General features: G+C 45.8%; 2 protein-coding genes across 2 annotated transcripts; one reads left to right on the plus strand and one right to left on the minus strand.

Moving 5' to 3' along the window:
* Nucleotides 1-60,634: 60,634 nt before the first annotated feature.
* Nucleotides 60,635-85,799, plus strand: LOC143989179 (lymphokine-activated killer T-cell-originated protein kinase-like). Its single transcript, XM_077489218.1, has 7 exons — nucleotides 60,635-60,829; nucleotides 64,223-64,319; nucleotides 68,711-68,853; nucleotides 71,399-71,568; nucleotides 73,600-73,729; nucleotides 73,860-74,036; nucleotides 84,419-85,799. The coding sequence occupies exons 1-7, from the start codon at nucleotides 60,748-60,750 to the stop codon at nucleotides 84,619-84,621; spliced, it is 1,002 nt and encodes a 333-aa protein (XP_077345344.1). The 5' UTR covers nucleotides 60,635-60,747; the 3' UTR covers nucleotides 84,622-85,799.
* A 5,589-nt stretch (nucleotides 85,800-91,388) lies between these two features.
* On the minus strand, nucleotides 91,389-116,455 carry ESCO2 (establishment of sister chromatid cohesion N-acetyltransferase 2). The gene is made up of 10 exons (XM_077489219.1): nucleotides 116,222-116,455; nucleotides 105,864-106,800; nucleotides 104,108-104,177; nucleotides 103,945-103,999; nucleotides 103,702-103,840; nucleotides 101,031-101,162; nucleotides 98,496-98,585; nucleotides 97,570-97,713; nucleotides 96,205-96,389; nucleotides 91,389-95,836 (listed from the first exon to the last, which is right to left on the minus strand). The coding sequence occupies exons 1-10, from the start codon at nucleotides 116,272-116,274 to the stop codon at nucleotides 95,704-95,706; spliced, it is 1,938 nt and encodes a 645-aa protein (XP_077345345.1). The 5' UTR covers nucleotides 116,275-116,455; the 3' UTR covers nucleotides 91,389-95,703.
* Nucleotides 116,456-121,896: the final 5,441 nt, after the last annotated feature.

Raw genomic sequence — 121,896 nt, forward strand, 5'->3', positions numbered from 1 at the left:
GAGCTACTACCTCCTGGTCAGCCTCAAGAACACTTTGAAGTCCCTGCAAACCTCCATGTGCAAAAAAGGGATAAAGGCTGATGCCATGGAAGTTGGCTAAAACATTTTTTTATTATTGCAGGTGAACAATAGTCAAAGAACGTGTTGAAATTGCCTATACTTCTTCTTTAACTTTGTAAAAACATGTACACCCTATATTTTAGCGTAATAAACTACAACAATAAAAAGTTTATATTAACTACACATTTTCAATGATCCTATACAAAATGTGCTTCAACAAGATTTCATGCAAATATAAATCCCTTTAGATAATCTACATGACACACAGAAAGCATGGAACCAACTGTCAACACATAATAAGATTATGAAGCCAATACTAAAACATATACAACCTGATTTATGAAAGTTTTCAGACTTCCAATATTTAAGGCTGCTTCAGACACGCTAATTGCCTTATGACACTATACATATTAGGGACAGGCATCAGATGTCACTGCCACTTCAAAAACATGCAGGGGTCCTGTTAGCCCCACCTCTTTTCTAATAAGCCCCGTCTTTTTATCTTGGTAGTGACACGATTGGTGTCGATAGCTGCACCACCTTTAAACATGTGCATGATCTATTTACCATACACAAGGGTAGAATGGCAGTTCATAAATAACCCAGGTACAGTTGAGCAATCTAGCCAAAGTATTTTTAATTACGCCGCCCTCCCCCCCCCCCCCCCGCAGTGGAGATTTCCACTCACTTCTTCCCACAGTGACAACCTTGTCACCAAGACAGGAAATAGAAGAACATTTCATTATTGAGTCATAGAGCAAAAAAAACCCTGATAAGCTAAAATTTCCTTACTGTAACCAAAAAACACACACATATTTAAATGGAGATATACCTTACCTTAAAGCTGAATTTCAGGAATTAAGCAACTGTGTAAAAAGTGCAGGAACACTATGAGTTAAGTACAATTAGGTGCATGTCATCTATGGGACTTAACTCAGGGTGAGGGGAGAGAAGCACACAGAACAGCTATACCCATCCCTCCCCTCTGCTGCCCATTTACAGAAGCCTTTGTAATTTGTAAGTTCACATAATACAAAGGCTTCTGTAAATGGGCAGAAGGATGGGAAGAGTCGCAGTGACTCTGCTCTTCAAGGAGCTTAGACCACAGCGAGCAGCTTTGGTGCTCCTGAAGTTATCTTCATGGAATACAATAAACCTGTCAGATGTAAATAACAAGGCGGCAGGCACCTCATTGGCCCTAACTTATAGTATCATAGTCATTGTATCATAGTAGGTAACGTTGAATAAAGACAATAGCTCCATACAGTTCAACCTGTGTAGGTGCACGTGTGTCAGTGTTTATAATTATTCCCATAAATTCATAGTATGCCTGCAGTAGAATTCCTGGAGTTCAGCTTTAAAGTGTATTTAAAGTGAAAACCTTTTTGGATAGAGTATGGAAAGATTAGAACCTCTATTGGGTTTCTGTTAGTGTCTCTGTTAGGGAGATTTACAATGGCGACCAATGTCACCAAGACTAAAAGTGATGGGAAAATCCAAACATTTTCAGTTGTCACCAGTACAGCATTAAAGGTAAATTACCCAATCTTCAAACTATCTATGAGTGAATCTTCCTTATTTTGGAGAGATTGCCTCTCACTTCCTGTTGTGTCTACAAGATGTGACAGCATTATCACCAGGGCAGGAAATAAGAGGAAATCTCCCAAGCAAACCACAAAAAACAGCAGGGTTCTAATGCCTGTATAAAAAAAACATTTGGCTAAATCAACGTTTTTCACAGCACCCTACATAAATGTTACCTACTATCAATGGAAAACCCCTATCACATCTGAGTACCCCCCTCCCATCATGTCAAAGTCCCCCTATCAAATCAGAAGTATCCTCCTACCATAGATTCTTCTCATCACATGAGAGTCCCCCTTCCCATTAGAGTCCCCCTGTACATCAGGGTCCTCCATCATGGAGTCTCCTCTTCCTATCAGAGACCTACCTCACTCCAGTAGCATGCAAGAAGACATGAGGCACAGCGGGTCTGGGTAGAGATGTACTCCATCCTCTCCTTAGTGCTAGGGGGACCCTGCATGCTGCCTGCTTTGGATCAGCATCATGCATTGCCATGATGTGGGCAGGACACTGTGCTTTCTGGCCCTAGATTTCCATTGGTTGTCACGGTACAGATGGCTGGCTCCCACAATGGCATCACACAAAGCTGATCCAGGGCAAACTGCGTCATTTATTTGCTGCACCCTAGTTGAACACAAAGGGCACCCTGGTTGAGAAATGCTGGCTAGAGATACAGTAAACTTCCATTACACTTACAAGGAACCCCTAGTTTGGGGGTCACAAATTGTCATGAGAGATCAAAGAAAGTCTAGGAGTAAACTGTTTCAAATGTCCATTTTAACAATTTTGCAGTATGTAATTTTTTGGTATGGCATCTCAAATTTTCATCTCCAAATTTTTGGAATGTGTGCTTTTTAAGGTATGCAATGTTTTCATTTATTTATTTTCATCCAGAGCTTCGGGCTCAGTCACTGCTTTCTTCTGAATGTGGCTCAGTATGTAGATTAATGGGAATAAAAACCCTTCTCTGAGTTTCCTGTTGTAGAAGATGATGACACCAGAATGCAGACATGGATAGAGTGAACTGACAAGACTAATCAATGTTCGAAATGGGCTTTTCATTTCTAATACACCAGAGTGCATAACATTAAGAGATATAATAAACAAGCTATAAAGTATAAAGAAAGCAGCAATGCTTTTTATAGCGTTGTAATGGATCTTCAAGTCTGGATTTCTAAAACTTGACCCAACACCGTTCATGTTTCTGATGTGCCTCCAAAGAGATGGAACAGTCAGGAAGAATGCAATGCTAAATATAACAAGAGGTGGCGTGGAGCCTATGAAATATGTATAGTCTCTTCCAATAGATTTCTTTGTCATGTTTTGAAAAACATCAGTGGTAACAGCTTGATATTGGGAAAAGAATTGACAAGCATGAGGCAGAACAGATACAAAAGAAAAAAACACACACAGTCCAAGACACCATGGGACCAACCTTGACATCCTCACCTTGAGATAGAGGAACACAACATGCTTGTAGTTGGTAATCTTCACAAAATAATACACACAGAGCAAAATGGCCAACCATATAGAGACATAGTTCAAAAACATTATTACCAGTAAAATAGATTTGATGAAGAAGCTTAAATAGGCTTCTTGAAAAAAATAAATAATGGTCTGATACACGACAAGCAGACATTGGTAGATCCACCTGAACAGGCACAGACTGGTGACAATTGTATCCCCAGTGGGAAGGCATTTATTCCTCATCCAGGTCGTGCCATTCATCAGCACAATGAATTTGTTGAGTATCATCCCAAGAATGGAAATAAAATAGGATGAATAAATACAAATAAGCTGAAAAACTGAGTGCATAGTTAGAAATGATGTTGTATCTCAGTCCAGAGAACATGGACAAAGTTGTGACTCTGCCTGTCAGATAAGAAACTACAAATATAAATTATGTAGATACTTTTCATTTTTTTAGAGTGTTACAAACTCTGGTGGTTTATGACATCTTTGCAAAACTATTTTGATTAAAATTCAAATCAGACAAAGCTTATGCTCGGTTTTGCTTGACATTTTGCATTATCGAGACCGCATTTATTTTTGGATTTGAATTACCATCTAGCTATGAATCACTAGGATATTAGTAACGTACTGTAATTATTTTGGCTTTCTTAGTCACTAGAAATGAATATACTATCTTCCATTGTTTGTTTGTGTAAACTACCACTAAATTAAGCAAAATGTAGGTAAACATTTTAAAGTTGAAAAAAGAAACATGTACAACAATTTAAACTTAATGCAACTCATAGAACCCATAGATGGTCATCAGAACCCTAAACCCACAGCTGGTCCAAGAAGAAGGCATACATCTCTTAGTCTAGGGCTGCACTGAAGTGCACGGACCCTACAGTGCCTTTTAGTCTTCAAATTAATCCTTGCATCCTTGTAGACACATGGAGAGAAAAACCTAACAAGGGTCCTAACCACTACCTGATTAATACAAATGAAAAAAGTTCTCAAAAGATATACATAAACTACATTTACATGGAACTGCTGACATGGAGACCACACGCTTCCTCTCACTCATTAGCCAAATAGGAAATAAGAGGAAATCTTCGCAGCAGACCACGAAACGGCAGGGTTTTAACTACTCTCCCCAAAAAATAAAAACATTTGGATATTGTTCAATTGCACTTGCATGGAACCTCTGAAATAGGAATCACAAATGGTCTTGGAACATTAAGACAAAACTTCACCCTAATGCCGCGTACACACGATCGGAATTCTCATCGGAAAAAGCTCTGATGGTTTTCCCGACGGAATTCGACTCAAGCTGTCTTGCCTATACACGGTCACAACAAATTCCAATCGTTTATAACGCGGTGACGTACAACACGTACGATGGGACTAGAAAAAGGAAGTTCAATAGCCAGTGGACAGCAGCTTCTGTCTCGTAGTTGAATCTGAGCATGCGTGATTTTTGGCATGTCGGAATTGCATACACAAGATCGGAATTTCCGATAGAAAGTTTTTCCGTCTGGAAAATTGAGAACATGCTATCAATTTTTGGCTGGCCGAAATTCAGACAGCTAAATTACGATGGAGCATACACACGGTCGCATTTTCCAATGAAAAGCTCTCATCGGTCTTTTTCTAGCTGGAATTCCAATCGTGTGTACGTGGCATAAAAGTGAAGTTTCCCTTTAACACCTCCTCCTACACACATACATACACTAAGAGCTTGATCAACACCCTTTCTCAACCAGGATACCATGGCACCCCTAATCACTTCAGGCAGCACCCTGCTTGAGAAAGGATGGTTTAGGGCTACACTGAAATGCATGGATTTTGCAGACCTTGTATGCTAGTCTTCAGAATAATCCCTGTGTTCCTGTAGACCACCTTGTTTCCAAGGCCCATACTCACAAAGGTTCCTGCAGGCACAGGAAAATCCCAGAACTATAGTACAATTTTTATTGCAGAAATCTTTCAGACCAGATTGGCTTCACTCTAATGAAAGGGCTCCTGGCATTTAATTTGTGCTGTCATAGGGAAGTGTAGTGACCTTGATATGAGCAAATTGTCATAATACTCGTTTATATGAGTACTTCTTAAGGATCTTCTGAAGGTTTGTGTTTTGTGCTTTTCTATACTCAGGTTATAACTACTGTATTTATCGGCGTATAACACGCACTTTTTCCCCCTTAAAATCGGGGGAAAGTCGTGGGTGCGTGTTATACACCGATCCCCACTGTCTGTGAGTCTAAAATACTGAGCGACGCCGAAAAAGACAGAGCGCCGCCGAAAAAGACCGAGGGCCTCCGAAAAAGACCGAGCCGACTGCTCAGCTCCGCTTGTAGTCCCGCCTCCCTGCTGTTTCTGGAGCGAGCGCTGCCGAAAAAGGCCGAGCCGACTGTACTGTGTACTCGGCTCGGCTCGGCTCGCAGTCCTGCCCATACTGGGCGGGGCTGCGAGCCGAGCCAAGCCGAATACATAGTAGAGTCGGCTCGGTCTTTTTCGGCAGCGCTCGCTCCAGAAACAGCAGGGAGGCGGGACTACAAGCGGAGCTGAGCAGACGGCTCGGTCTTTTTCGGCGGCGCTCGGTCTTTTTCGGCGGCGCTCGCTCGGTCTGTCTCGGCGGCGGGATATTTAAACATGGGCAACTTCCCTCCTAAAACTTTTTTCCTTAAAATGCCCTCCTAAACTTGGGGTGCGTGTTATACGCCAGTGCGTGTTATACCCCGATAAATACGGTACCTTCAGTCTCTGTAGCACTCATATGTATAAGCAGAGTAAAATGTATATCACTAGAGTCCATAAACACACATTTTCTGGGTCTGTGTTTACAGAACTTTTTGGCACCTGGAAGCTGGGTCACTCGTTCGCATTATCACATCTTGCTCCAGTGTGTGTGGAGGCTTTCTCTACTGCCCATGTGCGGTTATGTGTCTAGCTGCTCACTCAAGTGCACATTAGGTTTTGTGTCCAGTGCCAGCAACCTCCCTTTACACATCATGTGCATCTTTTGTGCCTGTGGTTTCCTCTAGTACGCACGTTTTTTTCTTTTTTGCATGATAATCGCAGATTGAATCTGATGAGTTTACTAATGTAATGAAAATTCTCGTATGACAGAATAAAAATTTGGAAATGTCATGTGTTGTAATACATGTATATTGCATTTTCGAAACAACAGCTGTACTGATTAAATGAAAATCATTCGATCTGGCATCGTAAGGAAAAATAATTTTCGTTCATGTCCAATAGAATAATAGTGGATGAACTGCCATGATCGGCTCTCGAAAGCTCTGTACTATCCGATTGTCGTACAATCGATTCGAAATCTGTATTTTTTGTATGATTTTCTGATCGTGTGTACAGGTCTTTAGACTGGGAGGGAATATTGGCATTAATGGACACAGAACAGAAATGGGAATTCTTCAAAAAGACTGTATGCAAACTCACTGCAACGTATATGCCCATGGGCGATACGTTTAAAATGCTAAAAATAAAACCTTTGTGGCTCACGACCAAAGCTAAAAAAAACATATAAATAATAAGAAAAGAGCTTTTCTAAAATATAAAAATGAAGGAACACTAATGCTGCGTACACACGATCAAATTGTCCGGCGTACTTAGTCCGCCAAAACGCATTTCAGCAGACAATTCGATCGTGTGTGGGCTTCAGCTGACTTTTCCAGCGTAAAGTCCGGCGGACTTAGAAAGTATTTTTGCAGTCCAATCTTTCCGCCGGACTTGGGTTTCAGCGGACAATACTTTCGTCAGTATGCTAGTCCGGTGGACTAGGAATGACACATGCTCAGAAGCAAGTACGAAAAAGGAAGCTATTGGCTACTGGCTATTGAACTTCCTTTTTCTAGTCATACGTGCTGTACGTCATCGCGCTAGCAAACGCCGGACTTTCTGTGTGTCCGTGAGTGGCCAAGTCCGTTCGGTAGAAAGTCCGCCGGACTATCCGCCGGATTGTTTGCCGGACTAAGTACGCCGGACAATTCACTCGTGTGTATGTGGCATTACATTGTATAAATGTTACAAAGAATATAACAGAACATATAAAAAAGAAATCAAGGATACAAAAATTCAAAACGAACGACAGATTTTTAAAAGATAGTAGGACAAACCCCAAAAAAGTCTTCAAATATATTAATAGTAAAAAGGTCAGGCCTGAGCATGTAAAATAATCTAGAGTGGGTGACTGGGGACAAAGAGAAGGTAAATGTATTAAATACTTTCTTCAGCTCTGTGAAAGGAACATGTGGGGAGCTCATGTCCATAATAGGAATGGTATTGACACAGCCCAAAATGATCCACAGTGGCTCAAAAGTGATATGGTCCAGAAATATTTAGACGGAATAAAGGTGAACAAACTACCTGGACCAGATGGCATCCACCCACGGATCATAAAATAATTGAGCTCGGTCATTTCAAAGCCATTGCTTCTAATTTTTAGGGACTCGTTAATACCTGAAATAGTACCATTCAATTGGCAAAAGGGCCAATGAGGTGCCCATATTTTAAAAGGGATCAAAGTCTTTACCAAGTAACTATAGACCTGTAATGCCGCGTACACATGATCAGACTATCCCGCGGACTTAGTCCGGCGGACAACCCGCAGGACTTTGCACCGGAGGTCCGCTGGACTTTCCGAACGAGTGGACCTGCCCACACACGACCGGACTTTTCCAGCAGACTAGGTCCGGCAGATAATCTGCCGGACTATGGCGGGAGTCCGCCAGACTTTTGAAATGAACGGACTTGCCCACACACAGAGTAAAGTCCATTCATTTTGAACATGGCTCCAGGTAGACAAAACTAGCAAAGGAAGTGAATGTCGCTGCCTCCATCGGCGAGATTGACACCTCGCTAGCCCGTCACCTGGTATGGATTTAAAGGGGAAGCCCTATGCCGAAAAAACGGCGTGGAGGTCCCCCCAAAGTCCATAGCCGACCCTTATCCGAGCATGCAGACCGGCTGGTCAGGAAAGGGGGTGGGGACGAGCGAGCACCTGAGCCGTACCAGGCCGCCTGCCCTCAACATGGGGGGGTGCTTTGGGGAAGGGGTGCCCTGCGGCCCCCCACCCCAAAGCACCTTGTCCCCATGTTGATGAGGACAAGGGCCTCTTCCCGACAACCCTGGCCATTGGTTGTCGGGGTCTGCAGGCGGGGGGCTTATCAGAATCCGGGAGCCCCCTTTAATAAGGGGGCCCCCAGATTCCGGGCCCCCACCCTATGTGAATGAGTATGGGGTACCATGTACCCCTACCCATTCACCTGGGTAAAAAAGTGTACATTAAAAAAAACACAACACAGGTTTTTAAAATACTTTATTAGACAGCTCCGGGGGTCTTCTCTTCTTCTGTCTTCGGGGGTCTTCTCGCCGGACTCCTCCGATATCTTCTACTCTTTTACTCGCTCTTTTACTAGCAGAGGAGCCCGGCTATCTCCTTTGTTGCCGCCGCCGTCCGGGGGTCTTCTTCCGACTTCAGGGGTCTTGTCCCGCTCTTCGGTTCTTCTTGCCGGGCCTCCGCTTTCTTCTTCCAGCTCTTTTACTAGCGTTGGCCCGGTCTTCTGATGCTGTCGCCGCCGCCTTCTGCTTCTTCTTTCCGATGTTGACACAACGCTCTCTCTGGCCACAATGGCAGGGACGCGTTGTGTGGCGACTTATATAGGGACAAGGGGCGGGGTCACCGGGTGATGTCACGTGGTGACCCCGCCCCTTGTGATGTCACATTCCCAGCATCCTCCTGCAGTGGAATTACATCCTTACAGGATGTCTCCAACTTACAAATTGTCCTCAATACACTGTGTAGACATGTCACTGGAGAAGTGATCGAGGGGGTGTACATCTCACCTAGGTTGCTACACAGTGTGAGATGGTAAATCCAGGATGGATCAGTTTCTCAGCAGCGATATGCTGCTGAGTTGTTATTTAATTTTGCCGGGCCTGGGTTTATATGGAATGGCAGGTAGGTTTGGTAGAGGGACCTGTCATTCCACATCCCCCGATCCAGTTCTGGGTTTGGGATCAGGTGAGCTTTGATCCTAATTAGCCTGGGAAGCTAAAGGCTCTGCAAGGTCTGCAGGTGATTGCTCCCAGCCAGGGAAACGAACAGTCTGTGTGTTTGAGGAAGCTGCAAGCACAGCCAGTGCTGGAGCTAACATCCACCCTGCGATATCCAGGCGAAAGACGCTGCGTTTATAAGTGTCAGATAGGTGAGAAGAACCTGTTAGTAAGCGCCCAGCCGGGCTAGGTTGTTTTGTTTTTGTTATTATTTTGTGCCTGTTATACACAAGAAGCACGGTGTTGCTGTATACTTTGTTTGTTGGACTGTTTGTACCACGAATAAACGCCAAGTTCTACTTTATAAAGTCCAAGTCTGCTGTGAACTGTGTCCAAACACACCCTACCCCGGGAAGATCCCTTACAATTGGTGGAGAATGCGGGCAACGCGGTTGCTAGGGGCAACGGTGTGGACAGACTTGGCTACAGCTGCTGATGTCCTGGGTGAAAGCTGCAACTACACTCCAAAAACAGTCCAGCAACATGGAGGAGATGCTGAAGCAGTTTATGCAAGTGAGTTTGCAACAACAGCAGGCTCAGACAGAGGCCAATAGACGACATGAACAGTCCATGGCTGAACAACAGCAGATGATCGCTGCACAACAGCAGGCTCAGATAGAGGCCAATAGACGACATGAACAGTCCATGGCTGCACAACAACAACTTATTGAGCACCTGATAGCAAATCGAGAGGCGCCTGTGGTGATGGGAGCCGCTCCAGAGATTTTTTTGGCCGGCCATATATGATGACATTAAAAAATACTGTGAGTCGTGCCCCACATGTCAGGTTAGTGCCCCAGTGTCACATTTTCGCAGTCCTTTGGTTTCGCTCCCTATTATAGAGGTGCCTTTTGAGCGTATTGCCATGGATTTAGTGGGTCCCATTGTAAAGTCAGCTAGAGGACACCAGTATATTTTGGTAGTCCTGGATTATGCGACCCGCTATCCTGAGGCTGTACCCTTAAGAAACACTGCATCTAAAACAATTGCACGTGAGTTGTTTTATATGTTCTCTAGGACTGGGATCCCCAAAGAAATCCTAACTGACCAAGGTACGCCATTTATGTCGAAAGTAATGAAGGAATTATGTAAACTATTTAAAATCTCACACATCCGTACCTCTGTATACCACCCCCAGACGGACGGATTGGTGGAGAGATTTAATAAAACTTTGAAACATATGTTGAAGAAAGTGGTGGCAAAAGATGGTCGTGACTGGGATCATTTATTACCCTACCTCATGTTTGCTATTAGGGAGGTGCCCCAAGCGTCCACAGGGTTCTCACCATTCGAGTTGGTCTATGGTCATCACCCTAGGGGTCTACTGGACATTGCAAAAGAGACATGGGAGAATGAGTCCACCCCATACAAGAGTGTTATTGAGCATGTAGCACAAATGCAGGACCGTATAGCCACTGTAATGCCCCTGGTAAGGGAACACCTCCAGAGAGCTCAAGAGGCCCAAAGTAGAATTTACAACCGGTCCGCAAGAATCAGGACATTCAACCCAGGCGATAGGGTCCTTATACTAGTCCCCACTGTTGAGAGTAAATTCTTGGCGAAGTGGCAAGGTCCTTATGAAATTGTTGAAAAGATCAGTGAGGTGAACTACAAGGTGCACCAACCAGGTAGAAGGAAGCCTTTCCAAGTTTATCACATAAACTTGATCAAGCCCTGGAAAGACAGGGAATCCTTGGGGGCGACAAATACTGTTAATAATTTGTCACAACCAATCCCTCCAGTCAAGGTAGGTGATACTCTATCAGTGTCACAGAAACAGGAGGCTCAGGAATTTTTACAGAAAAACAAAAACAAGTTCTCTGACCTCCCAGGGCGTACACACCTCATCCATCATCACATTGAAACTGAGCCTAGAAGCAGAGTAAACCTTAAGCCCTATAGGATACCCGAGGCACGTAGGGAAGCCGTATCTGCCGAGGTAAAACGTATGCTTGCTCTGGGGGTAATTGAGGTGTCACAGAGTGAATGGTCCAGCCCAATTGTGCTAATCCCAAAGCCCAATGGAACTTGGAGGTTCTGTAACGATTTCAGAAAGTTGAATGAGATCTCCAAGTTCGATGCGTATCCTATGCCCAGGGTAGATGAGTTGATTGAGAAGTTGGGTAACGCCAGGTACATAACCACCCTCGATCTCACAAAGGGCTACTGGCAGATTCCACTTTCTGGTGAGGCTAAAGAGAAAACTGCATTCTCCACCCCTGATGGGCTATTCCAGTATGTAGTGATGCCATTCGGGTTACATGGAGCCCCTGCAACTTTCCAGAGGTTGATGGACTTGATTCTGCGACCACATCGTGATTACTCAGCTGCCTACCTCGATGATGTGGTCATTTTTAGCCCTGATTGGGAAAGTCACCTCTGTAAGGTACAGGCCGTGTTGGATGCCATAAGTGATGCGGGGTTGACCATAAATGCCGAGAAGTGTGCTCTAGCCCTAGAAGAGGCCAAATATCTAGGCTACATTATTGGGAGAGGGTTGATTAAGCCACAGCTAAATAAAATTGAGGCAATACAGAATTGGCCTAGACCCCTGACAAGGAAACAGGTTAGAGCTTTCCTGGGTATTACGGGGTATTACCGTAGATTTGTGCCGAACTTTGCCTCAGTTGCTGCTCCACTAACTGACTTGACAAAGGGCGGAAAGACAGCAATGGTCACGTGGACCCCAGAGGCCGAGAAGGCTTTCCAAAGCCTTAAGTCTGCCTTGTGCCAACCACCTGTGTTAGTCACCCCCGATTTCAGGCGAGAATTTCTGGTCCAGACAGATGCCTCTAACACAGGCTTAGGTGCAGTACTCTCACAAGTAGTGAATGGTGAGGAGCATCCAGTGACGTACTTGAGTAGAAAACTAACCCCGGCCGAGAAAAATTATGCCATTGTGGAGCGAGAATGTTTGGCAGTAAAGTGGGCCCTAGAATCGTTAAAGTATTACTTGCTAGGCAGGAAATTCAAGTTGGTGACAGACCATGCCCCCCTAACATGGATGAAGTTAAACAAGGAGAGAAATGCAAGAGTGACTAGATGGTTTCTCTCCCTACAAAACTTTAATTTTACTGTGGAACACAGGCCAGGGAAATTACAGGCAAATGCTGACGCATTGTCAAGGGTAAGTTGTCTGTGGGGACAAAAGGCTCAGCCCTCCGGTCTGAAAAAGAGGGGGGGGATATGTAGACATGTCACTGGAGAAGTGATCGAGGGGGTGTACATCTCACCTAGGTTGCTACACAGTGTGAGATGGTAAATCCAGGATGGATCAGTTTCTCGGCAGCGATATGCTGCTGAGTTGTTATTTAATTTTGCCGGGCCTGGGTTTATATGGAATGGCAGGTAGGTTTGGTAGAGGGACCTGTCATTCCACATCCCCCGATCCAGTTCTGGGTTTGGGATCAGGTGAGCTTTGATCCTAATTAGCCTGGGAAGCTAAAGGCTCTGCAAGGTCTGCAGGTGATTGCTCCCAGCCAGGGAAACGAACAGTCTGTGTGTTTGAGGAAGCTGCAAGCACAGCCAGTGCTGGAGCTAACATCCACCCTGCGATATCCAGGCGAAAGACGCTGCGTTTATAAGTGTCAGATAGGTGAGAAGAACCTGTTAGTAAGCGCCCAGCCGGGCTAGGTTGTTTTGTTTTTGTTATTATTTTGTGCCTGTTATACACAAGAAGCACGGTGTTGCTGTATACTTTGTTTGTTGGACTGTTTGTACCACGAATAAACGCCAAGTTCTACTTTATAAAGTCCAAGTCTGCTGTGAACTGTGTCCAAACACACCCTACCCCGGGAAGATCCCTTACAACTGATTTATTGGGCAATTGTGTGGCAAATGAGGTTTAACCGCTTGCCAACCAGCCACCATCGTTATACCGAGTCAGCTCCCCTGAGCAAAATTGCTGTAGCTGTACAGTGACTCGCACAGGCGTGATAACGGGCAGCCGCGATTGCCTAGTACAGAGACAGAATGGGAAACTGCCTTTGTAAACAAAGCGGATCCCCACTCTGACAGGAGACATCTCAGAGATCTACTGTTCCCAGTGATTGGGAACAGTAATCTCTGTCATGTCCCTGCTAGCCCATCCCTCCTACAGTTAGAACACGCTGAGGGAACACATTTAATTCCTTGATCGCGCCCTACTGTTAACCCCTTCCCTGCCAGTGTCATTTTTACATTGATCAGTGCATTTTTATAGCACTGATCAATGTAATAATGTCACTGGTCCCCAAAAAGTGACATTTGGGGTCAGATTTGTCTGCCACAATGTCACAGTCCTGCTAAAAATCGCAGATTGCCACCATTACCAGTAAAAACAATAAAAAATAAATTGAAGTCCCTAAATCTATCCCCTAGTTTGTAGATGCAATACGTTTTGCTAAACCAATCAATATACGCCTATTGCAATTTTTTTTTACAAAAAATATGTAGAAGAATATATATCGGCCTAAACTACTGAATAAATTAGTTTTTTTATATTTTTTTGGGGTATGTTTTATAGCAAAAAGTTTAAAAAAATGTTTTTCTTTCAAAATTGACGCTTTTTGTTTGTTTATAATGCAAAAAATAATAAATAAATAATTTTGTTTGGGTACCGCGTCGCACGACCGTGCAATTGTCAGTTAAAGCGACGCAGTGCCCTATCGCAAAAAAATGGCCTGGTCATTAACCACTTCAGCCCTGGAAAAATTTACCCCCTTCCTGACCAGAGCACTTTTTGCGATTCGGCACTGCATCGTTTTAACTAACAATTGCACGTGCAACGTAGCTCCTTTTTTTCCCCACAAATAGAGCTTTCTTTTGGTGGTATTTGATCACCTCTGTGGTTTTAATTTTTTGCGCTATAAACAAAAAAATAGCGAAAATTTTGAAATAAACGCATTATTTTTTACTTTTTGCTATAATAAATATCCCCAAAAAATATTTGAAAAAACATTTTTTCCTCAGTTAAGGCCGATACGTATTCTTCTACATATTTTTGGTAAAAAAAATCACAATAAGTGTATTGATTGGTTTGTGCAAAAGTTATAGCGGCTACAAAATAGGGGATAGTTTTTTGGCATTTTTATTGATAATATTTTTTTGCTAGTAATGGCAGCAATCAGAGATTTTGAATGTGACATTATGGTGGACACATCGGATAATTATGACACATTTTTGGGACCATTGGCATTAATACAGCGATCAATGCTAAAAAATTGCATTGATTACTTTAAAATTGTCACTGGCAGTGAAGAGGTTAACCACTAGGTGGCACTGTAGGGGTTAAGTGTGTCCTAGGGAGTGATTCTAACTGTGGGGGTGAGGGGCTGTGTGTGACATGTCACTGATCAGCACTCCCGATTACAGGGAGAGCTGATCAGTGACAGTGTCACTAGGCAGAACGGGGAGATGCTTCTTTACATTAGCATCTCCCCGTTCTTCTTCACCGTGAGACAATCACAGGTATCCCCGCGGACATTGGGTCCGCGGGACCCGCCATCATGGTCATGGAGCTCCCGGCAGGTGCGCCCACGAGCTGCCTCTTAAAGGGCAAGATACAGGTACGTTAATCTGCCTGTACGTGCCCTTCTGCCGCAGTATATCTGCGCGAGGCAGCCGCGAAGCGGTTAAGGGGGCAAATCCTTCCGGAGCTTGTTGATAAATTGAGATGGGCCAAACACCCCCTGTTCGGATCACAGCAGAACTCCCAAACATGAGAAAAGTTTTAACCCAAACGGCAAACCCAATTGAAGTCTATGGGAGCTGAACAGGAAAAATGAAACGTGCCCATTAGGAGTGGGAGATGGACGGTGGCGATCAAGTGGTTTACTGTTACACGAGTGCTCTTTGTGGCTAGGAGACAAATTGCAATTAAGTGGACCCCCCCCCCCCCCATCCGACTATATCTGATTGGATATTTGATCTGAATAGATCAATTTCTTATGAGAGGCATGTTTTCTTTATAAGAAATGTATCTAAGAGGTTTCATACTATTCGGAAGCCATATGGATAGGGCCATAGTTAGGAGGTACCTTTGCCAGAATATATACAGTGCCTTGCAAAAGTATTCACCTCCCTTGTCTTTTTACCTATTTTGTTATTTTACAGCCTTTAGTTCAATGTTTTTTTTTTTTGTTTTTTTTATCTGAATTATATGTGATGGATCAGAACACAATAGTCTAAGTTGGTGAAGTAAAAAAAGAAAAATATATTCATAAAACAATTTTTCAGATATAGATAATTGGCATGTCCGTATGTATTTATCCCCTTTGTTATGAAGCCCATAAAAAGCTCTGGTGCAACCAATTACCTTCAGAAGTCACATAATTAGTGAAAAGATGTCCACCTGTGTGCAATCTAAGTGTCACATGATCTGTCATTACATATACACACCTTTTTGAAAGGCCCCAGAGGCTGCAACACCGAAGCAAGAGGCACCACTAACCAAACACTGCCATGAGGACCAAGGAACTCTCCAAACAAGTAAGGGACAATGTTGTTGAGAAGTTCAAGTCAGGGTTAGGTTATAAAAAATATCCAAATCTTTGATGATCCCTAGGAGCACCATCAAATCTATCATAATCAAATGGAAAGAACATGGCACAACAGCAAACCTGCCAAGAGACGGCCGCACACCAAAACTCACGGACCGGGCAAGGAGGGCATTAAACAGAGAGGCAGCACAGAGACCTAAGGTAACCCTGGAGGAGCTGCAGAGTTCCACAGCAGAGACCGGAGTATCTGTACATAGGACAACAATAAGCCGTACGTTCCATAGAGTTGGGCTTTATAATAGAGTAGCCAAAAGAAACTCATTACTTTCAGCAAAAAACAAAATGACACATTTTGAGTTTGCAAAAAGACATGTGGGAGACTCCCAAAATGTATGGAGGAAGGTGCTCTGGTCTGATGAGAATAACATTTAACTTTTTGGCCATCAAAGAAAACACTGTCTGGAGCAAACCTAACACATCACATCACCCAAAGAACACCATCCCCACTGTGAAACATGGTGGCAGCATCATGCTGTGGGGATGTTTTCAAAAGTCGGGGCTGGGAAACTGGTCGGAGTTGAGAGAAAGATGTATGGTGCTAAATACAGGGATATTCTTGAGCATAACCTGTACCACTCTGTGTGTGGTTTGAGGCTAGGACGGAGGTTCACCTTCCACCAGGAAAATGACCCCAAACACACTGCTAAAGCAACACTTGAATGGTTTAAGGGAAAAGATGTAAATGTGTTGGAATGGCCTAGTCAAAGACCCAGACCTCAATCCAATAGAATCCAATAGAAAATCTGTGGTCAATCTGGGGCGCAAACCATCCAACTTGAAGGAGCTGGAGCAATTTTGCAAGGAGAAATGGGCAAAACGCCCGGTGGTAAGATGTGGCAATCTCATAGAGACTTATCCAAAGCGACTTGGAGCTCTGATAGCTGCAAAAGGTGGCTCTACAAAGTATTGACTTCTAGGGGGTGAATAGTTATGCACATTGATTTTTTCTGTTATTTTGTCCTATTTGGTGTTTGCTTCACAATAAAAAAATAAAAAAAACATCTTCAAAGTTGTGGGCATGTTCTGTAAATTAAATGATGCAAATCCTCAAACAATCCATGTTTATTCCAGGTTGTGAGGCAACAAAACATGAAAAATGTCAAGGGGGTGAATACTTTTGAAAGGCACTGTAGATGTATAGAAAAAGTGTTTTTTTTATTTCTAGGTTAAAAAGATTGTGTGTTGACTTGATAATGGAAGGAGTGGGAAAAGGGGTGAGTTAAAATTGCCCACCTTTCTTTTTTTTTCTTTTTTTTGGCCTTTGTGTATGTTGTTTCGTGTTTTGATTTTAATGTTATGTATATCTAGCCAAATCATTTTTTAATGATATCCCCCTATTGGAGATATCCACTCACTTCCTGCTAAAGTGAGAACCTTGAATTGGAAATAAGGGACATTTTTATGAACAGTTCATAGACCTTTATTTTTACATCTTACTCTTTAATTATTATTTTGTTGATCACTTTTATTGCTATCACAAGGGATGAACACACCCCATTGTGATAGCATAGGCAGTGACTTTATCTTTATGATTTTATCACACTTATACTGATAATCACTCAATGAAGCATCTACAGTATGTGTGCTACTTCCAACAAACACAAACATAATGACGTACTACGTGGTTTTTCAGCTCTTTAGTGCCATCTATTGGGCTCCTTCTGCTAATTTCGTGTTAGTACAAGTTTGGTGAGTGTTGATTTGTGCTTTTCATTTCATGCTTTTCATTTTGAGCTTTTCATTTATCGCTTTTCAGTTCACGCTTTTCATTTTGTGCGTTTCAGTTCGTTTCTGAACGGCCGTTCGTCAACCAGCCATGTTGCGGAATCGGAGGAGAGAACATGTTATTTATTATTGGCCTTGGAGTTATTGATTTGACCCAAGTCCAGTCCAGGAACAGGAGGAGGAGGAGTTCTTGGACCAAAAATTGGTTGCTTTATTAATCATGACCAATTATGTCATATGCCTTTGCTGCGGGAGCTCCAGGAGAATAATCCAGATGATTTTTGAAATTATCTCCGGATAACGGACCCCAGCTTTCAAAAAACTCTTGGCATTGTTGACCCCCTATATTAAGAAGCAGGACACATGCATGAGGCTTTTATTTTATTTTTTGGTTGAATAATAATGATTTGATTTGGTATATTTTCTATATTTTTGGATGCATAGAATGCTCTTTTTGGTTAAATTCTATTGGCAGAAAGCATGTCTAATTTTATTTGTTTTCTTTTTTTAACCACTTGCCGACCGCCGCACGACGATGTACGTCCATTTTTTGAAGAGGGATATCTCGGTAGCGGCAGCAGCTGCTGCCACAACCGAGCTATCCATCAGGCGGCAGTCGGGTGTACGATAACGGTGGTCTCCGCGGCGGATTCGCCGCGAGATCACCGCTATCGGCGGCGGGAGAGGTGCCACCCCTCCTCCCGCCGCCCTCCCGCACCTTCCGCCGCTTACCGAAGCCGTCGGTAGCGGCGGAGGCGATCGGGTCCTTCAGTCTGCTGGGCATAGAGACAAGTGAGGCTAAGATGGCCCCCACTCGTCTCTATACCATAGGAGGGCGGAAGCGACGTCAAAACGTCACTTCCGCCCATACCTCTTAAAGGTATATATTTTTTTTTAAATGTCAGATTTTCATTTTTTTTTTTTTTTTTTTTGTTGCATTTTAGCCCAAATATGAGATCTGAGGACCTTTTGACCCCAGATCTCATATTTAAGAGGACCTGTCATGCTTTTTTCTATTACAAGGGATGTTTACATTCCTTGTAATAGGAATAAAAGTGATCCATTTTATTTTTTATTTTTTTAAAAGTGTAAAAATAAATAAAATAAATTAAAATAAATAAGAAAAAAAAATTTTTTTAAAAACACCCCGTTACGACGAGCTTGCGCACAGAAGCGAGCGCATACGTGAGTAGCACCCGCATATGAAAACGGTGGTCAAACCACATATGTCGCCGCGATCGGTAGAGCGAGAGCAATAATTCTAGCCCTATACCTCCTCTGTAACGCAAAAAATGCAACCTGTAGAATTTTTTAAATGTCGCTTATGGAGATTTTTGAGGCTAAAAGTTTGACGCCATTCCACGAGCGGGCGCAATTTTGAAGCGTGACATGTTGGGTATCAATTTACTCGGCATACCATTATCTTTCACAGTATAAAAAAAAATTGGGCTAATTTTACTGTTGTCTTATTTTTTTATTCAAAAAAGTGAATTTTTTCCAAAAAAAGTGCGCTTCTAAGACCGCTGCGCAAATACGGTGTGAAAAAAAGTATTTCAATGACCGCCATTTTATTCTCTAGGGTGTTAGAAAAAAAACAATATAAAATGTTTGGGGGTTCTAAGTAATTTTCTAGCAAAAAAAACTGTTTTAAACATGGAAACACCAAGTCCGAAAAAGAGGCCTGGTCCTTAAGTGGTTAATGCACAATAAAAAAATTGTGTAGAATAATATTTGGCTATGTGTTTTACTTCAAATGACAGTTTGGGAGTAGGCAGTTACATTGAAAACGTCACCTGCGACGAAACACATCTGAGAGGGCACGTATTGACATCACCATGTTGCTTTAGAGGAGGACGGGATCCTGTGTTTTTCAGCCGGCATTTGTGCGTTACATTTCGAGATTTCATAATTTGCCACGTCACGAATGTTAATTCTCCATTACGAATGCTAATTTATGTAGCGCTGATATACTTGCATATTGATGGGATTATGCATGCTTTAATGTAAGGTATATGGACATTCATGTGGTTTTGTACCAGAGCCATCTAGTGACCAAATATGGGTAACACACCTGTTTATTATTACCTCAGAACAATCTAAAGACTTGTACAGGAAGTGCTGGGTAGGGAATAAAAGGGACCCGAGCGGCCATGTTAGGTCTCTTGGGACCATGCTGCCTGCCTGTGAGGATCTGTGGAGAGGTTTCCCGAGAGACAGCGGCCAACAGCTATCGCAGAGTGCGAACCTGTTTGTTTTTGTGAGGTGACCTGATGGAACCTGAAAGACGGTATTCGGATTGAGAAGGTCCAAAGACACTCAATGGAGAATCTGAGAACCAGATCGATTCAGCGGAGCGATACAGAGTGTCTGGCCCAGCTGACGGAAAGGCAAGCTACAGTCACCGGACCAAAGTGATGACACAGAACTCTGATCCAGTTGGTGAGCGGGTTGCGGCCCACCGTTTAACATTTGCACGCAGTTAGACTCACATACAGGCCTCGCTGGAACCTACAGTTACACGGAGGTGTAACAGAGAAACTGACACTGAGCAGGCTTGAGACCTATCTACTTTGGCACCTCGGTGTTTGTAAATATTGCTTAATCCTCCATGAACTTTGGATTACAAATATAAAGGAGTGACTTTAGCTAGCGAAGAAAAGAAGACCCCGGATTGAAGAAGCAGGGGGAGCTCCCAGGTTTATATAAATACATGCATACATATTTTATATTCTGTTATATTGAAATACATTGTGCTGTCGTCCTATATTGGGATGACAGCACAATTACTGTAACCATCTGTCTAAATATTCTACAGTAAACAATATTTCTGGTTAAGTATCCAGTTGTGTGGCGTATTGTTTCTCCCCACCAGGTGGAGCCAGTGGATCCTAAGGGTATATTCAGGTACTTTTGCATTGCTTTATATTGTACTGTATTACATTGCACCACAGCTGTGCCAAGGGGATTGAGTCAAGTTAGTGGGGTTTCTAGGTAAAGTGCAGGCCCAATTCAAACCAGCAGCTCCTTTGCGGGTCAGTGCTACATTTACAAGACCGACCACTTCCGGCTCGTTCTTGCTTCCGAGCATGTGTGTTTGTCCTTTGGACTTTTGTACACACGCTCGGAAAATACGACAACAGACACTTTCCTGCGGAAAATTTAAAAACATGGTATCCAACATTTGTCAGAGGAAAATCCAACAATAATTGTCCAATGGAGCGTACAAACGGTCTGATTTTCCTCCAACAGAATGTCATCACACAATTCCCGTCAGAAAATCTGATTGTGTGTGCGAGGCTTAAGAGGGAATTTTGGAGAAATTGCTTCTAATTTCTTTCTGTGCCTGCAGAACGATAAGTAAAATGAAGTTTTCCGCAATGGGAGACATGGAAAAAAACAGAGGTTCTAACTTTTCTCAGTCACAGCCAGTAAGCAAAATCATAAAGCACTCCTGGCTTAAACATTACTTACCATCAATGGGAAAACTGGGAGTGGGACAATGCACACAACTACCTTGATGAAATTAACTTCACATAAGAAGCCCCCTTTATATCAGAAGTCGCCTTATCACATCAGCGTGCCCCATATCACATCAGAGTCCATCCCTATCATCTAAGAGCCCCTCCTTACATTCTTGTGTATCCATCACCCCCTGAGACATTACTGTTGATCTCCATTCGGATTTAAATCTTACAGACAGACTTTTATTCACCAGTTTCACACTGGCCACTAGACTTTCATTTGCACATTGCACATTATTGTTTACTTTGTGATTTTTATTTTGTTATTCACATGGCCTTAGTGCTACACATTTTTTGCTTATATCTGTATGATTTTGTTTGAATGTTAGCTGCTACAGAAAATAATTTTCTTTTTTATATCACCCCCATTTTCTAGGTTTAGCGCAGTGTTATCCCCCTTTTGTTCTTTCTATGTACGTCATTTATTAGTAATCTTTTAATTTCTCTATTTTCTCCCAGAGCCCTGGGATCAGTCACTGCTTTCTCCTGAATTAAACCCCTGGCATTGGAATCACAAGTCGTCATGAAACACTAAAGAATTAATTGTTTCAAGTTTTAATTTCTACAATTTTCAATATGTAATTTTTTGGAAAATGCAATCTCCTCATTTATCTATTTTCATCCGGAGTTCAGGATCAGTCACTGCTTTCTTCTCAGTATCTAGGTTACTGGGAATAAAAACCCTTCTAAGCCCTTGTACACACGGTCGGAGATTCCGACAACCAAATCCGTCTGATTTTGTCCGACGGATTTTGTCCGAAACTGTTGCATACACACGGTCGGACAAAGTTGTCGGAAAATCCGACATGATGACGTTATTTTGTTACGACGGGACTACATTCAGTCTAGTAGCCAATAGCTTTGGTGTAGGAATTTGATCTGAGCATGCGTGGCACTTTGTCCGATCAGAATTCTCTACACGTGATCAGAGTATGTCCGATCGAAGCATTTTGTCTGAAAATTTTACCAACAAGTTGGAAAACTTGGTCCGTCGGGTACTCCGACGGAAACAGTCCGATGTAGACCACACACAGTCGGAATATCCGACAAAATGGTCCGATCGGACACATTCCGTCGGAATCTCCGACCGTGTGTACAAGGGCTTATGCCACGTACACACGACCAGACTTAGGTCCGACAGACTTTCGACGGAGTTCTGACGGACTTTCCGAATGAACGGACTTGGCCACACACAATCACACCAAAGTCCGACGGATTCGAATGTGATGACGTACGACCAGACTAGAATAAGGAAGTTCATAGCCAGTAGCCAATAGCTGCCCTCGCATCAGTTTTTGTCCGTCGGACTAGCACACACACGAGCGGATTTCTTGGTAGGAACTGGGTCCGGCGGAGTTCTGGCGGAAAAATTTGAAACATGTTCCATTTCTAAAGTCTGTCAGACTTTTGCAAATCAAAAGTCCGCTGCAGCCCACACACGATCGAATAGTCTGCCGGAATCATTCCGTCAGACTTTTGATGTTGAAAAGTCTGGTCGTGTGTACGCGGCATTAGAGTTTCTTGTTGTAGAAGATGATGACACCAGAATGCAGACATGGAGAGAGCAAACCGACTTTTGCGATCAGAAGTCTATATGGCCTTTCAATTTCTAGCACATCAGAGACATTAATATTAACAGATGTAATAAACAAGATATGAAGCAGAAAGAAAGCGGCCATGCTTTTTATGGCATTGTAATGGGTCTTCATGTCTGGAATACTAAACCTTGTCCCAACACTGCTCATTTGTGCCTCCAAAGAGATGTTACAGTCAAGAAGAGAGCAATGCTAAATATAGTAAGGGGCAATGTAGAACCTATCAAATATGTATAGTGTCCTCCAGTTTTTTTTTCTTTGTCATTGTAGCGGCGGCTCCTGAAGAGCACGCGCTATGCGTTTTTTCAAAGTTAAACTTTGCCTAAATTGCAGTTTGGTTTGGGTTTATTTGTCTAATTTGGACCTTTGCATCAGTCTGACTGGACTGTGAGATGTTCAGCCTGGCCACAGGGGGCACTGTCTCTTGTGGCAGGCGTGGAACTATGGTCTGTTTAGGTGCTTAAGTTACTCTCTTTCGGAGCCAGGTCAGTGGGAGTGGCCCCCTCGCTGTGCCCTCTGGGAGAGGGTATTTAAGATGCGGACGTCACATGGTTCGGGGTTCCGGTCCAGCACGATGTGCTGACTTCATGGTCCTGGTCCTCCTGACCAGCCCCCAGGAAGGCTATGGCCTGGGGTGCGGATCCACCCGACTTTAATGCCTCTGGGCTGGCTAGCCCGAGGCAAGGAAACTAAAGGAGGATTCTGAGGTGGTTGGGTGCCGTCTCCGGTTCAGGAGAGACTCAGTGTACTTCAAGCATTCCAGGGGAGGACTCTTTAGAAGAACACCAGGTACGGGTTGGTTTTCTTAATAAAAGCCTGGAAGGGCTGAAGTAACCAAGAGAATCCGTTCTTGTGGATATCTCCAAGCGGGCTGAAAGATCCAGGTATCCTAGAAGTGTTTCAAGTTTAGTTTCCCTACATGTTCTACAACAACGTCTGTGGCAGAGACATTATTTTTTACGTTCTACAACAATGTCTGTGGCAGAGACTTGTTCCTGAGTGGACACCTGGTTGGCTGCTAGGCCTTGTGAGAGAGGGACTGTCCAAACTGAGTGCTCATCCAGCTGCGAATGGTTATTCTCTGGATGCAGTCAAAGTAAGCAAGTTCTTCAACTTTTTTTGACTTTGACAGTAAGAGTACCTGAACTTCCTTCCCAACCCTCTGATCCCAAGTTGAAAGACTGTTCAATTGACTGAGTTTTGCAAATAAAATCCATTCAAGTGGATCTATTGTCAGTCTCGAGATACTGGGCTATTTACCACGGGACATCCCCTAGACGTGCCACAAGGAGAACAGAAGGTAACGGTAAGCCCAAAAATAACCAGCAGCTCCTTCGAGGGTTAGTGCTACATCATGTTTAGAAAAACATCAGTGGGAACAGCTTCATATTGACAATCAGAAGGCAGCATAGATACAAAAGAAAATACCTGCAATACACTGGCTATACAAATTGGTCACGTACAGTGGTGTGAAAAAGTGTTTGCCCCCTTCCTCATTTCCTGTTCCTTTGCATGTTTTTCACACTTAAGTGTTTCGGAACATCAAACCAATTTAAACAATAGTCAAGGACAACACAAGTAAACACAAAATGCAATTTGTAAATGAAGGTGTTTATTATTAAAGGTGAAAAAAATCCAAACCATCATGGCCCTGTGTGAAAAAGTGATTGCCCCCTAAACCTAATAACTGGTTGGGCCACCCTTAGCAGCAACAACTGCAACCAAGCGTTTGCGATAACGTGCAATGAGGCTTTTACAGCGTCCTGGAGGAATTTTGGCCCACTCATCTTTGCAGAATTGTCCTAATTCAGTTACATTAGAGGGTTTTCGAGCATGAACGGCCTTTTTAAGGTCATACCACAACATCTCAATAGGATTCAGGTCAGGACTTTGGCTAGGCCACTCCAAAGTCTTCATTTTGTTTTTCTTCAGCCATTCGGTGGTGGACTTGCTGGTGTGTTTAGGATCATTGTCCTGCTGCAGAACCCAAGTTCGTTTCAGCTTGAGTACACGAACAGATGGTCGGACATTCTCCTTCAGGATCTCTTGGTAGACAGCAGAATTCATAGTTCCTTTTATCACGGCAAGTCTTCCAGGTCCTGAAGCAGCAAAACAGCCCCAGACCATCACACTACCACCACCATATTTTACTGTTGGTATAATGTTCTTTTTATGAAATGCAGTGTTCCTTCTACGCCAGATATACTTGGACACACACCTTCCAAAGAGTTCCACTTTTGTCTCATCGGTCCACAGAATGTTGTCCCAAAAGTCTTGGGGATCATCAAGATGTGTTGTGGAGAAATTGAGACGAGCTTTGATGTTCTTTTTGCTCAGCAGTGGTTTTCTCCTTGGAACTCTGCCATGCAGGCCATTTTTGCCCAGTCTTTTCCTGATGGTGGAGGCATGAATGCTGACCTTAACTGAGGCAAGTGAGGCCTGCAGTTCCTTGGACGTTGTTGTGGGGTCTTTTGTGACCTCTTGGATGAGTCGTCGCTGCGCTCTTGGGGTAATTTTGGGCGGCCGGCCACTCCTGGGAAGGTTCACCACTGTTCCATGTCTTCGCCATTTGTGGATAATGGCTCTCACTGTGGTTCGCTGGATTCCCAAAGCTTTGGAAATGGCTTTATAACCCTTTCCAGACTGATAGATCTCAATTACTTTCTTTCTCAATTGTTCCTGAATTTCTTTGGGTCTCGGCATGATGTGTAGCTTTTAAGGATCTTCTGGTGGACCTTACTGTGTCAAGCAGCTCCTATTTAAGTGATGCCTTGATTGTGAACAGGTGTGGCAATAATCAGGCCTGGGTGTGGCTAGAGAAATTGAACTCAGGTGTGGACAACCACAGTTATAGTATGTTTTAACAAGGGGGGCAATCACTTTTTCACACAGGGCCATGATGGTTTGGATTTTTTTTTCACCTTTAATAATAAACACCTTCATTTACAAATTGCATTTTGTGTTTACTTGTGTTGTCCTTGACTATTGTTTAAATTGGTTTGATGTTCCGAAACACTTAAGTGTGACAAACATGCAAAGGAACAGGAAATGAGGAAGGGGGCAAACACTTTTTCACACCACTGTATCTGGAAAAACCGAAACTCCCCAGAACTAAACAAACTACAACATTTTACTAATTGGTCAAGGAACGGAGTAAACTACATCCACAATTATATTTTTGGGGTATACTCCGAGACTTCCAATCACTTAGCGCAGAATTTGACTTACCAATAGGGATGAACTTCGAGTTCGAGACGAACTCACGTTCGACTCGAACATTGCCTGTTTGCCTGTTCACCGAACAGCGAACAATTTGGGGTGTTCGCGGCAAATTCGAAAAGCCGTGGAACACCCTGTACAAGTCTATGGGAGAAATCTAAAGTGCTAATTTTAAAGGCTAATATGCAAGTTATTGTCAGAAAAAGTGTTTGGGGACCTGGGTCCTGCCCCAGGGGACATGTATCAATGCAAAAAAAAGTTTTAAAAACTAACGTTTAGCAGTGATTTTAATAATGCTTAAAGTGAAACAATAAAAGTGTAAAATTCCTTTCCTGGGGGGTGTCTATAGTATGCCTGTGAAGGGGCGCATGTTTCCCATGCTTAGAACTGTCCCTGCACAAAGTGTATTTTCTGCACTAAAAAAGGTCATTTAAAATCACTCGCAGCTATTATGAATTGTCAGCTCCCTGTAATACAGAGAAAAGACATTGATTAAAAAAAAAAAAAGCTTGGGGTTCCTCCAAATTCAATTAACAGGCCCTTCAGGTCTGGTATGGATATTAAGGGGAAAAGTCCTTTATTAAAAAGTAAAAAAAAAAATCCAGTGGTGGTAATCCACTCTTGCTATCCAGCGACAGATGATCATCTCTCCGGGGTCCAGTGATGGCTGATCTGATCCAGCGATGGGTGATCTCTCCCTCCAGTGCAGCGCATCCATCCTCTGTCTCCACAGGAGACACTGCGGGAATCCAGGCAGCCTGACACTTCTTATCTGATCATTTATTTCTGAAATTGTCGTTACAGTTATAAATGCAATGAACATAATAGAATGCATGGCCATCCAGCATTGTTTTTTACGTGTCCTTCATAGATATATGATATATGTTGTGTAGGAAAAATGAAAAAAAGTTTTTGTTTGTTTGTTTTGTGTTGTTTTTAACAAGAAAAATTTTCTGATTTAAAAAAAAAGATACAAAAGAAAAAAACAAAACAAAATCCAAGACACCATGGCACCAACCTTGACATCCTTACCTTAAGATAGAGGAACACAACATGCTTGTAGTTGGTAATCTTCATACGGTAATACACACTGAGAAGACTGGCCAACCAGATATAGATGTAGTTCGGGAATATTTTGGCCAGGAAAAAACATTTGTTGAGAAAGTCTAAATTGACTTCTGGCAAAAAAACTTCAAAGATCTGATGCACGACAACCAGACACTGGAAGATCCACCTGGACAGGCACAGACTGGTGATAATTGTATCTCCAGTGGGAAGGCATTTATTCCTCATCCAGGTCTTGCCATTCATCAGTAGGATGAATTTGTTGAGTGACATCCCAAGAATGACAATAAAAAAGGATAAATAAAAATAAATAAGCTGAAAAACTGGCTGCATTGTTAAAAAATTATTTTGTAACTTTATTTATTGATTTGCATTACCATCTTGAACACAGGGTTATTTGTAATTGTACAGCAATCAGTGTTGCCAACTATCAGTAATTTTACTGGCAGCCAGTAAAAAAACAGGCAATTTACTCCTGCCAGTAAAAGGAAACAGTTGCCAGTAAAAAAATATGGCTGTGATGTTCGGCCCGGGCCAAATTCGGTGGAGACCATCCATGTGCCTGCTACAGTGTGTTTGGGCAGCTCTGGTGGAGGCGGTGCCCGAGCATATTGTGTGATGTCATGGTGCAAGGGAGCCAAGCAGAGCAGCCAGAGCCTCATGTGTGGATCTACAGGAAAGGAGCAGGGCAGGTCAGGAGTGCTGTGAGACTGTCAGTGCTGTTTAGACTGGAGTGAACTGAAGGGGCCACCTGGTTTGGCGAGAGACTGTCACTCTGACTCAGGAGAGGACATGCCGTGCCAGGGAGAAGTCAGCATCACCTGTGCTGCTGCACACTTCTGTTATTGTCATTGTTTGCCCTAATATCTACCTTAAATCACATTGCTAATTGCATATTGTACTTGTTTGTAGCCTAAATACTAAAATGTGCACTTAAACTATAATTTTGTAATTTTTGGAAATGCCAGTAAAAACTTGGCTGTGCCAGGAAATTTTGGGCGTCGTGTCAGTAAATTTCAATCTGGTAGTTTGGCAACACTGGCAGCAATCATTTTGTCAAAAGGAATGGATATACTATCTTAGATTATTCTTTGTGTAAACCGCCTGGGTTATTGAGTTAGGCAAAATATGCCCCCTGCCGCCACTCTCCGGTGCCCTCCGCCACTTACTGGACCCGTTGACAGCAGCAGAGGCGATTGTGTCCTATCCCTGGCTTGGCGTAAAGACGAGTGAGGGGAAGATGGCCTACACCCATATCCATACCTCTGCAAGGAGGAAGCGACGTCAAATATAGTTTCCATACCCTTGGATTTCTGATTCGGGTGATTTCTGTTATCATTATGATTTAGAAAGGAGCCATACAACTATGTAACAATAAATGACTTCCTGTAATTACTGTCCTCAAAGTGATATTAAAGGCTCTTAAAAAAATAAATAAAAAACATGTTATACGAACCTGCTCTGTGCAGTGGTTTTGCACAGAAGAGCCACAATCCTCCTCTTCTTGTGTTCCTCGATGGTGCTCCTGGCCCTCCCTCCTGCCAAGTGTCTGCAGACCAAGCAGCTTGCTCTGGGGGTATCCAAGCAGGCTCGGTTTTAAGCCGCAGCTCTGTGTGTCCATTCACACACAGAGTTCGGCCCATTCCCCTCTCTCACCCAATGGCTCCCGCTGCTGTCTTAGCCAATGAGGAGGCAGAGTCTCTGAAGAGCCGGGGCATACATCACTGTATCAAGATGAGGCTCATGTAAGTATTGGGGGGGGGGGGCTGCTGCACAATAGAATGCATAAAGGTAAAAAAACTTTGAGCCTTTACAACCACTTTAACCACTTCCCATCTGGCCACAGCCATCATGTGATGTAAATGGCACAAATAGTGGGATTGCGCGGCTGCGTGCCTGTGCAGCGGCACGATCCCGATGTGCCTGTGTCCCCCAGAAACAAGACAACATTCATGGCAGGAGGGATCTGTGATTGGCCCTCCTGATAACATGACAGCTGTGTCCAATCACAGCCGTTATGTAATGTAAGCAGAGAGCCAATGCCAGTTGAGGAGAGAGCGGATCTGCGAGCTGGGATCAGTATGTATGAGCTGTTTTTTACAGCTTTTTACAAACTGATCACCCAGCTAGTGTCCCCAAACAGTGTCCACAACACAGTGAAAACACCAACACCTGTCCTACATTTGTCCAGTAAACAAATATCCCATTAAACATCTGTCCCAGTAAACACATGTCCCGCATCTGTCCCAGTAAACATGTCCCACATCTGTCCCAGTAAACATCTGCCCCACGTCTGTCCCAGTAAACATTTGTCCCACATCTGTCCCAGTAAACATCTGTCCCACATCTGTCCCAGTAAACATCTGCCCCACATCTGTCCCACTAAACATTTGCCCCACATCTGTCCCACTGAACATCTGTCTGTGATCATCTGGGGCAGATCTGTCTGTGAACACATCCCCTTGTGATAGCATGGGCAGTGAGAGGTTTGCTTAACTGAGACATCTATTGGACCCAAAATCTCTCCTCTGCACTTAAAAGCATTTGTTGAAAACAAGATCAGTTTGATCAGATGCCTTCACAAGTCAGTAAAGGCTTATAAATAACAATCTGAAGCCAGAAGGGACAAAATCCTTGTCGCTTCCGGTTTCATAGACCATAGAGATAATTGGGGAACTCCCATTCTTGCTTAATTTCTATGGTGAGCTGGTGGAACCGAAGTGGAAGCCCATTGTTAAAGCAATACAGCTGCCCGGATCACTTTTACATTATTCAGCTCAACGGCTGAAGAGATTGATGTCGGGATCATGACTGCAGCTGCACCCATGGCCCCCGGTATAACCACTTCAACCCGAGGATGTATGGTTAAATCCTATGGATGGGAAGTGGTTTACTGTCATTTTTTGGATGGAGTGTGACTAATTTGGAACCCCTTTCAGGTTTCTTTTGCTTGAAGGGGTAGCTTGATGGTGCTAGAACCTAGGATGAGTGGTAGTTTAGTAGTGATGGCCGAACGGTTCGCCCGGCGGTCGTTTCGCGGCGAATTTCCGACTTTCGCCGTCCGCGGGTTCGAACGCCTTTTTCCGTCGTTCGCCCCGGCGGACTTACGTGTTTAATGTATACAAGAACTTTAACCTTTCGTGACACGTTTATCATGTGTTACAGGACAACCAATTGAGACATGACAGCTCATGGACACTTGGACATTCCCCCTAACCTATAAATACACCCGATCCGGTGGCCATTTTACATTCTTTCTTCTGTCACTGTAGGGAAAGGATCCTGTGTGGAGTAGGGACAGAGAAAACGCTAGCTATTTGGTACACAAAAGTTCTTTTCAGGACTGGTATAGGTGTTAGGTCAGCAGCCTGAGTTTCTTTTGTCAGTTTAGATAAAGGGACAGAGCGCTGTATGCTGCTATTTTAGGGACAGCTCAGCCAGATTAGTCTTTCTTCATCATCATCATCATCATCATCATTAGCTGTTACTATCAGGTCCACAAAAGAGCTGTTCCAGCTAATCGTTCCAGCCTACTCTTTTTTGCCAATTTGTATAGGGACAGGCAGGAAGCAGTGTGTCAGGCAGTGAGGATAATTTTAAAGACTTGCTGTTACTATTAGTTCCACAAAGGTTCTTTTCAGGACTGGTATCAGTGGTACGGTAATAGGCTTGTACACGTATAATATTCTTTCTTCCAAATATAGAAAGAATATTATACTTGACTGCTGCCCTTCTGCTGCAGTCTGCTAATCATTCACAACTCACTTGTTCCACAAAGCTCTTTATCAGGACTGGTAACTTGGTCTGTCTAGGGTGCTACGGTACATAGGCTTGGGTGCGGTACAGTCTGCTGTTCTGTAAGGACCGCTATCGGTCCACAATACATAGGGTTGCCGTGCACTACTGCTGACCGCTGCCCTATACTGCAGCAGTCCTTCATTGGTATAGGGACTGACGTACAGTCTGCTAATCACTAACACACAACCTGCTTGGTCCACAAAAGTTCTTATAAGGACTGGTAACTTGGTATAGGGTGCTACGGTACATAGGCTTGAGTGCGGTACAGTCTGCTGTTCTGTAAGGACCGCTATCGGTCCACAATACATAGGGTTGCCGTGCACTACTGCTGACCGCTGCCCTATACTGCAGCAGTCCTTCATTGGTATAGGGACTGACGTACAGTCTGCTAATCACTAACACACAACCTGCTTGTTCCACAAAAGTTCTTATAAGGACTGGTAACTTGGTATAGGGTGCTACGGTACATAGGCTTGAGTGCGGTACAGTCTGCTGTTCTGTAAGGACCGCTATCGGTCCACAATAGATAGGGTTGACGTGCACCACTGCTGACCGCTGCCCTATACTGCAGCAGTCCTTCAGCGGTATAGGGACTGACGTACAGTCTGCTAAACACTAATACACAACCTGCTTGGTCCACAAAAGTTCTTATAAGGACTGGTAACTTGGTATAGGGTGCTACGGTACATAGGCTTGAGTGCGGTACAGTCTGCTGTTCTGTAAGGACCGCTATCGGTCCACAATAGATAGGGTTGACGTGCACCACTGCTGACCGCTGCCCTATACTGCAGCAGTCCTTCAGCGGTATAGGGACTGACGTACAGTCTGCTAAACACTAATACACAACCTGCTTGGTCCACAAAAGTTCTTATAAGGACTGGTAACTTGGTATAGGGTGCTACGGTACATAGGCTTGAGTGCGGTACAGTCTGCTGTTCTGTAAGGACCGCTATCGGTCCACAATAGATAGGGTTGACGTGCACCACTGCTGACCGCTGCCCTATACTGCAGCAGTCCTTCAGCGGTATAGGGACTGACGCACAGTCTGCTAAACACTAACACACAACCTGCTTGGTCCACAAAAGTTTTTATAAGGACTGGTAACTTGGTATAGGGTGCTACGGTACATAGGCCTGAGTGCGTTACAGTCTGCTGTTCTGTAAGGACCGCTATCGGTCCACAATACATAGGGTTGCCGTGCACTACTGCTGACCGCTGCCCTATACTGCAGCAGTCCTTCATTGGTATAGGGACTGACGTACAGTCTGCTAATCACTAACACACAACCTGCTTGGTCCACAAAAGTTCTTATAAGGACTGGTAACTTGGTATAGGGTGCTACGGTACATAGGCCTGAGTGCGTTACAGTCTGCTGTTCTGTAAGGACCGCTATCGGTCCACAATACATAGGGTTGACGTGCACCACTGCTGACCGCTGCCCTATACTGCAGCAGTCCTTCAGCGGTATAGGGACTGACGTACAGTCTGCTAAACACTAATACACAACCTGCTTGGTCCACAAAAGTTCTTATAAGGACTGGTAACTTGGTATAGGGTGCTACGGTACATAGGCTTGAGTGCGGTACAGTCTGCTGTTCTGTAAGGACCGCTATCGGTCCACAATAGATAGGGTTGACGTGCACCACTGCTGACCGCTGCCCTATACTGCAGCAGTCCTTCAGCGGTATAGGGACTGACGCACAGTCTGCTAAACACTAACACACAACCTGCTTGGTCCACAAAAGTTTTTATAAGGACTGGTAACTTGGTATAGGGTGCTACGGTACATAGGCCTGAGTGCGTTACAGTCTGCTGTTCTGTAAGGACCGCTATCGGTCCACAATACATAGGGTTGCCGTGCACTACTGCTGACCGCTGCCCTATACTGCAGCAGTCCTTCATTGGTATAGGGACTGACGTACAGTCTGCTAATCACTAACACACAACCTGCTTGGTCCACAAAAGTTCTTATAAGGACTGGTAACTTGGTATAGGGTGCTACGGTACATAGGCCTGAGTGCGTTACAGTCTGCTGTTCTGTAAGGACCGCTATCGGTCCACAATACATAGGGTTGACGTGCACCACTGCTGACCGCTGCCCTATACTGCAGCAGTCCTTCAGCGGTATAGGGACTGACGTACAGTCTGCTAAACACTAATACACAACCTGCTTGGTCCACAAAAGTTCTTATAAGGACTGGTAACTTGGTATAGGGTGCTACGGTACATAGGCTTGAGTGCGGTACAGTCTGCTGTTCTGTAAGGACCGCTATCGGTCCACAATACATAGGGTTGCCGTGCACTACTGCTGACCGCTGCCCTATACTGCAGCAGTCCTTCATTGGTATAGGGACTGACGTACAGTCTGCTAATCACTAACACACAACCTGCTTGTTCCACAAAAGTTCTTATAAGGACTGGTAACTTGGTATAGGGTGCTACGGTACATAGGCTTGAGTGCGGTACAGTCTGCTGTTCTGTAAGGACCGCTATCGGTCCACAATAGATAGGGTTGACGTGCACCACTGCTGACCGCTGCCCTATACTGCAGCAGTCCTTCAGCGGTATAGGGACTGACGTACAGTCTGCTAAACACTAATACACAACCTGCTTGGTCCACAAAAGTTCTTATAAGGACTGGTAACTTGGTATAGGGTGCTACGGTACATAGGCTTGAGTGCGGTACAGTCTGCTGTTCTGTAAGGACCGCTATCGGTCCACAATAGATAGGGTTGACGTGCACCACTGCTGACCGCTGCCCTATACTGCAGCAGTCCTTCAGCGGTATAGGGACTGACGCACAGTCTGCTAAACACTAACACACAACCTGCTTGGTCCACAAAAGTTTTTATAAGGACTGGTAACTTGGTATAGGGTGCTACGGTACATAGGCCTGAGTGCGTTACAGTCTGCTGTTCTGTAAGGACCGCTATCGGTCCACAATACATAGGGTTGCCGTGCACTACTGCTGACCGCTGCCCTATACTGCAGCAGTCCTTCATTGGTATAGGGACTGACGTACAGTCTGCTAATCACTAACACACAACCTGCTTGGTCCACAAAAGTTCTTATAAGGACTGGTAACTTGGTATAGGGTGCTACGGTACATAGGCCTGAGTGCGTTACAGTCTGCTGTTCTGTAAGGACCGCTATCGGTCCACAATACATAGGGTTGACGTGCACCACTGCTGACCGCTGCCCTATACTGCAGCAGTCCTTCAGCGGTATAGGGACTGACGTACAGTCTGCTAAACACTAATACACAACCTGCTTGGTCCACAAAAGTTCTTATAAGGACTGGTAACTTGGTATAGGGTGCTACGGTACATAGGCTTGAGTGCGGTACAGTCTGCTGTTCTGTAAGGACCGCTATCGGTCCACAATACATAGGGTTGCCGTGCACTACTGCTGACCGCTGCCCTATACTGCAGCAGTCCTTCATTGGTATAGGGACTGACGTACAGTCTGCTAATCACTAACACACAACCTGCTTGTTCCACAAAAGTTCTTATAAGGACTGGTAACTTGGTATAGGGTGCTACGGTACATAGGCTTGAGTGCGGTACAGTCTGCTGTTCTGTAAGGACCGCTATCGGTCCACAATAGATAGGGTTGACGTGCACCACTGCTGACCGCTGCCCTATACTGCAGCAGTCCTTCAGCGGTATAGGGACTGACGTACAGTCTGCTAAACACTAATACACAACCTGCTTGGTCCACAAAAGTTCTTATAAGGACTGGTAACTTGGTATAGGGTGCTACGGTACATAGGCTTGAGTGCGGTACAGTCTGCTGTTCTGTAAGGACCGCTATCGGTCCACAATAGATAGGGTTGACGTGCACCACTGCTGACCGCTGCCCTATACTGCAGCAGTCCTTCAGCGGTATAGGGACTGACGCACAGTCTGCTAAACACTAACACACAACCTGCTTGGTCCACAAAAGTTTTTATAAGGACTGGTAACTTGGTATAGGGTGCTACGGTACATAGGCCTGAGTGCGTTACAGTCTGCTGTTCTGTAAGGACCGCTATCGGTCCACAATACATAGGGTTGCCGTGCACTACTGCTGACCGCTGCCCTATACTGCAGCAGTCCTTCATTGGTATAGGGACTGACGTACAGTCTGCTAATCACTAACACACAACCTGCTTGGTCCACAAAAGTTCTTATAAGGACTGGTAACTTGGTATAGGGTGCTACGGTACATAGGCCTGAGTGCGTTACAGTCTGCTGTTCTGTAAGGACCGCTATCGGTCCACAATACATAGGGTTGACGTGCACCACTGCTGACCGCTGCCCTATACTGCAGCAGTCCTTCAGCGGTATAGGGACTGACGTACAGTCTGCTAAACACTAATACACAACCTGCTTGGTCCACAAAAGTTCTTATAAGGACTGGTAACTTGGTATAGGGTGCTACGGTACATAGGCTTGAGTGCGGTACAGTCTGCTGTTCTGTAAGGACCGCTATCGGTCCACAATAGATAGGGTTGACGTGCACCACTGCTGACCGCTGCCCTATACTGCAGCAGTCCTTCAGCGGTATAGGGACTGACGCACAGTCTGCTAAACACTAACACACAACCTGCTTGGTCCACAAAAGTTTTTATAAGGACTGGTAACTTGGTATAGGGTGCTACGGTACATAGGCCTGAGTGCGTTACAGTCTGCTGTTCTGTAAGGACCGCTATCGGTCCACAATACATAGGGTTGCCGTGCACTACTGCTGACCGCTGCCCTATACTGCAGCAGTCCTTCATTGGTATAGGGACTGACGTACAGTCTGCTAATCACTAACACACAACCTGCTTGGTCCACAAAAGTTCTTATAAGGACTGGTAACTTGGTATAGGGTGCTACGGTACATAGGCCTGAGTGCGTTACAGTCTGCTGTTCTGTAAGGACCGCTATCGGTCCACAATACATAGGGTTGACGTGCACCACTGCTGACCGCTGCCCTATACTGCAGCAGTCCTTCAGCGGTATAGGGACTGACGTACAGTCTGCTAAACACTAATACACAACCTGCTTGGTCCACAAAAGTTCTTATAAGGACTGGTAACTTGGTATAGGGTGCTACGGTACATAGGCTTGAGTGCGGTACAGTCTGCTGTTCTGTAAGGACCGCTATCGGTCCACAATAGATAGGGTTGACGTGCACCACTGCTGACCGCTGCCCTATACTGCAGCAGTCCTTCAGCGGTATAGGGACTGACGCACAGTCTGCTAAACACTAACACACAACCTGCTTGGTCCACAAAAGTTTTTATAAGGACTGGTAACTTGGTATAGGGTGCTACGGTACATAGGCTTGAGTGCGGTACAGTCTGCTGTTCTGTAAGGACCGCTATAGGTCCACAATAGATAGGGTTGACGTGCACCACTGCTGACCGCTCACCTATACTGCAGCAGTCCTTCAGCGGTATAGGGACTAAGAGTTTTGTCACAGGGTCATTTAAAAAATGACATGCAGAGGAAGAGGCAGGCCCTTCCGCAGGGGTGGTAGGGGTAGGGCAGGAGCAACAGGCTTGAGCCAAAGTGGGAAGTTGCAGAAGGTGCGTTCAATTACTTTAAAGGATGCACCAGACTTGGTTGAGTGGCTCGCTCAGCCTTACTCTTCTGCACCCTCCTCATCCTCTCGATCTGCACCCTCTTCTTCACTCTCTGCTATGTGCACCCCCAAAGACACTACCACCAACAACACGACCACCACCACCACCACCACATACCTTCCGCTTGAGTCACTGGAATTATTTTCCGATCCATATCAAGAGGACATTTCTGATGCGCAGCCACTCTTGGTATTGGATCAGGAAGAGGAGGTAGCAACAAGCGCTACTCAGCAGTCTGACGCCAGTACCCAGATCAGCCCAAGGAGGAGGTTGGTCCCCGGTGTTGCTGCCTACTCTACTTATAGCGGTGGGGAAGGTGACGTTGATGATGACGTGTCTAGTGATGTCACGTGGGTGCCCACAAGAGAGGAAGAGGAGGGGAGTTCAGAGGGAGATATGGACCAGCAGATAGGGAGGAGAAGCAGCAATGACTTACATTGCACAGCAGGGACAAAGCAGACTGCAAATGTATCAGGAGCGAGTCATCGACCATGTACGGTCACATCTGGCGCTCCCAGGACACCGGCACATGGCTCCGCAGTGTGGGCTTTTTTTAACGTGTCCGCTGCTGACAATAGCGTTGCCATCTGCAATCTTTGCAGTCAACGCGTTAGTCGCGGTAAGCCCAATACTCACCTAGGGACGACCGCCTTAAGAAGGCACATGAGCAGCCATCACCGAGCCCAGTGGGAGCAACGGAACACACAAAGCCACACTGCAGGCTCTCACCGTCCAGCCTCGTCTTCTACTTCTCCTTCTCCTCTCTCCTCACAATTGTCCTCCACTCCACCTTCCATCACGCCAAGCTCACATTTTTCTGCAAAAAGGCAGGCTTCCGTGGGCCTAATGTTTGAGCGTAAAAAAATGATGACGCCGGATAACCCTCTTGCCCAACGGTTGGCGGCTGGCTTGTCAGAACTCATAGCCCGCCAACTACTGCCATATAAACTGGTGGACTCGGAGGCCTTTCGCAAATTTGTGGCCATTGGAACACCACAATGGAAGGTCCCAGGAAGGAAGTATTTCTCAGAGAAGGGCATCCCAGAGCTATATGGCCATGTTCAGCGGCAAGTGAATGTATCTCTGGCACACAGTGTCGGTGCCAAGATACATCTGACCACAGACACGTGGTCTAGCAAACACGGGCAGGGAAGGTATATCAGTTTTACTGCCCACTGGGTGAACCTTCTGACGGCCGTCAAGCATGTAACCCGTGGCACCCGTGTAGATTTGGTTTTACCGCCACGGATTGCATGCAGGCCTGACTCTTCTTCTCCTCCTCCTACTCCATCCTCCTCCCTCTCCTCCTCAGCTGCCTCCTCCTTTTCCGCTGCTAGCGTCTCTTCCACTGCACCGCCCAAGCTCCCCAGAACCTATTCCACATGCCAGGTGAGACGTTGCCATGCCGTGCTGCGTCTGTTGTGCCTGGAAGCAAAGAGCCACACTGGCCCGGCACTCCTTTCAGCTTTGCGTTCACAGGCAGATGAGTGGCTAACACCGCTCAATTTGACAGTTGGTAAAGTGGTGTGTGACAACGGTGCCAATCTGCTTAGCGCATTGAAACAGGGCAAAATCACGCACGTGCCGTGCATGGCACACGTCTTAAACTTGGTCGTGCAGCGATTCCTTGTCAAATACCCTGGGGTCCAGGACATCTTGCGGCAGGCAAGGAAAATCTCGGCCCATTTCAGAAGATCTTACACGGCCATGGCTCGCCTTGCTGACATTCAGCGGCGACACCATCTGCCGGTCAGACGTCTTATTTGCGATTGCCCGACGCGATGGAACTCAACCTTCTATATGCTTGATAGGCTGCTCCAGCAGAAACGTGCAGTTAACGTCTACCTGTATGAACTCTGCGAAAGAAACGGTTCTGGGGAGCTGGGTTTTTTTTCACCGCGCCAGTGGCTGCTCATGCGCGACACATGCAGACTTCTGCGGCCATTTGAGGAGATCACCAAACTGGTCAGTCGCAGCCATGGCGCCATCAGTGACATGGTACCTTATGCCTTCTTTCTGGAGCGTGCATTGCGTCGTGTCATTGATCAGGCTGTGGAGGAGCAGGAGCGGGAAGATGAGGAAGTCGCAATGCTGGATGAATTCCCAGGGGGGGCTACTCTATCTGAGACAAGTCAACAACAGGAGTCTGATGAGGAGTCAGAGGAGGATGGTGCCGGGGCGGATGAGCAGGAGCAAGAAGAGCATGCTTTAAACCTTTCTGGGATCCCTGTTGTGCGAGGATGGGGAGAGGAGAATGAAGAGGACGACATTATCCTGGATGATGAGCAGGAGCCAGGCCACCACACCGCTTCCACTTTAGTGCAAATGGGGGCCTTCATGCTCCAGTGTTTTAATAGGGACCCCCGTATAAAAAGCATGAGGGTCAAGGACCAGTACTGGGTGGCAACGTACTTAGACCCCCGGTACAAACACAAAATGGCGGAAATGTTACCGCCGTCGCAGAGGGCTGTCAGAATGCAGCACTTCCAGGCCTTGCTTCGAGAAATGCTGCATTCTGCTTTTGCGTGCGCTGGCAGAGGAGCAATTCCCACTCCCAGAGAAGGATTTGCGGGTACCAATCCAACAGCGCCTGCAAGAAGAGGCCGGTTTGAAGATGTGTTGGTGACTTCGGATATGAGGTCATTCTTTCAGCCGACCCATCGACAGGTGTCATCCGGATCCAGCATCAGGGAACGCCTAGACCGTCAGGTGTCCGACTACATTGGGTTAACGGCCGATGTGGACGCTCTGAGGAGTGATGAACCCCTAGACTACTGGGTGGGCAGGCTTGACCTCTGGCCAGAGCTTGCCCAATTTGCAATCGAACTGTTGGCTTGCCCCTCATCCAGTGTCCTGTCCGAAAGGACGTTCAGCGCAGCAGGGGGGATTGTGACCGATAAGCGTACTCGCCTAGCTCACCACAGTGTTAACTACCTCACATTTCTAAAAATGAATGAGGCATGGATCTCGGAGGAATTCAACACATGTGATCAGTAGACCATGTATATGTCTATAAACAATTTTTGGAATCAAGCACACAGACCTTCTTAATTCATTTGGCTCACTTCCCTGACCCAAAAAAGCACACCGTACTATATGCCCCTACCCTCCTCTTTGAAGAGGTTGAGCGGTGTCATATTTCTACTGGGGCTGCTTATTATGAGGGGTTCCCACCATCCCTGTGCTGTGCTGACTTCCTCCTGGGTGTTCTTATTATGAGGGGCTCCCACCATCCCTGTGCTGTGCTGACTTCCTCCTGGGGGTTCTTATTATGAGGGGATCACACCATCCCTGTGCTGTGCTGACTTCCTCCTGGGGCTGCTTACGGTGCTGCTGTCAGCGCTGTATGTCACGGAGCTGCTGTCAGCGCTGTATGTCACGGAGCTGCTGTCAGCGCTGTATGTCACGGAGCTGCTGTCAGCGCTGTATGTCACGGAGCTGCTGTCAGCGCTGTATGTCACGGAGCTGCTGTCAGCGCTGTATGTCACGGAGCTGCTGTCAGCGCTGTATGTCACGGAGCTGCTGTCAGCGCTGTATGTCACGGAGCTGCTGTCAGCGCTGTATGTCACGGAGCTGCTGTCAGCGCTGTATGTCACGGAGCTGCTGTCAGCGCTGTATGTCACGGAGCTGCTGTCAGCGCTGTATGTCACGGAGCTGCTGTCAGCGCTGTATGTCACGGAGCTGCTGTCAGCGCTGTATGTCACGGAGCTGCTGTCAGCGCTGTATGTCACGGTGCTGCTGTCAGCGCTGTATGTCACGGAGCTGCTGTCAGCGCTGTATGTCACGGAGCTGCTGTCAGCGCTGTATGTCACGGTGCTGCTGTCAGCGCTGTATGTCACGGAGCTGCTGTCAGCGCTGTATGTCACGGAGCTGCTGTCAGCGCTGTATGTCACGGAGCTGCTGTCAGCGCTGTATGTCACGGAGCTGCTGTCAGCGCTGTATGTCACGGAGCTGCTGTCAGCGCTGTATGTCACGGAGCTGCTGTCAGCGCTGTATGTCACGGAGCTGCTGTCAGCGCTGTATGTCACGGTGCTGCTGTCAGCGCTGTATGTCACGGAGCTGCTGTCAGCGCTGTATGTCACGGAGCTGCTGTCAGCGCTGTATGTCACGGAGCTGCTGTCAGCGCTGTATGTCACGGAGCTGCTGTCAGCGCTGTATGTCACGGAGCTGCTGTCAGCGCTGTATGTCACGGTGCTGCTGTCAGCGCTGTATGTCACGGAGCTGCTGTCAGCGCTGTATGTCACGGAGCTGCTGTCAGCGCTGTATGTCACGGAGCTGCTGTCAGCGCTGTATGTCACGGAGCTGCTGTCAGCGCTGTATGTCACGGAGCTGCTGTCAGCGCTGTATGTCACGGTGCTGCTGTCAGCGCTGTATGTCACGGAGCTGCTGTCAGCGCTGTATGTCACGGAGCTGCTGTCAGTGCTGTATGTCACGGAGCTGCTGTCAGCGCTGTATGTCACGGAGCTGCTGTCAGCGCTGTATGTCACGGAGCTGCTGTCAGCGCTGTATGTCACGGTGCTGCTGTCAGCGCTGTATGTCACGGAGCTGCTGTCAGCGCTGTATGTCACGGAGCTGCTGTCAGCGCTGTATGTCACGGAGCTGCTGTCAGCGCTGTATGTCACGGAGCTGCTGTCAGCGCTGTATGTCACGGAGCTGCTGTCAGCGCTGTATGTCACGGTGCTGATGTCAGTGCTCTGTATTACGGTGCTGCTGTCAGTGCTCTGTATCTCCTGCACCCTCTTGTTTGCCTACCCTGGTCCCTGACCTTCCCTCTCCTCCATTGCCTTCATTAGCTCCATAGTCCTGAATTGTCAGAACAATTTCCCAAATAAAAAAAAAATGCTTGTAGTTATCGATCCCAAATTCACCTCATACATGTATTATGCTATTGTCCAGGTGGTGGGACTACGTGCTACCCCCTAATAATTACCCCGTGGCCGCAAATTCGACCTAAAGGTTTGCGAAATTCGCCTCCCATTGAAGTCAATGGAGCCCGCGGCGAACGGTCGTTTTCGCGAACGTTTGTGTCCGTTCGCGTTTCGCGTTCGCGAAACGTCCCGTCGGAAGTTCGTCCATCACTATAGTTTAGTACTTTGTGTTGATTTTATCACAATTATACTGATAGACACCCAATGGAGTATCTACAGTATGTGTGCTACTTTCATTCACCAAGGAGCCTAAAAATTAGGGTCCAAAATAAGATTTTATTATAAAGCGGAGTTCCACCCAAAAATTGAACTTCCGCTTTAAAGGAAGGTGATCCCCTGACATGCTACATTTGTCATATAATTTTTTTGAGAAGGAGCAGAAATCCTCTTTTTAGAGGGTTCCAGCTCCCACTTCCTCCCAGGGCACTGTAGCGCCAGAAGTAAGTTAACCTCTCCCTCTCGGTAATCATCTGGGACACGTCACAGGTCCCAGATGATTGCCTGGCCAGTCACAGCACGCAGCGCAAAGCCACAGCTGGGCGCCCACAGGGACAATGCTGGCGCCACAGAGAGGAGAGGGAGACGAGCGTGACTTCGTTTCCCTCGCATCGCTGGACCCTGGGACAGGTAAGTGTCCAATTATTAAAAGTCAGCAGCTGCAGTATTTGTAGCTGCTGACTTAAAAAAAAATTCTAGTTGGGGCTCCGCTTTAAACATGTAATAAGCGCAACAAGCAACCGATAATGGGGGCCACATAATGCCCCCTTCATCAGGGCTTAAAGATAATATGAAATCAGCTGGTGTGTAAATCTTTCAGTGACCCAATCTTCAGACTGTCTAAGGGGGGATCTTCCTCATTTTGGAGAGATTCCTTCTCATTTCCTGCTGTGCCTGCAGGACTGGAAGTGAATTTATATTTCCCCAATGGGACACATGGAAAAAAAACAGAGGTTCTAACTTTTCTCAGTAACAGTACCCTTTAAAAGCAAGCAAAATCTTAAGGCGCCCCTGGTTTAAACATTACTTGCCATCAATAGGAAACCTGAGTGTGGGACGATGCACAGAACCCCCTTGATGAAATTAACTTCATATAAGAAGCCCCCTTTATATCAGAGGTCCCCCTATCACGTCAGAGTGCCCTGTATCACATCAGAGTCCATCCCTATCATAAAAAAGCTCCTCCTCACATCAGAGTCCCCCAATCACATTAGCAGAGCCCCCCAGCATAGAATTCTCTCATAAGAAACCTCATTGTTTCCATCAAAGCCCCCCTTGCATCAGAGTGCCCCTATGCATTACCAGGGTGTGGGAAGGACACAGGATCTAGATCTTCATTGGTTGTTTTGATACTGGTGGCCATCCCGCACCATGGCAGCACATGATGCTGATCCAGGGCAAAATGTGTCACATATTCATTGTACACAAAGGGAGCCACAACGGCACCCGGGCTGGGAAATGCTGGCCTTGAGATACAGTATACTACCATTACACTTGCATGAAACCTTAAAGGTTAAAACAAACTTCTAAGAATAAATTGTTTCAAACTTTCAATTCTACAATTTTTAGTATGTAATTTTTTTGTATGTAATCTCTTCAGTTCTCCATATTCTCAGAAAGCCCTGGGATCAGTCATTGCTTTCTTCTGAATGAAGTCTCTGGCAGGGGGACCACAAACTGTCATGGAACACTACATTTTTTTTTGATACCTACTATTTTTAAAATTATATTTTTTGGAATGGAATATTCTCGTTTCTTTTTTTTACACCAAGAGATTAGAAATCAGTTTCTTCCAAATGGATTCCTTTGCATGGGAATCACAAGCTGTCATGAGAAAGGAAGAAAAACTTTCTTTAACTTTTTTAAAATTTAATTCCACGACATGGGGATCACACGTTTTCATGGAAAACTAAAGAAAACTTTTAGGATTCATTTGTTTAAATTTAAATTTCTATGATTTTCAGTACTTCATTTAGTAGTAATCTCTTAATTTCTCTATTTTCTCCCAGAGCCCTGGGAGTCACTGCTTTCTGTTGAATGAAATCCCTGCCATTGGGATCACAATTTGTTATGAAACGCTTTAAAAAAAAATTCTAGGATTGAATTGTTTCAAATTTTGATTCTACGATTTTCAATATGTAATTTTTTGGAATACCATCTCTTCATTTTTCTTTTTCCACCAAGAAATTAGGGATCAATCACCGCTTTCTTCCAAATGAAATCCTTTACATGTGGATCACAAGTTTTCAAGTAAGAGGAAACTATTATGAAAGACACTATAGCGAAATAGACAAGCAATATACAAAATACAAGAATAAATTAATAATTTGTTAATAAACATGTGAGCGCATCAAATAGCTAGCATCAAACCGGCAACGCTTACCCCCAGCCAAATAGCCACTCATGAGAACCTCTGCTTGATGGAATTCACCTGCCAACCGACACCTCGGAAACTGTGCGCCCAAGAGGTCATTTTTTGGTCAGGTACGGAACATGAACTGAATCAATTTTTGAGTTTGATTTCAGTTAATAATTTCAATCTTAAATTCACAATGCAATATAGTCAAACATATTAATTTTCTTGACTTGGCTATCTCTATCAATGCAGAGGGAAAATTAGATTCATCTTTGCTTAGAAAGCCCTCAGCGGGCAATAGGGCAATACTATCCTACACGCCATAAGTTCCCATCCTGTCTCACTCCTGAGAAGTATAACTTATAGTCAATATTTACGACTTAAACGTAATTGTAGTAGGGATTCAGATTTTCAAGTTGCTGCTAAAGATCTCATATAATCGAGTTAAGGTCAAGGACAGAAGTTCTTTGATTTTTTCTTCTAAGCGTCCCAGTAAATGCGATACAGTTAGAGTTATAACTCGCTACTCAAATCAACAAAATGAATTTAGAAAAATCTTAAACAGATTTTGGCCTCTCATGTCGGCTGATGCAATTGTAAGCAAATACATTAAAAAGTTTCCTGAAATTACGTATAGACGGGTTCCCTCCTTAAAAGATCATTTTGTTCATAGCCATTTTGATAATATGAATCGAGTTAAAAAAACAGCGAGTAGGGGTACCTCCCCTTGTGGACATTGTGATGTCTGCCAATATGTCGTTTCAAAGTCAAAATTTAAATTGCCAAATGGTAATTGGCACTCTTTAAAGTCCCGAGTCACCTGCCAGACACTGGGGGTCGTTTATTTAGCACAGTGTCTATGCGGTGGCTTTTATGTTGGGAAGACTAAGAGACCTTTTTTTAAGAGGATTAGAGACCATATAAAACCCATTAAGAATAAAAAGATGGATACTGCAATAAGCAGACATGTTGGCCTATAACATGCGTTTAACCCTAATTTTATTAAAATTTTGGCATTGGAACATGTTCTTCTGGACTCAAGGGGTGGTAGTGATAGGACACAGCTCCAACTTAAGGCCCGTTGGATTTTTGATTTGAAGGTAATGGCCTTTCCAGGGTTTAATGAGAATTTGAGCTTTAAGCCCTTCCTGTGATTGTTTTTTCATGCAATTAACTATGTCCCCTTGTGCCCTGTCCCTTCTCCCTACTAACTCTTATGCTGGAGCTCCCCCTGCCCCCCTTTTTTTTTCATACATATGTCAATTCATATTTTCTAGTTTTATTTTATTTCTGATATTTTTTTCTTTCAATTTTTTATTGTATGGTTCATTTTCTATATATTCATATTCTTTATATATTTAATGTATTCACATTGTATTTATTATTTGTATTTATTTGGAAGTGTGTGATCTTTCCAGCATCTTACATTGAGGCCACTGTTAAGAGGTCTTTAGTGGTCTTGCCTTTATTTAGAACATGCCGGCTTCCCTGCCCCCTTTCTTTTATGCCACTTTGAGTTTCTGCCTCTCCTGCCCCTCTTTCCCTCTGTATATGTGTGCCACTAGAAGGGGTCATACGGACAACTAGTGCACTTGTGGTGATTTTTCACCCAATTGCCCACTTTAGCGCCATGTGTGGCCCCCTTTAAGACTTGTATGGATATGTCTCCCCAGTGCATCTTATCATCTTGTTGCTTTTCCATCTTTACGTATGCCCACTGTGTCCCCGTGGCCGTGTTTGGCTGCTTTCCAGATCGCAATGTTTTCATCGCCGCCCGGACTTCGGCCCCTCCTTCTGCCACAGTGCTCTGTGGGCAATGTCATTTACGGGTTTCCTCAGTCCCTGAGGCATGAGCACTGGCGCTCTCATGTCTGCATTAAGCCGGTGACGTCAGATGCCAGCTCGAAGGAGGGCAGTTTAAATGCCGGCCAACTTGTGCTATCCCCCACGGCCACCGCCGGAGGGTACGCACTTTTCCTTGCACTGCGATAATTATCAGTAAGCCCCCCTTTTTTTTTTTTTTCTGACAGTTCAGACATAAATGTTGTTATTTTTTAGAAAGACTGCCATCTGTTTATCTGATTTATTTTTCATGAGCAATCTCTTTGTATATGAGACATTTAAACTTCTAGCTGACCATAATGGCTCTTTCCTTGTTCCTTTTACATTATACTTTATTTTGTATCAATCCATTTTCATTTTTAATTATTGATCCCCTTCATTATATTTATATTTTTAGACTAAAACAGTGCTGTTGGCCCTATCGTGCAGTTAATTTTTGAATCGTCCTCATACGTTTTGACAATTCATACTTTGAGTGAGTATTCTCTTTCACTTTTAAATAAATATGTATACTTTATAGTATTTTACCTACACTTACCTATTTACCCAGACTTATTTGATGAGATGCTTAACGCATCCCCCCTTTTTTCTGATGGTTCTATTTCCATCAGAATTTGATATATACCGTATTTATCGGCGTATAACACGCACAGGTGTATAACACCCACATTCATTTTAAGAGGGAAGTTTCAGGAAAACCTTACATTTTTGTATTGGCGTATAACACGCACACGCTATTTGAATCCAATTTTCATCGTGAAAAAGTGAGTGTTATACGCCAATAAATACAGTAGTATACTCTACAGCACATTTTCATTGATTATAGTAATTATTTCACATTTTCCCTCTGCCTTAGCTTGGCTTTTTCTGCCCTCTATGAGCTCTTGGGCGCACAGTTTCCGAGGTGTCGGTTGGCAAGTGTATTCCATCAAGCAGAGGTTCTCATTAGTGGCTATTTGGCTGGGGGTAAGCGTTGCCGTTTTGATGCTAACTATTTGATGCGCTCTCATGTTTATTAACAAATTATTCATTTATTCTTGTATTTTGCTTGTCTATTTCTCTATAGTGTCTTTCATGATAATTTGCACATCCCTTGAGGAAGCGTATCAGCGAAACATGTCGGGATAATGTGCAATCAATCTCTCTGTTACATCCAGTTCTGACCTCGAATGCCACCATTTATGTAATATCTCTGCACCTTGTGTGAATTGTTTTTAATCCTGATCTCAATAAATAGTTTATTTTTAAGTTGTTATATTATTATTTTTTCTTCTGTAATTGTATTCTGAGCACCGTTAAAATCCCTTGTCTTCCTCTCCCACTATAAGTGACATACTGAAAATCATAGAAATTAAATTTTCTAAACAGTTTTTCTTCCTCTTACTTGACAACTTGTGATCCACATGTAAAGGATTCCATTTGGAAGAAAGCGCGACTGATCCCTAAACTCTTGGTGGAAAAAGAGACACGAAGAGATGGTATTCCAAAAGATGAAAATTGTAGAAATCAAAATTTGAAACAATTCAATCCTAGATTTTTTTTTTTTAAGTGTTTCATAACAAATTGTGATCTCAATAAATAGTTTATTTTTAAGTTGTTATATTATTATTTTTTTCTTCTGTAATTGTATTCTGAGCACCGTTAAAATCCCTTGTCTTCCTCTCCCACATATTTTCATTGCTCTATACTGGGATGTGGTGCTGAATGTGAATGGGTGTTTTTTAGGAGTTTGTCACTTATAGTATGTAATCTCTTTATTTTCACCCGGAGTCATGGGATCAGTCACTGCTTTCTTCTGAATGGAATCCATGGCTGGGGATCACAAGTCTTCATGGAACACTAAAGAAAACATCTAGGAGTAATCTGTTTAAAATTTCTCCAATTTCGCTGTATGTAATTTTTTGGAATGTAATCTCTTCATTTATATTTTGTCACCCAGGGCTCAGCTTGCTTCTGAACAAAGCTCAGTACATAGGTTACTGGGGATAAAAACCCTTCTCTGAGTTTCCTGTTATAGAAGATGATGACACCAGAATGCAGGCATGGATAGAGCGAATTGACTACTTTGATCAGTGTTTGAGATGGGCCTCCAATTTGTAGAAAGAATTTGGAGAACTGGATATTAACTGCTATAATAAACAAGATATGAAGCAGAAAGAAAGAGGTCATGCTTTTTATGGCATTGTAATGGGTCTTCATGTCTGGATTTCTAAAACTTGTCCCAACACCGCTCATGTTTCTGATGTGCCTCCAAAGACATGGAATAGTCAGGAAGAATGCAATACTGAATATAACAAGAGGTGGTGTGGAGCCTATTAAATATGAATATTCTCCAATTGATTTCTTTGTCATGTTTTGAAAAATATCAGTTGTAACAGCTTTATTTTGGGAAAAGACGTTATGCCAAACATAAGGCAGAGTAGATACAAAAGAAAAGAACACACACAGTCCAAGACACCGCGGCACCAACCTTGACATCCTCACCTTGAAGTACAGGAACACAGCATTCTTGTAGTTGGTAATCTTCATACAGTAATACACACAAAGCAGACTGGCCAACCAGATGAAGATATAGTTCAGGATTATTCTGGCCAGGTAAAAATATTTGTTAATGGAGCCAAAATTGACTCTTGGCAAAAACAACTGAAGGGTCTGATGCACAAAAACCAGACACTGGAAGATCCACCTTGACAGACACAGACTGGTGATAATTGTATCTCCAGCGGGAAGGCATTTATTCCTCATCCAGGTCTTGCCATTCATCAGCACAATGAATTTGTTGAATATCATCCCAAGAATGAGAATAAAAAAGGATGAATAAATAGAAATAAGCTGAAAAACTGACTGCATAGTTAAAAATGATTTTGTATCTCCGTCCGGAGAACCTGTGCAAACCTGTGACTCTGGCTGTCAGATAAGGAATACAAATGTATGTTATGCTGATACTTTTCATTTAGTTAGTGTGTTCCAAACTCTGGTGGTTTAATGTTTCCCGGCATCCTTGCAAACTATTTTGATTAAAATTCAAATCAGACAAAGCTTATGTTCTGTTTTGCGTTAAGTTTAGCATTATGGAGACGGCATTTATTTTTGGATTTGAATTACCAGCTTGAATCACGGAGTTATTTGTAATTGTACAGCAATCATTCTGTCAAAGGGAATGGATATACTATCTTATATAGTTGTTTGTGTAAACTGCCCGGGTTATTGAATTAGGAAAAATATAGATGTAACGGCAATAACCCGTTGCAGTGCAGCCCCGACTGAATGGGCTTACCGGTTACCTTCTCCTGGCCTGCTCCTCCATGTCTAGGGGTTCCCAGGGTTGACACCCAACGACTTGTACACTGACACAGATAAAGTCCTTTCAAAAGGTTTTATTTTGCAGAACTTTCATAACACACAGTCTCTTTGGGAACAGAGGGCACGGGTGAAGAACTCAGGTACCTTGAACTGCAGGTTTTACAAAGTCTCCACTTCCACCCAGAGAGTAGCCACTCGCAGCTGGGTACTTCAAGGCTGAACAGACCTCTAGCCAGAGGTCATGGCAGTCAGCGCGTTGACTCAAACTTGAACAAACTGAAGATAAACAGGAACCTTTTTCCAACTGTACCCGAAACGTTTTCAGCTTCCTTTGAGGTACTGGAAAAGTGTGAAATCGTCAATGTCCTTCCCAACTCAGTAACCAGGCACTTCTCAGGATGCCACTTGTTGGCCCATCTCTGAAGAGTCCCCCCCTGGTCACTTCCACGAGCTGTGGTGTCCCTTCAAACCGAGAGCACACCCGGACACTCTGAATCCTCCCTCAGTTACAGTGCCTCGGACCAGCAGGTTCCGAGACTCGGGAACAGACGGATCCCTACCCCAGACCAGTCGGATCTATCAGGGGCCACTGACAGGAACATGTTACGGGATGTCAAACACCCCGTGACCGGGACCCCTCACGGGGCTACCCTGGTCCTGGAACCAGAACAGTCTACAAGGGTCTCTCGAACAACTCCGGAGGCCCAAACACGTGACCCACACCTGCTTAAGTGCCCCCTCCCAGACTCCTCAGAGGGCCCGGCACTCCCGCTGATTGGCTCCAAGAGGGCCATACCCAAACATCCAACCAGGCCTGGTTCTAGCCTGTCATGTGCACCTCACCGCTCACATGACCAGGCAGAACATCATTCATCATGGCCTGGCCAGACTGGTGTTAAGGCTTACCTACACAATTAACCCTCAGTACTAAAGGTTCTGAGGCAAAAACTAAATTTACAATGCGTGTGACATTTGATCCCAAATGTCATCCGCTACATAGATAAGCACCATTACACGTCACACATACTGTACATACATAGTCACAGGGCTCAAGTCCTGCGGGAAAGCATGGGAACGGAGTTCCTGTACTTTTTTCACAACAGGAACTCAGTTCCCGTTAGCAGCTGCGTCCTGCAAGACTTTGAAGTATGCGAGCTGTGGGGCAGGTGCTACACCAACAGCTGCCGACACAGCTTGCAATAGTAAGTGCCACACACCTGACCATTCAGGCATTGCCAATAGGGGGCCCCATGACAGCTTCCACTTCAATCTACCTGTCAATCACAGCTAGCTAAAGAGTAGATCAGGTCTAGGTCTATCTGACGGGTAGATCAGCTATTCTGCTCACAGGACATGCAGGGAGAGAGGTGAGCTAAGGGAGGAACATCAGTTTGGGGTGGTAAGCTGAGCATAATACCTGGAATGTTTAATGCCAGGAGGGAAGTTTATGTGGAAATATGTGAAGGGTTGGAATAGCAGTGAGTGTGTGTTGGAGCCCTGCAGAGTTTGCAGCCCCCCCAAGCTAACATACATCTCCTAAGCAGGAACACATCACTATCTCCCCAGGCATTCTGTCCAGATAATGTGCAGTTAATTTATGACCTTTCCGTTTAACCCTGTGTTATCCAAACTCTGTTCAATGAAAAGTGTAAACTCACCACATAAACACTCTATATACAAAATAACATTCCCCAATAAAGATCAGAACATGATGTTCACATTTGCATGGAAGCACAATTGAATGAATGCTGATTATTCAGAGAATTACCGTATTTATGTTTATTGAGGATTGTTTTTTTTTTATGTACTAACAGTTAAGCTTCATACACACAATACGAACATTGGATGAAAAATACCACTTTTGAAGCCTTCGTGCATTTGAGCGTATAATTTTTTATTTTTTTTGGTGGGGGAGAGGATCCTGGGTGGGAGTTCCCACACTTTTTTCTCCAGGACTTGACCCCAGCATAGTCATGTAAATCAATCTCAACTAAATTCAAATTAACCACTTGTTTACTGGGCACTCTTTCCCCCTTCCCAACAAGGACAATGTTCAGCTTTCAGCGCTTTCACACTTTGAATGGCAATTGTGCAGTCATGCAACACTGTACCCATCGGACATTTTTCTCATTTTTTTTCACAAATAGAGCTTTCTTTTGCTGGTATTTAATCACCACTGTTTGTTTTTTTCTAAACAAAGAGTCCAAACATTTTTTTTTTAAATAGATTTTCTTAGTTTCTGTTATAAAATTATTGTAAACAGGTAATCTTTCTCCTTTACTGATGTATGCTGATGAGGCAGCACTGATAGGCTGCACTGATGAGGCGGCACAGGTGGGTCCTAATGAGGATGCACTGATAAGCCTGCATTGATATGCAGCACTGATAGGTGGCACTGATGGGTACTGATAGGCGGCAATAATGGGTGGCACTGATAAGCACTGACGGGCACTGATTGACAGCACTGATGAGCACTGTTGGGGCTGCACTGATCACCAGGACACTGATGATCAGTGCCCTGGTTATCAGTGTAGATGTCGCCTCTCACACTTGCCAGTTACTGGCTCTTCTCTCCTCATGCTGTGGTGACAGTGTGAGGAAAGGAATTCCGATAACCAGCAAATGTGTTTACATCGTGATTAGCTGTGGGCACAGCTGATCGCATGGCTAAGGGCCACTGTGATTGTCCCTTTACCCCGATCTGTGATCAGGTGTGTCTGAATGACACAGTGATCACAGAGCACATGGGGTGTGCACTCCTGCGGGCATGGAGGGTGTGTTTCTGGGAGGACATCAATAGCCGCCCTCTCAGAACTGGACGACTGCGCTGTAACCGCCATTCAGCTATAGCGTGGTCAGCAAGTGCTTAGAAGAAGCCACAGCTGATCCTCAGAAACCCACAGCTGGTGAAGAGGAAGGACCGGCAAAAATTCTGTCAGCTTGGGCTATATGGAAATGCTTGGACCTTACAGTAATAATCCTTAAATGAATTCCTGTGTTCCTGTAGACAGGGGCGGACTGACCCATCGGTCACTCGGCCACGGACCGAGGGCTCGTGCCGCTAGGGGGCCCACGAGAGCCTCTGCATCTGCAATACATGCTAACATGCAGCATCTAGCAGGGATCAGGACACGTCTGTGTCTGTGATAATACCTCTCACAGTACGCTGCTCCCCGCCGGCTCTTCCTTCTCTCCCGTCCACCCCAGGTGCTTGTACATGACATCACCTGGGACTGGGGAGAAGAGAGGAGGGGCCAGTGGGGAGCAGAGCGCTATGAGAGGTATTCAGGCATTGGGTGACCATGAGGCACTGTTTTTTTTTTTTTGCTGGAGTCTGAAGGTACCATGGCCGCCATTGCGGGGGCGGGAGGCAGGCAGTACAGGTGGTGTAGGGGGCCCGGGCCACAACAGGACTGCAGGAGGCTGTGACATTCTCCTCGTCCTCCAGACCTCCACCTACCCACAGTGTCCCCCAGACCTCCACCTACCCACAGTGTCCCCCAGACCTCCACCTACCCACAGTGTCCCCCAGACCTCCACCTACAGTGTTCCCCCAGAGCGTCTTCCACCCACCTGTGTTGTCCCCCTGTGTCTTCCACCCACCCGTGTTGTCCCCCTGTGTCTTCCACCCACCCGTGTTGTCCCCCTGTGTCTTCCACCCACCCGTGTTGTCCCCGTGTCTTCCACCCACCCGCGTTGTCCCCCTGTGTCTTCCACCAACCCCGCGTTGTCCCCCTGTGTCTTCCACCCACCTGCGTTGTCCCCCTGTGTCTTCCACCAACCCCGCGTTGTCCCCCTGTGTCTTCCACCAACCCCGCGTTGTCCCCCTGTGTCTTCCATCCACCCCGCGTTGTCCCCCTGTGTCTTCCATCCACCCCGCGTTGTCCCCCTGTGTCTTCCACCCACCCGCGTTGTCCCCCTGTGTCTTCCACCCACCCGCGTTGCCCCCCTGTGTCCTCCACCCACCCGCGTTGTCACCCTGTGTCCTCCACCCACCCGCGTTGTCACCCTGTGTCCTCCACCCACCCGCGTTGTCCCCCTGTGTCTACCACCAACCCCGCGTTGTCCCCCTGTGTCTTCCACCAACCCCGCGTTGTCCCCCTGTGTCTTCCACCAACCCCGCGTTGTCCCCCTGTGTCTTCCACCAACCCCGCGTTGTCCCCCTGTGTCTTCCACCAACCCCGCGTTGTCCCCCTGTGTCCTCCACCCACCCGCGGTGTCCCCCTGTGTGCTCCATCCACCCGCGGTGTCCCCCTGTGTGTTCCATCCACCCACGGTGTCCCCCTGTGTCCTCCACCCACGCACTGTGCCCCCCTACAGTGTCCTCCACACCGTGCCCCTCCAGTGTCCTCCACCCACACACCATGCCCCCCCCCCCCCCCCAGTGTCCTCCACTCACCCACAGTGTCCCCTTGTTTTGTCCACCCCCCCTCCATGGTGTCCGTCTGTGCTTTCTATCCCCATGGTGTGCCCTGCTGTGTGCCTCATGCCCTGTGATGTGCTTGTGCCTTGCTGTGTGCCCCAATGATTTATGTAGGTGGGGCTTTGTGTAGGGTAGGTGTGGCTTGCATATGAGTAGGGACACAGGGGGCCCTTTGCTCTCCTATTGCCCGGGGGCCCCATGAGTTGTCAGTCTGCCCCTGGTCGTTAGAGACCTTCAAAAAGTCGAAGAACGTGACATATCTCCAAATCGCAACAGTAAAATGCTTTCAAATCAAGTGTGCTTAGTGTATGGGACGTCCTGTAACTAACCATTCTTTTTCTACATAATTTAAATTAGGTCTTTAAGGGCCTCTGGAGTTGAAAATGTCCTATATCACATGGGGTGTGTATAATGTATGGGACACTGAATACAAGATAACCAAAAACATATGCAGTAAATGTATTTAGAAAGAGACACTTTATTTTGTCTGCTTTGCTGTAAACATTTACATAAAACAATGTATTGAGATGTGACCTATAAAGAAAAAACATTAGTCAAAGACAATGTGAGTTTTACCCTCTACAGACCCGTGCTATAGCCGAAAGACGGCTACAGTGAGGACCTGAACTCCTGGGAGAGCGTCCCAGGACGTCCTCACGTGCTCGAGCGGCCTGGGCGCCCCCTGCAAGGCGCACTCTGTGATCAGCGAGTCAATGCTCTTCTGTGCCACCTGTCATTGCACAACAGTGCTGCCTACCAGTGACCACCAGCACCGTCCATCAGTGCCCACAGTGCCACACATCAGTGCCACCCATCAGAGCCCACAGTGCCACCTATCAGTGTCATCTACTAGTGCCGCCCATCAATGTCACCTACCAGTGCCCATCAGTGCCACCTTATCTGTGCCTATCAGTACCACTTAGTGCCACCTCATAAGCGCATATCAATGAAGGAGAAAAATTATCTGTTTGAAAAATTTTATAACTATGAATTTTAAAACATTATTTCTTTCAAAATTTTCTATTTTTTTTGTTTGTTTAGCAAAAAAAAAAAAAACCTGTAATTAAATACCACAAAAAGAAAGCTCTATTTGTGTGAAAAAATTATAAAAATTTCATTTGAGTACAGTGTTGTATGACCACGCAATTGTCGTTCAAAGTGCATCACCACTGAAAGCTGAAAATTGGTCTGAGCAGGAGGGGGGTTTAACCACTTGACCACTGGGTACTTAAACGCCCTTAATAACAGACCAATTTTCAGCTTTCGGTGCTCTCACATTTTGAATGACAATTACTCAGTCATGCAACACTGTACCCACATGAAATTTTTGTCCTTTTTTCACACAAATAGAGCTTTCTTTTGGTGGTATTTAATCATCGCTGGGTTTTTTTTATTTTTTGTGCTATAAAAGAAAAAAGACTGAAAATTCTGTAAAAAAATGAATTTTTCTTTGTTTCTGTTATAAAATTGAGCAGATTAGTAATTTTTTCTTCATAAATTGTGGCCAAAATTTACACTACTACATATCTTTGGTAAAAATAAGTACAAATCGGTGTGTATTATTTGGTCTTTGTGAAATTTATAAAGTCCACAAGCTATGGGGCCAATATCTGAAAATTGATCACACCTGATGTACTGAGGGCATATCTCATTTCTTGAGACCCTAACATGCCAGAAAAGTACAAATACCCCCCAAATGACCTCTTTTTGGAAAGAAGACATTCCAAGGTATTTAGTAAGAGGCATGATGAGTTTTTTGAAGTTGTCATTTTTTCCCACAATTCTTTGCAAAATCAAGATTTTTTTTCCTTTTTTTTTTCACAAAATTGTCATATTATCAGGTTATTTCTCACACACAGCATATGCATACCACAAATGACACCCCAAAACACATTCTGCTATTACTCCCGAGTACGGCGATACCACACGTGTGAGACTTTTACACAGTGTGGCCACATACAGAGGCCCAACATGCAGGGAGCGCCATCAGGCGTTCTGGAGCACCCAGGACAATTCTGACATTTCTCTCCTACATGTAAAAATCATCATTTATTTGCTAGAAAATTACATAGAACCCCAAAAACATCATATATATTTTTTTTTTTTAGCAAAGACCCTAGAGAATACAATGGTGGTCGTTGCAACTTTTTAACTCGCACGGTATTTGCGCAGCAATTTTTCGAACACATTTTTTTGGAAAAAAAACTGTTTTGTGCTTTAAAAAAAATAAAACAGTAAAGTTAGCCCAATGTTTTTAAATAATGTGAAAGATGAAGTTACGCTGAGTAAATAGATACCTAACATGTCACCCTTCAAAATTGCACACGTTCATGGAATGGCGCCAAACATCACTACTTAAAAATTCCCATAGGCGATGCTTTAAAAAAATTTTACTGGTTACATGTTTTGAGTTAAATATCCCTTGTAATAGGAATATGGCATGACAGGTCCTCTTTACAGTGAGATATGGGGTCAACAAGACCCCACATCTCACCTCTAGGCTGGGAAGCCAAAAAAAAAAAAAAAAAAACGATTCTGGCTTTGATCACATTGGCGAGTCGGTAGAAGCACCAGGGGGCGGCGGGAGGGGGGGGGGGGGGGGGGAGAGTCCCCTCTCACCTCCTGTAAGAACGATCAAGCAGCGGAACAGCCGCAGTGCTCATTCTTATGGTGTAGGGCAGGGGTAATGAATTAAAATTCAAGGAGGTCCGGTCGCCAAAATTTTCTTTGGGCCGAGGTCCGAATCTCAAGTCTGTGCTATGACTCAGAAAGATTGTAGTCACTGTATATCTATCAAAAACATGAGAAATGTACAATTTCCTTAGCATTTCAACAATATTTATTGTCAAGTTTCAGTTACAATATTAAACATGTAGACAGTTAGAACTAGGATAGCTTTACATTTGCTCTTTACATCAGGTGTCCTCATCACAGTGCCCCTTTACACCGGGTGTCCCCATCACAGTGCCCCTTTACACCAGGTGTCCCCATCACAGTGCCCCTTTACATCGGGTGTCCCCATCACAGTGCCCCTTTACATCGGGTGTCCCCATCACAGTGCCCCTTTACATCGGGTGTCCCCATCACAGTGCCCCTTTACATCGGGTGTCCCCATCACAGTGCCCCTTTACATCGGGTGTCCCCATCACAGTGTCCCTTTACACCGGGTGTCCCCATCACAGTGCCCCTTTACATCATCAGGTGCCCCCATCACAGTGCCCCTTTACATCAGTCGTCCCCATTACAGTGCTTCTTTAAATCAGGTGTCCCCATCACAGTGCTTCTTTAAATCAGGTGTCCCCATCACAGTGCCCCTTTACATCGGGTGTCCCAATCACAGTGCCCCTTTACATCGGGTGTCCCCATCACAGTGCCCCTTTACATCGGGTGTCCCCATCACAGTGCCCCTTTACATCGGGTGTCCCCATCACAGTGCCCCTTTACATCGGGTGTCCTCATCACAGTGCCCCTTTACATCGGGTGTCCCCATCACAGTGCCCCTTTACATCGGGTGTCCCCATCACAGTGCCCCTTTACATCGGGTGACCCCATCACAGTGCCCCTTTACATCGGGTGTCGACCAGCCCAGTGTCCCTTTACATCGGGTTTCATCATCACAGTGTCCCTTTACATCGGGTGTCCCCATCACATTGCCCCTTTACATCATCGGGTGTCCCCATCACAGTGCCCCTTAACAAAATGTGCACATCAGGGTGTCCCTTAACATAAAATAAGGGTCATGCTGATGGGCACATTTTATATTAAGGGGCACTCTGATGGACAACAAAATGTGCCCCTTAACTTAAAATGTGCCCATCAAAGTGCCCCTTTTAATATAAAATGTACCCATCAGTGTTGCTCTTAAAATAAAATATGCCCATCAGCATGCCCCTAACATGAAATAAGGGTCACATTGATGGGCGCCTATTATGTTAGGAGGCACTCTGATGGACAAATTTTATTTTAAGGGGCATGCTCGTGGGTATATTTTTAATGTGCACATCAATGGGCATATTTTGTAGGGCACATTTTGTTGTGCCCCTTAACAAAATATGCCCATCGATGTGCACATTAAAAATATACCCATCAGTGTGCCCCGTAAAATTAAATTTGTCTATCAGAGTGCCCCTTAACATAAAAGGTGCCCATCAGCGTGACCCTTATTTTATGATAAAGGGCACTCTGATGAACACATTTTATTTTAAGGGGCATGCTGATGGGTATATTTGTAATTTGCACAATGCTGGGCTTTTTTGTAAGGGGCATGCTGATGGGTATATTTGTAATTTGCACAATGCTGGGCTTTTTTTGTAAGGGGCATGCTGATGGGTATATTTGTAATTTGCACAATGCTGGGCTTTTTTTGTAAGGGGCATGCTGATGGGTATATTTTTAAGTGCACACTGATGGGCATATTTTGTTAAGGTTCACCTTAACAAAACATGCAAATCAGTGCGCACATAAAAAATATACCCATCAGCATGCCCCTTACAAAAAAAGCCCAGCATTGTGCAAATTACAAATATACCTAACAGTGTGCATGATCACTAATGTGCCCACATACCTCAATTACAGGAGGAAGGGCACAACTGAAGCTGCCTCAAGGAGTCGGAGAGCCAGGACCCGGGAATTCGGAACCGCGGGCAGCATGGGGGGCGGGGCGCGCACGTGACGTCACACCCCCTACTGCCTGTGAGCGTGAGTGTCTTCAGCTCCGAGACGCGGCCAGGAGCAGGGGGCGGGCGCATGCGCACAGCGTCACTGGTTGCTAGGGAAACCCGCGGTCCCAGCAAACCAGTGATTGCTGTCATTTACTACGCAGGCGGCATAGCGGTCCGGGCGGAAGCCCCGCTCGGTCCGGACTCGGACCGCGGGCCGCCATTTAATGACGGCTGGTGTAGGGAATCGCCGGCTGAAAAATCCGATATCTGAATGATGCCTATAGCTACACCCATAATTCAGATATCCCCGCACAAAATCAAGGACGTCATATGACGGCAGGCGGGAAGTGGTTAAAATGCATTTTTTTTTTTAGTTGTCCATTTAGAAATATTGTATAACACATAGCATGTACATAGCAAAAATGACACCCCAAAATAGATTCTCCTACTCCTCCTGAGTACGGCGATACCACATGTGTGAGACTTCCACAGCCTGGCAACATACAGAGGCCAAGTACAGCTGAGTATGGCCGAGTATTGCAGGGTACCACCGAGTATGGCCGGGTATTGCAGGGTACCACCGAGTATGACTGGGTATTGCAGGGTACCACCGAGTATGGCTGGGTATGGCAATTTTATGGCAGAGTATTGGCAGGGTATTACAGATTATTGCTGGGTATTGCTGAGAATTGACAGGGCATCGCAGAATATTGTCAGGGTATTGCAGGGCATTGGCAGGGAATTGAGGGGTTGTTGGTGCGCAGCACTGTGGGCACTGCAGATCCAGCCCACAGCGCTGCTGACACCGATCTGTCCCCCTCCGCTGTACCGATCGCTACAGAGAGTGGAGGGAGGAACCGGCGTCATAACATGACGCCGGTTTGTTTACAAGTGATCGCTCCATCATTTGACGGAGCGATCACATGGTAAACGGCCGCTATGAGCACTCCCCACAGGACGCTCTCCCCACAGGACCCGGCGGTCACGGATGCTCTGGAGTGCGCCCCCCAGGGGGCGCCTGAGAGTGGAATTCTGGGAGGACGTCATATGGCCTCCCAGAGTTAAGCAACCGCCCTGTAGCCATCATTCGGCTATGGGCCGGTTGTTAAGGGGTTAAGTGCTCAGTAAGGAAGTGGTTAAAAAAGGATAAAGATAGAAAAGAGAAAGATAATAAAAAAATAAATGCTTGTGCTGTAAACTTTTTCATAAAATAATGAAAGAGAGATAAATAAAGATTGAAAGAGAGAGAGTGAGAAAGAGAGAAAAAAATAAAGAATGAAAGCAAGAGAGCGGGAGAGAAATAATAAGAATAACTAAGAATTCAAGAGAAAGAGAGAGAGAAATAAAGACAGACAGACAGACGGGCAACTCAAGCACTGATAGCGAGTTCTCTCTCTGCTGTTACTGAAATTACCGCGGGGCGTACCTAGAGCATTTGGCACCCGGGGCGGATCCTATATCTGACACCCCCCACCTTGAAATGTAAAAACATCACATTGTGCCCCCATGCATCCTTCAATATCTTTTTGTCACTACTGTGTACACCCTCTCCACAACTGCACCTCTGGATCCCTTTACATTACACAGCCCTTGTCCCTCTGGACCCCTTTACATTACACAGCACCCTGCACCTCTGGACCCCTTTACATTACACAGCCCTTGTACCTCTGTACCCCTTCACATTACACAGCCCTTGTCCCTCTGGATCCCTTTACATTATACGGCACCATGCACCTCTGTACCCCTTCACATTACACAGCCCTTGTCCCTCTGGATCCCTTTACATTATACGGCACCATGCACCTCTGGACCCCTTCACATTACACAGCAGCCTACACCTCTGGACCCCTTTACATTACACAGTTCTTGTACCTCTGGACCCTTTGTATTACTCTGCACCTCTGGACCCCTTTACATTACACAGTTCTTGTACCTCTGGACCCTTTGTATTACTCTGCACCTCTGGACCCCTTTACATTACACAGCACCCTGCACCTCTTGACCCCTTTACATTACACAGCCCTTGTACCTTTGGACCCCTTAACATTATATGGCACTCTGGACCCCTTCACATTACACAGCAGCCTACACCTCTGGACCCCTTTACATTACACAGCCCTTGTACCTCTGGACCCCTTTACATTACACATCCCTTGTACCTCTGGACCCCTTTACATTACACAGCACCCTGTTGCACCTCTGGACCCCCCTTACAGACACCCCCTAACAGTTCTGGACTCCCTGCATGTTACACAGACCCCCTACAGTACAGACCCCCCATAGTGCAGACCCCTACAGTGTAGACCCCCCATAGTGCAGACCCCCCACTACGGTGCAGACCCTTACAGTGTAGACCCCCCCATAGTGCAGACCCCTACAGTGTAGACCCCCCCATAGTGCAGACCCCCCACTAGGGTGCAGACCCCTACAGTGTAGACCCCACCCCATAGTGCAGACCCCCTACAGTGCACAGACCCCCCTAACACAATACAGCCCCCGTTCAGAACACACACGGAGAGCCCAAGGTAATGGCTTCGCATCCGAGCCAGTCTGCACACCCGGTACCGGCACAACGATCCTGCATGCAGGGGGAGGGGGGGAGGCGGCTTCACTGCGCTCGGCTGTCACAGCCGCTGTAGAGACTAGTAGAGAGTGATCTGAGCCGTGAAGGGGTTGTGCCGACTGGCCTCGCAGCCCCACCCCCTAAACTCGGGGCGGGCTGTGTGTTTTGTCACTACCGTACTCATCGTAATAGGCGCGCACACCTTTTTTGCTGGCTAGACCGTGCATTTGCAAACCACGGCTGCCTTGACCGCAGTCCTGGTATGGGAGGGTTTGGATCCTCCCCCAACGGTATCACGCGCAGGTAAGGGGGCGGTGTGTACGCAGACTAAGCGCGCGCCACGCCAGGACTCCGGAGACGCGCACGCTGCGGTGGATTTGAAAAAAAAGGCGCGGGAGATGGAGGGACGGCTGAGGTGATTACCGGGATGTCGGGGCGCAGCGGTGACGGGGCCTTGTCGGCCGAGGCATTCAAGACCCCTCTGAAGGCGGACCGGAGGAAGTCTTCCGGTGAGAGGAATGCTGAGACTTGTAGTGCGTGTGTGATAGAAGGATGGGGGAGGGGCAGAGCCTGTCACCGTGGAGACCTCAGGGTGAGGTACAGGGCCCCATTCACACAGCTTGGTGTGCGGTAGGTGCCTGTGTCCCCATTGGGAAGATGTCTCTTCACTTCCTGTCTGCATAGGAAGTCAGAGGAAATCCCTGAAAAAAAAAAGTGTCACTAGAGCTAGTGTCCCCATTGGATGATTTTGCCCTCACTTCCTGTCCTATAGCCGAAACAGGAAATGAGGGGAGAAAGTCCTTCAAAGTGTCAGTGGAACTGGTGTCCCCATTGGATGATTTCCCCCTCATTTCCTGTCTTCTAAACAAAACAGGAAATGATCCCCCTTCCAATGTGTTGTTAAGGGGGCTTTCATTTAGTGAACACTGATCTCTGCTCCAATCACATGGAGCAGAGATCAGCGTCACTAGTTGCTAGGCAGAATGGAGAAATGCTGTTTACAGGGCATTTCCTCCATTAAGCCGTCCCGCGAGACGATTGCGGGTATGCCCGCGGCGATCGAGTCCGCGGGACCTGCGACCGGACTCACGGGGGTCCCGACCGGCACGCTCGCGATGGCAGGGCGGCATTGAAGATTGGATGTACCTGTACGCCAATATGCCTGCCCGTGCCATTCTGCCGACGTACATCAGCGTGCGCCGGTCGGGAACCAGTTAAAGATGTTGGGGGGGGGGGGGGGATTCTGACATTTTACTCACATGAGCCCTCCGTATTTTGCTTGGTGGAGACTCGCTCTCTGGCCGGGGGGGGGTTCTCGGCTCTTGATTGGATAGATTGATGGCAGCGTTGGTATTGGCTCCCGCAGCTGTTAATCAAATCCAACAGGGCGCAGAGTCCGGCATTCTGTGTCTGGGCACGTGAATGCTGGGCTTGGGAGCGCTTGCCCACAAGATAACCCCCCCCCCCCCCACTTTCGCCCCCCTTCTTGCCCAGGCAGTTTTTCATCTTTCAATGCTGTCGCACTTTGAGAATTGCGCGGCCATGCAGCAATATACCCAAATGAAACGTGGCACTGGTGGGCATACTGGCACTGGTAGGTGACACTTGTGGGCAAGGATTAGCGCACTGGTGGGTGGCACAGATTAGCGGCACTGATGGGCACATATTGGGACTGATGTCCCTCTAACAGAAGCTGGTTACTGGCTGCTTTATTTTCTCCTTCCGCTGATTGTGAGAATAAAAAAAGCAGATAATCGGCTTCTGTTTACTTCCGTGATCAGCTGTTGGCTGAGAGGTGATCATGTGATAAAGTGACGCAGCGATTGGCCCTTTACCCTGTTCTGTGATCAGCCGAGTGCGAAGAACTCGATGATTGGAGAGCGCGCTGCAGGGGGGACGTGAGCGGCACCATCACGGGAGGACATCTGTGGTCTCCCTCCCACCGCTGGAAGGCCGCGCTGTAACAGTCTTTCTGTAGCACCGGTGGAAAGTAGTTAACGGCTTGCCGACCAGCCGCCGCGGTTGTACTGCGGAAACACGGCTCTGCGAATCGCCGTCATGTTACCTTGCTTCCATATCGGCCACTAGGGGCGCGCATGCTCGTACATGGAGCCAATGCCATCACTCGGGGCACACCGAGAACAGCGATCTGTGTGTGTAAACACAGTTTCTGGTTCTCTGAGGGGAGAAGAGACGTAATCTGTTCACACAGAGTATGAACAGCGATCTGTCATCTCCCCTACACAGTCCCCTCCCCCTTCCGTTAGAACATGTTCTAGAGGACACATTAAAGTGGAGTTCCACCCTAAAGTGGACCTTCCGCTCATTGGAACCCCCCCCCGGCGCCACAATTGGCACCTTTCAGGGGGGAGGGGGGTGCAGGTACCTGTATCTGCACCCACTTCCTGAATAGATATCTGCAGAAGGTACGCCCCTTTCTGAAGGACCCCCGCTGTCTGCTGGGAAACACACGGATCCCAGAGACAGCGGGGTCCATCCTTATTGCGCAGTGCGACTCGCGCATGCGCAGTAGGGAACCGGGAAATGAAGCCGCAAGGCTCCACTTCCTGATTCCCATACCCAAGATGGCGGCGGCAGCACCCGAGAGACTATCGAGAGATCGGCTTCGGGTGCTGACATCGCGGGCGCGCTGGGCGGGTAAGTGTCCTTATTTTAAAAGTCAGCAGCTGCAGTATTTGTAGCTGCTGGCTTTTAAAAACAAAAAAAAAACGGCGGTCTCCTGCTTTAACCCCCTGATCACCCCCCTAGTGTTAACCCCTTCCCTGCCAGTGACATTTTTACAGTAATTGATGCATTTTTATAGCATTGATTGCTGTATGAATGCCAATAGTCACAAAAATGTGTAAAAATTGTCCGATGTGTCTGCCATGTTGCAGTCCTGGTAAAAGTCGCAAAGTCGCCGACATTACTAGTAAAAAAAAAATTAATAATAATAAAAATGCCATAACTATCCCCTATTTTGTAGATGCTATAACTTTTGCGTAAACCAATCAATATACACTTATTGGTATTTTTTTTTCTACAAAAATATGTAGAAGAATACGTATCGGCCTAAACGGAGGAAAAAAATATTATAGCAACATTTTTTTAAAAAATTGTTTTGTTTTTTTTTTGTTTTTTTTCAAAATTGTCGCTTTTTTTTTTTGTTTTGTTTATAGCGCAAAAAATAAAAATAAAAACGAAGAGATGATCAAATACCACCAAAAGCTCTATTTGTGGGGGGCGACATCAATTTTGTTTGGATGCCACGTCGCACAACCGCGGAATTGTCAGTTAAAGCGACACAGTGCTGAATCGCAAAAAGTGCTCTAGTCAGGAGGGGGGTAAAATCTTCCGGGGCTGAAGCGGTTAAAGTGGTTGTAAAGGCCGAAGGGTGTTTTTTTTTTTTTTTATTTTTTTTTTTATTTATTCCCCCCCCTTAATTTCATGTATTTTTCTGCATAAAGGTAAAAAGAAAAAACACCTGGGTGCAGCAGCCCCCTCCTTATACTTACCTGAACCAGTAATGTGCAGGAGATCAGTGGCTCTCCCGGGTCTCTTGCTTCTCATTCATTGGCTGTGGATATTGTCAATCTGAGCTCATGAGGAGAGAGCGGGGGGGGGGCTGAGCTGCACTCTGTGACTGGACACACTGAGCAATAACTTGGGATGGAGCCTGCTCAGGTGCCCCCCCCCCCAGAGCAAGCAGCTGGGAAGGTCTGTAAGTGATCCCCTCCCCCCGATATTGGAGAGGTTTGTCTTGCCTCTTCTGGCTGATTTCTGAGGTGGTCCGGCCCGATGCCTCCCATGATCACAATATTCTCTGCCAGTGTTGCTGGGAGAAACCTTGACACACAACGTACATCCTCCGAGCTAATGAATCCAATCCTCTTTATTCACAGATGTGTCCACTCCATCACCAACGTTCGCCATCCCAGCTTCACCATTCATGCAGAAGTTTGGTTATGGAACCGGTGTCAGCGTTTACCTGATGAAAAGGTGAGAGCTCCGCATTGATCATGTTGTTTTGTCGGAGAATAAAGGTGGGGGGAGGGGGAGAATGTTCCAAAATAGATGATAAAGTAGGACGTGTTACTAGTCGGCAATTCTAGGACAGGCAAGTCCTGCATATTAGTGACCGCATATCGGAAGCGAAGGCCGGGTTCACACTTGTGGGAATTGGATAAAGGTTTCCCCACATCCATTTCACATGACGGGAGAGTGTGACCGGCTGTCATTGGAGCCACTCCACACATCTCCGGGGCGGCTACAGAGCGCACTGCAGAAGGGTCCGGTGTGTCTTTGGCTCTATTTTCAGGTCTGAATTCAGGCAAAATTCTGGCCCTCAAAAAACGGAGAAAAGGGGCGCTCCACAAACGTGTGAACCCAGCCTTAAATCGGAGCGCCACCCAAAAGGGAAGTACTGCTTTAAGCACTGGGGGGGGATAGGTACCTAGTTTTCGACAGGTTCCTGCTCCCACTTCTGCTTGAGCAGACGTTCTCGGTCTGTACTGTACGGGAAGACAGTTACTAAATTGCTCTGTGACCACAGAGTTCTTGGGACTCGGCTGATCGCAGATTGGAGTAAAGGGCCGATCCCGGCACTTTACCATGTGATCAGCTGTCAGCCAATGACAGCTGATCACCTGACATAAACAGAAGCCAGTAATCGGCTTTTAATTTCCTCGCCCTGACAGTGTGAGGAGGAAAAAAAATAAGCCAATTACTGGCTTGTGTAAATGGAGCATCAGTCCCACACAGTGACAGCTACTGCTTCTAAGGAATGCCTCATCTGTGCCCCATCAGTGCACTTCAATAAGAATCAAACAAGAAAAATTACCTGTTTGCAAAATTTTATAACTATGAAACTATGCTTTTTTTTTTCTATACTAGGGTGGCTGGTGGCCATTTTCTTGTAGCCTCAGCACAGTTATTCTCCCCAGTGGTGCTTCCTGTGCCTCAGCACGGTGGCATTCAGGTCTGGGCTCTGGCTGGGCCATTCCAAAACTTTAATCTTCTGGTGAAGCCATTCCTTTGTGGATTTGGATGTATGCTTTGGGTCGCTGTCATGCTGAAGGATGAAGTTCCTCTTCACGTTCAGCTTTGTAGCAGAAGCCTGAAGGTTTTGTGCCAATGATGAGTGGTATTTAGAACTGTTCAGCATTCCCTTTACCTTAACAAAGACCCAGGCTCCAGCTGAAGAAAAGCAGCCCCAAAGCATGATGCTGTCACCACCGTGCTTCACTGTGGACGTCAGACCAGAACACATTTTGCCACATGCTTTTGGGAGACTTCAGATGTGTTTTTTGCAAAATTTAGCCGGCCTTGGATATTTTTCTTAAGAAAAGGCTTCCGTCTTGTCACTCTACCCCATAGCCCAGATATATAAAGAATACGGGAGATTTTTGTCACATGTACCACACAGCCAGTAAATGCCAGATGTTCCTGCAGCTCCTTTAACTGTTTGCCAATCGCATTATCCTGCGAGCCGTTGTAGCTATAAGTCGACTTCTTTTAGGTGGGATAACAGGCATGCGCCTGCTGCACTGCAGCGGTGCTGATGCTCGTGGCTGATGGTGGTAATGACCGCCGGCCATGAGCGGGCACGAGAGGCAGAACAGAACATGTATGTGTGTAAACGCAGAAATCCCTGTTCTGCGAGGAGCGACAGGTCGTGAGTTCCTAATAGCTAGGAACCACTATCTGTCATCCCCCCTACAGTTAGAACACACCGCCAGGGAACACATTTAACCCCTTGATCGCCCCCTAGTGTTAACTCCTTCCCTGCCAGTGACATTTATACAGTAATCAGTACATGTCGCAGTCACAATAGAAATCACAGATCGCCACCATTGCTAGTGTACTAAAAAAAAAATGCCATAAATCCCCCATTTTGTAGACGCTATAACTTTTGCGCAAACCAATCTATATACGCTTATTGCGTTATTTTTTGGGGGAAAAACACGCGCACAATATTTTGTACTATTTGCTATAAAATACCCCCAAATATTTTTTTTTTTATTTTCTCCGTTTAGGCCGATATGTATTCGTCTAAATATTTGTGTGGGGGTGGGAGAGAGAGAATGTAGAAGAATACATATTGGTCTAACTAACTATGGTTATTTTATTATAGCAAATGGTACAAAATAGTGTGTGTGTGTGTGTGTGTTTTTTTTTTTTTTTTGTTTTGTTTTTTTAATTGTCGCTCTTGTTTATAGCGCAAAAAAACCCCAGCAGAGGTCATCAAATATTGGCAAAAGGAAAAAAATACGTAAATTGTGTTTGGGTATAACTTCACACAATTGTCAGTTAGAGTCGCTGTACCGTATCGCAAAAAAATGCTCTGGTAATTGAGCAGCGAATTCTTCCGGGCCTGAAGTGATTAATGTAAGCTGTAGGCCTCTTGGCAGCCTCTCTGACCAGTTTCTTCTCTTTTCATCAATTTTACTGTTGTGCCATATTTTCTCCACTTGATGACTGTCCTCACTGTGTTCCATGGTATATCTAATGCCTTGGAAATTCTTTTGTACCCTTCTCCTGACTGAGCTTCCAAAGCATTAGAGGGATCTCCTTGTTAAAAAGGTCTCTGCGGACCATGGTGTTTTCTGTAGGATTAGGCCTGATTCACACTTATGCATTTTTTGTGCTTTTTGCATTTTGCAGATTTGCACTACAGAACGTGTTCCTTAGGAAACCATTTTAAATGGACTGTAGTGCAAAAAAGCACTAAAAATGCATAGGTGTGAATTAGGCCTTAGACGGGGAAGACCTATTAGAACAGCTGAACTTTATTTGGGGTTAACCAGAGGCACTTTAACCACTTGGGATCCGCACTATTGCCAAATGACGGCATTAGCACGGACCTACTTTTCCGGGACGACGTCTATTGACGTCGTCCCGTGCACGAGCGGCCTGCGCGCCCCCTGAGGGGCGCGCGCGGCGCGCTCTGTGATCGGCGAGTCCATGAGACTCGCCTGATCACCGATCCGTGCAAGGGGTCGATCCCGACCCCCTTATCACTTGATCAGCTGTCAGCCAATGACAGCTGATCAGGTGATAGAACGGAGCCGGTAATCGGCTAGTATTCCTCCTCGCGCTGACAGCGCGAGGAGAAAAAAAAAAAGCCGATCGCCGGCGGCCGTGATCGGGACATCAGTCCCGATCACGGCCAGCAATTCAAGCGACCATCTGCCTCCTGCCAGTGCCCACCTGCCCCCCGCAGTGCCATCCTGAATAAAAGTGCCCCCCGTCAGTGCCACCCAGCAGTGCCCAGTGCCACCCACAGTGCCCACAATCTGCCTCAAAGGTGCTTCACCCCAGTGCCGCCCATCCGTGCCCAGCAGTGCCGCCCATCCGTGCCCAGCAGTGCCGCCCATCCGTACCCGTTTGCAAAATTTTAGAACAAACTATTAAAACATGATTTATTTATTTTTTTGCATCTTTTTTTGTTTGTTTAGCAAAAAATAAAACTCCCAGCTGTAATACCACCAAAAGAAAGCTCCTATTTGTGGGAAAAAAATGATAAAAATTTCATTTGGGTACAGTGTTGTATGCCCGCGCAATTGTCATTCAAAGTGCATCAGCGCTGAAAGCTGAAAATTGGTCTGGGACTGAGGGGGGTTTAAGTGCCCAGTAAGCAAGTGGTTAAATGATGGCAGGTGTGTACTGACTCCTATTTAACATTATTTTTTTTTATGTGATTTCTTAATTCTGAACACGGCTACATCCCCAGTTAGAAAAGGGTGTAAACACTTTTTCTCAATTGAGTTGTACAGTTTATAGGTCACATTAAAGGTGGAAAAAGTTCTACATTATTTTTTTATCATCCAAGGAACCTGACATTTTAACGGGGTTTGTAGGCTATTTATGAATCTACATGATTCTGCACTTCGAGTTTTGGGTGCGAGCGCATGTCGCAGGTGGCTCTCTCCCACTGTGATTTTTACACAGCAGCAGCCAATTTGCGGACCCAATGTCTGCTGGGACCTGCCGATCATTTAGTGCTCTGACAGAATGACAGTCTGCCTATGTAAACAAGGCAGCCTGTCATTCCATGAGTACAAAAGGCATGGATCCTGTGAACCCGGAACACGATCCATGTCTTCAAGCAGTAAAAGTGCTTCGCCCACAGTAAGCGTTCCCTAGGCACACAGTTAACCCTTTGATCGCCCTTTCCTTGTCAGTGACAGTGCAGATTATTAGCACTGATCACTGTATTAGTGTCACTGGTTCCCAAAAAAATTGGTAGGCGTCTGATCTTGTTCAGGGTAATATTGCAATCCTGCTAGAAGTCGCCGATCGCTGCCATTACTAGTTTAAAAAAAAAAAAGCAGAAATATCTATTTAGTCAACATGCTTTTGCTAATCCTAATCTTGTTTCATTGTTTTAGGTCTCCAAAGGGTTTGTCTCAGTCCCCGTGGGCTGTTAAGAAGATCAGTAAGCAGTGTAACAAATCCAACAAGAACCTTTATGAGGAGAGGTTGAATGTGGAGGCCAAGATCCTAAAGGATTTGCAGCACCCCAACATTGTTGGTAAATGCAGTTTTCTTTTCTGTTCCCCACAAGGATGTTTCTTTTTAAAGATTTTAAATATATATAATTCTAGAACTGTATGTGTTATGAAAAACAGCCTGCCCCATATTTTACCTTCAGTCAGGTGTGGTTGTTCTGCTTCCTCTACGGTACTTTATTTAACCTTTTAAACCTTAAATGGCATTATTTCCTAATGTAAAACTTTTGTGCCAGTGGGCTGAGACATTTCTATCTGCTGTTTTTAAAGAGTAAATTGCACGTTAAGTTAAACTTGCCTGTGCAAACAAAGCCCTTGTTATCACCTCCTGGAGGCTGCATCCATCTTCACCCGTCTTCCGGGGCCCACGGACTCTGGGTGTGTGACTGGCCAGAGCCGCGTGACGTCACTCCCGCGTGAGAGCCGCCAGTAACGGCACACGATGGCCGTTCCTTCAAAGCCAATGACTTAATCGGCATATACCATATACATCAAATCTCATAAACAGTGCAGGTTTTAGATGTTTACTGTACCTACAGGTAAACCTGTAATAAGGTTTGCCTATAGGTACAAACAATACATGGAAGTTCACTTCCACGTTAAAGCCTGTCTCCAGGTAAAACATCCTGGACTTTTTTTTTTTCTTTTTGCAAAGCAAGTTGATGGTCCCCTCCTGCTGATGGTAGCTGGCAGTGTCTATGGTCGTCCTGCGTGCATTTCATATCTCTGCAAAAAAGGAAAGCATCAGAGGGGATGATCGGGCAGCAACATTCGTACTTACCTAGGTGGATGCAGCATTGGACCCCCAGCGCATCTACACTGATAACCGAGCGATCGAACACTGCCAAACGCTCGCCTCACAGCTTCCCGAGCAGAGAGCTGCAGACTAAGTTCTCTGCTCTACCCCCACCCCCCCCCCCCACTGCTGGGTGGCCGGCTTAGGCTCGTTGAGGCGGGTGCCAGTCCACGGATCTGGTGGATCCCGACTCCGTGATCGTGATGACGCGGTGCTTGGCCCGTTTCTGTGACGTCCGCTCTCTGCTATAAACGGGTCACAGGAGTGCAAAACGAGGACTGCACTCCTGTGATCCATAGAAGTCCAGCCAAATGAGCTTTGGCTGTACCTTTCCTTTTAAGCCCTTGTACACACGGTCGGAGAATCCGTCGGACTGTGTCCTATCGGGCCGTGTCGTCGGATAATCCGACTGTGTGTGGTATGCATCGGAATGATTCTGCCGGACCTAATTTTCCAACATGTTGGAAATATTTCCCGACCAACTGGGCCGGTCGGACATATTTCGATCATGTGTAGAGCATTTTGATCGGACCAAGTGCCACGCATGCTCAGATCAAATTCCTACATCAAAGCTATTGGCTACTAGCCTGAATGTAGTCCCATCGTAACGAAATAACGTCATCACGTTCTGAAAGATCGGATTTTTCGCCATCTTGGCCCGACCGTGTGTAATGCAACAGTTTCGGACAAGATATGATGGATTTGGTTGGCAAAATCTCCGACCGTGTGTACAGGGGCTAAGAGTCCTATGTAAGTTGTGTGTTTTGACTTGGACACTGCCTGTATGCAGCCCATGGGGGCCTTATATTATATCATACTTTTTTTATGTTAGTTTTTTCAAATTGGCTGTTAGAAAATGTCAGTTGAAGATTAATCCTCTTACGTTTCTTGTCTTTCCTAGTTCATCCCTCTCTCAACATGTCACTGATGTTTTTTCCATCATCACTATGGGGTTGGTTTACTAAAGGGAAATCCACTCTGCACTGCAAGTGCGCTTGTAAGTGCAGTCACTGTAGATCTGAGCGATTTTATCATCCAATCGTGTGTAAGGAAAAATGCTGTGTGGGTGTGTTTTTTGTTTTTTTTTCTTTGCATGTCCCCCCTCAGATCTACAGCGACTGCACTTTCAAGTGCACTTGTAGTGCAAAGCCGATTTGCCTTTTCGAAAATAACCCCCAATGTCTCTGCTTCTCTATGCAACACAGGCAGATCGTAGCTGGTGAGAGGTATCGGCTGGGTGCTGTACATAGCATCCTGTTCTCAAGAGCCTTCAGGCCCCAATACACGTAGGCTGGCTCTTGGGGAGGAGTTATGCTAATATCGGAGTACCTTGGTGGATGAGTATCAGTCTGAGGAAGTGGGCGTTCCTAAGCAGACGTAGATGTATTTGCATGCAGACCAGGACCAGCCTCGGTAACTCTCACATGTGAAGCGGAGTCTCCTTGATTAAAAGCACTGAAATGTAATTAATAAGGATGGGCTGGTCGTGTTGGGGGAGGAGAGAGCTAGATGATGCTTGACATCCTCCAGCCAGGAAATGAAGAAGGCTCTAGCTGACCGGCTACAACTTCTAATGCACATTGTGAGAAGCTCACAGTTTGCAGTGAAATCGGAGTAAGCAATTTCAGTACAGGAGAGGAGCCGGTACACATGTACAAGACAGAAGAGGAAGCTGGAGGTCTGCATATACGTTAGATTGAAGAGGTTATGGTAACCATTTCTGTAAAATTGTTGGGAAAATAACATCTACTTGTGGATTTCCCCCCCCCAAGGTTATCGAGCATTCACCAAATCTAAAGATGGCAGCTTGTGTCTTGCAATGGAATTCGGTGGGGATAAATCTTTGAATGACCTCATAGAATCCAGGAACGAGGAGGGACTGGGCCCGTTCCCTGCTGCAGTTATTCTGAAAGTAGCTCTACATATGGCCAGAGGCCTGAAGGTACGTCTGCACACACCTTGTATTGTAGGCCACAATCTCTCAAATCAATCTAATATCTGTACATCGCAGGTTAATCGGCTACGAGTGTGATGTAGGGATTTGCGGGCTGGATTTGTTTACATGGTGTAAGTCATCAGAGCTATATAAATACCTGAAGTTAGAATTTTACTAAACACAGCAGACCTGCAACGGATCAGTGTGAAGAGTTCCGTAGGGTTACATAGTTTACTATATCAGGGGTTGACAAATTTGCTTGGAATCTAGGAGCCAGCTTAAAAAGTTAGGAGCCAGGTCTGTGATGGCGATCCGGACCTGTCCCTGGCCTGACATGGAGACGAGTGAGGGGAAGATGGCAGCGCCGCTGTGTACTATATAGATGTATAGATTTTGATTTTTTTCTTAAAGTAAAAAAAAAAAAAAAAAAAAAAAAAACAAATCAGTGTGAAAGCTGCCTAAGGTAAAAAAAAAAAAAAAAAACTTGACTTTATAACCACCTTTTTAAAACTTTGTGCTTGTTTTGACAATATAATTTCAATCTCATTCATTGAGGGACACAGGAGGTCATCACTTGTCGGGTTTTGTTGCAGCCTGCCGGAGGATTGGGTGCTGGTAAAAAAGAGGGCCAGCCCAGGATTACCCTTCTATTTACTTTTTGCTAGTTTCCTAGGAAGAGGGATATTCAAAGTCCAACTTTTTTTGTATCCTTGCCTATGTTGAGACTTACTTTCTGGTTTGGGGTTTTTTTTTTTTTTTTTTTTTTTTTTGTTTTGTTTTTTTACATCTTTCTCCTCCCCAGTATTTTTCATCTTCCCCCTTACTAGATAAGAGGTGGTGCCAGTTTGGGTATTGGGTATCATTTGGGTACCTCTAGGGCTGCAGGAAGTCCCTAGTTCTTGTTAGTGGTTATGTTGCCCACCCCTCATTTGGGCTGCTTTTGAACATCCTGGCAGTCTTTTTTGCATTCCCGTCTCTCAAAGGATTTTTATACTCCCTGTACCCCCCCCCCCCCCCCCCGTCCCACACTTCTGTTTTGATTTTTGCTGCAGTATCTGAATACCTGTGTCCCTAAATGACTCCAAGAAAACAGTGGCTGTAAAGGCTTGTGTGGATGTTTTTTGTTTATATATTTAAAAAAAAAAAAAAGTTTATTTCTGCAAAGCCCTTGATCGGCAGTCCTGATCCTCCCCTTCTGGGTTTTTCCGGCGACGGAGCTTTCCATGGGGGGCGGACGTGCTCACGAGTCCCGCTGCTGCATCCATTGACACAAACAGCAGGACTTTGCCCCGCCCCTGACTCCTGTCTCACTGGTTTTGATTGACCACCGTGGGAGTTGATGGCTCCTGCTGCTATCAATCTGTCCAATGAGGACAGAGATGGCGGCTGGAGCTGCTGGAATGGGGGGGGGGGGGGGGCAGCTGCAGTGCAGAAGGTTTTTCACCGTCATGCATAGAATGCATGACGGTAAAAAACCTTGGGCCTTTACAACTCTTCCCCCCCCCCCCCCCCCCCAAAGCCTCGTACACACCGAAGGGTTGAATGGAAAAAAGGTTGGAGCTGCTGTTCTAACAATCGGATGTTTGTACAGCCATTACCCCTGCTGGGCTTTTGTGTCATTCGACAGAGCCACGATGACGTCACTCCCGCGCATGCGCACGGGAGCCGCCACTCACGGCATATCGCCGTTGACAGCGGCACGCTCAGTGCGCCGGCGCGCCTCTGTCTACGACGCATGCGCCGTAGATAGCAGTGCCTGTGTTTTGGCAAATATCTCCTAAACCGTGTAGGTTAATCTAGGCTTACCTGTAGTTCAAAGTGGTTTGCAAGGATTTACAACCACTTTAAGACCATTACATTGCGGACTTCTAAAGTCATCGCATATTGTAACATAAAAACCATAATACAATGTCATAAAAACAGTGTCGTTTTGGTCCAGGGAAACAAGGTTGTGTATGTATTCTCTAAAAAAAAAAAAAAAAAAAAAAAATACCAATATGGTTCATTAATACCTGTGATTGGGGTCTTTCTTCTTAGTACCTACACAATGAGAAGAAGATCCTGCACGGCGATATGAAATCATCCAATGTTGTCATCAAAGGTGACTTTGAGACGATTAAGCTGTGTGATGTTGGGGTGTCTCTGCATCTGGATGAAAACATGACCGGTGAGTATAAAACATTGGGGAATTGGATGCGGGCCTTTTGCTTGCTTGCTTTTATCCGGCCCTTGGGGCACGATCTCACCCACTGATATCAACAATATGTGCCCTTTTTTTTTATCGTTTTTCTTGCCAGTGAGTGATCCAAAGGCCCAATACATTGGCACGGAGTCCTGGAAACCAAAGGAAACTTTGGAGGAGGAAGGTGTCATCACTGATAAAGCTGATATATACGCATTTGGCCTCACCTTGTGGGAGATGATGGTCCTGTCCATACCGCATCTCATCCTGCCAGAGGAAAACGATGACGAAGGTTTGCAGTTTTGTGTGTGGGTTTTGTGTTTTGTTTTTTTCCTTATGATTTAATTTGGTGACTATATAATGCCTGATGATAAATTGCACATTTTGGTAGACTTTAGCCACTTTTGGGCAGTATTTTTTATTTTTTTTTTGGTCAATAGAGAGAAATATATCATCCATTTCATAATTTGTTGCTATGTTCAGCTTTCTCACATAATATTATTGTGTTCCAGCTGCAATATTTTTTTATTTTATTTTTTTTGAAGTCATCATCTACACTGTAGCTGCTGAAGGGCACTTGCCTGTCCAGGGAGCCCACGATGTCGGCCCCTGAGGCCCGCCCATCCATCGGATTGGGTGCAGGTGCCGCCATTCCAACTAAGGGAAAATGGTAGTGGATTCTGATTGACGCATACGTGTGGTGCTTTGTGACTGGCCAGCTTGTCTTCTGGGGGACACACAGGTCCCAGAAGACAACGGGGGTGCTCGTTGAAGAAGTGACCTCCTGGGCCGCGGCCCGGCTGGATCGAAAGTATATTTGGTACTGCCAAAAAAGTTACTAATGGGGATTTTTTTTTTTTTATCCAAAAACGAGGGGTGATCTTTCGTTTAAGACCAGAGTTGGAGCTACAAAAAGAACTTCAACTTTTTTTGAGCTTCCGGTGACCTAGTGGAGATGTGAACCATCGCCATAGAAAATAATTTTTGTTTGCACTTTTCCCTGCCATACATTTCAGAAGCATCTCCTAGTTGTTTTCAAAGATCCACAGGAATGATGCCCCCCCATGACCAGGCCATTTTTTTTTTTTTTTTTTTGCAATACGGCACTGCATTACTTTTAACTGACAATTGCGCTGTTGTGCAACGATGTACTCAAAATTTGTCGTTGCTATAAACCAAAAATCAATTTTTTTTGCTTTGCTATAAAACACTTAAAATCGAATTTCTTCATCTGTTTAGATCAATAAGTATCATGTTTTTGGTTAAAAGAAAAGAAACAATAATTTCCCTAATAAGTGTACTGATTGGTTTGCGCAAAATTCTATAGCGTCTACAAACTATGGTGTGTGTGTGTGTGTATATGCATAAATAGATATTTATATCCATCTCTTAGGGGAACTAAGGACCGGAGGGTACAGCAGCAGTCTGTAACACAGTCATTATATTGCTGTTTTTACCTGCCTTTTTAAAGTCATTTCTGTGCCCCAAGCCTTTTTTTTACATACTTGTTTTATTGCCAGAGGTTGATCACAGAGCCTCATCTTCAACGAATGCCGTCTGCACGCAGACTGGTGTACATTTGAAACTGGGGCATGTTAATGGTGAAGGGGCGTGGCTTAAAGCAGACAGCGCTGTGCACGTAGTGTCCACATAGAGCACAGCGCAGACGCTGAGGACACCAGGAGCAGGCTCACACCTGAGGCTTGTTAGACTGCTTGTTAAAGACACTGACCAAAAAATCCACCCCCAGGTGCTGGGAACTCCGGTCGTGCCTCCACACTGTCATCCTCTCCTGAGATACCAGCTATGGCAAGCCAGGGTGAGTTATTGGAACCAATTGGTGGTGTAGCTGCTTCTCACGCTTCAGCCCCTGTATACGTGACTGAAGATGCATTTTCCTCTGCCCTGCAAGGCCTAGAAGGAGGATTAGTGGCTTTAATTGTATCCTCCATCCAAAAGGATGGCAAGCGTGCTAGATCCCCCATCCCACCCCAGACCCTTTACCAAGGGAACAGTGGGTACAGGATAAGGTGTTACCCTCAGGCGATCTGGAGGAAAAACAAACCGATTATTCCTCTGCGGCCCAAATAGTAGATGAACCCATTTCAGCCTCGCAATCTGAGAAATTGCTGGTACAATCTCTTACGGAGATGCTTCATTCCACTTTCATGCTACCCCTAACGGAGTATGCGGAAAGTTTGGTTTTCTTCTTTGGGTTCTTTAAAACCTTTACAACCTTTTCATGCGTTTCCTGTGCATTCGTTACTAGAAAAGCTTATTTATGCTGAATGGGATCGCCCAGATAAGCATTTTCTCCCTCCAAAGAGATTCTCAGTTCTCTATCCCACGGAGTAGAAATTCACCAAAAAATGGAATGTACCAGCAGTTGACACTGATTTCCAGTGTGAATAAAAGTTTAACTTGTCCAGTAGACAATGCGCAAATGCTTAAGGATCCAACAGATATAAAATGTTTGATTTCCTGTTAAAATCCTCTTTTTCTTTTGCAGGCTGAGTAACGGCACCTGCCGTCGCTGCAATAAGTAGCCCTTAAAGGACCGGTTCAGAAAGGCCCCTAAGGAGGTTCCTGCACAACGGGCCCGCGAGTTGGCCGAACTACCAAAGGCATTATGTTTTGCTATGAAAGGCTCTATTCACCAGGTGTCCTGCCTTGCATTTGTTCTAGTACACAGGCGTAGGATCCTTTTTGATTAAAAAAAAAATTTGGTCAGCCAAAGCACCATGCAAAAAGCTCCCAACTGGCTTTCTTTTTCATGGGGATGATTTGGATAGATACATCCAAATGATTTCTAGTGGGAAGAGTACTTTTTTGCCAGTCAAAAAGTATAAACATCCTTTAGACTTTCTCCTGCGCCAGCGGCATCCGTCTCTAGGCAGTGTCGACGGCCTCTGCTGTCAGGCTCTAAAGGAAAACTAAACGAGTTCTGGGGCTGGAAATCTGCAAAGCAGAATACTAAAGCTTCATTATGAAGAGGCGTAACCCAACCCCCCCCTCCCCGCACACACACACACGCACGAGATTTCTGCAATACTCAGAAGTCTGGCAAGAGGAAATTCAGGACACACGGGTCATCTCCACGATGTCTCTAGGATACAAAATAGAATTTCTGGAGTTTCCACTATCTCGTTTTCTGAGATCAAACGTTCCCAAAGATCCAGGAAAAAGACCATCTGTTTTCAGGTATTAGACCGAATACTGGCTCAGGGGGTGATCATACACATCCCCACAGAAGAGCAAGGTTTGGGGTTTTATTCAAACTTTTTTTATGGTACTAAAACCGACTGGAGATGTCAGACCCATTCTAGATCTAAAGAATCAAGGAAGAGAACGTCTGGCGTCTATCAACATCAGGGATGCATATCTGCATGTCCCTATATTTCCCGCTCACCAAAGGTTTCTGCGTTTCAAAGTAGAACAGCAGCATTTTCAGCTTGTAGCCTTGCCCTTCGGGCTACCTACAGCACCCCGAGTGTTCACAAGTGCTGGCCCCACCTTTAGGCAGGTTAAGGGCACAGGGCTCAACAGTCTTGGCATACCTAGCCGAGCTATTGCAAATAGATCAGTCGGTGGCTCGTTTGGAGCAAAGTGTACGCATTACAACCAGCTACCTGGAAAGTCCAGGTTGGATTCTCAACCTAGAGAAGTCTTCCTTAAAACGGCTAAAAAAAAAAGCTGGAGTATTTGGGCCTGATCATAGACACAGCCTAGAAAAAGGTGTTCTTGCCTAAGGCAAAAAACAACTCCATACGAGAGCTGGTGTGGATGGTCAGGTCGAAAGGAGATCCCTCCATTCACCTTTGCATGAAGTTGATGGCTGCATTCAAAGCAGTTCCCTATGCCCAGTTCCATTTGAGACTGTTGCAAAACAGTATCCTTTCTACTTGGAACAAAACGATCCAAGCTTTGGACTTGCCAATGCGGTGTCACAAACCCTCAGTTGGTGGTTACTAACCCAGAATCTGCTGGCAGGGAAATCCTTCAGACCCGTTATCTGGAAAGTGGTAATGACGATGCCAGCCTTTCAGGCTGGGGAAGCCGTACTAGAGAAGACAACTGTCCAGGGACAGTGGTCAAACGAAAGAGTCTTGCTCATCAATCTTCTAGATATTCAGGCAGTCCTACTAGCTCTGAAGCCCTGGACTTTCAGGTTAAGGGATTGATTTCTCCTTCATAAGGGATTGTCCTGCCGGGATCCAATCTGATAATGCCACAGCTGTGGCCTATATCAATCACCAAGGGGGCACCAAGAGTCTTGCCGCGCAGATGGAGGTGAACCATATTCTAACTTGGGCAGAAAGGAATGTTCTGTGCCTATCGTCAGACTTCGTTCCGGGAGTAGAGAATTGGCAGGGGTATTACTTGAGTCGCCAGAAGTTATTCCTGTGGAAATGGTCTCTTCATTCCGACATTTTTTGGGCTGTTTGCCAAAGCTCCGGATGTAGATCTTCTAGCGTCCAGATTCATCATGAAGTTGGTCAACTTTGTGTCCAGGGCAAGGGATCAACTCCCATGCAGAACAAATGTGTTGGTGACCCCGTGGGATCAGTTCTCATTGATCTGTTAACCCCCCCCCAATTCAGTTGATGCCACAACTTCTTTGTAAGATCAAGCTGGACAGAAAGCTGGTAATTCTGGTAGCACCAGCATGACCCGGGTCAGGGTATGCAGACATTGTAAAGATGGCAGTGGAGGATCTCTTGGCTAGCATATATTTTTTTTTTTTTTTTTTTTTTGTCCACCCCTCCTGTAGGCAGCAGTACAACTGAAGGTTAGCCACTTGCCCTCCGTAAGATTTACATATTTTCTCTCTTGCCATTTTCTTATCGTACATCATGGGACACAGAGCCATAGTAGTTAATATGTGGTTTAATAGGCCACCTTCAGGTGATGGACACTGGTACGCCCTAAGGCAAGAAGTGTACTCCCTATATAACCCCTCCCACTACTGGGAGTCCTCGTTTTGTTTTTTCGTCACGAGTAAAGATGTGCTGTGCTGATCTGTGCTGTGCAGTGGATGCATTCTTTCTGGTAGTACCTCTGCTTTGTGCATCGGGCTATGGTCGGAAGGGGGGTAAAAAAGGGCTCTAGAAGGACTATAGTCACACTGGAGCCTAGAATCCTCTCAAGAAAGATGGCATCCTCCTTCAGAGTGGTGTGGCCGGTCAGTGAGCCACCAGGAGGGTCAAGTGTTGCAGCTGCTCTTAAAGCGGGAGTCCCCCGGGACTCTGCGTTTAAAAAAAAAAAAAAAAAAAGCCAGCAGCTACAAATACTGCAGCTGCTGACTTTTAAAATAGTGACACTTACCTGTCCAGCACGCCCGTGATGTCGGCACCCGAAGCCGATCTGTAGATCGTTTCTCGGGTGCTGCCGCCGCCATCTTGGGTATGGGAATCAGGAAATGGAGCCTTTCGGCTTCATTTTCCGGTTCCCTACTGCGCATGCGCGAGCCGCGCTGCGCAATAAGGACGGTCCCCGCTGCCTCTGGGATCTGTGTTTTCCCAGCAGGCAGCGGGGCATTTGCGGAAAGGGGCGTAATCTACGCCCCTTTCCGCAGAGAGCTATCCCGGAAGTGGGTGCAGTTACCTGGATTATCCAGGTAACTGCACCCCCCTCCCCCCTGAAAGGTGCCAATTGTGGCGCCGGAGGGGGGGAGGATTCCGATGAGCGGAAGGTCCATTTTAGGGTGGACCTCCGCTTTAACACTGCAGCCCCTGTGTATATCACAGTCGTGTGTGTGTTTTTTTTTTTTTTTTTTTTTTTTTTTTTTTTCCTTCTGCAATCTTAAGTTTGGAGCAAAAAATTCATGATTTGATTGCATCCCAGAGTGGGACTAAGCATAGGAGGTCCCCGTCCACTCCTTAGGACCCTCGTGCTGAGGAACAAGGGGCGAGAGATAAGGAATTTCTCTCAAAGGACCAGGAAGAGGCTGATGACTCCTCTCCTGAAGATCCTAATCTGCAAGGATCAGCTTCACAGGAAAGACGGTTGGTACAGTCTCTCACTGAATTGGTCCGCTCTACTTTTTTTTTTTTTTACTGCCCGTTAAGCAGTCAGTCGCTTAGCCCACCTCCTGGTTTGGGTTCACTAAAGCCTCCACAATCTGATTGAAAAAGTTTTCACTACTTTATCCTATGGAGGAAGAATTCTATAAGAAATGGGGAATTCCAGCAATTGACACTACTATATCCTCTGTAAACAAAAACCTGGCTTGTCTGTAGAGGATGCTCAAATGCTGAAGGATCCAACAGATAAGAAGTTGGAGTTTCTCTTCAATACCCCATACACATGATCAGAAATTCTGCCAGCAAAATTCGGATTTTAGCTTTTGGTCAAAAAGTCCGACCTATGTATGTGCCATCGGACTTTGGCTGGCAGAATTCCAGCCAGCAAAAGATTGAGAGCAGGTTCTCTATTTTTCTGTCGGTAAAAGTTCCTATCCAAAAAAATGCATTCGTCTGAATGCAGTTCGGAAGTGCAAAAAATCACGCATGCTCGGAAGCTTTGAACTTCGTTTTCTCGGCTCGGCGTAGTGTTGTACGTCACTGCGTTCTTGATGGTTGAAAGTTCAGAGAACTTTTGTGTGACCGTGTGTATACAAGGCAACCTTGAGCGGAATTCTGTCGGAAAAACCATCCACGTTTTTTTCTGACAGGATTTCTGATCTCGTGTATGGGGCATGAGAACTATATTTTCGCTTGCAGGTTCAGTCATTCAGCCTGCATTGGTAGCGACTGGGGTATCTCAGTCCTTTTAAAAAAAAAAAAAAAGGACCAGTTTGTAGAGGTATTCAAGGTTATTCCTGATCAGCATTGTGTTTCACAGTAGACGCTATGAAAGATTCTATTCTCCAGGGCTCATGCTAGGGTGTGTGTGTGTGTGTGTGTGTGTGTGTGTGTGTAATCCTATGGTTGAAAAATTGGTCAGCCAAAGCACCATGCAAAAAGCTCTTGACCAGTTTCCCTTTTCGTGGTGAGAGATTATTTGGAGAAGATCTGGATACCTATATCCAAAGAATTTCTAATGGGAAAAGTTTCCCTTTTACCGGTTAAGAAATGTAAGCGTTTTTTTTCTTTTAAACGTGTGTCTTCTCCAGTGCCAGGGGCATCGGCCTCCAGGCAGTCATGCCGGCTTCTACCGTCAAGTTGAAGAGGTAAACCTCAGGGTCAGTCCCAGGGCCAAAAGAGGACTTGGCAGGAAACCCACAAAGCAAAATGCTAAAGCCTCCTTATGAAGGGGCGCCCCGCTTGCTTGAGTAGGGGGAAGGCTTCTACAGGTTTCAAGGGTCTGGCAGGAACAATTTAAAGACAGATGGGTGGCTTTCTCAATTTCTCTAGGTCTCCTCGTTTTCTCAGATCAAACGTTCCCAGAGACCCAGGGAAAATTTTTCTGGCTTTGTATCATCTCTTGTCTCAAAGTGATATCAGTGGTCCCTGGGGAAGAGCGAGGGTTAGGGTTTTATTCAAACCTTTTCAAAAGGGGATGTCAGACCCATTTTAGATCTAAACCAGTTCTTGAATATCTGTTCCTTTTGCATGGAGTCTATCCGATCAGTAGTCTCCATCCTACAAGGGGGAGAATTTCTGCCGTCAATCAACATCAAGGATGCTTATCTCCATGTGCCAATTTTCCCTACACACCAGAAATTTCTGCACTTCGAGATAGAAAATCTTAATTTTCAGTTTGTAGCTCTGCCTTTTCAGTCTAGCTACTGCACCTTGATTGTTTACAAAGATCCTGGCCCCCTCCTTTACCCAGGTTAAGGGCTCATGGTATAACGATACTAGCCTTCTTAGACTATCTACTCTTGATAGATCAGTCAGAAACCCGCTTAAACCAAAGTTTGGTCACCGCAGTCAGCTACCTAGAATTCTTAGGCTGGATTCTCAACCTAGAGAAATCCTCCTTTAAAACCATCAATGAGATTGCAGTACTTGGGGCTGATCATAGATACAGTTCAGAAGGTATTTTTGCCTCAGAAAGGATCAGTTCCATAAGGGGACTGATTCAGTTGGTCAAAACAAAAGTCCTTCTATTCGGCTTTGCATGAAGTTGCTGGGAAAGGTGGTGGCTTCTTTCAGGGCCATTCCTTATGCGGAGTTTCATTCAAGGCTGCTGCAAAACTGTATTCTGTCAACTTGGAACAAAGGTCTGGGCTCTGGACTTCCCAATGCGTTTATCCCCCGAAGTGTGGTTGATGTCCAGGAAGCTTTAACAAGGGAAATCCTTTCTACCGTTCACCTGGAAGGTAGTAACGACAGATGCCAGCCTTCTGTGGATCAGTCCTGGAAGAAGCATCTGTCTAAGGGAAATGGTCCAAATCGGAGGACCTTGCCCATCAATATTCTAGAGATTCGGGCAGTACGTCTGGCCCTAGAGGCCTGGACGAGCAGACTACATAATTGTCCTGTCAGGATCCAATCGGACAATGGCAGTGGCCTATATCAATCACCAGGGGGGCACGAGAAGTCGTGCAGCCCAAAGAGAGGTGAATCGTGTTTTATCTTGGGCAGAAAACATTCCTTGCCTGTCTGATTTTTTTTTTTATTTTTTTTTTATTCCAGGGATAGAGAATTGGCAGGCAGGCTATTTGAGTCGCCAACAATTGTTTACGGGGGAATGGTCCCTTCACTCCGACATCATCTTTCAATATGTTAAAGATGGGGTGTTCCGGGTGTGGATCTGTTTGTGTCCAGGTTCAACAGCAAGGTTGACAACTTTGGGTCAAGGACAAGGGATCCGTTTGGCATACATAACAGTTGCCTTCGTTTTTCCATGGGATCAGTTTTCACTGATCTATGCGTTCCTTCCGGTTCTGCTGCTTCTGTGCTTTCTTCGCAGCTTCAAGCAAGAAGGGAAGGAGGTGATTCTTGTGGCCCAGGAGATCTTGGTTTGCCGAGATCATAAAGATGGCAGTAGGGGACCCTTGGACCCTACCACTATGGCCAGACCTTCTCTCGCAAGGTCTGGTATTCCATCCTACCTTGCAAACGCTAAATTTAACGGTTTGGTTATTGAGTCCCACATTCTAAAAGACCTTGGGCTGTCAGCTTCAGTAGTTTCTACCTTGGTTAATGCTAGGAGGCCGGCCTCCTGAGTCATACACTATAGAGTCTGGAAGGCATATGTCATGGGTAGGATCCTTTTTTTAATTCCTACAGATGGCATTAGAAATTAAGCTGGCCCTGAGTACAGGCAAAGGCCAGGTGACGGCCTTATTGGTATGTTGTGTGTTCTTGTTTTTTTTTCACCCCTGAACCCTTGGAACTTGACTTTAGTCCTATTGGTACTTCAAAAACAGCCTTTTGAGTCTAAGGGATTAAGGGATATTCTCTTGACAAGGAATTTTTTTTTTTTTGCCATATCCTCTGCAAGAGTTGGCGGCAGCTTTTGTAAAGAGCCATATCTGATCCTTCATAAGCATAAGGTTGTATTGCGGCCTCATCCTAAATTCCTACTGAAGGTAGTGTCAGGTTTTCATTTAAACCAGGATATTCTGCCGCCTTCTTTTCTTCTCCCCCCCCCACCCCCCCAAAACCTCGTTCTGTGGAAGAGCGGTATGCAGTATGACTCCTCTTGGTGCCCTACTATTGTCTCCCTCCCTTCAGTTGCCATTTGCTATGGGACATCCCACATGGTAACTACTATGTTTGTGTCCCGTGATGTACGATACGTTTTTATAACGGCTTACCTGTAAAATCCTTTTCTTTGATGTACATCAGGGGACACAGAGGTCCCTCCCTTCTTTGGTATGCACTTGTATTGCTTGGCTACAAAACTGAAGACTCCCAGTAGTGGTAGGGGGTTATCTAGGGAGTGCACTTTGTGGCTTAGGGTGCGCCGGTGGCCTGTTAACCCACATAGTAACTACTATGGCTTTGTGTCCCCTGATGTACTTCAAAGAAAAGTATTTTACATCTGTTATTGCAAAAAAGGATTTTTATACGGCAGCTAGAAATGCATAGAGGTGTGTATGTAATTATAATTTTTCTCTCACATCAGATCAATATAGTAGTATAACTAGCCCTCGTGTCACATTTTTGGGGTCCACCAAATAAAGGTTAATTTCCCTGTTGCTGTATACAGTGTACAAGTATGATTAAAGGATATAACACCATACCTGTCAGTCCTCTGTTATATACATTATTAAATGTCCGTGTGCGCTTGTTTATGTAGAGGAGACAACACAAAAAGTCAAAGGATTGCAAAACGGAAGTACTCCATTAGAGATAAATTACCATTGGCCAGACACTTTATAGAACAAAATCATAAGGTGTCACAATTGAGATGTATGGTTGACGGGATATCAAAAAATAGGCGAGGAGGGAACAGGGAACTAGAATTGAGGAAGAGGTTAATTGGATACACTGTTTAGATACTTTTCAAACCAAGGGGTTAAATTCAGATTTTGGCTCACATGTAGTTTTGTAATAGAACTTGCGTTAATTATCTGTGTTAGCCTGAAACGTGTGTTTTTTGTAAATTTTTACATGCAGCAATCCCATCTCTTCGTGTGTGTGTGTGTGGGGGGGGGGGGGGGCTCCCTTTTTAAACTCCCATCAAATAGTAGGGGGTATGTGGTAGACTTTAAATTCTGATTCAGCTTGGGTTGTGCCGTCTGTAATCAATAACTGTTCATCTCCATTCTCTGTACAGAGGATTCCTTCACGGAGGATGACTTTGATGAGGACGCTTATTACGAAGCTTTGGGCACGAGACCGGCACTTAACATGGACAAGCTGGATGAGTCCTACCAGAAGGTGATTGAATTATTCTTCGTGTGCACCAGCGAGAACTCCAAGGAACGGCCTTCTGCAGCTCAAATTGTGGAGGTCTTGGAAGCGGAGGGTGTCCAGTAGTCATTTAAAATGCTGTTTAAAGGTTTCTGTTGGAATGGTTTTAATGTTTTTAACTATGAGAAGGCAGCTTTATTTTGCTGTAAAGTTTTCTAGAACAGTAGACTAGCGTGACGTTCTGGAGCAAAGGTGCTAATACTGTCATATGAGCCTCGAAGTAAACTCAGCAGTTCACTTGTTATATCCCACATACCCTGTTTCTCCCAAAAATAAGACCTAGCGTGATTGACGGTGATGGCTGCAATATAAGCCCTACCTCCTTGTAGGGCTTATTTTCAGGGAAATGGGGTAGCAGGTCCCTGACATGTCAGTCCAATGTGAAAGTATTGCTGGCCTTGCTGTATATAGCATTGAGGAACACAAACCTACCTCTAGCCAATGATGGTGCCACCTTTTTTGTAGTCTTTCTGAAGAAACTTCTGCTGCCCCCATCCATCATGGTCAGATCTTATAATGCAGATGCCCAGCCAAGCTTTATTTTAGAATAACTGTGGCAATGAGCCAACCGGTATTACAAGGGTGCTAGAGGTAGGGTTTGATGTGTACAAAATCTAAACCTGATACAAGGTGCACTTTCATATGGGGGGGGGTTTAAATGTAGAGTTTACTTTCCGCTTTACCTCCACCAACCCCTTTGCAGTTCCCTACACATAACTGCAGCTAACAGCCCTGAAGTATCTATTGACTTAGGACAGGCTTCTGTTTGCCAAATACTTCTGGATCTGAGCCGTGGTTGGGGCTTCTTTGTAAATCTGAGACATTGCTTGGCTGCTCAGACCAAGAAAGATACTGTTTGGGTCTTTGTATAGTATAGCCTGTCACCTCACCCGTCCTACTAGATGTATTAACAAATAAGCTGGAGGGGGTGCCTGCTGTCCTCTCCAAGATGGCTGCCTGGAGCCCATAGCCGAGGATGATTGGTCTTCAGTAGGCTCCTGCCAGCCTGAGGTTATGGCACAGTGCCACCTTCAGGTTGGAGAATATATTGAGCCTCCATGCTATAACAGGCCAAATTTTGGGGGATCTCTGTAATGTTGACTGCAAAAGTCAATGTGCCTTTTTAAAACTCAGTTTAAACTCTCTTGTACTGAACATGTTCGCTCTTTCATTGTCCTTTTCCTGTTGTCTTGTTTATATTCATGTTTTGTAGATGTTGAATATTAAAACACAATCGAAGCTTGTCAATGTTTCTGTGTGAAGTTAATCTAACTTGCATAAAAAAAAAAAAAAAAAAAAAGATACTCTTTCTTGCAGGGAAGAGGGTATATTGGGAATAGCTCTCTAGGTACATGCTTTATCCGGTCCTATGATTACACAGCACTGACTGACCCATAGCAGCCGTGACTTTTTAGCCTTGACAGTTCAAAGCCACATGACGACAAGCTGCACCCCATTTGCGGCAATGGAACCCCTCAAATTACATCAGTATTTCTGTGCGACTTGCAGTGACATCTGTTGAATGAAGTCACATAGATGTCAGGAAGCTGTACATGAAGTAGCGTGACTTCAAAGTGCCACTGGTTTGAATCAGGACTTGGGGTCCTTTCACACGGGGTGGACTCTGCCTGCAATCTGATTGGTCATCAGGGAATTGGTCAGCTGATCAGCTAGATGGCTGGTCTGTGTCGGCTCCCCGTCCATTTATGCCCAACTGCCGATCTGATCCACTGGATGGAAAAAACAGACAGGCAGACCTGATTGGATTATTCGCCTGAAAGTGGCATTAGGCTTCCTTTCTGTAATTATCACAGTTGGTATGTTTGCAACTGAGAGTATACTTGTGGGCCACTGATGAATCCATGATAAATGGTGATGTCAGTGAGCTAGAGTTTATTTTAATTTTTTTCTGCATCATCCATTACTGCTGGCTGATTCTATGTGTACAGAATGCAATAATAGGATTTGGAAGGAAGAGCCAAAAGAAAACTTGCTTGGCTCCTGGGAAGAGATGATTCTACAACCTAGCATTACCATACAGGTTACAATTTGACTGGGTAGATCTAAAGTTAGTTGATCGTTCACTCTTTTTATACAAACTATAATATCAGGACCTGCCTAAACTAATCAATCCCTTTTGTATTCAGTTTGGGAGGGCCTTGCACTACATGGTTGTTGGTAAAGCTAAAGAGGGTTATAGTGGGCGTGGCCTGGAGCAGCATGAGATAGGACGCAAGTGAGCTGAGCTCCGCTGGCCGAATATCCTGTTTGCCTATCCTGCGACACAGACTGCAATTTCCCTCTGCTCTGCGGACCAGGCTACCCCCTGGGCACGTCACCAACAAAAGAACATGGCAGCGGCTGCTAGGCTGTCACAATTCCGGCTGATGAAGCAGACCAAGATGGTGCCGCCATGCTGGGGGAGGAGAGTGCACGGAACACAGACACGGCCAGACTCATGGATGCTATAACAGCATGTCAAGAAGCTGTCACGAATTGCCAAACCAACCTCCACAGCCAGGATTGAAGAGGTAAAGGTAGACAAATCGCTGGTTAGGCAAGACTTTCAGAAACAGAGGGTTACAGAGGCTGAGACCCGCCTGGGCAATGTGGAGGACCCCCCCCCCCCCCCGATCTCCTCGGAGGCCATACAGCACCAAGTGAATCAAATCCTACAGAAACGGGGTGACATTGAGAATAGGATTCGCAGGTGTAACCTGCGCTTTATAGGCCTGCCGGAAGGAGTGGAGGGCAGAGACTACCCCCCCCCCCTTTTTTTGGGAAACGCTCCTCTTGTACACTTATGGAAGGGATTCATTTTCCCCCATGTTTGTGGTGGAATGCACACATAGACTGTCAGGTAAGCCACCACCACCAGGGGTGCCCCCACCTTTATTGCCAAATTCCTAAACTTCAGGGATAGAGACGCTATCCTCTGCCCTAGGTGGGGAAAAAGGTAACATCCCATTTGATAACAAAACTGTAGCAATCTTCCCTGATTTTTCTTCTGAAGTCCAAAAATTTTATGGAAGTGAAAAGGTGCCTGCGGATCAAAAACAAAGTATGCCATGCTGTTTCCTGCTCGCCTCCGTGTGAAAGGCACCAACCAGGCCCACTTTTTTTTTTTGGAGAATCCTGAGACTGCATTGACATGGCTGGAACGTTGAGATACTCAACAGATGAGTATGCATGTACAGTTGTATCTGCCTCTACTTTATGCGCACTGGAAGTGCCCCCCTCTTCTCCCCACTTGCTATCCCTGATTACACCTGTATTGCTGGAATGGGACTCTTATCTCCTTATACCCACTGAGTGATTTGGAAAATGCATAACAGTGCTTATTGTAGCTATTACTCCAGGGTCCAAAAGTATTGGGACACCAGCTTTTACTACATGGCCCCATATTGATATACAGCTCCCTTCAGCTACGCTCACTGCTGCTACGGCCTGGGATCAACCGCACAGAGGCAGGGCATCTGACTGCATTTGAACATTGCTCACTGATTCAGATAGCCACCCTCACTGATGGGGGCTGAGTTCCTCAGGTGTGCTGGGGTATTCAGCACCAGCATGAATTCCGCTCCAGGACAGTGACAGCACTTTTGGAACTTCTTTGGCCAAGCTCTCCGTTGATAAGGATGTCACTCCCTACGCGGGGCTACGTGTCATGCGTTTGATCATTGCCACGACTTTATTTTTTTCCACTTTCTACAGGAGTATACAGTTTTGACCCCTCCTTGCCGGCGGAGGGGATCAGCAAGCTCACCTTGATCTGTGAGCATAGTCCTATAGTGTCTTGCACTTGGTTGGTCCCTGACAAGGGATGAAATTGTGTCTGCTGTTGCTGAGTTTCCATCATCCAAAGTTCCAGGCTCAGATGGCCTACCCATAGAAATCTACTCTACATACCTAAAGCTGTTGGCTGCTGACACTATATAACTATTTTTGAAACTTCCCAAGACCATGAGGGAGGCTACTATAGTGCTTATCCCCAAACCTGGGAAGGATCCACACCTCCCAGAGTCTTACCGCCCCATCTCTTTGTTGCAGGTGGATGTCAAGATACTTGCCATCTGTCTCAATAAGGTGATCCTTTCGTTGATCCATGGGGATGAAGCAGGATTTATGCCAGGCAGAAACACATTGGTCAACCTTCGTAGACTATTTATTAACCTCCAGACCCCCCCCCCCCCCTCCTTTCCAATGATGATGCCGGTACTAGGATAATAGTCGCCTTGGACACCGCCAAAGTGTTTGATTCCGTTGAGTGGCAGTACTGATGGACATGCTTGGCCAAGGGCCCAAATTTATTAGGTGGATCCAATTGCTCTATCAGAATCCAGTTGCCAGGGTACTGGCGAATGGATGGCCCTCAGAGCAGTTGCCCCTTTCTAGAGGTACCAGACAGGGATGCCCCTTATCGCCTCTGCTATGAGCTCTGGCAGCGGAGCCACTGGTCATGGCGATTCGTGCGCATACGGGAATAGTGGGTCTGCGCAGGGGTGGGTTACGGAGAAGATTAGCGCATATGCAGACGATACTCTACTTTATCTAAATGACTCAGACCAATCACTCCCCCTAGTTCTGATAGAAGAATTTGGCACATTTTCTGGTCTAAAAATAAACTGGGACAAGTCCCAAATTCTTCCCCTGAATAGCTATCCACCTACCAGAGACAGGGCCCTGCTTCCTTTACAGAGGGTAGATATTATTAAATATCTTGGTATCAGGACAACTAGAACCCCGTCAGACTATCTGGACTCACCACCCCGAGTCAGTGCTGCGCCGTTCAGTTACAGGTGTCCGCGTCCAGTATCAGCTCCCAGGTGTCCTGAGCAACAAAAAAAAAAAAAAACCATGCACCGTTCTGAGCAGCAGGGACCAGCGCTGAGGATTTAAAAAAAAAAAACCCGCTCTGAGCTACAACAAAATGGCCACCAGAAGTCAAGGGACAATGGCCCCTGACCATGCTTTCCACTGAGGCACACAGAAAATGGCTGACAAACAACTGTACACAGTGAATGAACAGAGATAATGGCAGCAGAACAGCGCTATGGAGATCAGCACATGCAGACACCCAGCACAGCCCCCAATCCAAGGTCACACGCTCGATGGCCAGGCTGGGGAGACTACAAGGATCTAGAATATCCAGTCTGTCACCCAGCCAGCTGTTGATAGCAGATCAGAGGATCTTAAAATCTTGCGCAAAAGGCAAAAATTCAGAAAAAAAAAAAAAGCCTAGGTCCTTCTTCACTAGGCAGAAAAAAAATGAGCTGCAGGAAGCAGGGTGAGGGGGTTATTATCAGAGGGACCGCCCCCCTGGGTGGAACTGTAAAGTTCTGTTTTTTTCACATGTATTACATGTTCTGCCTAGTCATCTCCTGAAGGTGGCATAATAACCCTACGGTCAAGATTACTGGAGCTGTGTGTAAATGAACGCAAGAGGGGTTATAGCCAGTAGGACTGCCCCCCTGTTGTCGTTTTAACACTTTCTGTCTAGTCCTCGCCTAAAGGGAGCAATATAACCCTAAGGTCAAGATGAAGATGCTGTGTCCGTCAATGAAAGAAAGAGAAATGGTAACATTTTAGTTTGGGCACAGTGTTGTATGACTGCACAATTGTCATACGAAGTGTGACAGCTAAAAATGGTCCTGGCCAAGGGAATGTCCGGTATTGATGTGGTTAAAGAGTAAGTAAACTTCCATCTTTGAATTTCTGTAATAAAATTTGTGTTTTGTCCTTTACCGACAGGCACCGATTATCAGCGCAGAGCCACCGTTTGGCTCTCCCCATCATTGTGAACAAAGGAAAGAGGTTTCCTGGTTCACACTGATTGATCACGTGGTGAGGAGTCTGTCAGAGGCTCCTTACCACAATTGAAGATGCGGTGCGTCAACAGCACCACCATATGTGACACTCAGTCAGGCTAACTGAACCACCACCCAGCTGTCATTCTGCTTCAGGCTGGGGGGGAGGGGGGGGGATTAACATGGTCTCCTATGGGATGCGGTTACAGCTATGCCCCCCCCCCCCCCTCCTTTCCAAAAAGGCTGCGGCTGAAAATAAAATGTGTTTTGGTTCAATAGAGAAGCAGAAGAAAAGCATGTAGTGTGCATGACGTTGTGCTCCTGGTGCCTCATTTGCTGTCTTCCCACATGGGTACAGATTTACCAAAAGGGCTCCGCCTGGCCTTTTTAAGACATAGCATCAACCTTTGGCACATCTGTGTATGCAGGATTGGTGCCCTCACTAATACCAAGCATGGGGCACTGTTGCTCCACACTGACACCAATAATGAGGCTCTGTTTTTTTTTCCCCTTCTTTACTCCCACTGGCCACAATTCGACCCTTCTAAAGTCTGAACACAGTAAACTGGCCCTTTGTTTAGAAAGTCTGGTTACATTTTAAGCCAATGTTCACATTGGGCCGATTCGGCATGCAATTGACATGTCAAATTGGACAGCTGTTACCGGCGATAGCAGTCCAAATCGGTGCGGCATTGCACCAGATTCCCAAAAGTAGTTACTGTACTATGTTTGGCAACTTTGGGGGTGATTTGCATAGTCAAACTGCATCGCCGGTTTGGAAATGTGCACGTTCAGCTGAACTCCCACAATTACAATTTCTAACCCACATCATTGTGAACCTGGGCTCAATATCATGACTGCTTTGTTTATCTTTGAATACCCCTAGGACAGTACAACAACCAGAAACCATCCCTCTCTCTTGCCCCCAAGCCCTGCATGGGGCAAGTAGATCATTGCAATACTAAGAAGAAGTCAGCGACTTCAATATTTTATTATAAGGGGGGGGACCAAGACAAGACAGACCAATAAACTGGAAACAGCTTTATTTGTGGTATTTAAAATGTCAGCCATAAACAAGTTTTACAAAATGCAAATTTTCTTAAATCCTGATTGTTATCAGGTAAGTACAATACATTGAGCTTTACTAAATCCAAATCTATTGTGCATTGTAATCCTAATAGCAATGATCTGCGCAGATTTTTTTTTATTACAGACAGAATGGGGTTGATGTAATAAAGCTGGAGAGTGCAAAATCTGGTGAAGCTGTGTGTGGTAGCCAATCAGCTTCTAACCTCAGCTTGTTCAATTAAGCTTAGACTATAAAACCTGCAGGCTGATTGGTTACTATGCAGAGCTGCACCAGATTTTGCACTCGGTGGTGGTGGGGGGGGGGGGTTTAATCTAAAACTGGAGTGCGCACAAATGTGGTTAAGCTGTGCATGGTAATCAATAGTCTTCCAGGTTTTGTAAACGCTTAATTGACCAAGCTGATTGGTTTCTATGCACAGCTGCACCAGATTTTGCACTCTCCAGTTTTAGTAAATCAACCAATCAGCTTGGTCAATTAAGCTTTGACAAAACCTGGAAGCTGATTGATTACCGTGCACTCTCCAGTTTTAGTAAATCAGCCCCAAACTTTTCTAGTAATTTTTTTTCCCCCCTTGATCCCTCTTGCTGGGCCCATACTTTGAACAGAGAGGAAGGCAGAGGCACAATACAAATATCGGTGGCTTAATGGATGCACAACAGGGAGAACTTATGGTGCCGTTCTTCTGTTTGAAACATACCTTAACACCACTACGGCACTAAAAAGTGAACAAACCCCCTTGAAGTTTCCAAAACAAACTTGTATCAGGAGGAATAAGATGAAGTCTCCTCCTGAATAAGCGCGAGTCTGCTAGTACCAGCGGACTCCACAAGTAATCTGATGTGCTGTGTATAGAGTGAGAAGGTCTCATCCTACAACACAGCCGGACCCCCCCCCGACTTGTTAGATGAGGAAGGCCCCTAATCCCATGTAACACCCTGCAGATTACAGGTATCTGCATTCAGTTCAGCATCGCCATCAGATGTCGTTTTGATACAAGATCCATAAATGGTTCCCATTACTCAGATTCTCTCTCCCCCCCCCCCCCCCCCAAATCGTACCCCTCTGGATCCAGGTTCATTTTACATACTAGAAACAGAAGCTTTCATTTTTTTAATGAAGCGCAGCATTTTACTGCCCCAACCCTGTGATGTAGTCTCAAACATGTGATTATATCTAATTATTTGGTGTCTTGATCCATCAACAGTGAATGTTTTCCAGAAGCAAAGACAATTATATAAAAAAAAAAGAAAAAAAAGTGTAAAGAACGGTATTTTAGCTTTAAGTGAGGAGATTGTCCTAAAGCACAATTCTCTTGCATAGGGAACATCAAACGTGTTCGGTTGGTGCATTGAATGTGGCAACCTTACTGTACACCCCTTTAAGTGATGAACACCACACAACAATAAAATCAAAACAGAAGAAAAACACAAAAATATTTACAAAAAGGTGAGGAAAAAAGTCTGAACCAGATTAGGAAGTGAACAATTCTACATAAGAACATTAAAGGTGCACCCAACGTTTTGTGGCAATGTGTTACCCAAGGTGAGGGCAGGCTAGGTAGGTATTCTCATTTTTAATAAAAAAAAAAAATTTCTGATGCTTAAAGTGGTTGTAAACCTCGAATGCACCAAGGTGAAAAACCTATAGTGCTGCAGCCCCCGTTTCACTTACCTGTACCCTCGTATTCTCAGGCCAGGAATGAGCACACCAGCAAAAGCCGGTGTCTCAGGTCCTGATTGGATAGATTGATAGCGGAGCTGCCATTGGCTCCCACCAACTAAATGCAATGATGCAGGGGCCGAGTCCTGCTTTCTGTGTCAATAGACGCAGAAGCAGGACTCGGGAGCGTGCCCGCGTGAATGTCCCGAGGGAGAGTTAGTCTCCGATGGGGCACTCGAGAAGAGGAGTAGCCAGGAGCACCACTGAGGTCACGCGGACACATTCTCCTCCCCATCTCGATCCGTCAGTTTCCCTAGCGTGTGATCGGCACTCAATTACATTACATGGAGCACAAGGGAAACATTGGGGGTCTTTTAGACACTGCGGGTCTCATTAAAAGAGAACCTGTCCCCAAAAACAAATAATAAAAAAAAAAAAACACACACACACACACACACACACCCCACCACACCAGGGACTTGTTCCTTGTGATGAAAAAGGAAAAAAAAATAAAAAAATTTAAATTGTGTTACAATTAAAAAAAAAAAAGTTACATTCAAGCACAAACTCATGCGCCCCCCCCCCCAAAAAAAATACTACTGAGTGCCCCCCACGCAAATGTAAATGCACACGTTCAGGCACCATGTTGATTATGATACACGTTACACATCGGCGTTCACAATCTGGCTCCTAGATTCAAAGCACATTTGTCAAGCCCAGCATTAAGATTGGGTTCACACTGCAGCGGTTTATGAGAACGGATGTGATTCGCACCGCACTGCAAATCACATCCGATCTCTGTGCAATGCGAGTTCAGCCATACAGATAGTATGGCTGAATTCGCATCGCATCCGGCCCAAACTCGCACAGGACCCTTTTTTGGTCCCCCGCAGAATCGGATCGCATGGGTGTTCACACCATGCGATCCGATTCCTGTTAGAGTTTGCAGATCGCACTGCGATATGCGAACTAATCTGGGGGTGTCATTAACATTTCACTGACACTCCCAGCAGTTCGCATAGGGCAGTGTGAACTGCCGCCGGGGAGGTATGTGATGCGGGAACTCGCCGCAGATTCGCGGCGTTCCCGCATCGCTGCAATGTGAAAATAGCCTAAACACTTCATAAATCAGTGTCTACCTCCCCCTACCTTCCTCCTTGGAACATCACACATACCACCAAAAAGATGAGTGCACTTTAAAAGTGTGCCTGTATCAGGCAGCAAGATGCCCAGAATGGATTCCCGGCCAGGAACAGCTTGTTTCCATCTTTACCCAAACTGTCATTACAAATACCAATCTGAGGCAGCTGTGTTAACACTTTAATTCTTCTAAAAACAGACAAAAGTCTTCATTAAAACCCATGAACTATTAAATCCAGGCTCTATAACAGAAGCACAACTGTTGGTGCTTCCTCTACAGGTGTAGTCCCTGAAGTGCCCACATGGGGGAGGGGCAATGCAGCATAGCCACCCTTTTCAGATGCAATTTTTTCATAGGAAGAGCTTATAGATCAGGGGTCTCAAACTGGCGGCCCTCCAGCTGTTGCTAAACTACAAGTCCCATCATGCCTCTGCCTATGCAAGTCATTCTTGTAACTGTCAGCCTTGCAATGACTCATGGGACTTGTAGTTTCACAGCTGGAGGGCCGCCAGTTTGAGACCCCTGATCTATAAGCTCTTCCTATGAAGAATTGCATCCAAAAAGGGTGTCTATGCTGCATTGCAGGGTCTCTCCCTGGAGCTCTAGCATAGCCCACCCCATGTGGGCACTCCACCTGTACATGAAGCACGGACAGTTGTGCTACTCTGCCCACCAGCTCTTGGATTGGCAGCTGTAATCGGCTTTTACATGTGAGATTTGCACAGTACCCCTCGGGGAAGCAGCCGGACAGCGAACACAATGGCATTCTTCTTTAAACCCCTTCCCACCAGCACTTTGGTACCCAATATTTTGACACTAAAAAGTTCTGAATGCTCAGGGGGTCAGGAAGGATCAGCGATCATGCGACCACTATGATTGGCTGTCAGAGTGGTCACTAGGATTGGGATCCGGTCCCGCTAATCGTTAGTAGGGGCTGAAAACTGTTCAGCTTGGCCCGTTTCTGACAGAGTTCTCCGTACAGAACCAATGCCACCCGGTGACGCTTACATGTGGACAGTACCGCTCAGCCCTTTTGTTACGCGGGTGGCAACAGGTTAAAAAGCTTTTGGGAGCAAAATAAGAAAAATAAGAAAAATTAAAAATGAAAATGGTCATAGAGGGGAAGATGAAATAATAGAGGAGGTTTTAATACAACTTTAACTTATAACTGGATGTGCCATCACCCTCAGCAAGGCACAGATCCAATGTATGTACAAGAGGAACATTTATTACAAACTTCAGACACTACAAAACCAGATTCAACTTCCTCTCCCAATCACAACAACATTCTCAAACCAACACGAGGAAATTCCTCTTTAGCAGCAAATAAACCTCTAAAATCAGGCAAAGTGCAACCATGTCATTCTGCAATAACTTCTCCCTCCAGTAATAAAAATATACAAAACTCAAATAAACTTAAAAACTCTAAAAAACAAAACAAAAAACCCTCTCTAACTCAGGAAATTGTAGACCAGGAAGTCGGGAACTTTGCAGTAGGTGGTGGCGAAGAGCTTGCCGTCCGGCGTTGGATCCGAGAAGGCGATTTCCTCTGTTGTCAGGTGAGAGCCGTAGATGAAGGAGCTCCTGAAATGGAACAAGATGGGATGAAGTGCAAGCTTAAAACTACCCTGTTTTGAGCAAAAGTATTGGGACGGGGAGCTTAGTCTGCCATTTCCTTCCTGAAAATACTAGTCTGAGAGGGGTCCCAGGAGTGGCAGTGGGGGACCCAAGAAAAGGAGGATCAGAGTTCTGTGCAAAACCATTACACAGAGCAAGTAAATCTGACATTTCAGCATGGTATAGGCTCTCTAGGTACAAGACAAAAAAAAAAAAAAAAAATGGACGGCATTACAGGATAAGTGGTCATTAATGATTCTGATGTAACCCGTGGTCTTTAGGAAAACATGTGGCTATTTTACCCCTCTATGCTTTGACACATCAGACCTCCTCACCTCATTGAATCCACTAGGCGGCTGGCGATGGCCTTTCTGCGCATCAGTGCAAAGACCCAGATTCTGCTGATCCCACAGATGGCCGGCTCCGGGTCAGAAGAACATCGCCAAGCTCTGTGTCGCTCCAAAGCGTCATCATGGGGAGACTTCACCCCCGGGACGGGCTCGGGCAGGACTCGAAAAGCCTGCAAAAAAAACAGAAGTAGCCATTTAAATGAAAGTGGGCAATGACCATTTTAAATTATATGATAGTAAAAACACTTTCAGGCCCCAGCCTCTCCCTCACTTATTGTCATAAACATTATATTAAAATAATATATAAAAATAAGATACTTAATAATAAATTCTAAAATTAGCAGTTTAGCCTAATAAAATATATTTATAAGCCACTATTTACACCCCCCTACCCCCCACTATCATAAAATAGGATTTTTGTATTTTCATTTTTCGGTGTACATTGGAGGGACACGAGTGTAAACTTTCAATACGTTACTGCTGCCTGCACCGCCCCTCTGGTACTGAGTCACTTCTCCAACACTTGGTGGGTGGCCTGCATCGCACGTCCAATGCTTGATCACCTGTAACATCCCCCCCCCCCCATTGCTTGATCAGCTATAACCCCCCCCCCCCCCCAAATGCTTGATCAGCTATAACTCCCCCCCAAATGCTTGATCGGCTAAAATGCTTGATTTGCTATAACACCCCCCCCCCCCCCATGCTTGATCTGCTATAATGTCCATCCCCCCAATGCTTCATTTACTATAACGTCCCCCCCAATGCTCGAGCACCTGTAACACGCGCTTGATTGGCCATAATGCCCCCCCCCCCATGTTTCTTCACCCATAACACCCTTGATTTGCTATAACTTCCCCCTGATGCTTTATTTGCTTTAACATCCCCCCCCCCATTGCTCGAGTGCCTGTAACACGTGCCCCCCAATGTTCGATCACCTGTAACGCACCTCCCCCCAATGCGTGATCGCCTGAAACACCCCTTCCAATGCTTGATCGGCTGTAATGCCCCCTTCAACGCTTGATCGCCTGCAGCTCCCCAAATGCTTGATCACCTGTAAAGCCCCCCAATGCTTTTTCACCTGTAACACCTGCCCCACATCCCCATGCTTGATCACCTCTAAGCCCCCCCCAAATGCTTGATCGCCTGTAATGCCCCCTCACCCCTTTTTAACATCCAGAATTTCTAGCTATAAGAGAATAGGAAAACTCCCAAATTTCAAGTCTTGGCCTTAACTCAGCAATCGACCCAGGAAGCCAGTTCACCCTGCACCAAATTCTAGCTTGATCGCTCTTCATTGTGAACAGGTACGGACTGGGAGAAGTCATCCCATACCTCACAGGCCACACCCACCTGTTTGATTGGCTCTGCGATCAGACATCCAACAATCTTCTTGTCATTGGACACAAACAGGTAGGTCCTGGTTTTGCCTGGGAAAATCAGATGCGTCTGCTGGAAGCCGAGCTCCGAGTCCACCAACTCCCGCACTTCCTCCGCCTAGTCAGAGGATGAAAACATGAGCATCAAAGCTGACGTTTATTTCTTTAAAAATAAAAATTGTGCCTTTTACAATCGCTGTAAACGTCATAGTTACCTGCTCTGTGTAATTGTTTAGCATGGAGAAACTCCCTCTACCTGGGTTCCCTGCCGGTAGGCCTGGCCCCTCCCCCCCTTAGCAAGCTGCTTGCAATGGGGACACTCATGGGTGCTCGCTCTTGAGCCGCCTCTGTGTCCATTGACACAGTGCAGCTTGGTCTTGCCCACCACTCCCTCCTCACTGGCTGTGATTGGCAGGAGCCAATGGCGTTTTTAATATTTGGAGATTAAAAATGCTAGGTATGATGTCAGTTTGCAGTTGCATGTAGACCAAACTAGGTAATACCCGTATGTGATGCTGAACCTTCATGACTGAAAGAAATAAAATCCAACCAATGAAAGGAACAATCATCCAGGGGAGGGACGAGTTAGATGGTGGATGTCCTCCAGCCAGGAAATGAGGTGTGCTCCGTCTAAACTTTCTGCAGCTTCTAATGCACATTGTGAGAAGCTGACAGTGGGCAGTGAAATCAGAGGGAGCCATTTCAGTCCAGAAGAGGAGCCGGTACCACTGTGCAAGACCGCAGGGAAGGCCGGAGGGTCAGATTTAATAGCGACTGCTATGGTAATGATCTACAATGTGGGCCAGCAATCTAAACCCAACTTGCAAACTGCATAGCTCGGTCTCCATTTAATGAACATTTTTTTTTACCAACAGGCACATCACCCCATCCCCCGTTCACCTTTCTGAGAGTGTATTTCGGATCATCCGGGCAAATCATCAGAATTTTTCCATCCCAGAATTCCGCCACAACCCGCTCCTTCTTCCAGCCCTGGAACAAGAAATGAAGGACACTTCAATTTAAAGCAAAATAAAAAGTGATTTTATACACGATTTTTAAAAGGAGAATGTTATAAAACAGGAATAAAGCAGAGTGGAATCAGAACGGGCTCTCCTGCCCAAGAAGGCTTTCACACAGAGCCGCTCGTCGGCGGTAAAGCGCCACTATTTTTTGAGCCGCGTTACCGTCATTTTAGCAGCGATATTCGGCTGCTAGCCGGAGCCGCGTTTTGCTGGAGGTATCGTAGCGCTGCCCCATTGCTTTCAATGGGGAGCAGCGGTGAGTTCACCGCTCCAAAGAAGCTGCTGGCAGGACTTTTTCTAACGCCTTGCCAGCACACTGCTCTACTGTGAAAGCACTCAGGTTTTCACACTGGAGTGAATGGAGCAGCTGTTTTAGGGCGGTTTGCAGGTGCTGTAGCACCTGAAAAACGATAGAAAGGGGTCTAAGGCTTGGTTCACACTTGGGCGCCTTCAAAGGTCGCCCGACTAAAGCCACTCGCACGGCGCCATTTTCAAATGATTTCTGTAATAGAAATCAATGCAAGCCACTCCAAAGTCGCCCCCAAGTAGCGCAGGAACCTATTTTTAAGCCGGAGCAAATCAATTAGAACGGGTCCATTGCAATGAATGGAGCGTAAGGGTGGGGGTGGGGTGGAGAGTGGCTGTGTTTTATCTCAATGTCACAAAATCAGTCGACTACGGTTGGGTAATACACACAGGAAGGGCAGAAGTCAATTTTCATTTTCCTAAGCGAATGGTGCAAGTCATAGCCTTTCAAAAGGTAGGCGACCAAGCTGAACCCAGAGAACAGCTAGCACCCCATCGATGACGCCACAGGAAAACATAACGGCACGTGACTGAGCACTGACGGAAGAGAAGAGCATCTCAACTGGACAATGCTGGATCCATTGGTTGGGGAGTATCTGAAATGTGCGTTACACACCACCACGTAAAGAGCATTTAAAAAAAATATAAACACACCACACAAAATATTTGGAGGAGAGGGGGGTGGGAAACTCTGCTTAAAGAGGGAGTCCACTAAAAATAAAAAAATAAAAATATTCAAAGCCAGCAGCTAGAAATACTGCAGCTGCTGACTTTTAATAAACGGACACTTACCTTTCCTGGAGTCCAGCGACGTCGGCAGCCGAAGCCGAGCAATCGGCGACATTCTCGGTGAGGGAATCAGAAGTGAAGCATTGCAGCTTCACTTCCCGGTTCCCTACTGCGCATGCGCAACTCGCACAACGCAATGAGAATGGTGCATGTTGTCTCTGGGACCCGTGTGTGTCCCAGCAGACAGCACGGTGGGACAGGAAGAGGCAGACTCCCATGGGAATCTATGCCCGGAAGTGGGTGCAAATACCCGTCTTACCTCCGAAAAGCGGAGGTTACGTTTTTTTGTGTGTGAACCTCCGCTTTAAATAATCACTAAGGCAGTGACAAGAGGCTCTTGCAGACTCTCCGTGTAGATTTTCACTTGTACGGGCAAACAGTTACCTGAGAGAAAGAAGATTACCAGCACCCTCATAGTTCATTGTGCACTACAAGCCATCAAAACGCAATGACTGGCAGTAACTTGTGGGCATTCATTCACAGGAAACTGGTTAAATGAATGACACGGCCTTGTGGGCAGAGACCGGCATGGCCGTGTGGGTTTTCAAATTATGACAGCGGGTGTGGGGAGAAGGTCCCCTGCCTGCGGTCACCCTAAAAATGGGTGGTACATGTAACATGTTCCAAAGGTGAACTTATCCTTTATCCAGTCTCCAAACTGCGGCCCGAGGGCCATATGTGGCCCTTTGCTAGCCTTTATCTGGCCCTTGGGGCACTATTCCTCCCACTGACACCAACAATGGAGCACCATTTCTGCCACTAATACCAATGATGGGATTCTATTCTTCATAATAAAGGGCACTACTCCTCCTCCTATTGATCACCAAACCCGAGTCCATATTTATTCTTACCAATGCCGGGCCTGGGGCACTTTCCCCGCTGGGCACAATCCGGCCCTCCTAAAGTTTAAAGGAAAATAAACTGGTCCTTTGTTTGAAAACTTTGGAGACATCTGCTGAAGCTGACTGAGCACAGGCTATTGCTTGATCAGCTTCTTCCACCCTGAGATTGACAGCTCTGAACCTGGAAGTGATCACATCTGAGCGTTTCCAGGTTCATACTACCCGGAAGAGATCAGCGAACTGATTTCCCACCACTCAGAGATAAGTTAGGGAACCCCTTCCGCACAGCTATCCAATCATACAGTAGTTTGTGAAGAAGGGGGTTCTCTAGCTGATCTCTGCCATCCAATCATACAGTAGCTTGTGTGGAAGGTGTTCCAAAGCTGATCTCTGCCATCCAATCATGTAGTAAATTGAGTAGCAGGCATTCCTAAGTTGATCCCCGACAGCACATTGTGTGGATGGTGTTCACTTACCACATAGCGGATGCTCTCCAGTAGACGTTGGTGATACTGCGCATGCTGAGTCTCGTCCTCCAGGCTGGCTGCTGAATAGATCATGCCGCAGGTGCTGCACACCACAGGACCAAAATGCTTCTGCCCGGCGTCCTAATCAGAGACAACAAAGAGCATTGGTAAATGTATATATAGTGTACGCACGGCACAAACATTTTACAGAAGGGATAAATCTCCTGCAGTGTGTTCTGATTGGAAGGGGAATCTCCCAAGACACAACAGGAACTAGGAGAAAATCAGGGGGAGGCTACAGGGTAGTGGAATGTATGTAGTATAAAAAGACCGGTTCCAGGAGGAATCAGGATAAGATGTACTGAGCTCCGCTTCCCATCTTTGCATAGAAATAAACATGGGGATAAGGGAAGTACAAGGGCAGGGGGGGTTTACCGAGAAAGTGGAGAGTCACATCCTCTAGGCTCCGTTCACATCTTGGCATCATGAATCGCGGGCGCAGTCGCCGTGACTCGAAATAGTGCCCGTGCGATCCCAGTCCCTTCCAATGGCGCAGTGATCGCGGTACAATTAGTCAAGCGTCAATCACTGTAAAATCACAGTAACAGAATCGCGGGATGCCTGACGCCCAAAAGAGGTACAAGCAGTAAATCTTTATGCTATCAGCAGATGGGCACAATGCCAAAAACTAGAGAGCAACTGAGCATGTGCAGAGCAGGATGAGACGGCACATTACTGGATTTTGACCCATAGAGCCAGCTCGGCTCCAGAGCAATCTGTTTATTTTCTGCATATATGTAAAAATCTTATATTTTGGCAATAAAATGACAAACCCCCCAGAACATTCTATTTTCTGAAAGCAGAGGCCCTGTAGAATAAAAAGCTGATAATTTGTGCTTCACATATTTGCGCAACTGTTTCTTAAACGCAAGTTTTCAGAACTTAATTTTAATGCAAAAACACACAACACCCATTTTTGGAAGAGGAGGTTGCAGCACGTAATTAGATACCAAACATTTCATGTCCTACAATTGTGTGCGCCCGCGATATCGCCAAAGACAATAACACCCACAAATCAACAAAGGCGGTGTTTTAAAAGCCTTTACAGCTCATCAGCTTAGAGTTCGCTAGGAGCTCCGGTGCTGGAATCGTGCGCAGCGATATGTCAGACGTGTGGTGATACTACGGTTTACATGTGCGTGCTCACGTTTGTGGGACTACAGGGGTTTTCAGCAAGTTTGAGAGAGAGAGAGAGATCGAGAGAGAGAGAGAGATCGAGAGAGAGAGATCGAGAGAGAGAGAGAGAGAGATCGAGAGAGAGAGAGAGAGAGATCGAGAGATCGAGAGAGAGAGAGATCGAGAGAGAGAGAGAGAGAGATCGAGAGAGAGAGATCGAGAGAGAGAGAGAGAGAGATCGAGAGAGAGAGATCGAGAGATCGAGAGAGAGAGAGATCGAGAGAGAGAGAGAGAGAGAGAGAGATCGGGAGAGAGAGAGAGAGAGAGAGAGAGATCGAGAGAGAGAGAGAGAGAGAGATCGAGAGAGAGAGAGAGAGAGAGAGAGATCGAGAGAGAGAGAGAGATCGAGAGAGAGAGAGAGATCGAGAGAGAGAGAGAGATCGAGAGAGAGAGATCGAGAGAGAGAGAGAGAGATCGAGAGAGAGAGAGAGAGATCGAGAGAGAGAGAGAGAGATCGAGAGAGAGAGAGAGAGAGAGAGAGATCGAGATCGAGAGAGAGAGAGATCGAGAGATCGAGAGAGAGATCGAGAGATCGAGATCGAGAGATCGAGAGAGAGAGAGAGAGATCGAGAGATCGAGAGAGAGATCGAGAGATCGAGAGATCGAGAGAGAGATCGAGAGAGAGAGAGAGAGAGATCGAGAGAAAGAGAGAGAGATCGAGAGAGAGAGAGAGATCGAGAGAGAGAGAGAGATCGAGAGAGAGAGAGAGAGATCGAGAGAGAGAGATCGAGAGAGAGAGATCGAGAGAGAGAGATCGAGAGAGAGAGATCGAGAGAGAGAGATCGAGAGAGAGAGATCGAGAGAGAGAGATCGAGAGAGAGAGATCGAGAGAGATCGAGAGAGATCGAGAGATAGAGAGAGAGAGAGATCGAGATCGAGAGAGAGAGATCGAGAGAGGAGACATTTTTTAAACTGATAAAGAAATCAGAATTTTTTTTATCTTTTTTTATTGGGTGTGTCTTAGGCTGGTTTCACACCTATGCATTTTTAGTGCTTTATGCAGATTTGTACTACAGTCCATTCACCATGGTTTCCTATGGAACACGTTCTGTAGTGCAAATCTGCAAAATGCACTAAAAATACATAGGTGTGAATCAGGCCTTATAGCAGAAAATAATATTTTTTTCTAATTGTCGGTTTTATGTGTTTATCATGCAAAAAATGAAAAACCACAGAGGTGATCAACTACCACCAAAAGAAAGCTCCAATTGTGGGAGAAATGTTTTTTTTTTATTTGGGTACAGCGTAGCATGACCGCGCAATTGTTAAAGCAACGCAGTGCCTTATCGCAAAATATGGCCTGGTCATTAAAGGGGGGGTAAACCTTTCAGGGCTGAAGAGGTTAAAACACTTATTTTTTTACATGGCTATACCTGCAAGAGAGACCAGCCTGAAGAGATCTAGCAGGACTTCATTTCCTGAATAAATTTCCACTTTAACTTACAATAATCAGCTGGTCCTCCTCTGCCTTGTTGGAGTCTCTCTTCTTGCCGGGTTTTGGGATTTTGTTTGAGTGTGCCGGGGTCCCTACAGGGGTGCTGGCACAAACAGGGGACACCATCTCTGCCCGCAGGTCAAACGGCCTGTAAAATTAAAAAAAAAAAAAAATTTAACCGCATAAATCCACTACAGGTAAGCTTCTTTGTCAATACTACAAAAGGTTTGTAATGGAAACGCTACCACTGACCTTTTCTTTGGCGCAGACGGTGTACTGAAGATGGGATAAACTGAGGATCCTAAAACTAAACCAAAAACATGCAATTACTTGATCAAACATTTCATTTGATTTAGACGCAACTACAACTTTTGGATAGATCAATTTGTAAAAAGGGATTAGCTACATCTACTACCTTTCTTGTCTGATGATTTAAGGATGGAGTCGTCCACGTCAAACATACTGTGGGGATGACTTTCAGCTTCCTGTAAAAAGAAGACAGAAATGAGGGCGCACCACATACAAGTGTCCACAGGAGGGCAGCAGCGCTCTCCATGTGTGTAAGCAGTAACGTTACTGTAGGTACGATTTGTCAGTAACTACTCGCTCTCAGCCTGTCCTAGGCTTGAAAGGAATACTGGCAATTCTAATCTGTTCCAATAAAAAGAACTAGGACCCCTGTAAGGTTTTTAACGCTATTCAGTGCTCTAAAAATTCCTCTTTAAAGCAGAGAGTTCCATCCTGTAAAAATCAGCAGCTACAAATACTGTAGCTGCTGATTTTTAATATCTAATATCTGTGCAAGTTTCTGTAACTTACCCTTTGTCCGTCGACTGCCTACTGTAGATGAACTGCAGAGGGTCGGCTCTATTGCATGAAACAACGTACCTGTACATAATTTTGTGCAATAGACACTGGGGGGCACGCATGCTGACTGGATGCCAATCAGCGGGTCCGACAGACTCAATGTCCGCCAACCACCCGCAATCATTCCCAGGAGAGGCTGAACGGCGATCTGCCTACGTAAACAAGGCAGATGGCAGTTCCGACAGAAGGATAAGATGTAGATCTTGTGCTTCTCCTAAGCAGGAACACAAATCTCTGTCTTCACCCAGTCAGACCCCCCCCCCCCCACACACACACACACCACACACTAGGACAGTGATGGCGAACCTTGGCACCCCAGATGTTTTGGAACTACATTTCCCATGATGCTCATGCACTCTGCAGTGTAGTGGAGCATCATGGGAAATGTAGTTCCAAAACATCTGGGGTGCCAAGGTTCACCATCACTGCCCTAGGAGCACACTTCACCCTTTGATCGGCCCTGGTGTTAACCCCTTCCCTGCAAGTGTCATTAGTACAGTAACAGTGCATATTTTTAGCACTGATCACTGTATTAGCGTCACTGGTCCCCTAAAAAAAGTGTCATCCATTTACATGGCGCAACAACTTTTATAATTTACAAAAAAATTGGGTTATGCATTGTGTTTGTTTTTTGTATTAAAATTAAAAAAAAAAGTGCATTACCCCACCAAAAAATTGTTTGAAAAACGCTGCACAAATATACCGTGTGAAAAAAAAAATTGCAACACCCACCTATTCTCTAGGGGCTCCGCTTTAAAAAAGTAAAAAAAAAATTATATATATATATATATATATATATATATATATATATATATATATATATATATATATATATATATATATATATATATATATATATATATATATATATATATAGTGTGTGTAAAAAAATAAAAAAAAATAATGTGTGTGTGTATATATAGCCATCCCATAGTTTGTAGATGCTATAACGTTTGTGCAAACCAATCAATACACGCTTATTGGGAATATATATATTTTAATATATATTCTAAGAACTTTTCTAGCAAAACTACTGATCGTTTCATGTAAACGAAGTGTGCCAGAAAAGGCCTGGAGCTGAAGTGGTTTATGCACTGCAGTTGAGCTGTGGCAACCAATGAAGACTTCAGGTGAGATATACAATTGTTTTCTATGAGGCCTGGTGGTGACATGGCTTTAAAAAGTCCTCTCTATTCAGGGCAGAAGAACCATCAATGATCCTGACCAATTACATTTAGCTCTAGATTGCAAATCTCAAAGCGTACAGCAACTAAAATAAAGAATAAAGCCACTGAAATCCATACCTGTGACTCCATATCATCTTGCCTGGAAGGTTGGGATAGTTTTGTGACTTTTGGTTGAGGAACCTGGATGCCTCCACTCTTTGGGTCACTAATTTTGATGATTTCAGTGCTCTTCTCTTCACTTGATATTCTCTGCAGACCAGCGCTCTTCTTCACCTTCTCATCAGAACTGGGAAGCGGACCTGTACTTTGAGCACTGCTCTGCACTGAGGGTTTTGGCTTGGAGGAGGAAGGGAACTTGAGGTGAGCGGGAAGTTTGCGTGACGAATAGGGCCGTTTACTGGTAGCAAAAAATGCTGCTCCCATTGTGAGTTTGGGCCTCTGTTTTACTTTTAATCCCAAGATAGCGCTCTTCTGGGGACTGGGGGCATGGCTCTCTGTGGCCACTGGTGAGGGGGTCTCCTTTCCCTCCATCTTCTTCTCTGTTTTGGGGGACGGAACTCGACTGGGAGCCCTCTTTTTCTGACTTGTTTGCTTTTTGTTTTTTGTGAACTTCAAAGAATCTTTCGCCTTAAGACTCTTTATTCTGTTGCTGGCTGAAGGCGAGGAGACCACACCACCCTTAGACTTGGTTTCCTTGATCAGTTTTCTCTCCAACAGGCCAACGTACAAAGCACCCTTCTTATAGAAAGACTTGGTCGGCATCATGGCCTTCTGTGCAGAGGTGGGTGACCTCAGCGTTGGAAAGGCGTAGGCATCGTTCTCCATATCCTCCTCTGCTGGCGGAGAGACGAGAAGCTTCCTGGCCACGCTGGACTTGACAGGAGAGGCCACAAAATTCTCCTTCTCCTTGGGGTCTTCGATAGCGGTGAAGACCAGTGTGGGCACACGTTTCATGACGTGGCTCTTATTGGAGTTCCTGGGTTGGAGGGGAGTGAGGACAACGCTGCAGTCCACTATCAACTTCTTGATCGGGGTCCCAAATGACGACCAACGTCTGATGAAAGGAAACAAAAAATAGATTTGTTGGAACAAATACATAAAACCCACCCAAAATTATATATATATATATCTCTATATATATATATATATATCTCACACACACCCCCCAAGTCAACCATGGCATCATTTGGAGTCCTCAGGGTCATCTACATTCCAGCAACGCCATCATTTTTCTTAATACAAAGCATTCTTTGATTGAATGGGGTGGAGATGCAAGATGGTGACGTTGCATTCTACAACTAGTCCAATCAGAGAACACCTTGTTTGCATTTAGAAAAATGAAACTACTCCGTGAATGGCACTTGTGCCAAGCGGACGACCCCGTGTTTACCATGCAGCAGGAAAGCTGCTTGGCACTAGACCCAGTAGACGGCATGGATCAAGGATCCCACAGTTATGGGATATTTATACTTAGGTCCATGCTGGACCAATGTACAGTACCTCTATAATAAAATATATACTTGCAGTTTGACTTTAAATGTAGAACTATAGGCAATTTTTTTTTTTTTTGGAGTAAGGGAGGGGTTAGAACCCGTCAGACTTTTTTTTCGCAATCTGCATCTCATTAGGAAGAGATTTCCGTGCAATTCCCATCCCATAGCCAAACAGGATATGGGAGGAAATCCCTGCAAATGGAACCCCCCAGAACTAGGTCCTCATTGGAAGATTTCCCCTCTTCTGGGAACAACCCAAAGTTTTGGATTTTTTATTTTTTTAAACTTTCAATGATAATGGTAAGCAGAACAAATAGAATTCTCCCAACCAGACCGCAATTAACCACTTGACCACTGGGCACTTAAACACCCTTAATAACCAGACCAATTTTCAGCTTTCGGTGCTCTCACATTTTGAATGACAATTACTCAGTCATGCAACACTGGACCTATATAAAATTTTTGTCCTTTTTTGCACACAAATAGAGCTTTCTTTTGGTGGTATTTAATCACCGCTGGGTTTTTTATTTTTTGTGCTATAAAAGAAAAAATACAGAAAATTCTGTAAAAAAATGAATTTTTCTTCGTTTCTGTTATAAAATTTAGCAGATTAGTAATTTTTTCTTCATAAATTTTGGCCAAAATTTATACCACTACATATCTTTGGTAAAAATAAGTACAAATTGGTGGATATTATTTGGTCTTTGTGAAAGTTATAGAGTCCACAAGCTATGGTGCCAATATCTGAAAATTGATCACACCTGAAGTACTGACGGCCTATTTCAATTCTTGAGACCCTAACATGCCAGAAAAGTACAAATACCCCCCAAATGACCCCTTTTTGGAAAGAAGACATTCCAAGGTATTTAGTAAGAGGCATGATGAGTTTTTTGAAGTTGTCATTTTTTCCCACAATTCTTTGCAAAATCAAGATTTTTTTTAACTTTTTTTTTTTCTTTTTTATTCCACAAAATTGTCATATTATCAGTTTATTTCTCACACACAGCATATGCATACCACAAATTACACCCCAAAACACATTCTGCTATTACTCCCGAGTACGGCGATACCACATGTGTGAGACTTTTACACAGTGTGGCCGCATACAAAGGCCCAACATGCAGGGAGCGCCATCAGGCGTTCTGGAGCACCCAGGACAATTCTGACATTTCTCTCCTACATGTAAAAATCATCATTTATTTGCTAGAAAATTACATCGAATCCCAAAACATTATATATATTTTTTAGCAAACACCCTGGAGAATACAATGGTGGTCGTTGCAACTTTTTATCTCGCACGGTATTTGCGCAGCAATTTTTCGAATGCTTTTTTTTTTGAAAAAAAAAACAGTTTTGTGCTTAAAAAAAAAAAAAAAAAAAAAAAAACACAGTAAAGTTAGCCCAATTTTTGCATAATGTGAAAAATGAAGTTACACCGAGTAAATCGATACCCAACATGTCACTCTTCAAAATTGCAGGCTCGTGGAGTGGCGCCAAACGTCGCTATTTAAAAATCCCCATAGGCGACGATTTAATTTTTTTTTACTGGTTATACGTTTTGAGTTACAGAGGAGGTCTAGGGCTAGAATTATTGCTCTCGCTCTAACGTTTGCAGCGATACCTCACATGTGTGGTTTGAGCACCGTTTTCATATGTGGGCGGGGCTTACGTATGCGTTCGCTTCTGCATGCGAGTACATGGGGACAGGGGCGCTTTAAAAAAAAAATATATATATTTTTATTGTTCATTTTACTTTATTTTAGTTTGACATTTTTTTCCCCAAAAATACATTTTTTGATCACTTTTATTCATATTACAAGGAATGTAAACATCCCTTGTAATAGGAATATGGCATGACAGGTCCTCTTTACAGTGAGATATGGGGTCAATAAGACCCACATCTCACCTCTAAGCTGGGAAGCCTGAAAAAAAAAAAAAAAAAAAAATTCTGGATTTGATCGTATTGGCGAGTCGGTAGAAGCACCGGAGGGCGGCGGGAGGGGGATGTCTATGGCTGGGTATTGCAGGGTATAACCGACTATGGCTGGGCATCGCAGAGTATGGCGTTGCAGAGCGTTGGCGGGCGTTGCAGAGCGTTGGCGGGCGTTGCAGAGCGTTGGCGGGCGTTGCAGAGCGTTGGCGGGCGTTGCAGAGCGTTGGCGGGCGTTGGCAGGGAATTGAGGGGTTAATTTTCAGTGAGCAGTGATGTGGGCACTGCAGATGCAGCCCACATCGCTGCTGACACCGATCTCTTCCCCCTCCGCTGTTCCGATCGGTACAGAGAGCGGGAGGGAGGAACCGGCGTCATAACATGACGCCGGTTTGTTTACAAGTGATCACTCCGTCATTTGACGGAGCGATCACGTGGTAAACGGCCGCTATGAGCGCCCGTTTACCGTGATCCGCCGGGCTCTCGAGTGCGCGCCCCAGGGGGCGCGCGAGAGCGGAATTCTGGGAGGACGTCATACGACGGCCTCCCAGAGATAAGAAACCACCCTGTAGCCGTCATTTGGCTATAGGGCGGTTGTTAAGTGGTTAAAAAACCTTTTCTAAACAAACAAACAAACATACATACACATATTTTTCTGCCTTTGACACTTGACAACCGGAAGATTTACCCGTCTTCGTGTCCAGGCCATTTTTTGCAATACGGCATTGCGTTACTTTAACACACAATTGAGTGGTCGTGCAAAGCTGTACCCCAATATAGCTTTATTTTGGTGGTATTTGACCGCCTCTACTGATTTTATTTTTACACAAAAAAGAAAATAGAAAATCCCAATAAGCGTATATTGATTTGCGCAAAAGTTATAGCGTCTACAAACTATGTTAGTAGATATAATTTTATAGAGAGATAGAGAATATGAATATATATATATATATTTTTCCCCCTTACTAGTAATGGCGACGATCAGCAACTTATAGCGGGACTGCGATATTGCAGCAGACACTTTGTGGGAAGCAGTGACACTTACACAGTGATCAGTGCTAAAAATATGCACTGTCACTGTACTGACACTGGTTGGGAAGGGGTTAACATCAGGGGAGAGCAAAGGGTGAAATGTGTGCCTGGTTACTCTGTGGGGAGGTGCTCTGCAGAGACACAGGATCACTGCCTTCTCTACTGACAAAACAGCAATCTGCCTGATTGACAGACAGAGTCCACCATAACCACTGATTGGCTCCCGGTGTGTTTAAGTACATCGAGAACGAGCTGGCGGCGGAACACGTTCACGCCCCCCGCCCCGGAAGTGCAGGATCAGGTATATACACTATATTGTCAAAAGTATTTGGACGCCTGCCTTTACACACACATGAACTTTAATGGCACCCCAGTCTTAGTCCGTAGGGTTCAATATTGACTTGGTCCACCCTTTACAGCTATAACAGCTTCAACTCTTCTGGGAAGGCCGTCCACAAGGTTGAGGAATGGGGAAAAAAAAAAGTCCATAAACCTATCCCACAGTTTGTAGGCGCTATAACTTTTGCACAAACCAATCAATATACACTTATTGGCAATTTGTTTTTTTACCAAAAATATGTAGCAGAAAACAAATTGGCCTAAACTAATGAAGAAATGCAATTTCTTACATTTTATTTTAATTGGGAATGTTTTATAGCAGTAAGTAAAAAATATAAACAGATCTCAAAACGGTCAGCCTTTGTTTATAGTGCACAAATAAAAAAAAATGGCAGCGTGATTAAATACCAACAATAGAAAGCTCTAGTTTTGGTGGAAAAAAATGACAATTTTATTTGGGTATTTAGTCACATGACGTGCAATTGTCAGAATAACGCAGTGCCGTATCGCAAAAAATGGCCTGGTCGGGAAGGGGGGGGGGGGGGTAAAACCTTCTGTGCCTGAAGTGGATAACCCCTTCCTGCCCGGCCTATAGCCAATTGACATCCGGGAAGCAGTTTTGTTATCCCGACTAGGCGTCATGACGTTCAGCAGGATAACATGCCGCGGTGTGTCGATCTGACACGTCATATTTCCGATCATGGTAAGGTTCCTCTGACGGAGGCTTCTTACCACGTGATCCGCTGTGACCAATCACAGCTGATCATCGCATGAACCAGGAAGTGCCGCTAAACGGCTTTCCTCGGTTCGCGCTGAGAGGGAGTGCCAATCGGCGGCTCTCCCTGCCAGAGGGGGGTCTGTGCTGATAATCAATGTGCCGATTAGCAGCACATCCCCCATCAGATGTGCCAACCAGTGCCCCCTCAATAAAGTCTCAGTGCCTATCAGTAACACCCAACACTGCCCATCAGTGAAGGAGAAAACGAAGAAACTTATTTTTTTATTTTCGGTCTTTTTTTTTTTTTTTTATTGTTTAGCAGAACTTAAAAACCCCCCAGGGGTTATCAAACACCACCAAAAGAAATCTCTATTTGTGGGGAAAAAAACTAAAACTAATTTGGGGACAGCGCTACATGACCCTGTAATTGTCAAAGTGCGCCAGCGCTGAAAGCTGGTCTGGGCAGGAAGAAAGGTGGGGGTGGGGGGAGTGGGCTCGGTATTTAATTGGTTAATTATTCAAAGATAAAATGAAAAAGCACTTCAAACACACAGTGAACGCAGGGATTGTGGTGTAAAGGAGCCAAGCACACAGGTATCTGGAGGCTTCAGCCACATCAACACTCGGCCCATCCACCATCAACAGGCCTCGGCTCCTCTAGGAATGAGGCCTTACAGTGAAGAAAAAATAAATAAAAAAGTTGGTCATCTTCAACAACATTTCTGTTTTAGATCCATTTTCTCTGCAACACGATCAGGTCAATTTATTAAAAACGTGAGAGCGCAAAATCTGGTGCAGCTCTGCATGGTAGCCAATCAGCTCCCAACTTCAGCTTGTTCGATATAAGCGTTGACAATGAAAGCTGGAAGCCGATTGGTCGCTATGCAGAGCTGCACATGATTTTGCACTCTCCAGGTTTAGTAAATCTCCATTATCTGCATGCCACACAGATGTCAGCCACATCACACCGACATGCGTGCGGCTTTGAATTTGTCCGATTTCAAGTGAAGACGCGCGATTTCAAAGCCGCATTCAGTGAGAAGGGGGGGAGGGGCTAAAAACACAGAAGTGGATTGGTTGCTATGCACAGCTGCACCAGATTTTGCATGCTCCAGCTTGAGGCCTGGTTCACACCATGCAGGTTACATATTCCGGGTGCATTTTGCATTTTTTCAATACACATTTTTGATCCATTGACGTCTATGGAACCAAAAACCAGAATAAAGTTCCCGGCCCTTTCCAGAAAATGCGCAGATGTGAACGACATCCATAGGAAACCATGGGAAATGGACTGTAGTGTGCTTCTACAAAACTGAAAACACACACAAAAAAAAAAAAAAAAAAAAACACACACACACACACACACACACACGTAAACCAGGCCTTAGTAAATCTCTCCCATTGCATTGTCTGTCCACCTTAGCATAAAGATGAGTATCCCTTCTGCACCCGATATAAACATGGGTCATACACGGTGCAAATCTGATTGTACAATTCCCCTTTAGAACGATCAACGAGAGTCGGGCCTGATTTCATAAAAATTCCATGTGTTCTTTAGGTACGTCTTTATATTATATTTTGGTAAATCTAAAGAAGTTTGTATAGAGATTGTACAATGTAGTTGTACAGTGTATGGGAAGTTTTAGTTTTCCTATATAGCAGTGGAAGCACATGGGCCATGACTGCAAGATACACTGCTGACCCCCCCCCCTGGACTGTACATGGTGGAGACTTCCATCCTGATATATGGGGCACATGGCCTGTGAAGACAACTCTACACTACCAGCCTCTTGCATGCTACCTACCTAGCAATCTCTGTGAACAACCCACCAACAAGCCCGTGTGCAACCTACCTAGTAGAAAAATGACAACCTACCCACTAGCCTGAGAAACATGTACATGCACCCCCTGTGTAGTGCTCCTCTCTGCACTCACCTGCCTGCAGAAGCCAAAGCATGGGAAGGGGGAGGGGATGAATGCCTATAAAAAAAGAGAAAATCTCCACCGCAGGCATTCTGGGAGTTGTAGTTCCACCTGCTATGCTCAGCACACAGTTATGTGAGAGCTGAACTACAATTCCCAGAGTTCCCTGCCAGAGAATGTTTGTGTGAGGTCTATACTGCCAACCCCAGAGGCCCCACACAGTCTCTGATAGGTGGATGATGGGACTCAATAACAGCAACTGACTGCCCAAAACTACCAACCGGCCCCCCCATAGTGTAAAGCACAAGGATGAGAACAATGTTATCTGATGACCAACAGAGACAGGTCTATGAAAGGCGCATGAAGGTGCTGGTTTTGGGGGTGTCCTCATCCACACAAGTGTTAATGAGCGAAGTTGATTGTTCACATTGGTGCTATTTAGCATGTCAAATCGCATGCCAGGTCGGTGGCTATTGCATCATCCAAATCGTTGCGGAGTAGGCTGACACAACGCATTGATTCTCAAAAAAGTAGTTCGGGGGGGGGGGGGGGGGCTGGAGATTTGTATAGACATCTGTGCAGGAACTCGTACAGATATCTGCCAAATCGCCCCCCGAAGTCGGACTGCATTGGAACCGTGCGAGCTCAGAGGAACTCGTACAATTTCTAACCCACAGCAATGTGAACCCGGGCTTATAGTTCAATAAAGAGAAATGTATATATATATAATAAAAGGCTGCAACACATTAAAGTGGTTGTAAACCCTTACAAACCACTTTGACCTACAGGTAAGCCTAGATTAACCACTTTCAGACCGGACCATTTTGCTGGTCAAAGACCGGACCACTTTTTGCGATTCGGCACTGCGTCGCTTTAACTGACAATTGCGCGGTCGTGCGACGTGGCTCCCAAACAAAATTGACACCATTTTTTTCCCACAAATAGAGCTTTTTTTTGGTGGTATTTGATCACCTCTGCGGTTTTTATTTTTTGCGCTATAACCAAAAATAGAGCGACAATTTTGAAAAAAAACGCATTTTTTACTTTTTGTTATAATAAATATCCCCCAAAAACATATAAAAAACATTTTTCCCCTCAGTTTAGGCCGATACGTATTCTTATACATATTTTTGGTAAAAAAAATAAATAAAAAAATAAATCGCAATAAGCGATTATTGATTGGTTTGCGCAAAACTTATAGCGTTTACAAAATAGGGATAGTTTTATAGCATTTTTATTAATTTTTTATTATTTTTTTTTTTTTACTAGTAATGGCGGCGATCAGCGATTTTTATTGTGACTGCGACATTGTGGGGGACCCATCGGACATTTTTGACACATTTTTGGGACCATTGTCATTTATACAGTAATCACTGCTATATAAATGCAGTGATTCCTGTGTAAATGACACTGGCAGTGAAGGGGTTAACCAGTGGGTGGCAGTGTAGGGGTTAAGTGTTCCTAGGGGTGTGTTACTAACTGTGGGGGGGTTGGGCTTTCATTTAGTGAACACTGATCTCTGCTCCAATCACATGGAGCAGAGATCAGCGTCACTAGTTGCTAGGCAGAATGGAGAAATGCTGTTTACACGGCATTTCCTCCATTCAGCCGTCCCGTGAGACGATTGCAGGGATGCCCGCGACGATCGAGTCCGCGGGTCCCGCGACCGGACTCACGGGGGTCCCGACCAGCGCGGGAGCGCGCCATTGAAGATTGGACGTACATGTACGCCAATATGCCTGCCCGTGCCATTCTGTCGACGTACATCGTCGTGCGCTGGTCGGGAAGTGGTTAAGGCTTACCTGTAGGTCCAAGAAATATCTCCTAAACCTACACGGTTTAGGAGATACTTGCCAAAAGACAGGCACTGCTGTCTACGGCGCATGCGCTGTAGACAGTGGCGCACAGGTGCACTGAGCGCGGCATTGTCAACAACGAAGATGCCGCGCGTGTCGGCTCCCGTACGCGGGAGTGACATCATCGCGGCCATTCGCCGAATGACAGCGCTGGAGCAGCGAGACCCCACCGAGAAGATGGATGCGCCGGACTACAGGGGACAGCGGTGACTTCGCTGGCTCCTGTGTCAGGTAAGTGACACATAATGGACTACTATGTGATGCGATGTGATGCATAGTAGTCCATTATGCTTTACCTTTGCAGGGAATCAAAGAGGAAGTAAACCCATCAGGGTTTACTTCCTCTTTAATATGCACTGCTATGCAACGGGTTTAATAGTTAAATAAAGTTTTTTTTTACATTTTTTTTTATATAAAAACACTGCAATGCGTTGTAGCGATGCATAACACTGGTGTGAACAGGTCCTCCCCTCTAGACTGGGCAGCTACATTCCTCCTGGTTAATAATGACAACCAAGGCGTGTTCCCGGCTCCGTGTGCCGCATTCACCGATCTTCTCCCCAAGAACTCATTCACACGTGTGTACTGCCAGCATCACACTCCAGAAGGCTGTCCGGGGAATTTGACAGTCGTTCACCTCTTCATGTAAATCGCATGACAAGACGCACCCAGTTGCCAGCAATGGAACTGTTCAAATTGTTGCGACTCAAGTCGCAACAGCGGGGGGGGGGTGGTTGGTGAAGAGTACCGATTTTTTTTTTTTTGCTGATCTGAAAAAATGATCCGATCCTTGACTGATCTGAGGAAGGATCCGAACCGTGGAGTTTGATCCATTGCACCCCTACTGCCACCTATGGCCCCCCCTGAGAACTGCAGTCCATTACTATTACATAACAATAGTACTAATGACAGCTACTGTAATCAGATCTGTGCACAACACCGCCACCTATGGGTGCCACCTGAGAACTGCAATACATTACATAACAATCATATGAGAATACAATATAATTAAAAAAAATAACTAAAATAAAAAAACTTTAACAAAAGAAACTCCTCCATTTCCTCTGGACACGCTGGGAATTATAGTCGCTGAATATACTAGCGGTATACTACCAGCAGACAGTGCATGTATGTGTATATATACACCCCAGAGATAACAATGTCCCCCCCCCCATTCCTCTCACCCGTCTGCAGTGGTGAAGCTGTACTTCCTCTTGCGGGGTGTCCGGGCGGCCATGGCGGGAAGAGATCGGTCCAAGCACACACACTGAACACGGCGATCGGCGCTCACTATCTCCCGCCAGAGACTTCAAACCTCAATTCCCGGCATCCTCTGCGAGATTGGGGATGCGCGCTCCCGACACTGAGCCCGCGCTGTGTGAGGCGAGCTGGCAGCGCGCGCGCGCTCTCGACACCACGGAGTACAAGCGGTTGGAGTTTCTGATAGGTTGGCGATTATGATAGAACAACCGCAGGAAGGGACGCGAGGTGTAGTGTCATAGTTTGCTCCCCATCGTAGAATACTCCGGAAATGACGTTGCGGCCAGAAAAATATCACTGAGCATGCGCGATGCGTTCCAAACGCTTGCCCCCCATGCGTTCCAGAGGATTTTCAACAATGTAGTTCAGTGAAACCGTCAGATAATGTCACGGGAGTGAGGGGAGGTAATCGTGACGTTAACTTTAGACAGAGCGGAGAGAGAGCGGGTGTAGTGTCACAGTTTGCTGCCTATCACAGGATGGTGCGGAAGTGACGTTGTTGCGTACTGCGCATGCGCGATGCGTTCCAAACGCTCGCGCCGTGCGTTCCAACATAGTTTCGGCAATACAGTTCAGCGAAACCATCACATAATGTTACGGAAGTGATGTTACACACAACACAAACACGGGCCACGTTGTTGCGTACTGCGCATGCGCGATGCGTTCCAAACACTTGCGCCGTGCGTTCCAACATAGTTTCGGCAATACAGTTCAGCGAAACCATCACATAATGTTACGGAAGTGAAGTTACACACAACACAAACACTGGGCCGTTCGTTACAACACTAATACTTCCCTTGTTACCTAGTAGGTTTTGCATTGCTGGGACTTGTAGTGCCTATCCTGAGCTACATGCTTCAATGTTCAGTGTCCTCATCCCTATCCCCATGCTTCAATGTTCAGTGTCCTCATCCCTATCCCCGAGCTTCAATGTTCAGTGTCCTCATCCCTATCCCCGAGCTTCAATGTTCAGTGTCCTCATCCTTATCCCCGAGCTTCAATGTTCAGTGTCCTCATCCCTATCCCCCTGCTTCAATGTTCAGTGTCCTCATCCTTATCCCCGAGCTTCAATGTTCAGTGTCCTCATCCCTATCCCCCTGCTTCAATGTTCAGTGTCCTCATCCCTATCCCCGAGCTTCAATGTTCAGTGTCCATCCTTATCCCTGTGCTTCAATGTTCAGTGTCCTCATCCCTATCCGCAAGCTTCAATGTTCAGTGTCCTCATCCTTATCCCCATGCTTCGATGTTCAGTGTCCTCATCGAAGCAGGGGGATAAGGATGAGGACACTGAACATTGAAGCTCGCGGATAGGGATGAGGACACTGAACATTGAAGCAGGGGGATAGGGATGAGGACACTGAACATTGAAGCTCGGGGATAAGGATGAGGACCCTGAACATTGAAGCAGGGGGATAAGGATGAGGACACTGAACATTGAAGCTCGCGGATAGGGATGAGGACACTGAACATTGAAGCAGGGGGATAGGGATGAGGACACTGAACATTGAAGCTCAGGGATAAGGATGAGGACACTGAACATTGAAGCACAGGGATAAGGATGAGGACACTGAACATTTAAAGCTTGCGGATAGGGATGAGGACACTGAACATTGAAGCACAGGGATAAGGATGAGGACACTGAACATTGAAGCTTGCGGATAGGGATGAGGACACTGAACATTGAAGCATGGGGATAGGGATGAGGACACTGAACATTGAAGCACAGGGATAAGGATGAGGACACTGAACATTGAAGCTCGCGGATAGGGATGAGGACACTGAACATTGAAGCATGGGGATAGGGATGAGGACACTGAACATTGAAGCACAGGGATAAGGATGAGGACACTGAACATTGAAGCTCGCGGATAGGGATGAGGACACTGAACATTGAAGCATGGGGATAGGGATGAGGACACTGAACATTGAAGCACAGGGATAAGGATGAGGACACTGAACATTGAAGCTCGCGGATAGGGATGAGGACACTGAACATTGAAGCACGGGGATAAGGATGGACACTGAACATTGAAGCTCGGGGATAAGGATGAGGACACTGAACATTGAAGCACGGGGATAAGGATGGACACTGAACATTGAAGCATGGGGATAGGGATGAGGACACTGAACATTGAAGCATGTAGCTCAGGATAGGCACTACAAGTCCCAGCAATGCAAAACCTACTAGGTAACAAGGGAAGTATTAGTGTTGTAACGAACGGCCCAGTGTTTGTGTTGTGTGTAACATCACTTCCGTAACATTATGTGATGGTTTCGCTGAACTGTATTGCCGAAACTATGTTGGAACGCACGGCGCGAGCGTTTGGAACGCATCGCGCATGCGCAGTACGCAACAACGTCACTTCCGCACCATCCTGTGATAGGCAGCAAACTGTGACACTACACGGGTAACCGTGGCTCGGGGAGGGAATTACCTCCCCTCACTTCCGTGACATTATCTGACAGTTTCACTGGTCTGCATTGTCGCAAATCCTTTGGAACGCATGGCTCAAGTGTTTGGAACGCATCGCGCATGCGCAGTGCTACGTTTCTGGCCGGAACGTAACTTCCGGAGCATTCTACTATGGGGAGCAAAATATAACACTACAGAGGCCGTTTTCTGCGACTCATGAAGAAAACAATCCCGTCACTTCCGGTGCGGCTCCGTCACTGAAACAGCTGACGGCGGGGCTTTACCGCGCATGCGCTACTTCACTGCTATTAACAGCGCATGCGCGGGAGTTAATAGCGCTGCAACAAGCTGACGGCGGGGCTTTACTGCGCATGCGCGATGGCGGGAGCTGTTCGAGAAATATTATGCTCTCACGTTGCGAATCGCGCATGCGCGAATCTTATGCACGTCCAAGGGCAAGAAAAATTATGGACTCGAGGGGGCAGGCGGAGAGTTGGTGGGAGGGGGAGCGTGCATAGCACTGAGTACATGTACACTACATTGTTCTGCCAATAAATACGCCTCACTATGCCCAGCAAACGCCACCTCATTGCGCCAAGAAATCGCCACCTCAATGCGCCCAGCAAACGCCTCACTTCGCCCAGAAATCGCCACCTCACTGCGCCAAGAAATCGCCACCTCACTGCACCCAGCAAACGCCTCACTGCCCAGCAAACGCCTCACTGTGCCCAGAAAGTGCCTCACTGTGCCCAGCAAACACCGCTTTACTGTGCGCAGAAAATGCCTCACTGTGCCCAGAAAATGCCTCACTGTGCCCTGCAAACACTGCCTCACTGTGCCCAGCAAACACCGCCTCACTGTGCCCAGCAAACACCGCCTCACTGTGCCCAGCAAACACGACTCACTGTGCCCAGAAAGCGCCTCACTGTGCCCAGCAAACACCGACTCACTGTGCCCAGAAAGCGCCTTACTGTGCCCAGCAAACGCCTCACTGTGCTCAAAAAATGCCGCCTCACTGTGCCCAGCAAACGCTGCCTCACTGCACCCAGCAAACGCCGCCTCACTGTGCCCAGAAATCGCCACCTCGCTGCATCCAGCAAACGCCTCACTGCTCCCAGAAATCGTCACCTCACTGCGCCAAGAAACACCGCCTCACTGTGCCCAGAAAATGCCTCACTGTGCCCAGAAAACACCGACTCACTGTGCCCAGAAAGCGCCTCACTGTGCCTAGCAAACGCCGCCTCACTGTGCCCAGAAAATGCCTCACTGTGCCCAGCAATCTCTGCCTCACTGTGCCCAGAAAATGCCTCACTGTGCCCAGAAAATGCCTCACTGTACCCAGCAAACACCGCCTCACTGTGCCCAGCAAACGCCTCACTGTTCCCAAAAAGTACCGCCTCACTGTGCCCAGCAAACGCCTCACTGTGCCCAGCAAACGCCTCATTATGCCCAAAAAATGCCGCCTCACTGTGCCCAGCAAACACACCTCACTGCACCCAGAAATCGCCACCTCACTGCGCCAAGAAATCGCCACCTCACTGCACCCAGCAAACGCCTCACTGCACCCAGAAATCGCCACCTCACTGCGCCAACAAATCGCCACCTCACTACGCCCAGCAAACGCCTCACTGTGCCCAGAAAATGCCGCCTAACTGTGCCCAGAAAACCGAAGCCGCTGTAAGCACCAACAGTGGTGGGGCAGTGGGTAAAGCGCCGGCTGTGTTAGCATGGAGTTGTGAGTTCAAATCCCACTTGTGGTATGCAGAGTTTGAAGGAGAAGGGAGGCAGCACTGGCTTAATTGGTTTCAATAATTGGGTGAAGAAAACTACCTATCTGTCCAAGAAAGAGGCTGATGACGTGGGTGGCATTGCTTGGATAAGTTGGGGACCTGGATCTTGGGGTGGGGAGACATGACTGGTGAAAACCCTCACAACTGGTTGAGTAACTGTTGAACGGAGGAGAGGGGCCAGGAGCTGCACAGGTGGGTGGGAGACCCCTAAAAAGGGGTATAGTACGGATGGATGCTGAAAATGGGTAGGGGAGAGGAATTGGGGTGAAGAAACCTTAAAGCCATAGGTGGTTAAGGGAATGCTGAAAGGGGGGGTGCAGTGGGCCAGGCAAAGCAAAGTTCTCGTGAAAGGGGGCTTGGGGACAGCAAGGGTTCACGTAGGTGGGGGGAATGCTGAAAAGCAGGTTAGGGGAGAAAGTGGAGGAGCAGCAAAAATCAGGATGGGCTGAAAGAAAAGTGGTTCAGGAAGAAAGAAATAGAGCCCAAATTTGGGTGAGCCTTGAAAAGGGGTGATTGGGGGGCTACACTTTTGGACTTGTTCCTAATTAACCCCTTATTTCTCTCTTCCCAACACCCCAACTGGCTATCCCCCTTTTTGACTTGTCCCTAATTAGCCCTTTTTTGATCTCTCTGCCCCCCCCCCCCCCCCCACACACACACACACAGGTGGATGGGGGTTTGGGAGAGAAGGCACATCGGTGGGTGGGAGAACCCCGGAAAGGGGTGCAGCACAGGTTGATGTTGAAAATGGCTAGGGGAGAGGGATTGTGGGGAAGAAACCCCAAGAGCACAGGTGGATAAGGGAATGCTAAAAGGGGGGTGCAGTGGGCAAGGAAGAGTGACGTGTTCATGGAAAGACTGAAAAGGGGTTTGGGGGAGCAGGGGTTCAAGTAGGTGGAGGGGAAGGCTGAAAAGCAGGTTAGGGGTGAAAGTGGAGCACAGGTGGGTGGAGGAACAGCAACAATGGGGGGGGGGGGGGGGGGGGATTTGGTGAAGGAGAAAAAGAAAAGGGGTTCAGGAAGAGAGAAATGTGGGTAAGCCTTGAAAAGGGGTGCAGGAGGTTACCTTCCCTTCTGGGCTTGTCCATAATTATCCCCATTCCAACATGTCTTCACCTGCCTCACTTCTTTGGAGCCAACCTTGGGTTTGAACCCCCCTTGCCAAAACCTACTGCCACACTTGCCTGCACCATGCCCCCAGACACGTTAGCCTCCCCAATACTCTGCCCTACTAATTTTGCTGCCCCATTAGCCCCACCCCCTTTTCCCCCTGCCCTACTAATTTTGCTGCCCCATCAGCCCCAACTCTCTTGGCCCTGACAGCCAGCTACACCTCCTTTCCCCCCAGCTACCTACAGCTCCCCTCCTTTTTACTTACTGCCACACCAATTTACAAC

Source organism: Lithobates pipiens, unplaced genomic scaffold (genome assembly GCF_037356315.1).
Source record: "Lithobates pipiens isolate NorthernLeopardFrog02 unplaced genomic scaffold, aLitPip1_a1.2 Scaffold_18, whole genome shotgun sequence".
Classification (NCBI taxonomy): Eukaryota; Metazoa; Chordata; class Amphibia; order Anura; family Ranidae; genus Lithobates; species Lithobates pipiens.

Bases quoted from the DNA above. Each gene is read 5' to 3' on its own strand.
- LOC143989179 (XM_077489218.1), top strand. From the start codon at position 60,748: ATGTCGGGGCGCAGCGGTGACGGGGCCTTGTCGGCCGAGGCATTCAAG. The intron at 71,569-73,599 runs GTACGTCTGCAC...CTTTCTTCTTAG, and splicing joins ATATGGCCAGAGGCCTGAAG to TACCTACACAATGAGAAGAA. The intron at 74,037-84,418 runs GTTTGCAGTTTT...TTCTCTGTACAG, and splicing joins AGAGGAAAACGATGACGAAG to AGGATTCCTTCACGGAGGAT.
- ESCO2 (XM_077489219.1), bottom strand. From the start codon at position 116,274: ATGGCCGCCCGGACACCCCGCAAGAGGAAGTACAGCTTCACCACTGCA. The intron at 106,801-116,221 runs GTGAGAGGAATG...TCCTTTCATCAG, and splicing joins AGCTTCACCACTGCAGACGG to ACGTTGGTCGTCATTTGGGA. The intron at 95,837-96,204 runs GTGAGGAGGTCT...GTTCCATTTCAG, and splicing joins CGCCTAGTGGATTCAATGAG to GAGCTCCTTCATCTACGGCT.